The sequence below is a fragment of the Thunnus albacares genome, chromosome 9 (genome assembly GCF_914725855.1).
Source record: "Thunnus albacares chromosome 9, fThuAlb1.1, whole genome shotgun sequence".
Classification (NCBI taxonomy): Eukaryota; Metazoa; Chordata; class Actinopteri; order Scombriformes; family Scombridae; genus Thunnus; species Thunnus albacares.
The window spans coordinates 23,753,856-23,898,034 of record NC_058114.1 but is presented as its reverse complement, the minus strand read 5'-3'; the positions used below and the strand labels follow the sequence as shown (position 1 = coordinate 23,898,034).

Genomic DNA, 144,179 nt, shown 5'->3' with positions numbered 1-144,179 from the left:
CCCTCTTCCAATCTGTGTCCATGAAGATGAAGGCAGATTAAATTCAGCGTGATGCTGCTTGTGTAAGACACAAACATGCAGACCTGCATCACCAAGATATGTCACTGACGTCACACGGTTAGCATACACCTCTCCTGACATACTTTCTGAAACATGCCCTGTGCCAAAACTGTACACACACAAACCGGCATCACACAGAGTAAAATAGCAGACCTTGTCCCATCTCTGCTCCGTCCTAGGGGAGAAAAATGATGGAGTGGAAACATAAACAGCAAAATCAACCATAAGGAGAGAGGATGAGAAAACTATTGGAGGAGGGAATATAACTTACTTTGTTATGACACAAAACAAGAGGCGGGGTGAAGAGAAAACATACAAAACTTAGGAATGAGAGACAGGAAAATGTTCAAATGAAAGGTAAACAAAGCCTGACAGCTAGAATAACATCCACAGAAGTTCTCTGACCGTACATATGTTGCTCTGGCAAGAGTCTGCAATATCAATTTATTTTAGCAATCAAAAGCTCATAGGTGGAGAAGGAAATGGTGTTTCCTGAAAAATGACCAAAATAATGATTAAAGGAATAGTTGGACATTTTGGAAGATGCCCTTGCTTTCTTGTCAAGAGTTAGGAGACGAGGAGACGATTAACTAAACAGGGAGGAAACTTGTTATTTTTGCACTTTGGTTTTTATCCAGATTAAACAAACAAGATATAATGTGTTAATTAGTGAGCTGTAGATTTTTACGGTAGGATTTGCTTTGGAAAGAGCCAGGTTAGCTATTTTCCTCTGTTTCCTGTATTTATGCTAAGCTAAATAAGCTAACCAGCTGCTGGCTGCAGCTTTATATTTAACAGGAAGACATGAGAGTTGTATTAATCTTCTGATCTAATTTTCTGAAAGAAAACAAATCATTCCTTTAAACTAAATTGATTAACAATAGAAATCAAGACGATTAGATAAATCTAATTAATTTGCCTGTCTTGCTGTTTACCATTGTATTTGAAATATGTAAGGCTTAAAGTATTTTGACATTTTGTACTCAATTACTGTTGAGAGGAGTGTTTGGAATAATGGTGAAGGCCATTTTCATTGGACGGGGATCAAGTTTGTCCAGTCGGAGTTGAGATATGGGTGACAGCTGGGCCTCCCACAGAGCTCCAGTGAACACACAGCAGGCTGATGTTTCCCGCTAACACTCACGGGACCAACCCACCATTTGGCCCAACCAAGTCTGCCCAGCAACAATTAATGCTGAAATGTATGCTATGGCACACAGGCCGTCATTTACCATGCATTGCAATCTCTCTAGATTGATTGGAACAAAATCAATGTTGTTCAGGGACTGACTGCCAGCATTTATAGAGTTGTCAGTGCAGCCTTCCTGTGGCTGCGTGAGGGGAGTGGCATGGTGTACAATGGCTGTGTGGAAGGTTTGTTTAAGGCTAGAGGCCTATGGGTGTTGACACAGCTGCCAAGGGAGCGGAGATGAGAGGAGGGAGACAGAGAAATTTGGGTAAAACTACTTTGAGCGTCAGGGTCAGGGGTAATGATGGTGAGATGGAATGATGATGAGCAGCAAGGAGAAATGGGGATGTGTGTCTAAGTTTCAAACTGGGAAACACATTTGACTCTCAGAACATGATTTTGGTTCCTAAAAATGCGACGGCCACAACTTATGTGCTGTGCAGACTTTTTTTTATACGTGTAGCATACCGTATGTGCGTGTGTTTATCTAGAGTTGTGGTGAGGAAGGAGACTATAGACTGTTTTTATCATTATCAGCATTTATCCTTCAGGGTTACCCCTGGCTCTCTCATCAGCAAACTCTGTGTTTGTGTGTGTGTTACTGAATGTGTGTGTGTGTCAGCAAGTTGTTTGTCCTCATCAGGATTAAAGGGCTTTTCAGCGAGAGGAAGCTTTAATGCTACTTAACCCGTGTTGCCTTAACCCTGCAGCCAACGACCTTTGTCTGTTCTCCAATCCTTGTACTTCCTGTCTCACACAACACAACTCTTCCCAGAAGATATGACAACGTACCAGAAAAGCCTTGGAATGGATTTTCGTCTTTTTTTTTTATGTGACAACTGCCTAACTGTGAAAACACACTGTGACCACTCCTCTAATGAAAAACACATTGAGTTTTACATGAATGCTGAGACACTAGTGCCTTGTTTTGACTGAATGACTATATGCAAAGCAAGAAAAATCAGTCTTTTTTTTTTGATGATGTAACTGCTCTTTAGTATGCTGTTAGATCACCCCCCCACACACACACACGCACACACACACACACACACAATAAAGGGAATGCAGATGTTCGCTTGTCCAAATACCAGGGGGAAACTCCAGCAGTGGAAAGACCAGTCAGACCCAACACACTACATAACACCACTTGCAGACAATGACCAAAACACATAAACCTATCTTAGAAGACTGCAGCCAAACAGTTTCAGTGTAGCTACTGTAGCCTGCAAACATGTAAAGGTCAAAGCGTTGGTCAGAAATAAACAAGTGCTATTATACAGCATGTTAATACTGTGTTATTTCTGTATGTAACTGCAATGTCATTAAACAGACATAAAAGATGTGAAGTCATAAATTACAATCTCTATGGGTAACAGGTCTTAAGAGTAAACAGTGACTATTAGAGGCCCAAGGCTCACAATATGTCATTAAACAGGCATGAAAGCTGTGTAAGCATCATAAGTCACATTGTTTTGCAGACAGTTGATGATGAATGAATCTATTAGAAATCTGTTAGACTATACTTAGAATACACATTAACACAGAGTAGACCAAGCACTTACCATTTGAAGGAATCGTGTAGTACATTGCATGATACTGGCTTACCAATGTGTGCGCAATATTTCCTTCCCTGTTTATACTTCTGATGTGTATTTATATTTTGATTTCCTGCTTACTTTATGTATTGATGTACATTTTTTTGTGATATATTGTTTCCTAGGAACTTGGGAACTAAACTGTGAGTTACATTTCCTATATGTACCATATGTGCTTTCTATTTGATGTCATTATAAGCTGTGGGATTCCCTTTTGTCAAACATTTGCCCTGATGAAAATCTACCGATCGAACACTTGGCTTTATTATAAAATTCTTGCATTGGAACGTACTGTGTAGAGCCGTCTGTTTTCTATGTTTACGGGCTCATATGACATTGGAGGTTGGGGTTGTAAATTGTTCATCAATACGGTTGCCTGACAGTTCTTACAATGAAATACCAAGGTGCCTGAATAATTACAGATCTTAATTTCTACTGATGATAGACATCACCCACAGTGCTATTAACCCTCTAGCTACACCGCAGTCCAATGTCTTGATTATCACCCTGCAACATACACAACTGGATATATAATGGCACTAACCTATGGTTCATTTTCATTTATGAATACCGATATTAAATATATAAAAACAACTATGGTGGCATGGGACCAGAATTATTGCTCTCAGTCAAATTAGCCTCTGGAAACTAATGTGATTATTTAGCACTTCAGTGGGTCATAGAGGTGGGGGGAGAGGGGTGGGGGGCCGGCATGCTCGAGCTGACATGATTTCATGCAGAAAATTTATTCAACTGTCAATATCATTTAGATCTGTCTGGGTGAGCACTGGAGGCTGAGGAGGAGGGGTCACAGATTGCAGCTCAATCATAATGACTTTGTCTTCAGTCTTCACTTCTTTGATGCTGAGATCTCGCCTGTATCCATTCTGCTTGTATGTGTCTAAGTATGTGTACATGATATACATATATTTCATTTGATATGAAACAATAAAACGCACCAAATATGTTTTGAGTTGTTACTGGTTGCATGACTTTTACATCATTAAATGTCCCCTCCAGACATCTATTAAGACATATAAAAACACTCTGCTTGGAACAATCATGTGTGTCTGATATGGTTTTTCCACAAAAAAGTGTAATTATCCTGTTAAAATCCTTAAAATTCCATCTATTCCTTCTCCCTCATTAAAAATCCAGAATCTATGAACATACAAATATATTTTATTAATATAACAGCTGGACACAAGATGTCTCCTACTTTACTATAAAGTCCAATTTCAGTGTGTGTGCACTAGAGGCTTCGAGTTTCAACTTTCATAAGTGTGATGTATACTTATGAAAGTTGCATACTGACTAGGATTGACTTCCAAACTAGTTGCAATGTCACAAATCATGCTGGTTCACCCCTTAAATTTTCAATGATTTTTTTGGAAGATTTTCAATGACCACAGAGAAACTTTCCACTTAAAGCAGATGAATTTTAAAACAGCCTCCCAGAATCAAACTCTGCACATACATCATTCTGCACAGTGAAGCTCAAACATCCAACTGTGGGAACAAGAACAAAAGCATATTTTTGAGTGAATGGGGACTTTAAGAAGAATAAGTAGTATTTATCTTAAGAAATCTATCGTGCACAGGCCTTTCAGATTCTCTGAAAGCAATTGTCATCGTTCCCTGATGACTAAGGGATGGTCAAATCAATCTTACACTCCTCATCTCACCATTTCATCTCAGAGTGGTCAGTGCCACTCCTATCATCCCACCCAAGATAACATCCCTCCATTTTTTTTCCATTCCAACCATGAACTCTATTTGAACCCACGCTTTTGCAGAAACAAAGATATGACATCCGAGACAAAGAAAAAGAAAGAGATTTTCATTCAGAGTGATCATCACTGCACAGGTTCTGTGACCGGAACAGCAATAGTACTTATCTTCCTGGTTTGTGAGTTGAAGGATGGCCAGAAGGAACATGAAGAGACAAGGGTCGACACCAGATGGAGGGACCAGCAAAGCAGACAGTCTCAGACTCTTACAAACACTGTCAGCACAGATGCTGGTAATAGTAGTTTGTTGTTTTTTTTAAGAGAGGAAGAGTCAGTGTACAGACAGTCACAGGAATAGTCAACAAAGAGACGCTGCGCAAGAGAATGGATTCTATCTATCATTTGCATTTTTAAGCTTGGAGCGTTAAAACCCACAAAGACATATTTGCATTCTCTTAACAGTCATTTGCAAAGGCAATTCAGGAATGACAAGAGTGTCTGCTGTGAAAGAGGGAAGCCTCATGTCCACTGTCAAAAAAAAGCAAAGTTTTGCTCTGGGCCTTATCATCATTAGACTGATGGACTTACATGTTATGCCTGGTGTCACAAATGTCACTTTGTCTAACTTAAAGTACATGTTAGAGAGTTATGTAAGGTAGTAATGAATGTGTTTGTATGTATGTGTGTTTGTATGTGTGTATGTGTGTGTGTGCCACTTTGTTCCCTTGGGCTCTGTGAGTGCCCTGACAATTATATCTATCCTCGCATCCTGCACAGTACAAGTAGGGATGCAGAGGAAAGTGACGCAGACATGAAGGAAGAGAGAAAAAGCAAATGGAGGTGAAGATGAGATACTGTTGGAACAGTATGAGCCCCAAGGCTGTCCTATAAACAGACAGGACTGTGCATGTTATATGACTGTGAGAGTGCGCTCATACAGGAGAAACACACAGCGAGTTACACAATTAAAATATACCTCCCATTTAGTCATGCCTACCTTTGAGAAAACATACGAGGACACAGGTGATAACTTCATATCACATAGAAGTACAGATAGTACAGATAGATACTGGGAATTGGTGTTTACATCCTGTGAAAGCACTGTGGGAGTCAACATGCCCATGTGTTGAGTTCATCGCTACTGTGGAATGCCACACACACCCGTGTAACATACACGTGTTTATGTCCAGCACATTTCCCCCAGGAGCAACACACCGTAGTCCATACAAGTGTCACCGTGTCTAATGATATACAGTATATCCCACTGACACAACAACTTTAAATATACTCACTAAAGTTGACTAAAACGTGGTCTTTGGGAAAAGTTTAATCCTCCTTTTTGCCAAAAACTTTAGTGTATCTAGTTTACTCAGATTTGTAGTCCTTTAAAAGCAGACTGCTGAAAGTAGTTAAGGTTTCACAGGTAGCAATAGATTTTGGGATGTCTGTCAGTTCAGGTAATCAACAAACCAAATTCCTAAAAAATAGTTAGTGTAAGTGTTACTTGATGTTGTTAAGTGAAGTCATGCAATCTGTGCTTTAAAACTTGAGTGCATACTTTTGTACTGAAGAGTGAACAATTTGTAAATTCCACGCACTATCAATTTCCCATTTCTTCATTCCTTCCTCTCCCTCTGTGTCTTTTCCTCCACACTGTTTTCTTCTCTTATTCTTCCACCCACACTAATCCTGTTTTATTCAAGACATACTGTATAATATAACACAATATGCAGGACCTTGGCTCTGAGAGTGTTTCTAAGGGCCTCCTCATATGTTAGGCCCGGTTAGGGTTGAGTAGTCCATCATCTGCACCATCCACCGTTTCTCATCCACCTGAGGCCATTGTGGGTGCTGACAGTGGCTGCGGCCAGGCTTGCGTCACTAGAGGGCTGAGAAATCAGTGTAAATGTCAGAGGAATTAGCTTGCTTGCCGGCGCCCACGGAGCCCGGCATGACAATGGGTGGGAGAGGAGAGAGGACAGTGGGTACAGTAGCTGTAGAGCATCCGTAAGCCTCATGAATCCACAATGCTCTCAACTCTCAACCTCTACTTCTGCCTCCCTTTCTCCTTGTTTTTCCTTTCTTTTTGTATTTCTTCTCCCTTGCCAACTCATTTCTTCCTTACTTGTCCTCACCCCCCCCCACCTCCCCTCCACCTCCCCGCCAACCCCCCCACCCCCCCCCCACTTGCTCTCTCTTTCCCTTGCTCTCTTTCTGTATCACTGTCTCGCCCACCTCGCCTCTGCCCGCAAGCAGTTTGGAGCAGATTATAGCCCTGCCACCCCCACTCGCCCATATACACAAACATTCACTCTGGCGCTGACGCACACACACATATTCACGCAAACACACACATACACACAAACACACACACACATGAACGCACACAAACACACTTTGAGACTTGTGTATCTCTGCCACCTACAATGCCACTACATCATCCTCTCCCAGCGGCACTCAAGCATGAACTTGTTTAGAACATCCTGTCCAGTCCAAATGTGGTCGGATATGTGACAAAATGCCTATGTGAGCCAAATAACCAAACATACCCATTATCAAAGTGGAACAGACACCTCTTCTGACAGTTAAGGTTAGCGAAAGTGAACCGCAATGCAACCAGTGATTAGAAATGCAACAGAATCAAGCTTTTTGTAATCACATTTACTCTGTGTTGTGGTAAAGGACAGCCACAACTAAGATCCTTTGCTGGACATTCTGATGGAGGAAAATGAAAGTTTTCAGGCACGAAAAGAACATGTCCTTAAACACTAGTTGTCATATTTTCTGCTCTTCTACGCACAATTACAGCTAACCTTTGGGAAAACATTTCACTATAAAGTCAAACCCTCTCACTTGATCCTATTTAATGTTCATCATTACGCTGTGTGTTTTTAATGACTTTAAGCAGGCTAATGTAGACCCTTTTAACATTTAGTTAATGCCTTGATGAAGCAATAATCATCATTTCTCTGACTGAGAGGGGGCAGCAATGCAGTGGCAAAGCGGGCACCAGGGTGGATTTTTGGCAGGGGGGAGGAGCCTTGTGTGTGTGTCTGTGTGTGTGTGTGTGTGTGTGTGTGTGTGTGTGTGTGTGTGTGTGTGTGTGTGTGTGTGTGTGTGTGTGTGTGTGCATGCAAGTGTAAATATGTGTGTGTGTGTGTTTCTGTTTCTGCGTGCATGCATGAGCTCCTCTTTGTTCTGTCTGCCATTCTGGCCCCCGTGTAGCCAGTGTGTGTTGCGCACTGTACGGCTGAATGGGGACTGCGTGGGCCTGACCTGCGATCTCACCGCCCACCACTCACATACACACAAAGCCCGGGCAACAGCCTCTGTTTTAGCCTGCAAGAAAGAGTGTGCGCTCATATGTGTGTGTGTGTGTGTGCATTTGCAGGGCAAATACAAATCATCCCTCCTTTTTCCTCAATCTCTCTCTTTCCCTCTCTCTCTGTGTGTATGTGTCTTATCCCTTATTATTAGTGTTTCTACATCCTCCTAAGGGGACAGCGAGGACTACAGCTGTCCCTATGACAACCTCAGTGCTACTGTCAATCACTGAGGCTGGCTTATCCTCCTTGGCTTATATTCTATACACGCAGCTTCCTCAGCTTTGACAGGTGTGCAGAAGGCACATCACAAAAATGTATAGCTCACATCAACAAATGCACGCCACATTTCTGTTTGTTTGTGTTTGTTCTATTCATGTTGTTCATCTGTAACAGTGTTCCTGTCATCTGCTTGCCACTTTTGATCTTATTTTTGTTCTGATTAGTACATGTTCTGCAGCATTAAATGAATTATGATACATTTATTGGTTCAATCCACTTGAATGAATGGAAGTACAAAGCAAAACAAAAAAATCAGATCTTCACCTTGTGAGATGTTACCCTGAGAGTAACAGTTGCCGTTGATGCATATAACAGTTCCTTCAGGAAACAGCGACCTTGCGATCACTATAATTAATACAAATTCAACCAATCCCTGCAATATTTGCATGGGAATGCAATTTTGCAAAATTCCTGTGATTTCTCTGCGTTAAAGGTGTTGCTAGGAAGATTTTGACATCAATATATCATGGTGAATTTAATGTCCATACCTTGTGATGAGAATGAAAGACAATTGCGACAAGTCCATCGATATGCTGTTTTGTATTGATATTGTGTGCAGCCAGGTCGGATTCACAGGAGTTCTGCTGAAGGCATTACAGCACAAAATAAGCCTTTCCAAACAAAACTTGCTTTATCAACAAAAATAAATCCTCATTTACAGTCAACAAGGCTCTTCAGCTTCTCTCACTATCAAAACAAACCCTATGCCAGTTGACCGTAAAAAAAAGGGCAAAACAGGAAGTGACAGGGTTTGTGGGAAATGTGGTCATATCATGAGAATGAGGTTACCAATTGTTACACTTCCATGCGTCAGTCTAATCAAAACAACCAATGTGATAAGTCATCGCATTTCAGGTGAAATTACACGATGAAGAAAGCAAATCCCTCTCATTTGCCAATGAAAATAACTGCAAACGACTGTGCAAAACAATTTCCAAATGTTTTATATGAAAGTGGATGCAAACTATTTCAAACTTTGCAAATTACATTGCATTTTTTGAGAAAAGACGCTGCAAAATCAAGCATTTTTGATCACAACAATCACAAAATAACTCAGTGAAATCCTGGAGGGACTGATCTAATCCAGTGGAGATGTACATTCATGTGTTTGTGTGAGAGTGTGTGTGTGTGTGTGTGTGCGCATCCTGAACTCTACAGTCTGTTGGTAATGAGTGCCCTGAGCGCTCCCTACTACACCTAACTGATCCAGTAATTGCTTTTCCTCCTCTGCATTTATCATCATCTGCCCAGCCTGTCATGTTAGCTGAGCTGAGCTGAGCTGAGGTGGACAGAGAGGGGTGTAGGACTGTGAGGTGGAGGAGGTATGTGTGTGTGTAGGGGGGGGGTGGGGGGTGGGCCTGTCTGGATGTAGCAAAGGTATCGGTCCACTGCCTCAGGCGGAGGGACGGGGAGGTGTGGGAAGGAGGAGAGAGAGCAAGGAGGTAGAGAGGACAGGGGAACAGGGAGAGGGCAGTGATGTAGTGGTTAATATAAACTATGACCTCCAGCCGGTCATCATCATAAGGCAAATAAGCAACAATTACATTTTCATGAAAGCGTTATATTTTTCTTTTTTTAATTTTTAAAGATTGTATCTTTTAAATTACATCAATTTTAACTATTTACTATAATGCATGCTAAATATTTGCATAATAAGACTTATGTCAAGTTAAACAGGTTGGTGGTTTTGAGAATGAAGGCTTTTTGTCATCTCATATTGTTGGTTAGAGCTTGTGGATAATGACCACTATGGAAACTGAGCTGACAATCTGAATGGCGGTTATCTGTGGGTTAGGGACTATAGTCAGCATGCACACAAAAATGCATATACAGTGTATACACTCACACAGACACACACACACAGACTGCCTAGAAGATTTAAACAAATAGCCTCCTTTTTGCAAGACCTGCAAATGAGATGTGTGTGTTTGTGCGTGCATGCGTGTGTGTGTTTGCATCCATGAGAAAGAGGTTGCATACTGTATGTGGGGGAGGGCGTGCTGCTGCTGCTAGTGGGGATTTGATGCTGATGAGGTCTGTAATGGGAGAGAACAGGGAGCGTGAGGGGAATAGATTGGGACTTCACTGGCAGGCCGACTCTCCCTATGCACTGCAGTATGCTTGCCTATTTATTCCCCCATTTCAATACGCCTTTGCTTTGACCTTTCTCCAGCCAATGACAGTAAAATCACATTGCCACTAGAGAGCTACACATCAGCTACTGAGCACCCCTATATGATTTCCTCATTTATTTTTTCCCCTATCGTTCCCCACAGACATGGACTGAGCCGCAGTGCTTTATCCAGGGGGAGGGGGCGACATCAGACCAAAATTAATTGTACCTATGCCATCATGTAAATGATCACAGCTTTGACTATGCAAATTCACGGAAAGAGAGAATGAGAAACAGTTGGAAGATGAGGGTGATTAAAGAAAAGACGTCAACTCGTATTCAGTCTCAAGGATCATCCACGTATCTGTTGATGCTTCATTCACAACAGAGAGGGACATGTGATAATTAATAACATAAACATAAGCAGATATATTATTTATGTCACTTAAAAACCAATGATTTGTACATAGTTGAAGGATCACATGATGCTCATTGGCAGGATTTGGAAAACCTTTTCAAAAACAATTGGATACTTGCAGGCAAGCTTAAAGGATAAGTCTGGTGATATTTTTCAAACTGTCAACAAATGCCATGAAAAGACCAAACCCAACAATAAGCTCATCTCACTAACAATTATTACCTAATATAGCTTATTCCTCTGTGCCACAGGCCTACAATGTTGTCCAAAAAATGATTAAAACCACATTAATTAGCCAACGATGCTGCACCGGGCAACATCTTTCTTCACCATGAACATGAGCACATTTTGAGTCTCATCCACATACACTGTCCTGGTGCTGTAAATACTCACACACTGTAAATACTCCCCAAACAAAACACTATTTACTATCGATTACTAACGAGTATTTGCTAAAAACTACAGTAACCGACTGTTTTATGAAATTATGAATGTATGTTTTTGTGACCCATTTTTAAAGATTTAGTTGTGATTTGGACTGAGAGCCACAGATTGGGGAAGTCAGAAAGTATTGAGACACATTGTTGGATTTTTTCCACATTATTACTTGACAATAAGAAAAATACATTACTTGTTATTCATCAAAGCAGCAGCAGCAGCAAGGTGATATTAATGCATATTAACATTCGAGAACAGGCTGTTTTTCTGCAGTGTTGTCATGAACAACAGAGGACTACACATATAAGAGTGTTGTTAAGTTGAACATGGGTGTGTGTATGCATACAGCTAGCACAAATGTAGCATAAACAAGGACAAAGACAGTGTTCTGTGGTAGGTAATAGTCCAGATGGTGAAACAACCATATTCAAAAACAAACATATTGCCCAGCCTCAAACAAAAAGAATACATTCAGCCAAAAAACAGATGGAAAACACTCCCTCTGTCTCTTTTCCTCCCTCATCCTCTTTCCTCTCGACTCTCCTCCCCTCTCTCTCTCTCTCTCTCTCACACACACACACACACACACACACACACACCACCATCCTCCCTTTTCCCTTTTCCCCGCAAATTTATCCTCCCATGCCGTTCTGTGGAACAGATGCAGGCAGCACAGCAAAAACAGAGAAGGGTTAAGCAGTGTTCACCCATGAAGCTGGCAGAAAGAAAAGACAGGAAGCATGAGATGATGCTAAAAATAAATGAATCCTTGGGTGAGAGAGAAATGCTCAAAGGTCTTAAAATAGCTGGTCAAACAAAGGCACAAATAAACTAGAAGGAGCGTGAGGGGCTTTTTTTTCCCCTAAGAGGAAGCCCCACTCTCTCTCTCTCCCTGTGCTCTCGCTCTCTCACACAGCTACTCCCTGGTTGCTAGGTTACGACACTTGTGGCCGCCATCCACAGTCTGAAGGTGCTTTTCACATCGGCAAAAGGCAGCTGTCTTTTTCATCCATCATTTGAAATTTAAAAGAGCAGAAATGGAAACACATGCATTGTCAATTAGGGAACCACCAGGCACAGTGAGGGACATCCTACAGATCAATTTGTACAAAGACGGCTTGTATTTCAGATGTACCATGGAAACAGAGACGACTCTAAATTACCTCAACTAACAGCCACAGCAGGAGGAACTGAAGAGAAGTGGAACATTTCAAATCCTGCTTGTGTGACTGTGTAGATCTGTTATTTATAGTGAATTTCAATGACGATCCTGACTTGATGTTCATCACTGAGGCAACACCAAATATACTATGATAAGTTATTTTAAGGACCTTATTACAAGGCGTGTATTTGCTTTTTATATTAAAATGAGAGAACAACTGCATCAAAAAGCAGTTTTTGTGCCACAATAAAATGACATAAACCCTCCATTTATTTGAGCAGACGCACCATTTCTACCTTCTGCTTTGTCATGCTGTTGGCACACAGAGGCAACCTATTTTACAATACCTCAGGGAAAATACTGAAATAGACGAACTGAGATGAACTGAGGTGACATAAGGACTGACTTATACACATGACTTTTGAAGGACAAAGTTCTCCATATATAGCTGTTTCACGTGGCATAAATCCTCCCTTATCTGAAACACAGAAGAGAAGCTGCTCACGATTATGCTAAAGGTCACTGTGCTTTGCTGATGGATCATGTGCCAAGTTTCATATAAAGTATGAATGAACATAGAATATGGCATTACACATAGGTAATTTCCTGACACATTTATCAAAGCATAAGCTCGCCTGTGTAAACATTTACCGTAACACTTCTCACCCTCTAGCTCATTCTCTAATTCTGCAAAAACACACAGCTGGGCCGACCACATACAGTAAAAGAAAGTCATAAAACAATTATACTATTCGATTACTAATCTAGTAGATGCATAATTAACATAACAAAGAGCAAGTAAATTAACAAATAATATGAGTACTCTGAAATACAATTAGATTTCTTTGGTTCCAAAATCAATACGGCAAGAAGTTTAACTATTTATTCTAATTTACAGACTGAGTTTGCACCCTAAATCATGCTTAGGCTGTTATTTCAAATGGCGCAGAACCACAATCAAAACGTCTTTTACTCCCTTTTACTCCCATGTTACTCAGTACTCCAGAAGTCATTATTTTTGAGTCATTTGCAATCACATAACTGTATTTCATAACTCCCCCGTGTTGCAAATGCACAAATTCAACCAAAGTGCACAGGCACACAAACACAAAGGCTCGATGAAAAACGTACACACACCCTTGCCCATTAGGGACTCGAGTTCAAACAAGTCTGCACCGCAGGGCAGGGCCCATATTTCATCAGGGAGGGAGGTCAAAGTTGAAGCCCCAAGGACATGCCGTTTCCTTTCCCTCCCAGGGTTCCAAAGGGCGAGGCGGACATTGTTTACTGGACACCAAGTCTCCCTGGTCTCCCTCTGGACATGAGGGAGTTGGCTCGCTTTTAGAGCTCGCCTAGTCAAGGTGATTTAAACCACCTAAAGCCTAGGCATTACGGACCAGGCCTGGCTCCCCATTCCTCCAGTTCCTGTCTTTCATTCGTCCCCCAGTAAAAAGATCACAGTCCTTGTGTTTCAGTGTTTTCAGGAGGTTGTTATTGTGTCCTTGGGAACTGATTTACAGGGTAACCTTGTGTGCTGGGAGCTACTTTCATTGGTTTGTTCTTCTGTCTTTAATTGTGGGCTGTAGTATGGTGGCCCTGAGGGGCAAAACACAACATTTCAGAAAAGACATAAACAAGTAAAACAACATTTCAGAAAACATGACAGCATATCAGACCCCAGAAGGTACTTATTAGCTTTCTCATTCTTAATTCTGCTTGGATGTTAATGATGACTAGAGCAGATAGCTAGAGCAACTGGAAAGTTGAGTAACGTACGCTCATTTTTGTTTTGTGTATGCCCCTGACACATGATTACACCACATTTATTGTTCCTAATGTAGAGCTATCATTGCCTAGTTCCAGACCTCTGGATCACATATCTCAGATTTGTTCAGCATTAGGTCCAGTGTTGTGCCCATTGAAGGGTGTTTACAACATTTGGTCAACCAATCAGAGCGTAGTAGGCAGGATTAAGCACGTCATCTTCCTACATAGTTAGTGAACCCCAGAAAAATGGCAACAAGGGTGGATGAGATGAAAAACAAATACAAGGAACCATAACCCCCAATTCAAACATATGGATTCTCTCTTGCCTCTGTTAGAGCCGGTAATATACATACTATGCCACTGATTGGGCAGTTATTTTCTCCCACTAATGCTACAATAAAGTAGTTAATCTCCCATGAAATGTTTTTCCATGCATCATTTTTCTTATTCAAGTCCTGTTAGATTGTTAAAATTAGGAAAGCCACTGACTGTGACAATCAGCTTTTCCTACATTTTGTTTGAAGAACTTTTACATATTTGAGTGGACTAAAAAACAAGTGTACTTCCATTTCCCAAGGAAATCAATTGGTTGTTTCCAAGTTGTTGTTCCCACTTGTCAGAGGACATTTGTACAAAGTTGAACCTTTCTCAACTTCCCCACATCATGCTGCTGGACACTTTTTGACTCTTGAGTCTATGAGGGCAGTACCAGGATGTTATTTCAATGTTCAATTCACATTAAACTCCAGTACTTGAGTATGTGGGATGGACTGGGGAGAAAAACAAGGTCATCCTGGCCATGGGTATCTACTAAAAAAAATAAAATAAAATCTGCACCTCATTTAAGTAGATGTCTAAAACTGTCTAAAACTAACAGGATGTTGTGTATAATACAGTAAAATGTCTGCCAAACATTTGTGATCCATGTGGGAAGGCACTGCTGTTGGTCTGTTTGTGAAATGATCATGCACAGCTTATACACTCACCGAGCACTTTATTAGGAACACCTGTGCAATCTAATGCAATCCAATACAACAGCTCTGCCATAAATTCTACTTTTACAAAGCTTATACATTTTCAGTTTTTGTTGATATTGTCAGAAAGGTTATAATTCTGCTTTATGTTTATTATTGTGGTCATAGTGGGTGCTGGCGATGTACTGGAGTGCATTAAGTTGAAAAGTCTTCCTAATATTTTCTCACCCTTATACATGTTAATTGGGTGGACAAGATATATGATGAAGAATAAAAAATATTTAAGAAACTCTTTAGAGCCTATCAGTGAGTGACTGTGTAAATGTCACCGTGTTTTGTTCATGGGCTTTGTTTATTTGATTTCTGAAATGTGCTTTTGTTTTGCACCTCAAAGCCACCATAGATCTGAGACCAAAGTACACACACACACACACATATACTGGACTCTGTTTTTGGAGAGAGCTTTGCCGCTGGCGAGCAAGCAGTAAGGCAGGAGATGAAATGTCTTATTAGGGAGCGAATGGGAACCAGGCGGGCCTGAGCTGAGCCAGGTCCTCTATTAACCTGTCCTTCCAGGGGAGAGGCTCGTAAACAAGGCCATGATGACAGGAAGGGCTGGGGGAGCTGGGGCGGAGGTGGAGGGAGATGGGGAGGTAAGCGGAGGCCTTCATGAGGGACAGAGAGGGTCGGTGTGGAGGGGAGGGCCATCGAAGGGACAGCACTTGTCCCTTCAAAGGAGAGAGGAGAGAGCATTGATCTGTGTGATCCCTCTGATGTAGAGGACATGAACACAAAAAAGGGACACATAGAGACTCTCCGGATGACAAGCTGTCATATTCTTTTAAGTCTGCACATTGGGAGATGTATTGTTTGTGGGAGTGAAGATGAATCTATCCCATTAGCCTGTGGCTAGGACTTTTTAGGGCCAATAAAAATCACTCGAACAAACCTGTGATTGATTTCAAGCCAGTGGAAATGGCAGCCTGGTAGTTCTGCCCATCTATTGCTCAACGTAATGCTTCAAACTCTGATTTCTTTCTTCTCCTCTAATATGTCAGCACACACACATACACACACAGCCATTCCTCCAAAATGCCCTGTCGCCTCAAGGAAGTGGGTTAATATGGGGTGCAGGCAAAGGATGAGGACATTTTACATGGTCTACATGGTTTGATTTGATTGACATTGGCAAAAACCAACACACACTGAGCAAACAGATATGTAAATATTGTCAAGGCTGTTGAATGCTAACCATGGCTTTTGTTTATTTTATGGTACTTAAAACATGGCAGAATCCAGAATTGGGGTTGAATGGATGCACAGCGAGCCTAGAGGAAAATGGGGACATTGATGGAGATGAAGAGCAAAATGGGAAACAAAGGTCCTCTTCTTCTTTCCTTTCCTCTCCTCTCCCTTCCTCTCCTCTCTTCTCCTCTCCTCTCTTCTCCTCTTCTCTCCTCTCCTCTCCTCTCCTCTCGCCCCCGCAGCCTCCTGAGCACAGCTGTCTACATGGCTGGGCTGTTTTCACTGACAGGCTGTGAGAGCCATGAAACAGGAGGGCACCAGGGACCTGGGCCACCTCGACAACATGCGCCCCCACAATCTGCTGTTCACAGTGTACCCCAACCCTCTCTCTCTGTCTCTCTCTCTCTCTCTCTCTCTCTCTCTCTCCACACTAACAATCTCCTTCACTATTTCAAATATTTCATCCCTCCGGCTCTCTCTCTTTCCCTCCTGCACAATGTTTTTTTTTTTGTCTGTTTGTTTTTGTTTTCAATGTCTTGTCTCAGTTCTATCATATTTTCTGTTTGTGTCATTTTCTCTCCTCAATACTCTCTCCTTCTTTCTGCCCTCCAGTGGCCCTCTCATACTGTCACATCTGCGTGTTTCTGCTGCTTGGCTGTCATGTCCCGTGTTTTTGCCTCAGCTACACATCATTTTTCACAAACAGAGATGTAAAAGGAGGGAGGGGGAGAGTGAAACAGAGAAAACAGAGAGTCCAGACTGATTCGGAGGAGGTTAAGAAAGCATGTGAAATAAGAGGGAGGCAGGGTGAATAAACCAACAACAAACAATTTCTTATTTTGACTGGCTGCACAGCACAATTGCAAGGCTGCCTGGGATTTAATAAGCACTTCTTTGGCATTAGGAGTCTGCTTGTTTTCATTGGTGCCGAGGCAGAGGCGCTGCGTGGTTTCCCCCATTTTCAGCTCCAGACGGGGGAAGGAGAGAACACGGCCAAGGGCTATGGGAGGAGAGTCTCTCTCTCTCTCTCTCTCTCTCTTTCTGCAGTCTTCCCTACTTGGGTGGAGCTTAGCTGGGGCGTTTAGCTGAAGGGTAGGTGCAGGAGCTGAGGTAGTGATGGGGACAAGCTCCCTTGGAAAGCCCTGGAGGGAGACAGCTTCTTTACAGTAAATAAACAGCCCACTCTCCCTGCATGGAGCAACTCCTTCCTTTATACATCTCAAACCCTTAAGGACAGCTTCACATCACCATACACCCCCCTCTTTACATTTCTCGCTTTCACTGTCCCTCTCTCTCATACACTTTTTTTTTCTTCCCCCCACTCTCTGTCATGACACACTCATGCAAACATTGTCACCCCCCCCCCTACAGACACACCAACTCACCAAAACCCACTCTTAACACATGAGATCAAAGAGGATGAAAATGTGATCTTTGTAATTCCATTTTTTCCCATCCCTGCCTACACCATTGTGAAGGGGTTTTTTTCTGTCTTTCTTTTCAAGGAGAGACAAACAACAATGAACAATGTGGGATCTGTCGCATTCTTCCCATGGGAGAGGACTTCTAACAGCATCTTCTATTAGGGATGGAGAGGAAAGCAGAGAAGAAAAGAGGAACACCCCCACTGTGTAAACTAAATCAAAGTGAGAACATTAACTCAGAACTTAACCGCTGTGGTATCACATTTGCTTAGTATTTACTGTATGCACGATTCATTCTGAATTCAGTACACTTAATAAAACACTTTGCAATACAACAAACAAGTAAAGGTTATAATATTGGTTTTTTATGTATCTGCGTATATAAAAATCTAAATAGACTCAATATGAACTGATACATTTCCTATTCTTGACAGAAAAACATCAATACACAAAACAATCATCTTTTATTGCTTCATAAAACATTTCTCAGTTTGATGCATCACTGTCTGTTGCTCCAAATGGTTCATTCACTGTCAACCTCTTGATTCGTCCTTCAAAACAAATTCAGACCACATGTGACAACTTGTCAAGAGCAGCAGCATGAAAGTGAGATTCAAGGTCAAAGACGGATTTCTCACATATTCCGTGAGCAGCCTCACTCTCACCCCATACAAATAACACATCTGATTAGCTCGCTGCTCAGTCCACCCACGTAGGCAGCACACGGTGTATATGCTGCACACACACTGTGCGTTTCTAGCGGATGCCTCGACCGCTACATGCAATACAGCCTCTGATTCACAAGGGCCTTTGCTCCTCCTTCTCATAGACCTGTCACTGCTCGACTCTCACTGCTCAGCTCAGTGGGAGTGACCCATTTCTTACATCGGTAGACCCAAATGAGGGCCCTCAGGAGAGCTAGAGAACACACACACACATGCTCACAAACCGCCATGAACACATCACTTTATACATGAATGCATGCATACGATCACATACACCGATGAATAAAACATGTCATTATTGTTACCTAATAATTCCATTGGTGAACCAAAGCATCGGCAGCTCCTCCGGACTGTTATAAACACAAATATGTACAGTATGTCAACACAAAGAGATCTGGGAACATTGTGAAATTGCGTATTTTGGCAAGAAAGACAAGCAGTCAGAAAATCAGACAGATTTTAAACCCCCAGGTTAGCCAAACTTAATTGAAAGAGAAAACAAAAGCAAAAGATAAAGAAAGATAGATTACGCAAAACTGTCTGTAACTGTAAACTGTCACTGTTACAAGCCAACTTCCTGGTTCAACTTTGACCTACTGTACTTGTTATGGTTTTTTATGCACACAGGGGCTGTCAGTAAAATAAAATGAAGTTCAAACAAATTGAAACTAACAAAAAAGTTGTTTGAATTTAATTGTAATGCATCATATGTAGCTGCATCCTGAGCTATATTATAGAATTAACTGTTCTGTTCATTTTCTGTGCCTCTGCAGCCTCATAAAGTCAGCAGAGTCAGCAAACAGCCTCACCTTCATCCATAACTTATCCATCTATGGTATGTCACAGTACAGGTACTACCAGATAAATTATTTGTTGGTATGTCTAGGGGAATTAATTAACCCTTGCAGCCATATCAGCTTCTAAAATATACCGTGTGCCTTTGTCTGCACATGCCCAAGAAACGATGCGGACCTACCTGAACCCGGGCAAGTTTGACTCGTCCCTGAGGTGTCACTTCCTTCGAGTGGGTGGTGGGAGCCAGGCCCTGAGTCCTCCTGTGAGAGTTAAACCGTGCACTGACAGCTCACAGCTTGGTGAGCAAATACTTCAGGGATGAGGGTTATTATACATTGTACATTACAGTCTTAACATAAGGAGTTTCTTGCTATTCGCTACAACTAATTGATAGGAAAAATGACCACAATGTGACCGTGACGTGATGATAATCAGTTCACGGCTAGCTATTTTGCATTAGCAACATAAACAAATTTAGCCTGGTTTACTAATTGGGCAACAAGGCATGCAGTGGGTCAGAAGGACAGTGCATTTTCGGAACACTGTAGCACAAGGCAGGCCTTTTGTCCTTATACTCTGAATTTTTAATTAGAAGAGATCAAATATTTATTCTTGTTAAAAATAGTGGGGTAAATTATGCCTAAAAATCTCTCTCTGGATCTCTTTTAGTGGGTACAGTGTTATACTGTTTCTGTTAAATATTTTTTGGGGGCATTTTATGCCTTTATTATAGCGACAGTGGAGGGAGTGGACAGGAGAGATGAGAGAGATGGGGGTGTGACATGCAACAAAGGTCCTCTGCCGGAATCGAACTGCAGATGTTGCAGTAATGTGGCACACGTCTTAGGCTATCAGGGTGTGCTGTGTGTTATACTGTTAAAATGATGGCAAAAACTACAAAAATATAAGTTGTTGTCCTTTAATTTCTTGCAAACTATGTGCAGGTGGTACTGTGTAGAGAACACATATATGGATCTTGCCGGGAAGTATACAGAAAAATATGTTAGAACAGTGAATCTCAAAGAGCCAGAAAGAAAGAGCCAGAAATAGCACCTATAGTTGGTTGTTGTTCTAAATTCTCCATTGCATAGTTAGTAGCATAGTAATTGCATAGTATTGGTTCAAGGTATAATGACAGCCAACTTTGTCTCCAGCATTTTCTAACCAACTTTTGTGTTTGAATTACTCCACACATCCATTAAGTTAATGAGACAGAGGTCTGGCTGTGAGAGATTAGGAGAGGACAGGAGACAAACTATTTCCTGTCCAGCATCAGACTCTGGTATTCATCTGATCTATCACATCTCTTACTGCAATACAAAGGCCAGAGGAATGTGGGCACATCACACAAATGCATGCACACACTCACATGCATATGCCCTGACCTGCAAGCATGTATAGTAAGCTCCAAAGTTACCTCAAGCTACCATGTGAAGGGACTGATATCTGGACAGCATCTTTGATGTCAAAATGATGAGAGCATTCTGAGAGCATAGAGGAACACAAAGGCATCGGTCCAGGGGTCAGGTCTACACAGGAGGATATCTGAGCCTTACAGTCCCCTCTGGTTTAACTTATTCATCAGATGCTTGTACCAGGAATATACAAAGCCATGAATAGCGATTCAAAAGAGCAGTAATGTTGTGAGGGGGTGTGCTGTGATACTCTAGATTTTTTGATCAAAAGAAATATACATATACCATACACATGGTGGTGTCTCAAGTTATTCTGGTTCACTTGCATACTGAGAGCATTGAGCATTTTTTTTTATCAAATATCAATCCACATTCTGAATCGAGTGTCCATCCAGGAGCGCACAGCCAACTTCACTGTGCCTTTATTCTAATGTTAAATTATGAAACTATTTTGTGATTTCCTGTCTCTTGTTGCACCAGCTCTTCATAAGTTCAAACTTAGCTCAGTTATAACGTAATTGTTTATGAATGCGGATTTACGCCTCACTAAATTAAAATGTGTTGCACCACACAAACCATGCTTATTTTTGACAGTTACATTACATCTTGTGATGCTGCAGTGACTTCCTGTTTATAGTTGATTGCTTTTGACTGGATGGTAGTACAAATGTCTCCAAGCAAAACATTTACACACTACTGAAGTCTTTCATAACTAAGACATTACTTAAATTTTAATGGTGCAACCCTAAAACTTGCTAGTAGTTCCTAAGAACTTAGGGAGGACTTTACACACAAATTTAGTGTACTTTAACTCTCACAGTCCACCCATGCCAACGAAGTATGGAAGGGTTAAAGACTAGTGGAAAAAAAATAGTATTTAAATGTGTTTGCTTGCATTCATGACAGATAAAATGCAAATATTCTCTTTTTTAGATTCAGGGTCACAAGGTGCCATGGCAGATATGTTAGTTTTCAGGATTTTAGTATCAATGCAAAATTCACTGCCAGAAAACAGTATGTTATGAGCATCTTGTTGCCTTGAAACTATAGATATGCAATGACAATAGAAATAACATAATTAAGTGCTTTGGTAGAAAATGTGACATGCTCTGCATGGCTTTGGATAGCAGAGTGAAGCAGGAAAAAATGGGGGATGCTCTTTGAGAGGTCACAATAAAAGAAATTTAAAAAACTCGGCCTGGTTCAACGGCAGTACATCCTGCCTGTCAAAATAGAAATCCCTCAAGTCCTGCTCAGCGTGACATCATGAGTATGTGGAAGTGAAACCTTGCTGCTATTCAGTCTTGTGATTTAAGGCTACTACTTCAGCTCAATGTGAACAAACATTTCCAGTATATGACTAACTCTATCCTACATGGGCTTTGCAATGCATGCATGTATATAGGCTGGTAAGGGTCAAAAAGAGTAGTTAGAGAGTAGGAGAAGGAACTGAGGAGTGGGAGGAATGGAGGACACAGGAAATGGAGTGAGCAACACAGGGCATTGCTAAAACAATAATGACTTCCACTAATTGTGTTTCCTATGGCCAATGTGAGTGTGGTGACATTTCAGTTCTGTGTTTGTCGGTCAAAGGATGAGCTAATTAATATGGTAATTTAGCCCCAACGCCTCCAGTGACAGCCACACCCCCTCGTTAGCAGCCACAAGGACAAGGGTCGGATGCACCCGGAGCGAGAGAGGGATAGAGAGAAAGAGAAAGAGAGAGAGAGAGACAGAGAGAGAGAGATAGCTTTTTCTGGCTCTGCCTTCTCAGCAGCCCTGGAGTCACACGACAGTCTCTGTAACGGGAACAAGTGATTATTTCTGAAAAATGGGAACTTTGTCGAAACGTATCCCACCCACACAGTATCTCTCTCACTCCCACCCTCCCTCTCTCTCCCTGGCTCTCTCACACTCACACACAAACTTTCATGTTGAGGATGCGTGGGCACACACATACATGGCTGGGTATAAACATACACAGCTGTGCAAATATGTAAACGCATACTCAGAGGCGATGTGTAAGTGCTTAATGTGTAACACACACACACACACGTGCACATGCAGGACTTTAATACATGTTGTTTGATTGATCAAGTCAAGGGCATCTGTGCCTGTGAGGAGTCATGTGGCATTCGGCATCATTTTGCCAGCAAACGAAGCATCAGTGATGAAGGTTAAGAGGGTGAGAACTTAACATCTAAAAGGCATTATAGAAGCTTTATAAAGTAAGATCTAGGACATAACTGCACTGCACCTGCTTCAAGATTTAATGTTGCACTCAGATCCTCAACTAAAGTGGAAGTACTAATACCAAAATGTGAATATATACTCCATTACAAGTAATAGTCCTTCATTCTAAATCCAGGTGATGTAAACTGATGCAGTATTAACAGCAAAATATACCTAAAAGTATGGAAGTAAAAGTACCACATGATACATCTGAGGGGTCATAAGATGACTGATTGGACCAAGAAGTTAAAAAATAAAAAAATAAAAATTCTGCTTCACAAATTGGCATTCCTTTTTCTTTTCTCTAATCTTTGCTTTTTTCTAAATATTGGATCATTTTACCACTTTGAGCCTCAAACGGATACGTAAATGAAACCATCTGAGACGTTTAAAGGGGTAATCACTCTTTAATGGAAGTGCTAACAACTCATCGATACCTGAAACGTGACAAGGGGCCCCAGAAATCAGGTCACAAGCCAAAAAGGTTGGGAACAACTGGTTTAATATATGGCAAGGCATTGTTTTGAATAGGCTTATTCAGTGTTTTTTTATGTAAAATCTGAAATAGTTGCAAATATGTTCTTCTAAAATGTAGCAGAGTAGAATAAAGTGGCATCTAATGGAAAAACCTGAGTAAAGTACAGCCAGTACTTGAGTAAATGTACTGGCTGGCAGCAGAAACATACCTGTAGGATCTACTCATTAAGTCACTGATGCGTTCAATTTGTTTGTTTCACAAACAGTTGTCAGAGGGAGAATGACTGTACGTATATTTTTTTTAGATGATTGAGCTGTCACATTCTATCAAACTGAATCACTTGATGTGCAGTTTGCTCCTTGTCTGAATTCTTATTTATGAGTTTCAAAAAAGAGCAGCAGGAATCTGCTGCCAAAACACACTCAAACATTCACTAATGCAAACAAAAGGAGACGGTCCAGAGCTAGAAATTTGAGGAAGCGCATAAATGTTTGCGTCTAAATGTTCCAAACAAACCTAATTGTAACGGCAGTTGTCAATTTAGAAATGTTATCTAAATGTCACATGAAGGAAAAGTTTGTTTTGGAAACTTGTCAAACAAACTCCGTCCAAAATCAATGTTTCATATTCAGATAGTTTTCCACTGTGACTTTTTTTTCACAGAGACATGTTTATGTTTCTGATTCCTTCCATATTAGTTTCTCTCTGGTGTCCCTATCTCTCTCGAGTGTAGAGAGTTTTATTATTTTTGTGGCTGCATAAGTTGGAAAACTAACAATAACTCTTTTCTAGCTGACCTGCAGCCAATAAATGAACTTAAAATAGCTTTAACCAATATTCTTATATTAACAATGGGTCACATGACTATTTGTATGGGAAAGGGGTTGTTTTCAGTGTTGACTCATAAAGATTTATCGCCCAGCTCCCCTTAACTATGCATTTCAGCATCTTTCAGCTTACTGTTTTCCAGCCTGCAAATTTAGCGCTTTGCTTCATTCTCTCCGCTCTCATCAGTGTAGTTTTTGGCTGCAGTAGGCATCTTTTTACAGCGAAAAAGCTTTAAAAATCCACCATACACTACCTCACCAGCACCAAATGGCAGAGTAACTAGTTAGCGTTAGTTAGCGAGTAACTACATAGAACATAGTGGAGCATTAACACCTAAAAAACAGATGTTTTTCTCAGAAGTTGGTGGAGACCAAAGCACAGCTAAATGGAGAGTGAAGATGGCCAGAAACTCCAAATGAATGTGTCGCTCCATGTCTGCTGGATATGTAACTAAGCAACTGTTTTCTAATGAGATTACCCGATCAAATTAAAAGGTGATGATGATATGTCAGTCCCAAAAATCTGTTATTACTGGTTTCAATTGAGAAAATTACATTTGTCTAATGGTGTACAATTCAGAAGTTCCAATATTCATCCAATCCAGTATATAAAATATTCTGAAAATAACTATACTTAGAAAAGCAGAACTTTGCAAACAAGTTGAAACTCTTGCTTTACAAAGTAGGAATTTAACCTTTAAATTTGTTTAAATTAAATAAAGATTAGGGAACTAGGTTAGAGAAATATCTTATCTTAAAATCTGCACTCCTGTTTTGAAAATCATCATTTCATTCATTTTATATATATAAAGAGGAAACAGCGTAACCTAAAGTGGAAGTGTTCCAGCACAAGTTGAAGAGTAAAATCCAACAAAGTAAGAAAAAAGTAACTGCATCACGGCCATTTTAATGAGCAAACCTTTCCTCTAGCATCCACCGCTTCATTCCCCTTTTACCTCCCCTCAGTACTCTCGCTCCGCCTTCACACACCTAACACATAATCACACACACACACACACACACACACATACACAAACATCTGCCTGTCTCATTAATTAAAAGCACAAACAATTTACGGAAGCTGGCTTCTCCCCTTTCAGAGTTGGGGGCATTTTTTTTTGTCCATTTGTGGAGGAATGTTTGGGTGAGCTGAGCCCTCTTGTTAATGTAAATAATTTACCTTTACCTTTATCCTGATGGAATCTTAATTGTTCTTCTCCGGCTCGCCTCGCAGCAATTCATCAACATCCTCCTTGACCAGAAAAAGATGCGCTGCCTGTCGATGGGAGGGAAAGGGGGGAAAATCTAGCACTTTGAAATAAAGTGAGAGGGGGCACAGACAATAGAAGGTGCACACATGCAAAAGAAACACACATACTGGTGTAGATTAATGACAACTCTCCCCCAATTAAATGAGTGTTCGTTGTTTTCATCTGATGCTGCTGGTCATCTATTGTCTCTGGATATTGATCTATATTTCAATGGAGCAAATACAACAGAGAACAATAAGAGCATTACGGGCTGAGGCCATGTTAGCCTGAGAACATTTGGAGCTTTATTGGCGAATCCATTCATTCCAGTGCAAGGTATTCATTATACTGTGAGACTGATAAATGCAAAGATGAGCAGCATGCACATATGGAGCTGGAAGCCATTCAAAGGGCAAGATACTGATTGTGTGCACACGCGTGTGTGTGTGTGTGTGTGTTTCTGTTTATTTGAGTGTGTGCAAGCAGAGGGTCAGAGTGGTGGAGGGGTTGAGGGGGAGGGGTCGACTCTTTATTTTTCATTCTTGGCATATCAGCCTTGGAAGGCCTCAGTGGTGCAGTAAAAAGCCATGCATCTCGGTCACATGACCCGCAGAGTGTAATTGCTAGCCTCTCAGCTCAAAATGAAAGCAGCATTTGGCCATTTCTCAACACGAAGGGCTAAAGCGAGACCACAGAACCCACCACTTCCCTTAGCGAGAAATGTCCCTGCACTCCCACAGCTTGTGCTCTTTACCAGAAGCAGCAGCAGCAGTGACTGACAAGGCAACAGTGGCTGTGTATGTGCGTGTGTGTATACACAGGCAGGGCCTGTGCTGGTCTCTGCTGATTTATCTGTGCTTAATTATGTTGCGCTGCAGAGTCACAAGCCAATTATTTGCCCTTTCAAAGCTTTAGAACATTCTCAGAAAGAGAAGTACAAGAGAGGCATATTTTTAGCTTTACTAAAATACACATATGAGCCATCATGGGTATATTTGGTCTTCATGTCACACATTTGAACCTTCTCATTCAACTCTCTATATAAAGCTAGGAATCCCTGTCTGTCAGTCTGTATATACATATGTTTGTCCTGCAAGTGCAGTGTCGAGTGTGAAGTTGTTTGGATGAGCTTGGATGAGAAAGTTGATTTGCTTCTTCTTCTGCCCGTGGAGTCAACGAGCGTAAATACGGACAGCGCCACTCTGCCATTGCAACTCACATTGAGGTCAGAGGTGGGATTAAATCCATGGTGATAATGACTTGGAAAAAGTTTAAGAGACTTAAACTCTACTATTGAACTGTGTACTGTGAACGCAACTTGATGGATGCCTCAGACACGTTTTGAACAGGCACTGCAGTTCATCTAACTAAAAAGCAAGGAATCTCTGTCTGTCTGTGTGTCTGTGTGTCTGTATGTGTGTCTGTATATGTGTCTTTGCATATCTCGAGAACCATTCATCCAATCGACTTCACACTCAGCAGGTATATTGCTCAGGACCCAAGGATGTAAAGTGTCAAATTTGGTGCAATTTGGACACACGACACGTTTAATATTAATAAGCTTTGAATAAACACATGAACAGCGAGCCACTCAGCTCTGTGTCTGAGTGCAGTGGGGGCTTTCTGATATAAACACTGTAACATCTTCTGGGCTCTGACTTGCTGAGCGGGACAAAGGCACCCGCCCCACACTGTTAAACTGCCCAAGAGAGAAGAAGGAGCATTCACAGGAGAAAAAACAGAGGTGGAGGCCTTAAAACTAGCCAATAGGAGTGCAGACACATTTGATTGGCAGCAGAATCAACCAATGGAAGGCCGTAAACTGCCTCTGCGAGTTAACCTCTGTTTAGTCTCACTGATAAAGTTTCTGTCTGGATTTAAACCATTTAATTTATTAATTCATTATCATTTTAATTTACATGTTCGTTATTGATACATACATATGCAGTTCTCAAGCAATAATAAGCAATCGGCCCATTCCAAACAGGCATGTTTTGAACAGGCACTGCACTAGTAGTTTTGATTTTAGAGGAAAGAATGTACAAAAGTAGAACAACAGCTTCCACTAACTACCCTGACAATTTTCAGTTTGAAAATAAGTGTAAAAGCAGATGTTTCTTTTCTCGTCTGCTGTATGCACATCGTGTCATGCAATCAAAAATAAATATGAAAAGAGTTGTATGAGCCAGTGTGACAATAAACCAATGAGGTGAGAGGTCAATTGTGTGTCTGCATGTGTATCTGAGGTGCGAGTGTGCGTCTGGGGGAAAGGTGACACAGTGCGTCAGTGTGTCCTGGTGATGGAGGGTCAGCTGAGGGTCACAGTGATCCAGTTACACTCACCTCTCCTCTCCATTGATCCCTCTGATTCCTCTGATACACTGCTGTTTCTATATTGACATCTAACCATACAGACGAATGCTGGAAGGCATACAGTCTTCCAGTGTCTGAGCTCTTTATTGAGCCGTACGAGAGACGCTAATGACCAGAATACCTTCCAGCAAGCCTGCGTGCCGTTCTCCTCCACCCATTTTGACCTCTGTTCTCATCTCAGCACTGTATCGCTCGCAGCTATGATGTCATCAAGACAATATGTCTATCTTTCAGTCTTTTTTATCAATACTCACCTCTGTCTTTCTCCAATTTTTCTTTTCTCCTACTTGGTTTCCATTTCCCTCTCTCTGCCCCTCCTTCCTGTGTTTCCCCGCCCTGCACACCTGCTCAGGGAACAAACCCTGTGCCCCCACCCCCACACCCCCCTCCCACCCCTTCCCAGCCTTGTGCCTCCCAACCCGGGCATGCAGGGCGGAGAACAGACGGCCCCTGTGTTTTCTGATAATCATCACATAGCTCGCATGCCTGCTCCTCTTCTCTCTCTCTCTGTTCTTTTCCCTCTCCTCTGCGCCCCGCCTGCCAGCTTACCTCAGCCAAGCCTACAACCACCCCCACCTCCCCCGCCTCAGCACACCCCCTTGCTGCATCTGCCCCGCCATACATCAGCCTTTTGACAGGCTCACTCAGCAGCCACAATGCTTGGGTCTCATTCTTTTTACCTTTCGTCATCAATTTCATCTATTGCAGCTGTCAATTGCGAAGATCTTCTCACATAACTCTCAGCAAGACACCGAATGAGCATAATTCCCCAAAATGTCAAACTATTCCTTTATAACTGATCTGTGTTGAGTATTCAGCACATGAGAGTCTTTCTTCCTCTCTTTCTGTCTTCCTGCACTTCAACAACCCCCCTCACCTAAGCCTTCCCACCTCTTAACCCTGACACTCTTTTTCCCCTGCCCCTCCCACCCAGTCTCTCTCTCGGTGCAGGTGTTCCCATTGCCAGGGGTGAAAAGCAAAGCGAGAGGAGGCTGAGCTTCGTTTCATTCAGCTATTGAGCTAATGGTTCCTCATTCACCACCCACACTGCTTATTAGGCCTTCTCTAAATAACTGAAAAAGAAACAAGGAAGCGGCAGTCGTGTCCCTCCCAAACGCTATTCACAGATCCCACACTGTGTATTACCCCGACAGCTACACGAATGAGGATATCAGCTCTCGGTGTCATTATTTGATCAAGTGGTTCTCAGTCATCCAGCGGTCTGTGTAGTACTTGAGGGAATGAACACCCCTGTGGGCCCCTCTAAGCGTCTATTGTGTCTGTGTAAAGAAACCCCGATGGAACAGGGGGCCCTGTTGTAGAAGAAATTGTTCATTTATTAATTCATGCTATCAGGTTGCTGGGTTTCATGTTTTACAAAAAGCGCCAGCATTGGGCAGATTAGTTATCAACACCAGCTGTCCAGACTAGACCGGCTAGACTCTCTCTATCCCCTCCTACTCTGCCTCTACAGTTCCTGATGTATCATCCTATCTGTGCTCTTATCTGTTTATCTTCCCTTCGTTCTTCTTTTCCATCCTGCCCGCCTCTTCCTCATGTGTACTCTGTGGCATTAAGGTCTGCATCAGGCAGATGGACAGAGCCTTAGATCAATCAGAGAGATCAATACTTCCCAGACTGGCTGAGATGACCTGTGCAGACTGATGGACATCTGACGGCTCTGATCTGGTCCAGTCTGGGCTAGTTTCCTCTGGTCTTGCATCAGCTTAGTTTAGCTCAGTTTGGTTTCAGTCCTGTCTGGTCTTGTTCAGGTCTGACATGTTAGGATTTCATTCTGAGATGTTATGCAATTTGTGAGCAAATGCAGTTTCCAATTCATCAGTCAATATTTCAAAAAGAATTGTCCTTCGAAATAGCTATTTTGCAAGCACATCTGTAGATTTGATGATGCAGTAACATTAATAAAAACTTGTTATATGCTTTACTTTCTGGGCTGTTTTTTTACTTTACTTTACATATGGACAAAACCTGCTGAATTATTCTCCATAGAAACATATAAATCCTCAACAAAATGATAGATGGCTGGATGGATGCATGCAGTATTCACACACAAGTTACCTCTCTCTCTTCATTCACAAGTCATTAAGTCAAAAGACAGCTCTTCAAAATGTCAAAAAGCTGCAGGGGGGAAACCACAGAGAACCTGGTTTCATTGTTATGCTCTTTGATTATACACAGGTCAAGTGGAAAGTCTGTCTTCATCCTCTGAAAATAACCTTTTTCCTTCAGAAAATTGGCATGTGCTGTATGTTGTAATTGCCCTGCACCAAAAGAAAGGATTGCAGATGAATGAGGATACTGCTGCCACTTGACATCATCTCTGATATTCTCATTTTCTCTCCCCTGAAAACAAAGTTCAGAAAAGGCTGAACAGATGAACACACTGACAAAAAACAGACTGAATGTCAGCTTACATCCCTCCCCACCTGTCTATCACCCCCGTCCATGCAGCACTGCCCATTCTAGGTCAGTTTTTCTTGATGATAGACAGTGACAGAGCCGAGCAGAGCTTCACGGTTCCTGCCTGTCTTCCGGCTGCAGCGTCTGGTGTGTGTTTGATGTAGTCCAGGCTCACCGCCGGCCCCGTCTCTGACTGTTGGCCCATGACACCAAACTCAGACAGAGCTGAAATCTGGAGGGGAGGAAGGAAGGAAGCACACTTCCAATACAGTCAACTCAGAAAGAAAAACAACAGTCAGTCATCACTCAGTCAGTGCTTATACATTGTGACACAGTTCAAGGGCTTTGCTGAGTTGTTTTCATTGGATTCAAAAGAAGGAAAAGGGAATAAAGATAAAATGGAAAATAAGTTTGATGCCTTAGTCATTTCCAAAAATAGAAAAGGTGTTCTCCTGTCCAAAGAAGACGGACAGCTTTCCAATTTCTGGCATTTGTTACTTATTTAAGATGTTATATGAATAAATTTGATTATTTTTAGTAGCCACATTAGCATCAGTGTTGATTTGTTAGTCAGTCGGATGGTTGGTCTGTCACTTTGGTCAATCTTTTCACCATCACTGTTAGCATGCTCACAGGCTAAACTAAAATGGTGACCCTGGTAAATATTACCTGCTAAACATCAGTATGTTTGCATTGTAACTGAGCATATTAGCATGCTGATGATAGCTCAAAGCACACTGTGTATATGTATAGCCTCATAGAGACAAAAGTGTGGCTGTATTCTTGTTATTACAGCAATGTCTACTGTCAAAAATTACTATCTTGATATTGGTGAAAATATTGGCAAAAAACTTTATACTTTGTAAAGTATTTTGCACCATACATGCCACCTTCAGAGGTTACAGAAACATAAACCTTTAGGTCTATTGTCACTGCTTTGATTAAATGATGAAAATCATCACTGTCATTTCTGTTACCCTGATCAGACAGGCCACTGAATTATCCCAGTTTTCAATGAAGGCTAAGTGAGCATTAAATTGCCACAATTGGGGGTATAATGAAAAAGTAATATTACAAGAAGTGTAACAAATTACCCCTCCCTAGGAGTAATAATATATTTTTTGAAGAGAATAACAAGAAATAAGAAAGAAATTATGTTTTAATGCTTGCCAGAGGGTTAGGAATCTACAAATGATGATATTGGACAGAGAAGTTTTTCATTAGGTCCTTAATGAGCTGCATACGTCTGAGTTGCCTGTAGCGGTAACCTTTGTAAGTAAGTCACTGCGCTCACTAAATGTTATTCAGTGAGGTTCCAGTGAACTTTATTCATAATTTTCTAAACTTCAAATTACTCATAAAAATGTTCTTTCCAGCTAACAGAAGATTAATTTCAGGTTTCATTTTTTACTGATAGAGATTTCTTCATTCCTACACCTTTTTGCTTCAATAAAAGGCATTAGTGCAAGTAGAGAGAAGTTTTTCAGGCTTACAGCTGGCTGCTCCAACACATTCTACACACTTGTTCACTGAGGTAGGTGTAGCTGATTGAGGCTAGACGGTTATATGGGGTTGGAGGAGTTCCAGCTGAAAGTGAAGAACTTTTTTAGAGCCCATAAATGTAACCGTTAAAGGGGATAACATTACACAAATGGCCATGAATTTGAATGTCATCCTGTCATTATATTAAATTAAATTAAAGCAGTAGATAATACACAAATCCACCTACCAGCACCTCTAAGCTCACTGATTAACATGTTATATCTCATTACTTAAGTTCGTACAAAGTGTAAAAATGACAAGTTGTGGTTTTCATGGAGAGTTTCGGTTTTACGGTTTCTTTCCAGGAGCAATAACTTATCAAGTGAGGTTGCCAGGCAACCAGCAGAGACTTGTGGCTTTAGAGGTACTTGTAGGGAAATTTTGTTACGCACTCACTTCAGACTGAGCCAGGTTAGCTTTGTCCCCTTGTTTCCAGTTCTTATGCTAAGCTAAGCTAAGCAGCTGCTGGCAGCAGCCATATTTACTGTATAGGCATGAAAGTGGTATTGATTTTCTCAGGTGTATTTCCCAAAATATAGAACTCTTCCTTTAAAGTAAAATCAGGCATGTATTGCAATTATTGATGAGAATGTTAACATTTTCAAGTCTAGTTGTACTGTGTTACAGGTGTTATTAAGTTGTAGTGAGCCGTTAGTAGGGCACTGATGATTTTGTGTGGTCATTGTCAATATGTTCCAGCTTGAATTAGTGTTTTTCATCTGTTAACTGAGCATGTGGGTTCACACCACTGTAATACAGCCTAGCACTATAGCTTAACTAAGTGGAAACTTGTGTTTTTTTCACATTTCCTGACTGTGGTTTTTATAGACTAGTGGCTATGTGAGATTAGTGTTAAAATTTTTTTCTTTTTTTTTTTTTCTTTTTTTTTTTTTTTGCAGTAGCTAAATTTACCCCAAAGTAATGTGTTATTGTTAAAGGGCCTTGGCAAAAGACTTATTGTATTCTGACCGAGACATAAAAACGCACTGTCAGCATGCACGTTTTTATTCTTAGAGCATTTTAATTTCCCCTCGGGCACTTCTAAAACTGTCATGTGATGACGGTTTGGCTGAAGGTCATGATGTGAGTCACAAAGCAGAGCAGGCTCGTGTTTCCTTGCTGTGACAGGAAGTGGAGGGGTAAACAGAGGGAATCCCACACGCTCACGAGGAAACTACAGTGCCATCCTACACTCACCCCACGGGGACTTGCAAACGGCCTCGTGCCTTTTTCTCTCATACACACACAAAAATACACACACATACACGCATGGATGCTTTGCTTCACACTTAAGTACACATGTGCATGCACGGTCCCTCATGTCCTCCGTTTGAGACAAAGGATTTCTGTGCAGCGTCTGTGGCTGGCAGAGATAAGAATTTAAATTGCATTTGTTCTTTAAAGATTTTTGCTCTGTTCCATTCAGTAATTTCTGCGGATATCCACTTTTAGAGCTTTGTTTTAGAATGCACAGCGTGAGGCGCGGTAATTTAGGTATGTGTTTGTTGTGGCAGCTTACATCTTTTTGACAAAGCACATTACTGGGCACAGAAAAAAAAGGGCTGCATGTAAGAAAAGAGTGACTCTGATATGCTTTGAACATGATCACCATCGTGATGCAATAATGTGCAACGTGCCCTTTATAAATTTTCTGGGGAATTAGCCTAGTTTGTGAAATGTCATAGCCATTGCTCACCTTGGCATGGCGCTTTCTCCCCTGTTAGCATGTGACCTTATTTCTCTTATCTATGACAGCCATGCAAGACCTCTGCTCATCTGTTTATGTGTCACTCATTTCTGGTGCACCATAACCCGTTTGGTCAAATCCGGGGTTGAGGTTTTTTTCTACGCTGACATGTGTATGTTTAGGCAATGGGTTGAACGCGGTTTGTTTTGAGAACACTGTAATATTGCGATCTGCTTAATGGGAAAGTGATCTGGAGCCTCCTGCATATTTGATGTTAATGTAATAAGAAAGTCATAAAAGCCTTTCAGATCTCAATTTATCCAGTCAAAGCAGCCATTGATTTAACCTGCAAATTTATAGACGGCCCCCTCCTGTCCCCCCAGTTCACTGCAGTGAATATTATACCCGTAAATCGCATGTCCAAATCACAATGAGGATTTTTTTCCCCTGCAATTTATATTCCAAGGGGCTTAACTATCTCATTTGAATTATTTACTTGTGGGTTTGATGGAGAGACTAGGGAGCAACTATTGATCTGAAAGATTTAGAGCCTGTTGGCTAAGCTAAATGGCAGCATGTGATGGTTAGTGGAAGCACTGGGAGGTATGGTTATCTCTTCTCCTTAATAGCATGCAAGAGTTATATAAACAGGTAGAAAAGAGGCTAAATATACCTGTTATCAGTTTCTCAAAATATGTTTTTGACATTTGCCAAAGGCCAAGAAAATTACACAAACATTGCACTTGGACAAATTTTCATAAAAGAGTGCTCTTGAGCATCAACAAAACTGTCACAAGTTTGTTTTTTATTGTATTTTTTAAATGCAAGCACCTTCATCAGAAGCTCATTCCTACTTTACAGTATCGGTGTTGTGTAGAAGGTCTTGGGCAGCAGATGTAACGGAGGGTCGCCACTAAGGGCCTAAGGCCACCGACCCTAATACTGGCTCAGACTGTCACACTTCTGTGATGATGATGATGATCCAATGAATCGTGCATGTGGGTCAATGAGCGCCTGCCAGGGCTGTGTGGGGGGAGCGGGTAGGGGGGGGCACATGACGGAGCATAGGGATCAATACATAATATCTTACAAATTGAATTCGACCTGGATCGACCCAGAGGGCGTGTGTGACCGGCTGAGAACTGTGGACGAGTGCACAGTAAATCCTACTGATCAGTACGGAGGGTAGAGAAGAGGAGGGGGTGGAAGGGTGGAAGGAGGGCGGGGGGGGGGGGTCCTCTCAGAGGGGTGTCTGCTCAGGGGGAAGGAGGCGTGAAGAGTTGGGTTTAGAAGGGTGATGGAGAGGAGTGAATATGGAGCAGGAGGGGCAATGTAGTGAGGGGAAGAGACAGAGGTAGTATCGGTTTATCACCTCTAGTCAGGGGGTCACTCACTTCTCCCTCTCATTATCTTTGAGAGACTTCAACCCCAATCTGTCTATATAATGGCAGGCTTGTTTGGACATGGTCAATTTTATAGTCTCTTCTCAGCTCTTCAAATGTCTATTTGTGTCTGTGTGTATCCATACATGTGTGTTCAAACAGGCTGGAGCAATTTTAAGCATGTTTTAAATGTGAATAGTACAATAAATAACCAACGTGTGACAGAGTTTGCTCAATGATGATGTTACCAATATTGTATGAATGAACTTGAACTCATCTTAATGTTTGTGCTTGAGGATAGTCTAATCAATCATGAGGAGCTATTCTGATAAAGGCTTTTCTCCTTGGTCTTTGTGATAATAAGTAATTTATGTTTATAATGGTTAAAATAACTCTCGATTTTGCAGCAGAAAAAACACCTTTTTCTGAGACATAATCAAAAGTTATTTTCACAAGAGCAAACCACCCAGGTTTCAGCAAATTATCTTTTTTTTCTTCTAAAAACTAAAAACAAGCTTGGGGCGCACTGCTTTCATTTTTATGTAAATGGCAGTGGGTTTTCAGAGAAACCAAAGGGAAACTCAGAGCCATAAAAGGTAATTCACCTACATGATGTCTGCAGTGTCACACACATTGTCTGGCTGCTTGCAAGCAAAGGCCGGGGTCAAAGTGAAAAACAATCTGTGCAGCGGAAAAGCTTTCGGTCAATTCTAACCCAGAAGGCCCTTTGGTATCGCCTCGGCTCCGGTGACATGAGGGCTGATGTGTGGGTGTCGTTTACATGGGAGGCTCTGCATACGGCCGGCCTGCTGAGGTTGAGGGCACATTTATTTGAGTCTGTCTAATTGACATGTTGGGATCGATGGGGGAACAGAAAGCCTCTCTACAAAGTACGCCAATACAGACCCGGTCCCCTGGGCCCCCACACGCTGGGGCCCGCCACCCTATCAGTCACAACCATAGCAGTGAACTAAAAGACACCTCACCCCCTCCCAACCCCTCACCCCTCCCCGCATCACTTAAACACACACACAGATGGAAACACACAGAGACGGGGGAAACAGACACCAAACGACCACTACAGACACACATACACACACAGACAATCAAACACACAAAATCCCTATTGATCATCGCCCCCCTGTTGTACCAGAGGCCCCACACTGTTTTGGGGGAGGGAGGAGGAGGGCAGCATAGCAGGAGGGTCCCGGATGATCTACTGATCCCACCATGGACAATTGGATCACACTCAGTGGTATCTACTGGAGGGCTGGTGATGTGTCACTCATGGCTCCTTTGTTATCAAACATCTCTGACCCATAAACTACCTAATTACCCGATGAATAAAAAGGACAGTGTTGATATTTTACCTGAATATCTATTTTTAAATCTCTAAGCTCAAATAGCAACACTGTCCACTAAAAATTACATTCATATACAACTAACATGCATTAGCAACACAAAATGTTCATACAGAAAGTATCTATGGTACGTCTCTGTATTTTATTTGTTTTCCCTGCAATCTTCTCTTGGCAACTAAAGCATGTTTTTATGGTTATATTAAGGTAACTTACAGCACTTGGTTGAGGTTAGGGAAAGATCATGGTCTTGGTTAAATACAAAAAAAGTCATTGTAGACTTTTATAATACCTAACCTATTACAAAGCATAAGGTTTTGAAACCAGATTCTGTGGTTTGCGTCCTGTGATCCACATCTTGTTTGGTTTAGCTACACATGGTTCTGATTATAGCGAAAGATGGTAATTTGGGCTAAATATTCAACATGTTTCCACTGACGTTTAAATAATGATTTAATTTTGGATTTAGTATCTCCTCCTTATTTATTCTGTGCACTGTGAGAGAACATACTTCCTGGATGGGAAAAGAAAACATTGTCATTGTAATTGTATGTAATCTAGGCCCATTTCCTCCTAAACATATTTGGCAAAGCAAATTAGTAGTACATAATCATATTCTGTAGGTGATATGTTTGCTGATACATTGAATCTGCAACCAGTGAATATGCCAAACATTTTGTGTCCCTAAGTTTGATTATATTTATCTGTATTTGATTTATTTACATAAGTATGAATATGATATGAATATTGCTTTCTTCATGTTGTTGTTCTGCCAGTCAAGTTGATGCTTGTATTTGGTTTACTGATCCTAACATTTAAACATAAATGCTCCAAACTTACAAAGCCCTGCTTTTTGATTCCCTGTAACCTAACAGATTGAGTAAAATGATTCCAACAAAAGCACGATTTGGCAACACAACTGCTGACACCCCAGAATCCTACTTACTACCACAGTCACAGATGTTTCAACGTATGGCTCTTCTGAGAGATTTATGATCATAAATCATAACCACTGACAGACATGGAATAACAATCCTGGGTTTCCATCCCTGTGTGTGTGTGTGTGTGTGTGTGTGTGTGTGTGTGTGTGTGTGTGTGTGTGTGTGTGTTTGTGAGGTGTGCAAGGGCCTAATGAGTGGAAGACCATTTCTGAGGAGCTTAAAACCCAGGAGGCACCAGCACCTGTCCCTCGCCTTTCAGACTGCTGCAGGAAAAAGAGGGATGATGAGGGTTGAGAAGGTGGGGAACAAATCTGTCTAGATGATTATAGGGCCAAAAACACAGCGGGGCAAATGTTTGTCAGTAGGTGTGTGTGTGTGTGTATGTGTGTGTGTGTGTGTGTGTGTGTGTGTGTTTGTGTGGAGCTGAAACCGAACCTCCAATCCCACCACACAGGGTCAGTGTGGTTGTGGGCTCAGGGTTTTTACCCCAACCCTCCCCTATCTGCATGCACATACACCTCCTCTAAGCCCCCTATTCTCTTGCACGTGCCTTATTCACTACGTATAAGCCCCCTTCCACCACCAACACACACACTTGTATCAACCCCCACATCCCTCCCCTCCTCTTCCCCCATTCAAAAGAGGTTTGTCATCTATGGATTTAGCCTTAAGGGCCGAACAAAATCTGACCCCCACCTTTCTTTAAACCTCTATTCTAATATACACCAGCAGCATTGAGAAGCAACAGCTAATTACAAAGGATAAAGCTGCAGCTAATGAGTGAGGGACTGTTGTAGAGACGGAGCTGGATAAATCTGTGTGGATGCAGAGTTTTTAATTAGGCAGCAAGGGGGAGAAAGGCGAGGGGAAAGATGAGCCAGGCCATGAGGGAGTAGTTTTCTTGGCCCAGGACGCTTTACTCTTTGACTGGCAACAAATTACCTGCGTGAATAGTGAGTGGCCAGGTTGTTAGATTGAGATATTCCAGTTTTGTGAAAAAAATATAGGCCTTCTTTATTGAATTATTTGTCTTTTTACAGCAACAATGACTGTAAATGGGTCAGCCAGTGAGTAATAGAAGCAAAACATATTTAGTCAAAAGAAAGAAAAGCTACTTTCTAGGTAATTATTGCTATAAATAATCTTGAAAATGTTTTTCTGCAGAGATAGTTGTTTCAGCCCTGCGGGCATCAAGAGCTATGACATACTCTATTTGAGCCATGACCTAAAAATGTGACAGCATGACATGTGTGCTTCTGGCTTCTTTTTTTTTTTTCTTTTTCTTTTTTGCTTCGTCCCTAATGCATGCATGCATGCCTGCAGACCTCCTCCGTTCCCCGCTCTGCACCATCTTCAACACCCTTCCAGCTGGTGGTGATAATTGCTTTGTTCTGTCGTATTTTGTCCTTTGAAGCCACACAACATCATTTTAAAAATCGTTCCCGTATTCACTCCATCATTTTGGTGAAGTTCTGTTGGCATCTTGCTGGCCTGCATTCTCAGCCAGAACAATGGTGGTTGTGTAAACAATAAAATTACAAACACGTACACACACACACACACCACCAAGCTGTACAAGCACCAGTGCCAGAGTTTAGAGATGTGTTGTGACCATATTGCTAATTTGGCATTAATGCAGGGAACATTTGCACATTCATCAGTCACACTTTTGATAATATGCTATTATTTTTGTCAATGCTGCTTTAAAATCATTGTCCTTGATAGTAGTGAACATATGGGGATTTTCCAGTACAACGGTTCTCTTGAAAAGACAATGCTGGCAGTATTTTTGTTGAGTCTCTCGTCATTTTTCTATAAGCATTTGAAAGTTCCCTGTATCTTTGTTTTCTCTGTGTGCTCTGCAGCTGCTGCCTTTTAGTCGTAGCGTACTAGAAATGACGTCAAGACAGCGAGAAAGGCGAGTCTCTCCCCACTGCTTCGGGTTTCAGTTTGTTACCATAGCAGCTGCCACTTCCTGCCAGAGTGGGTCTTCCTGTGTTCATTCATTTTTGTGTGCACGCTCCAGAGGAGTTACGAAGCTCTGTGTTTACATTGCCATATATGGGGTTTTATGAACAATGGGCACAGGGCTTCCCCCAAAGTCAAATAAACACCATTAACAGTATCCACACACACATATACACAAACACACACAGCCGGTACACACATGCATGCACAAGCGTCTGTGCACACACACACACACACACACACACACACACACACACACACAGCCCTGTGCCAAGCTCCCAATCACGCATTCAAAACTGCACCCATTTACACACAATTATCTCCACTTACAGTAATCTCCACTTAATGTGAATGCTACTTGATGTGGGATTTCAAGGGACTAAGGAGCAAAGGATAAAGCATAAAGCAGTTTAGGTTAGGCTTGAGTCTGTTATTTGATCTTAATGTAAATTATGCTAGAGCTTTTATACACCCCAATCCCCAGCATGAGAGCAAACTATTTTTCCAGACACAGTCCAACAAACAACCATTATCAGATTTCTTTCTCTCACCATTTTTTCCTGTCTATCTTGCTGTTGACTCTGTCTCTCTTTTGGTGGAGGTTTGAAATTCACCTTTTCTCAGTGGAAACTATGTTAAACCCACGCATACAGCCGGTGTTTCCTCGCTACATGCTCTCTGCAAGGCAACAAGAAAGAGGAGAAGGGGGGGGGGGGGGGGGACGGATAGGCCTAGAGCCTGACTGAAAGAGAGATGGCTGTCAGAAAGTGTTCTTGTTTAGTGTTTAACAGGAACTGGAACCTTGGCCTTTCTCAGAAGGATCTGTCCTTTCCCAAACGCTGACTACTGTCCCACATACTTTGGGCTGATTAGCGGGATCCCTGCCCTGCCTGGCGTCTAGAAGGGAGGGGCCGACAAGATCACGCACAGCTCAGCTCAGCTCCCAGGCTGGAGAAAGGCCAACTCATTTACATTCAGGACACGAGGCAACGTGCACTCTGTCTGTATCCATGACCTCAGCTGTTTCAGCACACTGTAAAGCCATTCCATAACTCAGAACGCCACATTCACTAATGGGGGCCAAGGGTGGATAGATGGAAGGGTAGCTGAATAAGTGGGTCGAGAGGAATCGAGCAGGTGAGCGTGGATGGCAAGGAGGAAGATGCGAGAATGTAGGCCTACGCTTATCTCTCCCTCCACTCTTCCCTAATGCCCTCATGCCCTGGTTGCTCTGGCCAGTGTGAATACTGGTTGGAGGTCATCCAAACCGCTGGCCTTCCCTTATCATTGAGTGCTTAGCGTGAGCAATCACATCATTTGTACAGGAAGTATGGTCAGCAGCAACAGTAGCTCTCACAATTAACTCAGACAGAGGCCTAATTAGGCAGCAAGCCTAACTATACTGTAGGTAAGGCTCTGGAGGCTCCAAACTGTGCCATATTATAGATGAGACCAAGTTTGTACTTAATGCTGGACTGTGCCAGCCAGTTCAGCACTGGGTTGCTGTTTTCTGCCATACCAGGCTGTACTGTAATTATATATTAGACAGGATTAATGTTTGTGTTGTCAGGGCTCTTTTCTACTGAGATCTAGTATGCAATGCGCTTGTGTCATGCGCTACACAGAGGAAGATTAACAGAAAATAACATGCTTTTGATTTATGGGACATAGGTCACTGTTACTGTACTGCTTCAGGGTAATTCAGGCCACAGTCCTTTTATGTAAAGCTGTGTGAAACTCACCACATGCTGATTTGCAGAGAAAACAAAGATTTTGAATTTGTGACATGGCAATTCTGTCATTCAGTGCTTTGTATTCTTACACGAGACAAGGAGATGGAAAGAGTGAGAGAAGTAGGATGGGGTTGAAGGAAGCTCAACCAATTTCACCCCCACAGCTGCTAAAGGTCACTGGAGCAACTGCTGAAAGGTACCTCATCTTCTTCTCGGAAGAAAGAAGAGAGAGAGAGAGGACACCAACAAAAAGAGCATTTGACATATGACAGTTGCTGGAGTCATCCCAAGTGCTAAATCTGTAAATAACAGCAACACTCAAAGTGGGCCTTGATTGTTAACCTGCACGTGAATGCTTGATACACTCGGAAATTTTGAGGGCACCGCTACAAAATCATAAAATTAGTGAGCCACAATTTTATACTCAACAGTAAATGGAATGAACCTGTTATATTCTTTTATCCTAAAATGCTTGTTTAGTGCTCTTACAATGAATTTCAATTTCTAGAAAACACACAAAAAAAGCAAGTATCAACAAAACTGTTCTGGAGCTTTCGATCATGTCATGAGCTTCCTCAGCAGATGGAGTTTGTCTGGTTGTTATTAATTGTTTCGAATTCCTTAAACCACTTTAACAACATCTCAAGAAGTCCTTCAGGTGCTCCGAAAAATGGTTTGTGAGATGCCTTGAAGCTCCAGCTTTATATTGTTTGCAATAAGAATAAGTGTGCACCAAATATAGTTGTATTTGCATGAATTTCTATGTTCAAACCTTTATTGAGCTTGATTCCAGATGTTCAAGGCCCACATCTCCAGTTAATTCAGCAGTTCAAATACATCTAGTGTATTTCCCATTGATAGCTGTTTCCCCCATTGGAGAAACAATCAACCAATCGGAGCTTAGTAACCAGAACTAAGAATGAGGATATCATCTTCCTACGTAGTTAGCTACAACCATGAAAAAAAACAGGAAAATTATGACAGAAATGCTTTACAGGTTAATGTAAGTCGACTTGCAAATATAAAAACAGTTTAAGCAGCATATCTTTTGATCGTCAGAAAAATGCAACAAGAAATATGAATGAATTAAGTTAAACAAGTGATAATTCAGTCTGATTACAGGCTAACCTTAACCTTCATCCCCAGATAAAACCATTTCTTACATTAAACCATATTACACATGTATTTGCATGCGCCCATGACTAAAAATAAAAAACTCAAGATTCTCACCCATGTGGCTTAAAGCACACAACCTCCAACATGTAAATGACAAACTGCCTCATTATTAGTGCATCATGACTGTCTATGATTGGTGACAGGAAACTCCACTCTCTGTATGTCTCTCTGTATGGAACACCTTGACATTTATAATTCCCTCACACAAGTATTTGTCTGGTCTTAAAATAAATTACAGTACATTTGAAGAGAGAACATTCTCCATGAGCTCCAGGAACTGGTTTTGTTGCTAAGCAGCTTGATCCATTTATATTACAGTACGTTTGTACTAATACTGTGTGCTTGTAGCCTCCACAGAGATGATTTCCACTTCTTTTTCTCCCAGCTCAGTGGTGTTTGATTAGTGAGTGCCATATGTCTGGGCGGGTGTACACATCCTGTTTACCCAGTTTGCAGGGTTTATTTTAACCATGACCTCTGTGCCATTTCCCCTTGTGTCGTAGGGTCAAGCTCCGAGGTCGACTCCACACTGATGGGCATAGACAGCTGAACACCTTTGAGTGTAATGTCTGCATATGTGTATTCACTTGTCCTGCAGTGGCCCAATAATGGCTAGTTCAGGATTTCACACAAGAATTATGTGTATGTGTATGTGTGTGTGTGTGTGTGTGTGTGTGTGTGTGTGTGTGTGTGTGTGTGTGTGTGTGTGTGTGTGCAGCCTGAAAAAAAGATATCAAAGGTTCTCTTCACAGCCTCACAGCTGCATAAATATCCATCAGGTAACGTTTCAAACAGAAAGCCATTCTTCTCTTTCAACTGTGCAGGGAACAAACAAAAATAGACAAAAGACAACAAGGTCCCTGCTGACCATGCGAACTGCCTCGAGTCTCACAGAGGAGGAGACTGTGAGGCCAAGCTCTGATGTTTTTGCCCTGACCTGAAGAAAATGCATCTTAAGTGCATTTCGCTTCATTACTCTGCTGTGCAGATGGGGCTTTCATCAGCGCAAAAAGGTTGTCTGTTGTTCATATGTAAAATGATGAAGCACGGACTTAAGAGACAAAAAAATGGAGTTTTGAGAACAGCAAGATTTGAAAATTCAAATCAATTTTTTGCCTTACAATTTACACCCGTCATGACTGTGACTCTTGTTGTTTTGTGCAGCACTTAGTTCATTATTTGTTAGTTTACATCTTACTTAAACACAATGTAAGGCAAAAAAAACACAACACTGACATAAAGCAGCTAAAAGCACTGCATATGCTGTCGGGAGTATTCAGATAAGAGTCTAGAGGCTTATAAAATACATTCCTACATTCCTACATCCTTGAGTGTTTTGTATATTAGCAAGGGTAAAGTCAAACAGAAAACTTTAAAAGGTAATCTGTCTCTGCAATCTGTGGGACTGTGATTTTGAGGGCTACGATTTTTACATTAAGTCCATTTTTTTCTATTTCTTTCAAAAAATACCTTACTTATCTTTCAGTGGTTTTGAACCAAGATGTATGTGACACATGAAGCCCGTACACACACAGACACAGACATACACACACACACAGATAAGTACACATACTTGTATAAGCTATGAACTTTCATTATGACAAGAGGGCATCAAATGTTCACTTACTTGCTGTGTGACATCCTGGAATATTTTCCGTTATGTCTGTCTATGCGTGTATGTGTGTGTGCACGCGCATGTGTTTATTTTTTTTAAGTGAAGAGAGGATACAGCTGAGTGTATCTTATCTTAGATCACAGAACACGTGTGAAACCCCAACTTTGCGGAACTCCTCTCGATCCCAGAGCCACAGGGTTTCAGTTTGCGGTGGCAGCTGAGCCTCTCTCTTCTCACTGTCTGTCTGCCTCTCTCTCTCTCACTGTTCTTTTCTGTCTCTAGACAGACAGCAAGCTTGCAGAAAGCAGCAGATAAGTGTGGAGGCAGAGACTGACAGTCAGATGTAGTCAAAAATATGCAGTGACTTCTCAGAAGAGGCCCTTGATAGTTGCAGTATGACTGGAAGCCATGAGAGTTTTATCAGTGTTCTGTTGTACTTCTTGCTCATGTTATATATCCAGTAAGATGTAAAACTGTAAACAGTTAAAAAGAACAGCAACAGAAAGTGGAGTCTGTTAGGTCCACCTGCTATATGCATTATATGCGTTAACATTCTCACTTGTGGTTTGTTTTGTTTGAGTCTCAGCTAACTGACAGATGGAGGGATAACCTTCTCATCAAAGCAACATACTGGCATTTCTTAGTTTGACTCTTTCCTTTTGTCATATTCTGTTTTCAGTTCTCAAATTGTATAAATCGAGAGAAACTAAAAAACACCCCATCCACACTGAAAGGATATGTCTAACCATACTCTGTATTTCTATTACTGTCAACAAATCCCATGAAAAGACCAAAATCAACAATGAAGTGTTGTCTGTGTAACCGAAGCTTGATGAAGCTCATTCCTCTGTGCCGTAAAGCTCTACTGTTGTCCAAACACTACTATAAATGGCCCACAAACACTGTTCTGCTGCTGTAAATACTGAGTATGTGCATTAATCCACATGTGAAAATAGGTTTCAGTAATGTGGGTAATGTTTGATAAAACCTGCGGTGTTCATCTGGTTTATGAAACTATCAAGCCTTTTCTAGAAGTGAAGCTCTATATTAGTTGCATGTGTTTAAATATTTACATACACTATACAGTTGAATTAATGGGCTTGAGTGCCACAGACAGGGTAGGGAGCTCAGAAAGTATTGGGAGAGGGACTTATGCATTACTGGTTTTGACCTTTTCATTGGGTTAGTTATCACTTGGAAAACTATAGAATAACACCAGACTTATTCTTTTAAAAGGGGGAGGGGGAAACTGTCAGGAAACGGCATCTAAACTTCAAAAAAGCTTTTGTGTTTCAAAATTAAATGAGAATGAAGGTTGCTCTATTTGAATAACAAAAAGGTTTTAGTAGTCTGTTTCATTCTACAGCCCCAATCTGTCTCTTTAGATTATTTTACTTTCAGCTTCACATGTCAATTCATATCTGTTTTGAAATTCAACAGAGCTATTCATATTTTTAAAAAATACTCATGGTCGCTTTGGACAGAAGCAGCCACCAAATATTAAACCAGGGCGAATAACAAGGTGACAGAAGATTAACTTTTTTGTTCTGATTTCAAGGAAATGCATTTGCATTGGCTATTGATAAGTTAATCAATGAATTGAGCTCACATCGATATTCACATTTCAACAGGCTCCTCTTATCAAAATACTGTATGATGGCCCTGTGTTCATCACAGATCACGGACAGAGAGGAGGTGTGTTTGCTTATGTTCAGAAGGCCACTGAGTAGGAGGCTTTCATTACCAGAATCATTTCTGCAGAAAGAAGAAAGGAGGGCAGGCATGAGAAAGGCCAAGGGACACATTTCTAGTCCTTGGCTATTATCAGAATGAAGGTGTAAACAACATGAGGCATCTGGCCTCTGTGGCTGGCAGCTTGGCGAGTTGGTACGGTGAAGCACATGGCTTTTTAATGTGTAATTACTGGCAAATTATGTGTTAAATCTCAGAGAATAAAGTGCAAATCATCCAACACTTTTATTTGAGCTTGCTTAAGAGTACATCCATTTACAACAATAGACAAATTAGTTACACATTAAAATATGTCTGAATTAAATAAGTTTGATTTAATTATTGCATGCATCATTAAGAGATGTGTAATGTCTATCTGTAAATAAGAGTTAGCTCAATTTCATCTACTTAAAACTGTGAAATGCAGAAGCAGCTGTCTGTCATCATGCTCTCAGTGTATATGCTGTGTTATTGGCGCCCTGTCTGAGCAACGCTTCAACATGCAGTAGGTTTGTCTTTTCATGTTCAATCCTCTTTCAGACATTTCTTGATGCTCCAAGTCAAGCTCTTTTCTCAGCCTCGCTGGTTACAAAAAGCACAAGCTACAAGTGCTGCTTCAAAACACCTTTTGCTGTAAGTACATGTGTCAGGAAGCGGGCTTCACATGAGGCACCGCTCTCTCTCCTTCTCCAATCTGTCACTCCACTTCCATATTCTGTCTCATCTTGAGCTGGGCTGCACTCACAGATGTGGAGAACATTTCTGTTGGCTCTCTCATTGAATCCCGCCTACCCCTGTTCAACCTCCTTCCACCCACACACAAACCCTAGGTCCTGGGTCTTTTCAGTAACATTTTGCAGGTTAACTATAAGTCTTAACTGTTGTCAGCCGAAAACTGCACATGAACTTCAGTATTCTATGCAGCTCTATTACATAGGAAGATATGAACAAAAATATAATCAATATAAATATTGGAATAAAAGATACTCAACATTAAATGACTCAGATAAGAATTAGGAACAAACAAGTCTAAGAGTCTATACCCATGCTAACAGTTTACCATGTTGACTATCTTGTGTTAGCATGCCCACATTAGCTAAGTAGCACTTAACAAACAGTTCAACTGAGGCTGATGAGAATATCATTACATTTGCACATTGGTCATAAAATTAAGTAATGGAGAAATTTTGACCTGATGGCACTTGACTGAAAGCTAATGGATCACCAAGGTTATTACAGTTCATCTCGAGGAGGACATGAATGTGTGTACCAAATTTCATGGCAATCCATTCAATAGTTATTAGATATTTCACACAGAACCCTGATGGTGATGCTAGAATCATTAGGATTCATCTTTTAGGGACCATGAATGTCTGTGCTAAAATTCATGGCCGTCCATTCAATAGTTGTTGAGATAATTCAGTCTGGACCAAAGTGAGCTGACTGACCTGAAGATCAACATTGCCATCCCTAAAGCTATGCTGCTAGCATGGCTACAAATATGTGATCAAGGCATCATAACCTTTGACTGAGCTCTTGGATTTTCCAAATGAAAATGTTAATAAGTCTCTTCATACTGAGGCTCTGGCTTGGGGCCCCCTGACCCTTTGGACCCCTGAGATTGTGCTTTTTAGACCCATTCAGAAATCCACCCACAAGCCAATGTTAGTCTGGATTGGTCCAGTCCGATCATCAATTACATCAGCTTTTGATGGAGGGTAAGGCAATATTTTATCAATGCAATTCCGAGCTTCTCAACCTTTTCATATGCTACTCATATCAAGTTACCTCATGAAATAGATTCTCACATGAAATATTAGATTGAATAGCAGCTTTCATTCAATGTTATTGAATGTGTTAGTAATGAATACTCATGGAGACAACCTGGTGTACTCATTTTGTTTTTTATTTATTTATTACCTAAAAAAAGAAAATGTTCTATCACAAGTCACACTGAAATGTATTGCTTAAGAAAAAAAATATATTCATATATTTTTTTCATTTTTTTTCATTTTTTCCCCTTTTTTTTTCGGAAACATGTTTGTTTCCATTATATTCCACCAAAAACAAGTTTTTATGGACACAAGCAACAGCTGCTGCCATGTCCCAACAACCTTCTCCCCCACTTTTAAAAAATGCACAAAGAAATACATAATTCACAGTTACCATTTTGGTTTCATAAATTAATACAGTCACACATGTGCTACACCGGTCTAGAGCTAGAACATTGTAAATTGTATTCTTGAATCCTGTTATTTTCAATAGTTGGCTACAAGAAAGAACAGGCAACTTAAATGACATGATCAGAATTCCACCAACATACTGTTTTTTTCCTCTCTGTAATGCTTTGTCATCTTTTTTGTTTTGTTTCATCTTTTTGAGTTTCACACAGAAGTGAGGCACACACAGAGTATAGTTCATACATATACAAAAAAATTAAATAAAATTTGGGAGCGGCTGGGGATAAATTGTCCTTTAATAATGTTGTATCCAAGGAAACAGGAAGTGCATGTAGTCTGGAGTCCTCAGAGGACCGTTCTTATTCTGAATCAGGGCTGTTTCATGCCACGTAAGTACTGTGGTGTAAACTTCCTCAGTTAACATAAGTTACACAGATTTTGTAGCTTTTTGCAGCTTGTTGGTGGGAGGACTGAGTCAAGAGGGATGTGAGGTTCGGACAACGGAGACCAACAAGCATGGCAACACAATGAAGAAATGGGACAAAGGCAATATTTGAGGAACAACACCAACTTTTGAATAGTATTTGATTCACTCAAACAAGCTTTACCCCTAAAATCTACGACTCTCATGGCTGCAAATACTACAGTCGTGTGTATCAATCAATGAAAACAACTTGTTCAGCTTAAATCTGACATTGACACTGCAAGGGCAACATTTTAAGGCACAGAAGCCTTGACATAATAGAGACTCCACCAGCTAAAAGCACTAAACAACAGATGCCCAGTGTCCTCAGTGACAAAAATGGTGCCTTGATGACAACAAGTCCGACAACGATACACAGAAAGTTTAAAAACCAAAAAACATTCCCGCCCCCATTGTCCCCAAGTGTCTCATTTTTTTAGTGAAAGGTAAGGCCACTTAAAAAAAAGATGAGGTTCACCAAAAAGGTAATCTCTCACTGCAATCTCTGGGAGTGCAATTGTGGTAGGGTGGTCGATCCATCAGACAGACAGACAGATAAAGAGACAGTCTTCTCTCGAGTACGTTTGACGGACAGTACTGTAAATCCACTGGTCTGTTGGTTCCCTGCGAGTACGTCCACGCGAGCCTCGGTTGGCATTCAGGCCGGGGGGGAGGAGGGGAGGTGGCTAAACAGTTTGTAGGCTGTCTGGGTCCTTGAGAGTCATGGGGGGTAAAACCAGCGTTCGGGGAGTAGAGAGAGTCAGTTGCTCTTTGCTCATCAATGCCATCATCATCATTATCTTCATTGTCACACAACAGGAATGTTCAGTGCTGAGCAAGACGTGAGTCCACACTTAACTTCATCTGTTTTGGTTTTGCGTTGTAATACTTTAGCAGGACACTGTTGTTCTAACATTGAAAAATAAAAATTACAAAACCTAACCAACAAAAGCAGCATTGTTTATTTTCTTCACAAATGCATGCATGTTGTTAACCTTCATTCCCACAGCACCAGTTTCTTTTTTTTTCTTCCATCAATAGAAAAAAGATCAGTGTAATTCACACTTCTGCATGCAAAGAAAAGTCACTTTTTCCCTCCCGCTTTTTTAAATTTTTAAGTCCCCATGTGTAGCAGCAAAACTGTGAAAGGCCTAACCTGATATGTCAATGGATGTCCTGGTGGAGGCACTAGATCATGATGCTGGATACAGATCCCACTTCTCCCTCTTTGCCAATAAAAAAATATAGTCATTACTATGAGGACTTGTGGTAAAGATACACATGAAATGGGCCGAGAACTGGGAACCAACTTATAATTTGACAATTTATCCGTTATGGTATAAAGAGTTGTGACCCATGCAGCTGATTTGAGAAACAATGGGTTTAGTTGGGAGAAGACAACTCAGACAAAAACATGGGATAATCTAAATCAATTTACACTAAAATCAAACATACACACACCCTCATAAACCTTTGCCAATTGTCACATTTATGTACACAATCTAATACAAACCCTCAACAAGTCCATTCAGGTCTGTAAGACATGAGGTGGGCTGGATGAAAATTATCTTTCCGTATCATCTGTTGTGGTTGGACAACTATAATTCATAAATGAGCTAATGAATGATTGAATGGATGTACGTATTTGTTGGTAGTCAACGACTTGACTAAAGCCACAGAGGGCTGCTGTTTTTTGAAAACTGCAGATAGGAAGAGAAATAAAAATAGATTTTTTTTCCATATACATTTTAAAGATTTTAAAATCCTCTAAAGCACTTTCTGTTAATATTAATTCATTTTGTTTAGTCATTAATAATTCCTATCGATACCCTATGTCACTGAGGTTGATATCAATACTTCCATATTCATTTTTTATTCTTTTTCAGGCCCCACCTCCTTCTTGCACACTTTGACCAGCTGTTATAAATCAAGAAAATGTGCAAATCAACAACTACTTTGAACTGTTATATGAAAACCTGAATGCTTTGTGAACAATGCTACATATTTTTTTGTTTATAAAATATAATAATATGTTTAAAAATGAAAAAAAAAAAAAAGTTTAACCACCCCGTAACAGGTAAAAACTGGACTCTGGTTGGTGAGTTTTGAGATCAATAAGAATGCCCGTTGGAATAATCCATAGTTCGACAGTTCTGCCATTCTTGTGATTAGGAAACACTGAGGCCTCTGGTGCTCCTGTCTTGTTAATTAGTCCAGTGTGGATCTCTTCATTGCTGTCCAGAGTGCACTTTTAAAAAACAAATCTTAAAAAAACAAATCTGAAAATACCACCACCACCACCACCCACTGAATTCTGCTATGCTCAAGTTCAGGTATGGTCTCTGTTAATTATACCATAAAAGTCGTGTACACAGTTAAGTCCAGTTGCTGCCTGTCCAAATCCAAGCATCAAAGAAAGTTCTGTTGCTATTGTTGCTTTTTTTCACGAGGTCAACTGTGAAGGACAGAATGGGATTAAAGTCTGCAGGGAGCCTTTTTTTTTCCACGTGACAGATGCTAGTCACAAGGACAACTTTGATTTCCTCTTTGCACAAGACATCTTTGCACAGTTCTGAGTCACCTCCTGCCAATCCACTCCCTTAAAATATCTCTAAGTAAATCCCAAGCAATGTTTTGCACATCTTTGAATCTATCCCCCTGGGATCAGGCGGTTCAGGCCATGACGAACTCTGACTTCAAGTCGGCCTTGACGTCGGGCTTCCACACTGAATCGTCAAAGTCCAGGTCCAGGGAACCCTCGCTGGACATGCTGCTGTTGCTGTTGCTGCGTCCGGCCTTGCGGTTAGGCAGCCACTGATAAGGAGCGCGCTGGTCCCGCCTGGCCTTCCTGCGCAGGCGCTTCTGCTGCATCAACAGCTGCAGACGCTCCACCTTGCAGCGAGTTGCACGGTTCTCGGTCTGCCGCAAACGGTCACCTAGACAGGAGAAGAGATGGGTCAGGCATGTGTTTCTCTTTGCATGAGGACTAGTTTATTTACAGTTAACAGAATTTACACTAACTAAAAGATTGAAAAGGATATCAATATGTGTTTGTATGTGTGTGTGTGTGTGTGTATGTGTGTGCATGTATTGTGTGTGTGTGTCTAGCAGGCAGCAGATAAAGCCCCACAGCCTTGATGATTATGCTAGGACATGCTAAGATCATTCCCTTGGCTCTGACACGCACACACACACACACACACACATACACACACAGGCCATGTGCACAATGTAACATTGGAATTTGGTGCTTAACCTCCCCCACTGAGCTTCATTAGCCCCCTCAGTGCTATTTCATCCCCTTATCGCTGAGTGGGGAGACCTTCTTAGACCCGAATCTCCTTGAGAGCCAATAGCAAGGCCAAAAGCATACACAACACAAGACAGAGACGACACTTTCTGATAGCTGTGTATGATATCTGCACACATAATTGCAGATGACATGCCTCTGTGACTGGATGTGCTACTAAGTGCATTTCTAGCTGTTGATGTGCCTATAGGAGAATCCAGTCTCGAGGGAGAGGCCTTGCATCGCACTGTGAATGCTTTCCTACAGTGGCCAAGTCAAGACTAATTCCATTTATGCGTATATTCAGGGGCTTGGAAGGAAGGGAAAGCAACCACAATCTGTTAGCCAGCTCCATTAGTATCTGTCTGGGAATTAAATAATTAAATAATGGGCTAGAATGTCAATAAACCGAAGTACAGCGGCCATCTCTGCCTCAGCTGCACAGCAGTACGCGCACACAAACACACACACACGCACAGGGACACGCTCAGATCCGCATTCGAGTACATCATGTATTCACACAAAAAAAATACATAGACAATGTGTAGGCCCATGCACATATAGGCACACACGGCTGCACACAAGCACGCACTCAGGAGTGCACGCATGCACACACACACACACACACAGCAACAGCAGCAACAGCCGCAGTAGCTTTTAACGTGGATCGATGGCAAATTAAAAAGACCTATTGATTAAACCTTAGCTCTAGTGCAGCCATCCATCTCGGGCCCAGGACAACGCTATTGGCTTTCAATAGAAAATGCAAGCGAATGGAAATTGTAAGCGGAGAGAGAGACAGGGAGAGATTGGGTTTTTTCTTCAATTTTTTTTTCTTTATTATGGCTGTAGCTTCCTACTCTCAGCTCATTGACCCAACCCCCGCCCCCCCACCCCCCCCCTTCCCCCCACAGACCCCTACCTCTTCCACCCCTTACACATAGCGAGGGCCCCCTCCTCCTCCCTCCTCCAGCTCTTACCCCACGTCTCCCCAGAGACAGCTAAGGTGGGGCAGTGTGAAGAAGGGGAAGAGGGAGGCGAGGGGGGCATTGTGGGTTAAGGAATTCCTCCCCCAGGGGCGAGGGGGATAGAGAAAAGGACAGAGGAAGAGGGTGGAGGGTAAAGGATCAGCCGTAGGTGGCAGTTTTCCGAATCGATTGTGCCCTCCTCTGCTCTCCCCCCCCCCATCGGAATGAATTCCGGACTCTGTGTGGGCTTAATTTACCTCTTTCCCTCATTTGCTTATCGGATCGAGCAGTGCAGAGCCTTTTCTCCAGCTATAAATATTCACCACTGTCTGGCAGTGCATACTAAAAAACTACACTGCTGTCACGCAGCCTCAATGCTGCTTTTTGAGAACAGAAAGGATGTGAATAGTGGCACTGAGTTATCAGAAAAAAAAAAATACTTCTTCACATTACACATAGCCACACAGATCAAATGAGGTTTTTCCACTTCCTGCCAATATGTTCAGTCCTGATTCAAATGTATGTGTGCGCATCCAGATGCGGGGCAGCGTGTCATTTTCTAGAGAACAGGGGGTGTACTAAGGGGGGTTCTCCTACATTAGAGCCATTGTTCCACTCCCTCAGCTCCATGTGACATCCATATACGCTGCCGCGAGGCTTTGTTCCCCCTCCGGTCCTCCCTCTTCCCCTTATTCCCCTGCTCTGACTAGCCAAAAGCGAAACCGCCCCTCGGCTGTGTCAAAATATGGCTGTACACAATGAAACGGCACAAAGCCAACACTTGCCTACATACAAAATCTGTTTGTCTGGTACAGTTTGCCTTTGGAGTTTCTCAGTGTAAAGTCTTTATTCTACCAGCGTAGTCCACTCAAGAATGATCCTATTTTCCAAAGAGGTACGTTTACTAAAAAAACTCAACAATAAATATAAGAATATACACACTCACTCACTCACACACACACACACTCTCACACACACACCCACAGTGTAAAGGGCAGTTTGGTGGTGCAGTAGGAGGTCTTGTCCTTTGGCTTGGCAAGCGCTCTGGGAATGTGCTTGGAGCTACACCAAACTTAGTATGTGTGTTTATGTGTGTGTGCATGCGTATGTGTGTGTGTGGCCATTCATCAGCGTCACTACCGGAGCCCTGGGCGGCTGGGCCGGACACAGCTGGCCACAGGGATCTCCAGACTATGTTTATGACAGTAGGGCTATTATTAGGGCTGGCTAAGAAGGGCAGACTATACACAACACACACACACAGATACACGCAGGCTGGCCCAGAGCCTGGCTGCAGAGACTAGGGTTTGACGTGAGCACAATAACCTTGGAAGACCCGGAGAGAGGTGGGTAAGAGATATAGGGGATGAATGAGAGAGAGAAAGAGAGAGAGAGAGAGAGAGAGAGAGAGAGAGAGAGAGAGAGAGAAACTATCCTCATATACAACCCTGTGTGACACAGAAAAGACAGATGAGGAAGCAACAACGGATCTTTTCTTAGTAATGCAGAGTGGAAGATATCAAACAGAAGACAGGTCAAGGGCACACAGAGAGGGAAGGAAACGCCAGTCTCATTTTCCTCCTCTCTCTTTTTACCACTCCCTGCCTGCCAATCACACCAAAACTCAATACGGAGCAGTACATTTTTCCATCCCCAAAACTCTCCTCTGTGTAGACTTTGACACAGACCCTGTAAATACACCGAGCTCTGCAGAGAAAGCCAGAGAAAAATAGACAGAGAGAGAGAGAAAGAAGGGGTGATCTATGAATAATCGATGCGTCAGTCAGTTTTCCTTGCCTTTGAGCCCAGCCCAGCAACACAGCAAGGACTGAGATAGGGAGCACACACAGGCGGGTGGGAGGAGTGGGTGGAGGAGGAGGAGGAGGAGAGGCTGAGGATGGAGGTAGTGAAAAGGGAGGAGGGCTGCAGTGTGCAGGACGCAGAAGGAGATTAAAGGAGCTTCTCCTTTTATTGATTGTATAAAGATTGGCCTTCATTTGCAGTTGTCTTAGTGCTGTTGTTTGTTTGTTTGCCTTGATAAGTCTTGTGATCTTGCAGAGAGAACATTGTGTTTGCTCAGCATCCAGGGAACCAGAGGGAAAGAGGGAGGGGTGGATGGAGGGGGAAACAGAAAGAGAGAGGAAGCGAGAGAAATAGAGGACAGAAGAAAAGAAAATCACTTTGCAGCAAAGTCAGCCCTGATAAGTCTGGTCTTTTTGTAGCCTTTGTCATGGCGTGGGTAAAATAAATATGCGACAATATGCTTGATTTGTGATAATTATTGGTGTAGTGTCCAAAATCACATGATAAAATCTTTTGTGTTCACAACAGTGAGTTAAGTGTTGTAGTACACCCAATCAAAAGGTCTTGATGTGAGAGTTCTATTGTTCAGCCCAACTAAATTTAGTTTCAACTGTCAGCATATGCAAAGGTTAGAAATTTCCCCATAATATTGTGAAATTTTAGGAAACCACAAAGTAACCACTGAACATGAAGCACATTATGGTAAAGAAACATGAAGAACGCATCAGACCGAAAATCTGACCCCTCAGAGTCAAGCATTTGGAGACCTTAATCTCAAGGTCCAGAGGCAAACAGCAGAGGTCCATGGGGGAGCACTCTGGAGCGGAGTTCAGCCAACCACATGGGAAAAAAAAACAAGCTATCTAGTTTGACACCAGAAAAAAAAAAAAAAACAGTAAACCAACCAATCAGACCAGCAATGAAAGCAACCAATCAAATTGGAGCTAATATGAGCATTTTGACAACCATAGAAAGGGCACTGACAGCCCTGCAGGGACACAAGCTCTTCAATGACTTTTAGACTTAATTTACATTCTCTCTCTCTCTCTCTCGCTCTCCTTGTCGACAATGAAAGGGCACCTGATGTGCTTGGCTGGCTTAGCTAGATAGCTCTACGCTGTACTGCGTCGCTGGGGCATTCATTGAGTTACCGGTGCACGTGTGTCACAGCAAACCTCCGTGTGTGTGTGTGACACGAGAAAGGAGTAAAGCCTACCAGTGGATAATGTGCAATGCCTCGGCCAAGCGGGTCAGGGCTTAAATACAGGTCTCGGTGAAGTTAAGGGCATTTCTCTGTGCCTCTCTCATTCTTGCTTGCCCTCACTTGTCCTTTGGCTTGCCCAATCCCAGTCAGCACGAAGCTAACGTGACCTGACAAATCCAAAGGGGACAAGTGGGGGTGAAGGGATGAAGAAGAGAAAAAGGGGTTGCTAGAAAACTAACTTTGCCCCTGCTCTGCATGCCTGTGTTGAACCCAGGAAGCTGCAGTGGGAGTGGGACTAAAAGGCAGCCCATAGCCCTCCCCTCCTCTGCCCCACAATGGCTCAGCCTGGTGCCCTGTGTACAGCCCCTGTCCCTGGCCCCTACACAATGGGTTTGGCTGGGCAGGGGGCTAGAGGGCTGGAGGGGGTGCTGGGGAGGTCCACCCTACTCAGTAAAGGAATTTAGCTAACAATCAGCCTGCCAGGCCATCCTAAAGCCCTCCTGTTCAAATCCAACATGAGTCCTGGGCTGACAAATCCCCACACTCAGCAATAATTTACACCGAAGCCATGAAACTAGTCGCCCAGACTTTAACCAGGCATTTGTGGTTGAGTATGTGTGCATGTGTGTATGTTCAAGCTTTTTATTTACGCTCGTCTTCTCCCCCTTCGCACATGAACTTGCAGCGGAAAGGGTAAAGGCTCTCAGGAGACGGCCAAGCTATGTGACATTTTCAAGAGGCTGTCTCAACCAGAGTTTGACTGCGCACACACATTCACGCAGATGCGAAGCGCAAGTTATTCCTGTAGCTGAATGAAGGCAGGTTTCTGTGAAGCAGAGTTAAGCCGCAGTGTTAAGTCCAGTAAGTCTTCCATCAGGTGTCGGCTGATAAGACTGCCTGAGGGCGCTTAGTCATCGGCTTCCTTGGGACACCATGCGGAACGGGATACAAGAAGGCATGCAGCCTCTGTCCGCACAAACAGACCAGCACATTCTTTGTCTCAGCAAGCTAAACTGTGCTTGGTTGGGCAGGTTACCCATTCACATCACTTTATGGAAGTGAATATTGTGAGCAGGAAGTTGGACTGAGGCAGTAAAGTCAGAAAAGGGCATTAGACAGGCTATTCTTTCACCCATTCTCTTTTTTTTCCTGCTTCTCCACTGGAAGCCCTGGTTAATCAGTGGGCAGTTGGTGCACTGATGGACAGGATATAAACACCCATATGATGAATGGAGGCTTAGTGTTGTGGTTTTAACAGCCCCCCTCTTCCGCGTCCTCCTCCTCTCACTGCCATCTACTTCACAAAGCAAATTCTTTTCAGTGTTGCATTTTGGAATAAATCTATCTATTTAAGGGCCAAATGAACACAGACAATGTATTGATGCACAACACAGACATGGAAAGAGAAGGAGGGGGGGGGGGTGATTAGGAGGAAGACAGAGAGATGGGTTTTACAGACAAAGCTGTTTTTGGACAGCAAATGGGGGAAAGAGCAGCGTGGGCTGTTGAGTGCAAACGTAGAGCGAGATGACAAGAGTGGGAGAAGAGGGGAAGGGGAAGGGGGGGGGGGAGTAAGTAGGTGGGAGCAGTGAAGGAAAGGTCTTCCCTGAGTTAGGAAAATAAGCCTGTGTTATTCCAACTGTTCACTGAACACATGTAAGGGCACCCAGGGTGATACAGAGGAATACTGGACATTCCCAGTCAATCTGTGTTCAGTTGCTACAACTAAAGCATTCTACTCTGCTTGCGACAGAAGGTCATAAAGCAGGGGACAAAGCCAGACTATGACAACAGAAATATCTGCTCTTGCTTTTTTAAACAAAAGAAAACATTAAACATTAATCACTGTATTCCAGGACCCTCCCAACCAGACTATTCCACCAAAGAGTGGCTCGATTTCCTCAACAGGAGATAAGGAGGCAGCAAAGGACAATGCTGTTTCTCTCAGCACAGCCAGTCTAACCTTACAACGTTGACTGAATGTTATCTGTACTGGACATCTGTCTGACACTCAACATCCTGTGTCTCTGTGAGGAAAAGAAGGTTTTCAAACACCCAGACTCTGTCCCTAAACAGTATCATCTGAACTCCAGCACCTGCACCAGCCCAGCCCTTGGGCATGGGTATGTTGAGGTTTGTCCAGCCCCAACTGGCCCCAGCCCATACATGCCCCAGCTGCAGCCCTTCTTTATGAGGTAGGTTAAACCACCCAAAGCCTAATCTAATCTAAACATAGCCAAGCCCAGGCTTGAAGGAGTAAACCTATCTCCTTGGTGTGCAAAAACAAAGCCAACACTGCTGCCTGACAAGCCTGACTGAACAGGTCTGGAGAAGCTTGTATTGCATGACTAAGAAGACCCCCCCTTCCTCCTGTCTATTCCTCTTCTCCTCTGCCTCAAAACCCAAGAGAGATGTACTGTATGACTGTTTTTGTTCTTTAATCTCACTTTTTCATTCTTGCTTTGTCAGTAGTAACAGAGACAAAGATAACAATGAATGCTTTAGTAGGTTGCAACGTAAGAGAAGAACACAGTAAAATTGCAAACACATACACACACACACTCCTCCAAAGCTGTGGCAACTCTAGGAACATCTGCTTCATGAGGGCTTCAAGGGATGCACAATGACTTATTGTGCGTGTGTGTGTGTGTGTATGTTTGAGTGTGTTTCTGTTTGTGTTCATGACATGCTCGCATGAGCAGAGGAAGTGCAGCATAGAGTCACTCACCAGGAGGTTTGCACATGCGGATCTGGCTCTGGCACTGCACCAGCGGATGAAGAGTCGGCGGAGGGCTGCTAGGGCTGCCGGCGGGCACAGAGGTAGTTTTGGCAGAGAGGCCCGTCATGCCAGCAACTGGGGGTGAAGGAGGCGGCGAGGGGGACGGGGAGGTGGGCGTACCACACTGGGTCTGGTAGCGGAGCTGGGTGAGGGAGGGGGGCATGCCCTGGTAGTGGCGTGTAGCGCTCAGGAGGTCGTTGAGAATCTGAAGGATGGTACCAATATCTCGTCTGGGACGCCCATTGCTGTCCTGGCAGTTAGGGTGCAAAGTGCCTGTGAGTGAGAGATAGGGAGCGAGAACAAAAAAATATTACAAGAGATGTTTAATAAATTTGAATAGAAAAGCTTAAGTGTTTTCCTGAATTCCTTTTGTGAAGCATGCGGGTCTGCATAAAAGAGGCTTTCAGCTGGATCTCACAGTGAGCATAGTTATTTCTTAGAGCAGCAATAAATCTTAAAAGCAGCTCATTGTCCCCTCACCTGAAAAGGTCCCTGAGAAGACTCCGGGAGCGTGGTTGACAAAGCTCTCAATGATGGCGCCAGGTTTGCGGGAGCGTGCCGAGGGACTGGTGCCACTGTTGGGGCTGTTGGTGCTGTTGGTGCTGCAGTTAGCCTGGAGGAAAATGGGCACAAAGTGAGCTTTCTAGCCAAAAAAAGAGGCAGTTTGATGAGAACACCTGTGTACAACCTGCATGAAGAAAAATATTCACATCCCATACTGTATTAAATGACAGTGCATCAAATGACAAACATTCATACGTAACGTGCTGTGAGCTGTGGAATATTAAACTTGTACTGAGAAAACTTACATGTGTTCTGTAAGTGACCTTTACTTCAGGGTGTAACTACTATTAGAAGCATGTTAAGTAACCTATGCAGTAAAGGGTGATGATTATACGGAAACACCACAAAACAGGAAACCTGAGCTTCATGTTATACAATAGCCCTATAGGACAAGATATCTGGTTTCTTCAACTGACATCAGACCAAACCTGGCAACCATGCTGCCTCACCTCAGCGTAACTTGGATCACTCAACTGATATCTGAAAGTGAAATTGAAACCCTGGTCTCTGTGTTTGTGTGTGAGTCTGTGTGTGTGTGTGTGTGTGTGTGTGTGTGTGTGTGTGTGTGTGTGTGTTACACATGTGAAAGCATGATGAGGAATAGCTATTTCCTTTTTCTCACTCCTAAACTGGCCTGTCTTTCTGTTTTTCTTGTTGTGAACCATCTCTCCCACAAAGTCCACTGACATCTGGTTCTTATTCACTTTCCATAGGCTGGAGCTTGGGGAGGTAGGGAAAGTATACAGCAAATTTGGTCGGTGGAGACGAGTAAGCGTGTTTGTGCATGTGTGTGCAGCTGTTCTTTAAGTTACCCAAAGTTAAATAAATGACTGTAAAGGTTAATGATAAATGACTGACAACAGTGAGGTTAATGATCAGTCATCAGATGAAAAACCAACACTGATTCATTAAATTTGCCTCTCTTGCTCTCTTCTTTCCTCTCACGCTCTTTGTATTTCCTTCTTGTGTGTGTGTGTGTGTGCGTGTGTGTGTGAGACTGTTTGTATGCACTGGATTTGGGAAGCAGACTGCACTCCATTGATGACTAACTGCATGGTGGTTTGGATGAACACACACACATCACATGCAAACCATCTCCAGACCTGAGTAAACCACGTGTTTGCCTTCATGCTGCTGGGATATCCCACTAATCTAATCAGTTTAATGGAGGATGATTTAGTTGTGTGCATGGCACTTGGGTCAAATGGTCATAACCCATCCCACCCCGTTGTTCATTCATGAGAGCTAATGACATCAGCTTTTTATGTTTAAAAAAAAAAGATATTTTACCACTTTTAACATCTTTATCCATAGCACCTTAAATGATTTTTAAGACTTTTTGCATGCTTGGCTCCTTACTAAGCTAGGGCGGAGAAAAAAAAAACATTAAAAATATGGATTAAAAATATTTTTGAGGCTTACCTCAGGGCAGAGGACTGGGGCTACAGGGCTGGCCTGGCCGATGTCGTGGCTGGGTTGGCCTGAGGAAGGTTGGTGGTAGTGGTGGTGGTGATGATGGTGATGGGGTGGGGAGCGGAACAGACCTCCGGGGATGTGGGACGGGCGAGGGGAGTGGGGCTGAGGAGGAGGAGTAGGAGGGCTACAGTGAGTGGAGGAGGGCGACTGGTACATGGGAGGGAGCGGCTGGTGGTGCGTAGAGGGCAGGGGGAAGGAAGGGGAGCCCGGTGAAGAGGGGGAAGAAGGGGCTGGGTGAGGCTGGGACAAATGGGGGCCGGGGTGACTGTGTGGATGATGGGGGTGATGGTGGGAGTGCGGGTGAGGGTGGGGAACACGGGGCTGCCCTGTGGGCTGTCCCATTGTGGTCTCTGCGTTGCCCCGGGTGATGAGGTGTCTGTGCTGGAGCTGGGGACTGCCAGACTGCTGTGCCGCCAACTGGAGCTGGACGAACATCATGTGATCACCTACACGCAGTGCCAGGGTGAGGGGAGAGCGGCCGGACAGAAAGTCACTGACCTGCAGGTAGAAAATAGAGATCAAGGTTAAGTAATTCAATTCATATGCTTCTATAGCAAAGCTAAAACTCAGCTTTTCCACATGACAAAGTTTTACTAAATAAAAGATCTAAATATGATTTACGTATCAAAATTCTTTAGCCAAAAAGAGAAAGACTCCCCCGCGCGTATCGACTTCCTTCTTTGTAAATGAACAGTGGATGGCAGTTAAAATACACACAACAGTGCTTTGACCTCCCCCTCTCATAATAGAGACACAGACACACCACATTAGCCCATCATGCAATCAATCACCATTCTGTAACACTGGCCTATTTACATCTGCTGGATGAGGAGACCTATTGGAAAACACACACAAATAGAGCCCACTCTCGCTTGCTTCCCACTGCCCTTCGGCCCGTTCTTAGTCAGCAGTGTCATTCAGCTAAGAGACAAAGGCCACCCTTCTGTCTGGCCCGGGGCCTGAAAAATCAGTCCCACGTCCAGGAAATACACCCCACCCGCCTCTCAAACACAGAATGGCCGATTGTCCGCGGCGGATCTGGAAGGGCTGCCCATTTTTGGAGCTCTGGCAACGGCAACAGGAGCTAAGTGTGGAGGCCTTTACTGACCCACCCGTGGCCCGGATGGACACACACACAAATGCACACAGGATAGCAGAGTTGTCACGACTTGGCTGGAGGATTCACACTAAATAACAAAAGTTCTCTTGTCCCCCCTCTTGCATGCCTGTGGCTCTGTTGCTGTGTGTTGCCACTCACTGCTGAACTCCGTGCATGTGAGTAAGTGCGAGCGTGTGTAATTTTTAGTGGCGAGTCGTTCAGGGGTCACAAAGCTTCTTTGGGTCTTGAAGACTCAGCAGTAATGACGTCTCAGGTTCTCCACAAATAGAAGCAAACAGAAACAACCAGCACTGGCAAATACAAAGTGACGCCTCTGTCCAAAAAGGTTTCAACAACCCCTACTGCCTGTGTGCTTTCATTCCCCAGAGAGGGAGGGAGGGGGGGGGGGGACAGGAAGACAGAAGGAGCACCGAAAAGCTACATAAGGGGAGGAGAGAGCACAGACAGGACAGGAGATGGAAAGTGATAGAGACATACATACAAAGACAGAAAAAGAGAGCAGAGGCCTCACCCCCCCCCCCCCCCCCCCCCCCCCCCCCCCCCCCAGACCCTGCAGCCTTTGGAGTGTGCTTGTGAGATGTTGGCCTGTAGTTAACCCTGTGAATCACCAGGCTCTGCCCTCCATCACTTCTCTCCCTTTTCTTCTGCTTATTTATTTCTCTATCGACCGTTGCCTCTCTGTTGCCAGGGTGACCTTTGCACATTGGTATTGACATGGTTTGGAAAAGAGGATGGAAGAAGAGGAGAGGCAGGTGAAAGGACGAGGGGGTTGGGATGATCTAATGGCTGCATTTCAACATGTAAATAATCAACAGCTAAAGCAGCAAAAAAAAAAAAAAAAAATCAGCATAAAGAGGACTGCAGGAAAAACAGAAACTCAGCCTTTCCAAAGTGTTAACTCAGCCACTAATGGCTTGTTGATACAGTCCACACCCACCATGATTACCCCGTTGTGGTAAGACAATAAACTCAGCAGGCCTAAGGCTGGGTGTGAAATGGGGTGGAGAACAGGGTAAGGTGCTACATGAGATGGCTCTAGGAAACTCTGTGTACAAAAGGTCGCCTGTGACTTGATAGACAAGATGTGTGTGTGTGTGTCTGTTTGAGACCTCAGGGAGGGCAGAATCTTAAAAGTGGGTGAGGGGGAGTGAGTGAGAAAAAAGGGGAAAAAAAGGAGGGGGAGGAGAAACTAACTGTGTCTGTGAGTGACAGCTGTCAAGAGAATGAGTCGGCAGTTTGCCAACCCACAACACACACACACACACACAAACGGACACTATACAAAGTCAGAGGCCCTGAGGGAGACCATCAACCCAGTGTTTAGTTAGAGGGAGGGAGCAAGATAGGGGGGGGAAACACCCCTGAGAAATGAGTATCTGTTTGTCTATGGTCGTGTTCAGACCTCCTATCCTGTATCAAGATATATCCAGGCTCTGCCAAGACAAATTGTAGTTCACACCTTGCATCAGAATGTGTCTCCAGTAACCACTTGTGATCATATTTTGCTTACCCGCTCACATTTGATTTTATCCGTGAAGAAAGTGCAACAGCTGCTTAACAGAAAAATTTGCATTTTGTAGGATTGCAGTGGCTATTCAGTACTTCCCCATGAGATCTTCAGTTTTTCTCTGCATTTTGAGAGCAGACATAGTTGTATTTACAGGGTTTTACTATGATGGGATCATCCAAGACGCTATTTAAAGTCTAAACAAGGCTTTCGCTTTATAAATCTGTTTCTATGTGTGCAAGAGGGTGTGTGTGTGTGTGTGTGTGTGTGTTTGCGAGCAAATGTGAGAGAAAGTGAGAGAGAAAAAGGCCGACAGTGAGTGACAGCAGGAGAAGCAGAGAGGAGGCTTGATTACCCTTTTAATGACTAGTGTGGATTATTCAAAACCACCAAGATGAAATTCATGTACTCCTACTGAGCTCCCAACACCACATGGCGGGCTTCAAATTAGCCTGCAAGAGAAGCGAGCTTTCTCCCTCACACTTCTTCTTTTTTTTTTTCTTCTTCTTCTTCTGTTTTTTTTCCCTCCTCCAGTCGATTTTTTGTCACTCCAGATCTCAGAATCTCAGTCGTTGACTCATAAAGTCAATTTAAAAGTTGCTCACAGAAGCCCCTCTAGTCTCACATACATGAGAGCTAAAAATGCGTGCGGAGATCTCCTCCTCTGTAACCATGCGTCTGACTCATATGGGGTCTCCGTACATACACACACCACCCACCACAACCTATTCTTTAGGCAAGAAATTAAAAGGCCACAAACCCACATAAACATAGACATGGAAAATGACAGGGGACATCTCAACTACTATAATCTGATCAGCCGCTCTCATATCTTTGCGGCCAACTTTCTTTACCCTCAGATGATAAACATAGGGAGCCAAAGTAAACCTTCAGGTGTGGAATTCCACTCCTCCAAATGAAGAGCTGCATCGTTTTTCGGCTGACATGCTATTTCTCCCGACACTCCTGAACACCCTGAAAAAAGGAGGGCGAACAGCTTGTGTAGCTGGGAGCTGGGAGCTGTGGAGTGGAACACCTGAAATAGGGCCCGTTTCCTGAGGGAAGGGAGGAGGCGGAGGATGATACAGCGCGGCCTGCCTGCCAGAGGCTAGATTGGCGAGAGTGATCGTGTAACAACAAGCCTCCTCCAGACGGACAGAGACTGTGAGAGAGAGAAACAAGGGGAGGGAGTATGTTGAGAGTGCGTGAATGTGTGTGTATGGTGTGTAGGGGGGAAGGGGCTCTCTAGCGCTGGAGAGATGGCTTGCAAATGATTCCCAAAGGTCTCAGCTAGCAGCTCAGCTCCAGTCCAAACATGCCTGTCTGCTCTCAGGAGCACAGCCAAGACAGCCAATGTGGCTGGCTAACATTGACGTCAGGACAAACACCAGATAGAGCTTTCGGGAACATCACAGGCAAACAAAAGAGAGCTCCTAGGCATGTCTTTAAGTCTGCAACCCTCCTCTCCTTCCTCCATTTCTTTTTCCACCTTGCTCCTCACAGCGCACTCCACGGAATTCCAAGCCTTTAGAAAAGCAACTTACGGCTTTGTCTAGTGGTTTGTTATGAGAGACGCAAGACAAGGAGAGTGGAGGGCCCCGCTTTGGTTGTGTTAAGGCAGACAGAGAGAGAAACCAGCCCTTCATTGTTCTCTTTCTGATGCAGCAGCAGTGGTATGCAAAGGCAGGAGGAGGTCATGCCTGAAGAACAAGGTGTGTGTTTGCTAAAAACAATATATATAGGTGATTATCCTCAACAGAGATTGCACGGACAATGTCATGACAGAGTCCATTCAGCAACATACAGGTGTTTATGAAGAGCTGCTCCATTCCTCTTTAACAACTGACCCCAGAGCCAGTGGCATCAACCATTTTGTTTTAGTTGTCAGGTTCCAGGATGTGGTATTTTGTTTAGCAGCCAGCTTTGGTTGCTATGCAGTGATGGGGGAGAATATGATAAGGGGCAGCCGGAGGAGGAGGAGGGGTGGAGAAAAGATGGAGGAAAAAAAAAAAAAAGGGGGATGGCAGGAAAGAGGAAGGGAGCAAGGATGGCGAGGGGGGATGGGGGATGCGGGCGATGGGGGTAGGGTGTCAGAGTGGTGGTGTTGGTGGTGGGTGATGAAATATTCAGTGAGAGTGTGCCTCTGGCTCCTTCCCTCTTTTTTTTCTTTCGACATCTCTGGCTGACAGTTTTATTTATTGGGGTCCCTGTGGTTCAAGGAACTCATTTGCAGTCGTTCTTCCTTTGCACACTAAGCGAACTAAGGGAGGGAGATAAGGAGTGAGGGAGGACGAGAGAGGCTGAGAGACTAAGGGAGGGTGAGAGGGAGAGGGAGGGAAAGATAGAGCGTGTTGGCAGCACTGAGCTGACATTCATGAACAACTGAGCAGCTTTGTGCCGGAGAAAAGAGGATAGAGGATTGGAGGGCGGGACAGGAGGGTGGAGAGAGGGAAGCCTTGAGAGGAGGAAGCAGTCTCCTCCAGCCATATTCTGGTTCCAATGCAGCTGCTCACCTGTCGAACTGCTAGGTGAAAGGTAGTGTTCAAAAGCCTGCTTATTAACCCGCCTATCGACCTCGATGTTTTGATCGCACCAGGACACTATTGATAGTCTTTGTGCAGACACACACCAGCTAAAGATGCAATAACAGGCTCTCAAAAGAGAGAAAGAAAAAAAAAATCAATGACTTGCATCATGCCCCAAATCCTAAAAGCAGCCAGGGGGCTCTTCAAAGGCCCCATTAGAAAGATAGGCGCCTGTAATACTGCCTGATAAGAAACAGAGGGGGCTGAGAGGCGCAAGAGAGGACCAGCTGGCCATCACTGAATTTGATCGGCTGAGTGAAAAGAGAGATCAGAATGGCAAAGTTCAGGATGATCAGGTTCCTGCTAAAGCCAGTCCTCACACTCCAACTGTGCCAACAACTGGCCAGCTACATTGAGCCGATTCACATGCACACAGGAGCCTCTCAACCCCCGGCCCTGTTGCATTAGATTCAATTCAAGTTAAGTAACAGCAAAGAAATCCTCCCTCTGTCCTGTGTTGGTGGGGATACAGGAGGGGAGCATCCGCAATCAGCTAATCTGATTTGTGGATGCTTACGAAAGACATCATCATTCGTAGCAAGAAAAGAAGGCGGAGAGAATAGATCTCATCTGTTTTAGGTAAAGTAAGCGGGTACAGGTAAATGGTAGAAGAGGAAGGAGAGGAGGAGGGGGAGTGTGAGGAATGATGACCAGCAGAGACCCATTAAGAAATGGTGTGTGCAAAGGTGCAGAAAATGCTGTCTTTCTTCAAAAGAACTTGCTCTTTCTTAAGCGTGTTTTTGTAAGTTGTGAATTACCCCGGGTCTTTTGACCCCTGCCTCTTTGTTTCACCAGTAGCATATGCCTAATTGACTTCATTAGACTTGGTGGTGGCTATCAGACATGATATTCCTGGCCTCCATCCTCCCACACAGTAGCCCCACTAGTCACGATGCCTGCTACTTGAATCACAAAAGCTCCGTGTCGCCAGGGAATGGAAAACAATGACGGTCACGACTCAAATATAGAGAAATAAGACTCCCCTGGCCGCTGAATGAGGGCACACACAAAGACGCAGACATTAAAAATGGATGTTGGCACATGCACACACACACACGCACACACACTCACACACATATGCAGGCAGATGCATACACAATAGGACAATGAAATCCCCTGCAAAATCCATCTCTCCCTTGATTGCCCCACAACACACCTTGATTCCCTCCATCCATCCCAGCATCCCCCTCCCACTGTGTTTAAGCATCACAAAGGGGATTACACAGGTGCAAAAATACTGCGTGATCAGCTTATTAATGCAATTTTCAAGGCCAGGATTTATATGAGCAGGGACTGAATAGGCCTTTAGATCAGCATTGTCTTTTATTCCATACACAATTTGATTTACACATTCAGCAACAAATTAATTTCTGTAGCTTTCATTTAGGTAACAAAAAAGCAAATTAACATTCTAAAGAGTAAAGACTCCCTCTCTTAAGCTGCATGCATATAAAAAGCCATCATTTCAATGGCAGTGGGAAGGACAGAGGGAGCCGCATGCTATAAAAAGGGGAGGATCTTCTCATATTGACCAACACATTGACTTAAGTCATTTTTCAATTCCTTGCACTCCCAAATCCTCAGTACAATTATAATGATTTCCAGTAGTGTCAATCCTGCTGATTAACTAGCATCTAGATAAGGTGGGTACAGGGTGCATGACTGGAAAAAGAAACATATTGACCATCTGCATTGAGCCATGTACAGAGACACAAACATGCACAGGTACAAAGTTAATTGTCCCTAAACACACACCGTTCTCCAAAATCTGCCTTTTCTAGTAGTTAGCTAATTTTCTTTTTTTGGATGATTCTCTTTTGTCTTCCTTTCATTAGACCCTCCCCTGTATCTCTTCATCTGTGAGTTACCCAAGCATGCATGCTCAACCTGCCCATTACCTCCTACCTACAGAACCTGCACACACACACACACACACACACACAACTTGACATGTTACAGAATGACTTGTGCAAAGCTTCCTCTTTCTTTTTTCTCTTCCACCTGTCTGGCCCACCGTAGCACCCCCTGAGGGAGTCAGAGCGGAGGAAATGAGGTGAGGGTGACCCAGAGGTCACTCCCCACAGATTGTCAGATCCTACTAGTTTGCATCTGTCCGCTTCTAGACACAATGACAAAACTGTGCCAGTAGGAGGAGGTGGAGGAGGAAAAGAGAGAACTGCATGAGGACAAGAGGTGCTTCTCGACAGGAGCGGGGAAAAGTAGAGCAGATATGTAACAGCGTATTCCGCGGGGACATTTGGAATGGCAAAACACAGCCTCCTCCCAAAGCAATCTGTGTTAGTGTTCAAGGCGAAATTTGTCAATCTGCAGCCCACTGAGCCTCGCTCCAGCTGGGCCGTGCATTGATTTTGAAACCAGTATGCACCGCTGTAGCTGCAGTAAGTTGGGTATAGCTGATGCCTATAGATGTAAGTAGGATGAAAAGGGATTGTGGGGGGAGAGCCAAACTTAAAGAGTGACCCTCAATCATTGTTGTGCGTTAGAGGGTTTGTCAGCTGGGCAGGTTTGGTGCTCATGCTTTAAGACAGGAACAAAGAGGTGGCTGCATGGGGGAAGGGCAATGGGGGGATGGTAAGGGTGATGCCTGCCTGCCTGGTTGGCTTTTATTCTAACATCAATGTGCATCAATGAGCAAATAGTCCCTGTGTGCTGAGAGGGACACATAATCCTTCACTTTCTGTCAAATACCAAGATCAATAGATGGAGAGCTGATGTCACTGCCTACATATGCCCAGAAATAATGAATATTGCTTTCATTTCAAGTATAGTAAGTAAGTATACATTCATTTTACTACTAGGATCAGACATTTTCTCATTCTCTGAGCAGGATCAGAAATCCTCTTAAATATATCCTTTCAATGCTGGTGTGTGTGTCTGTGTATGTGTGTGTGTGTGTGTGTGTGTGTCCGTGCATGACTGCATATGTAAGCTGTACACGCAACCTCTATTTAGCGGACAGAATGAGAAGAGAGTAGTGCAGGCAACTGTATTTTGATGGACTGTCAGGAGGCAGTGGCTTAATACAGCTTAGATGTCATGCAGTCTAGTGAGATGCCAGAGGAGGAATTAAGGCAGCCAGGATTGTCCTTGCTAAAGAAGCCAGCCATCACGGTCAAACTGAGGCAGCTAGCTGGACTTGCAAACCACAGCACATTTAAATTACAGGGCCCTGGGAGGGCTGTTAAGCAGAAACAAGAGAGGGAGACGGAGGAAAGAAAAAAAATCCCATTCCGATAATTGCCGGGGTTCCATTTCCATAAAACATTTTCTATCTAACTTCCTCTACAAAAAGTCTACAACAGCACTGGAAGCTGTCATGTCCTGCCTGATTGGTTGGCTAGCTAGCCGCTAGTTGCGGACTCTTCCAGGATCCTGATAAAGAAGCAGACGTAAGGCGATGCACTCGGCCCAGTCTTCCATGAATTCACGCGCTTCTTGGCAAAACACCCGATCTGGTAATGAGACCTCACATGACCAAAATACAGGTGGGTGCAGGGGTGAGGGGTTATAAGACGTGCGGGGTTAATACCCGCTACTTCTCAGGCTACCACAGCTAACAACCACCCACATTTCCCTGAGGCTATTTTTGGGTGTATGGGCATATCAGTTATCGTGTCAGACACTTTTAAGAGCTAAGTGCATTGATTGATTTTTGATAGCCCCTGAGTAGAGGTGGGGGGGGGAGGAAGGAAATGAGGGAAAGCTTTTGTATTCCTATTTTCTAATCTTACTCAGATCCGTAATCTCTCCACAATCTATATCATCCCATTCTGCTTCATGAATTATAAAGTGGAATCAATTTCTGTGAATAAAAACACAGGAAAGCAGCTTTATGTTTTAATTTTGACCTTTTACCCTGTTATCATGCTTTCTCTGCCCTTTATTCCAGCTGTAGGATTATGATTAATATTGCAACAAATATGAGTGCAACAGTAATATGTTAAATAATTCCGGAGAAAAAAAACAAAACCATATGACTCATAATGAATCTAAGAATGGAGGGGTGAAGTGGCTAGAGATTCACACAGATTGAGAAATATGCTCTTCTAGGTCGACTGTTGAATTATCATCTGGCTCTGATGAGAATGACAGTCACTCATGGCTGCCCAGCAAAGGCGGCGTACCACATGATGGGTAAAGGCTTGCTTCCAGCTCACTATAATTCTGAAATACACACTCCCATCCAGTAACAGACACACACACACAAATGGCCACTTACACACACCTACACACATGCAGTCATCTACTGTCAGTGCTACGAGACGCATGCTGAGTTCACACACACGACAAGGCCAGGATTTCCACCATAAAATTATCAGCAGGGAATGAAGCCATACCCGACCGCGTTCCGCTATCTCTGGACAACCCACATCCTCTGATAAAAATTCTACTGAATGTACAGTATCGGTTTTGTGACAAGTTCACCAGAATGTAACCACTGTATTGCTGACACACTTAACTTGGTAAATTAGGGACCAATTTCACCATCTTGTACTGTTTTGACATCAGTCAGCGGCGCATCACTGATGCAGTTACGTACATGTCAGTGTTACACAACGCTACAAAAGGAAGTTGATCTGAGTCAGTCAGCTGCAGAGTGTTTCATACGTCACACTGTTGTCTGTGTGCATTCAGCCTTATCGCCTGTCTTCTCGCTCGCGCTCTCTCTGCGGCCAGCGAAGAGAACTCTTTGCCTTTTTCACTTTACACTCGCATTGATCATTTTGGTGAGTCATGCCACAGTGACTCAAAAGCATACTGTATTTCGACAGCCTTATAAAGCCGTTTCACTGTAAGTACAGAATGTGGGCCCCACTCTGACTGTGTATGCAAGCTATGCTTCCAGGAACCCTATGCTAATACTGAGTGAGAAGGCTGTCATCTGATGATCCAGCACTCTGTTTATGAGTGAGTGAGACAAGACTCAATCTCCATGCAGCCACAGCACACTTCCTGGAAACTTGCCGGTGCATGTGTGTGTGTGTGTGTGTGTGTGTGTGTGTGTGTGTGTGTGTGTTAGAGCGTGAAATACAGAAGGAGTGGAGAGAGATTATAGATAAAGGTATAAACAGAGAGGTGGAAGTGAATGTTATGTGCTGGTCCTCTCAGTACTTCACAAATAAGCCTTTTTTTGTGGGGTGTTCGCCCTGGCTTCCTGCAGTTGTGGGCGCGCACACACACATGCACACTATCACAGATGTTACTAGGATACAGGAGGGTGTTGCTGCTTATTATATCCTAACAGCTCACACTAGATGTCTAGCTTGGCTTGGCTTGTTTAAGAGGCTGAGATTAGACAAGCAAAGAGGCTTGTGCTTGTGCAGCCTGCTCATCTCATCTCATCTCTTTCCCTGTCTCTTGCATACATGTGTGGCTCTGTACTTATCCAAAGCTAAAACCACCCATACCCCCCATGCAAACACAAACAAAAGGTCCAAAGCTCAGCTTACACTGTAGCCATATTACAATACTGATGTTGTTACATTTATATTATTTCAGTGTCAACAGAGAAACAGACTCTTACCTGAGTTTCTGTTAAGCTCTCCAAGGCTTGCATGACGGACTGCTCAGGTCTTGATGCTTGAGACTGCACAGAAAGAAAAACAAATTTAAAAAAAAAAAAAATGAATAAAAAATAACTGACAATAATGACATCAAATGAAAAAATATGCAAATATATTTATTAGAATTACCAACTCCAAACAAAACTAAATCACAGTCAGGTGAGCCTTACCATTAATCCTGCTTCAACTGTTGGTACAAGTGTTAACTTGCTCCCATCAGAGATGCCTAGATCCTGGAGTTTGCCTGAACTTAGTCGCCTGCAGGGTTAGAGAGAACAAGATAATGAGACTGTGCTGACAATATCTCTCTTCAGACACACAAACACCCTTCAGCCAGGGGGGCAGACAGACTTCAAAACTAGTTTGGAAAAGAGCCGTGGGTGAAAAGCTCCATGAAAGAGAAGTATTGATTGGGCTGTCATATTTCAATTTCAAGTATAGTGGAGCTTGACAAGTGCTCGCAGTAGATATTTGGCACCACTGCCACTTGACTAAGTGGAGGTAGTATTTTCTTTTGGCATTTTGAGTTGTACAACTGAGGAGCAGAAACTCCACACTGAAACCTAAACCGTATTTTTTTTCAATAGCTAAAGGAAATTTAAACAGTATGGCAATTAGCTAGTACTAACATTTCAAGTCTATTCTTAGCTGAAATGTAAAACATTATGACAACTGTCTTTGCAATTCTGGAGAGTTTTTTTTTTTCCTTGCAGGTCATATTGCATTATAACTACTCACATCCAAATGTTTGAACCTTTGCCTGCTATAGGCACGTGAAGGATGTTTAGGACAACCTGCTGTACAGGCATGACCCAAATCTCACCCCATGCAGCTGAACAAAGGCCCTCAGCACTAACTTGCTGTGGGTCTACAGTCTGAGGAGCAGGAGGGGATTAAAAAAAAAGGGGGTTTCAGGTTTTAAAGGATGATGTGATTTATTGGGTGATTACAATGGGTGGGAGGGGATGGAGACTGAAAAACAATGCTGACTGTTTGCATGTACTAACGCCCCCCCCCCCTCTCTTTTTTTCACCTAACACCACCTGCACTATTGCTAGCTCATTTAATCTGGGCTTGATTCATTTGGGAACTGCATAATACTGTAGGCTCATAGTTTCAAGCTAGTTTTAAATAATAAAGGTGTTAACTACTCTCATCATCCATGCAGTGCTGCCCTGCTGTGCTATTAAAGAGGCATGCCCTGGGTGCTAAAGAAACCGGCCAGCCGACACCTCACAACAAGAAATCCACTGAAACCAAGAAGGAGTTATTCTGCTTCCAAAAGCCATACTGGCTATTAACATGTAACTACAGGAAATCACCACACTTACATTACTCATCTAACTACAGGATACATCTGCTTTGCATTATACAGTAACAGGTCAAAGATGAACAATATATATGCCTGTGCTGTAGCAGAGTAAATAAATCACAGGCTACCGAGTGCGTGTGACTTTACTCATCAATGATTCACGTGTTTGATTCGCACAGCATTAGCAATTCAGTCAGGCTTCGGTATTTATAATGAAGGAGGGATGAATCAATGCAAGTCTGCAGATCGCCTCGTCGATACTGTGACCGGTGACCGGTGCGTCCCCTATGCGTAATTCCAATACCGTGCGTCCGGATGGTCAGTGGTTTCCTTGAATGTATTGATGACCAAAGCAGCCAAGGTTGTCTCTGAAGCTCCTGAGAGCTCAAGCAAGCATAAATCCAAACGTATAGATTAAAACATCACTGCAGCCCGGGGGTGAATGCACCTAAACTATGCTTATTCGCGTTTTAAACTGCGGAGTAGCCTAGACATTACGGCTTATGATGTCAGTATACAGTACAGAGAATCAAACAGAGGTTGTCCTTTTCCAGACAATAGAGGAAATTGATATTTGTATGTTTAGAAAGGCTACAACACTTCCAGTAAACACATTTCAGTAAGATGTATTGTCAGGTTTACTCACGTTTCTTTGTGTAGCAGTGCGAGTCTCTCTTTTGGTACTTTAAGTCTTTGCGACAGCCTCCTCTTCAGTCCTTCCACGGTCTCCTCCAGGGGCAGGGAGAGCTCGAAGCGTGTGCCGGTGGTGGAGTGGATGTACAGGTTCATGGAGGGCTCAGTCGGGACGGCCTCGCAAGACGAAGCCCCGCGACTGGTGCAGCTCCGGGCGCTGGGATGCTGGTCCATCCGATAACCTGTGGTCAGAGGAGGGGGAGACAAGACGAGCAAAGCCGGGGGATGAAGAAGGTTGAGGAGGATGGAGAAGCAGATCCGTCGCTTCGGCTACCGTCCCTTGTTCTGCTTGCAAATCAAAGACAGCATTCAGAGAGCTTTCTCTCTTTCTCTCTCTCTCTGTAGCTCTTGGTGCCTCCTTTCTCTCGCTCTCCGAGAGTCAGAATAAAGCCCAGTCCGTCTTCTCTCCGGTCGATATCATGAGAATATTCCCCCAGGAAAGTCAACTACATTAGGCTCGGTTTTCTCTTTGTTTGATCTCTCGCTTTGTTACCTTTCCCAAGCAAGCAAAAGTCTTCCTAAATGCTACATCGATGGGTAAATGCCAAGCAGACACGCAAGTATGTTGTCAGCAAAAAATGCCATGGGCGCTCTTTTACGCAGGCGGATACCTTTAAAAGAAAAACGGCGAGGTCTAATTCAAAAAACAAAATAAATTCCTCTTGCTGTTTTGTAAGCTTGTGCAAGCTTTAGAGGAGATAACATACGGTCCGTAAGCTGCAAAGCCTCACACAGCTACAGTGAGAGGCTCTCCGCTGCGCACTCATACCCACGGCAGCTCCACTGAAATATCGACAATGAACATTGTCACAAAGTATCCCACTTCCACCATCGATAAAATACGCCCACAGCTCCGAAGCAGCCCGACCAATCACGGGAGAGCTCCTTCAGGACGCTGCTGATCTCAGCCAATAGAAAGACAAGATCCACACCCACGTGGAGGGCAAGCGAGTTAAGGCCATTCATAATAAATTACAGCACAGAACAAAATATGTGTCCATTCCACATTAGCCTGCTGCAGCGGTACTTAAACTGAGGTCCGTGGTCCTTTAGAGGTCACTGATGAGTGTGAGGAGGATCCCCATAAAATGACTAATTGTTTACTTTTCATTATTACTAACTAACTCGGTGGTGATTACTTTATTTTACGAAGTAAGTCAGTAAGAAAACAATCAGCTGTTTCTCTCAGGTGACCCAGAGATAGAAGACTGTGCCAGGTCAGATTTCTCTTAACAAAAACTTTACATTTGAGGGTCTTTTAAATGGGAACTAGCTGTGCCACAGACTCAAAATAACATTCATCATCAGCATTCAGTCACACATCAAACAAGTGATGTCTTGTTTGATGCGTGACTGTGTCTTTCACTTCTGAATCACTGACGATAAACATCAAACCAAATCTGAGAAGGTATTCGATTTTGGATTAGGTTTCACTTTTTTTCTGTTATAATCACCAGCGCCAGTGTAGATGCAGCTATTACAAAGACTTATAAAGACCAGTGGTAAAACTCTACCCTGGTAAATCTGAGTTATCAGATGGGCTATAATGGCATTAATAGTGCTGACGCCATCCTCTTTCCCCTGACCTCAGCAACATGCAGAAACCATTAAAGTGTTCGCGAGTAGTATGCAAATTACGCAATGACCGGGGTATTCTCCTCAGGAAGAAGGATCCCGGATAACTCGCATGTATGCAAACATGTGCCGGTAAAAGATACAGAGAAGCCATGCAGAGGGGAATATGAAATATGACTTTATATGATTTTTCTACATGCAAAAAGTGGAAATAGTAACTGTTGCTGCACAAGAAGTTCATGTTTTTCAATCTGAGGTGAACAATTCACGTCAGATCAGATGAGAAACATGAGGAGCTTACACACAGAAAGGGACAGATTAAGACATTTGAAACATACATTATGGCCCGCACGGAATCATTTAGCTCTTCACATTCCTCCAACTCAAGTAGGTGCTTCAATATAAAAAAAGAAGATACTCGGTCGCCACCCAGTGGCCAAGGAGGGAACTTTCACGATCAAAACCTGCAATTGATTCATAGTTTACTTGTGTCTAACAATGGTATCAGTTCGGACTATATAGCAAGAATCATCTGGCAAAAACTCTTCTTTCTTTTACTTTTAGGCTCAGTCATAAAATGTGCTTGTTATTTTCTTGGTTGTCACTATAACAGTGTCATTTAATAAGGTTGTTATTATGTTTCTAAACAGACAATATCAGCAACGACTTACTGTCAGCTACTAATTATAATTTACAGTAACAGCTTGACATTCTCGTGACATCGATACAGACCTTAGTAAGTTAATCATGTCCACAGAATTTACATGGAAGCTGATTCATCCAATCACTTGACAACATGCCTTTATCGATCCAATTGTCTCCAATCAATTTCTTACCCACCAACACAATATAGCCCTATGTCAAACTTTTTTTTAAATAAATCTTAACATACCACGTTTAAATGCTATTTCAATGTTACAGCTACTACTTGAAGGTAATATTAATGTGTACTTACCAATTATTGTGGCGAAAACTGTAAAGCTTCGCGCAGAAGTCTGTCGTGTTCCAGTCTGTTCCCCCAGTTTTGGCATGTAAAGTGTAACCAGACAGTGATAAAACTCTCAGATAAATCCAAACACTTGAATATCCACAGGATTTTTTCTCAGTAAATTCTCTACCGGACCCGTGCGTGTCCTGCGCGCGACGTTACGCACCAGACCTCGGCACTCCTGACCAATAAGGAGCTGCAGAAATGTCCTAAGATGCCTCCGCGTGTTGTCAACACACAGGCGTCTTTCTTAGTAATAATAATCGGGAAGGTGAGACACCTCTTAACTGACTCTTCTCAGATATGGGTGGAGAGTTGCGTTCTTGTTATGTCAGCATGTCATTTAAGGTGGCTTTGCTTCGCTGTAACCGCCTCTATGTCCGACGTGTTCTCGTCTGTGGGAAAGAATGTGCCTACGCAAAAGCTGTAACAGATAAAGATATCCAACTGTGTCAATGGCGTGGCTGCCTGGACAGCAGAGGAGGCTTTTAATGGCGGTAGATACGTAAATAGAAACAAAAAAAACCACCCGTCCGTGGTCTGCCACCTTAACAAAAAGTCAATGAAATTAATGCTTTGGCGATATCAGGGGTGTTGCTAGTCTTTGACGACACAGAGAAAAATGTCACCGGGCAACAGAGAAGGTAAACACGCTGCCTGGAAACGAGGGATCGCACACCGATAAACAAAAACTTAATGGGCACGACTCCCTTCTGCGTTTCAGGAAATATATCTACATGCTAGAGAATGTTAAGGGCATTTGTAATAACATAGCCTAAGTAAAATAAGTGTTATTATAATAACAAAGTCAGTCTTGCAACTTCCATTTTCACGCAGCACTGCCTTTGTACAACTTTATATGCTATTACACGGTTAGTTTTTGTATTATTCAAATGAAGACAGTGGTGGAGGAAGTATTCAGATCCTTATTTATCCTTACTTACTGATCCTTATCCTCACTTAAGTAGAGATACCACGTCATAACATGTACTCCATTACAAGCAAAAGTTATGCATTCAAATTGTCAAAGTATTGGCATTTATGTGTACTTAAAGTATTGAAAGTAAAAGTACTCATAATGCAGAATTATTAAGTATATTGTTTTATTATTTATGATGCATTAATATGTAAGCAGCAAATTGGAGTTGCAGCTGGCAAAGGGGGAACTGATTTTAACCCTTTTAAGTACTTCCCAGTCATTTAATTTATAAAAATGCATCATATTTCTGTTTATTTAGATAAGCTTATCATATAATCCTCAAAAAAAATAGTAACTATAGGTGTGAAATAAATGTAGGGGCATAAAAACACAGTATTTCCCTCTGAAAGTTAGTGCAGAACAAGTATAAAGTAGCTCCAAATTCCTGTTTAAGTACAGTACTTGAGTAAATGTATTTCTCACCTTTGAAAGCAGACATACTGTCTGTTCGGACTGCCTATTGTAATATGACTTCGCAGTGATTATGTCTATCTAGCTGAGATATGTGATAATAATCACAATGAGGTTCACCTCAAGGACAAGAGATATGTTGTGCAATGTGTCAAAGAAAGAAAAAAAAAAGAACAGACTCTGCCTCAGACAACACTAACATGCACGAGGCAAGAACTGTCCTTCCCTCCAGCCTCAGGACCAGCACAGAATGTCTGTCTGATTACAGAGACACACTCCTCCCTACTGTGCAGGGGACGCTGTGCCCCACCAGCATATTATCACACTGTCTGAGAACTGAATCACCCTCAGGCCTGTGTGTGTGTGTGTGTGTTCATATGTGTGTGTGTGTGTTTGTGTTCAAAAGAAACATTGGCGTTATCTCCCAGAGACTCCACAGGCAGACAAAGGTGCCTGTCTTTGCCAAGCCCCAACAGCTCCCTCTTTCTCTTTATCTGTCTCCATCTCTTTCTTTCTCTCTGGGAGATGCTGACTCAGTGGAACAAAGTGAAAGGAGTTGGTGAAACTCCTTCCTTTTACATGAAACACAACCCTTTGTTTGAGTCAAACGCCACGCTTTTGAATTTGCTCGCTTCGTAGCTTGTTTTGACGCCTGTCATGCAGGGAGGAGCGCATTACGAGGTCTGTGTATATGAGACTTTGGTGCAGAGAGGAAACTAATGTGCATTGATGTTTGTCACCCCAACCCGCTTGAGAGTCAAGTTCTTCTTTCAGCCATGAGACGGCTTGGCGTGGCGCGTCAGCAGGTCTGGTTGTCAACACAGCTCAAGACGTGCAGTTTTGCAACTCTTTTTATTGGGGCTTTCACAGTGAAACATACAGTTGAACAACAGGAAGAAGTATTTTAGGCACAAATATTAAAGTTACTACAAGGAACATTTATATTCATTGTTATTATTATTATTATTATTACTCATTTTGTGGTGATTTTAGCAGCCCCTGTGGACAAAAGCAGTAGTGTTTTCCCGGAATGCAGGCCGTATTTCCCATGACGACCACCGCCTTGTGTTGTAAGATCTTGGCTTGCACGGGTATTTGTTTTGGAAGCAAGTAAAAGAAAGAGCTACTTATTTTTAATACAATTTTTCTTTTTTAAACACAGCTGTTTGCAGGATGCATAGGGATGAGGTAATGTATCTATTTGTGTCTATATAATATAATAATATATTAATAATTGTAATATGATGACGGTGAAGCAAAGTAAACTTTGAGTATTGTTCATACACCGAGGTGACATGTAATGCTGCATTCACACCAAATCCAGCAATGCAGCACCTTCCTGCAGGGTTGTGCGGAGGCGTGGGTGTGTTTATTTGTGCTTTATAACATAACCACTGTGAAACAATCAGAAAATAACGTTTTCTCAGATTCACTCCTTTGTTCTTGCTACACTACCGCTCGCTCTCTTCATTCAGTCTCTAGCTCGCTCAACCACCGCCGTTCCCTCTCGTTCGTGTTCTCAGCTCGCTCATTCTCTCTTTTTCTCTCCTCTTTTTTAAAATGAGTCGAGAAGCCGACAAGTCTAACTTTACTTTTAACGTTATCAAACGAAAAGAAATGTCCTCCTCATCCTAGTAACGTCCTTCTACTCCCTCATGCTACAGTGCTTCTTGTAATGTAAACATAGGCCGTCCATAGGAAGCACATAGGCGTGCCGTAAATCATTTTGTCTGATTTTGCGGGGAATCAGACCCGGCAGGCATTTAGAATAACTACATAGAAATAGCCAATCTTCTCGCTGTAGGTCATATAGTGGCATCATGAAACTGTTTCATAAGCAGTTAAAAGTTCCTTGGAGTAACTTTAAGAAGAAATAAATAAATAAATAAACAAATAGAAGACATAGACAGCTCAGGTCATACAGAACACTCTGACCTAGTTTGCCCAAATTAGACCTTGTACTATAGTTGAGCTGACATTTTGATATGTTTTGTGACAACGGTGCAACACTCGCTACGTGTAATCATGATCTTGACATTGTCTTTTGACAGTTTGCAGTTTCTCATTCTTCAGTAAAGGATATAGTTTTTGGTATTTCGAGTAGAGACCTCTTTTCAGTATGTCATTTGTTTTAATCTACAGTAGCCGGTACAGTGTGTCCCCTCAGCCTATCTGTGTTAATGTGACAAATCACAGTGTGATTAAGTAAAAGAATTGTGTTAATGCATAAATTTATCATCATGCAGCCTAAAAGCCAAATGTTTTTCACTATACGCTGCATGGCACAGTAGGATACACATGGGTAAGCCTGTGATGGAGGATGCAAGAGCAACCCTCCCATATGTAGACATCTACATGATAATGCATCACACATACTTCTGGGAAGAGTTTATTGACAAGGGAGGAAGGCAGTGTGGGCGGGTCATAAACATTTCACATTGGATATCAGATCTGGTGGGACAGAGCAGCCTGTGTGTGATTGTGTGTGTGTGTACATCCGTGTGCGAACAACAACGCGTGAGCTGTTGTGTGAGAGACTGTGAGTGTGTGGGACATGTGTGGGCGTGTGTGTGTGTGTGTGTGTGTGTGTGTGGGTGAGCAGCATTCCTATCCATCAAAGTCACCAGTGGGCCGCCCTCTGCCTCAGGAGAAAAATGAACCATGTCCGACATACACAGCCTGCTGCTCTTGTTCTTCTGCCACCGTTTCCTCCTGATTCACCCCGAGTGGCTGTGAGTGGGACAGACACACCTCGCCAACCATTGCCAGGATACATTCAGAGCGTTACCACAGGAAGCTGACACATATGGATGCCTGCATACCTCGCATACTGACACAAACGGCGTGGATTGATACTTTTGAAATTGATTCTACAAGGAGTGTCTCCTCTCTCTCTCTGACAGATCCGCAGGATGAGTTGTGAAGGTGGCTCTAAAATAAATGGACACATAAACTCATACAAACACACACAAACATAAACAACAGACAAAGGTGAAATGTGTGAGGCACAAGTTCAGTCAACATTCCACATGTTTGACGCAAGGTACAAAATCATTTCAGGCTATCTATCTTGATAACCAAAAAGATTATTTGACCAGAAATGCCACGTATTTGACATATGATGATGAAGAAAAAGAACAATAAGTAAATAAGTCTTGGCTTACAGCTGTTTGAAAGGCCTGTGTTGGACTTTGGATACAAGTGGCTTTTGTCCCATTGAAATTCTGGAGTAATCTCAAAGAATGATGCAAATATCTGAAATGTTTTATTCGTTCTTCTCAGATTGTTGGTATTGATTTGGACTGACCCGCTCTTACCCCTTCTTACTTTATTCTTGGTTTTGACTAAATGAGGCTCAGACTGTTATAATGTACGTCTCTCATTTGATTAACATGTTGTCCTTGAAATGGTATTGACTACAGCTTAAGTGCCTGTTATTGTAAGTGGATAAAGTCTCTGAATTACATGGACTTTCAGCTATTAGAGTGGTCTGTACAGGCAGATTGGTGGGAGAGGTTGAATTGTGATGAGTCATTTTAAAACTATGAAACATTTAAGTAGATCTGGGGCTCTACTGGAATATGTTCGCATGATTTGCAGTACAAAAAACTCCTTATTCAACTCATACTGACCCTTTACGCAGCCCCTTAGTTCAGCCTCTGTATGAAACAGGCCGTTTTACCTCCTGTCTCTAAGGCTACCCGAGGAGCTCGCTCTGTCTTGATTGGCCAGCTCTAGGAAGCTGCCCCTCGGCAACATCAACAAACCATGCAACAAACTATAGTAGTAGGATTCCACTTTTTTTCCTTCTTTACTCAAAATTGAAACTTTCTCAAATGCATCTGTGCATGTTCGAGCCAAAATCAGATGCACACAAACAACACATGGAAAAACCTCAGCAACCAAGGCTACAGAACAGACGGCGGTTTATGGGGATGTGAGAGGAGCCTACTTCAGCTTGTTGTCAAGGTGGAAAAAAATGTTACAAGCAAAGCGTTCAGAGCAGGTTGAAGCCGGCAGGGAGCATTTCTACACATTAACCTCAAGTTTTGGAACTTTGCCCAATGTTTGGCATAGATATCTGACATCATAACAGTATCTAAATAACAGAAAACCACAAAAAGCATAATAGATCCCCTTTAAAGAAATACACAATATAGTGTGAGATTAACTATTAAATTAATTATTTCTGAATGCAGACAAACACATAACTACGAAATCGTAATCCATTATCCAATACATTTTCAAGATGCAGCTCATTATGATTGTTGTTGTTTCAATCAATTTCAAAATTGTATTTCAAAATATCCTTTTAAGTCTGCTCTTATTTCACAATGCTGATCTTCCGAATGATGCTGTCCCAATGCCATCATCATTTAATCAATTTAATCACAAGTCTTAAATCAACAAACAGGACAAAGCCAGTCACAGTACATCATTGTTTTCAGTTCAAGCAACCAACCAATCACAGAGCCTCCTGTATTGCTCATCACAAATATGATGTTATCATTCATGTAATGACACATTGCATGTATGACGTGTCAATCATACAGACAAAGAAATGTGAAGTTACAGACAGGATCTGCCCATGTGCGGCACAATATGTAAAAGCAATGTGATAAATTTGATAAAGAATAGTCTAACAAAATAGAGATTCAAGCAGGACATTTTGTAACCTTGAATCTGGCGTTACCTCTCTGTTACCTCTCTGTTACCTCTCTGTAAATACAGATTTCTTTATATTCCTTGATGTTTTGCTACAGATACGAATTAGTGTCAGGGGATTTTACTGCAAACATAACCCGTGGCTTGAAGAAACCTGGTCAAATGTGGTGTGGGTAAGTGGTTAAATTTTGGGATTGAGTTCAAAAGGACCCAAGATACAGTGTAGTAGTGAAAAAGAGTCATCAGGGAGCAGAGGGCTGAGGAGCTGGGTGTGAGTGGGAAGGCTTTTCAGTGTGGGCAGGGCCTCTGATCCCACACCTGCGGAAGGAGCCCTGTTTGAAGTGCTGCTCGCTCGTCCTCCCGGCTCACAGCACAGATGATTGATGACACATCTCGAGCTCTACGGCTTCACACACTAAAGTAGACAATGTGCCAGAGAGAGTGTCAGAGCCCCAGTCTGAGAAAGAGAGAAAATGTGCAACAGCATGGGCCAAAAAAAGAAAGTGTCATTTCAGACTATAATATAGTCACAGTTTACAGTAAGTTCTGAACATCCAAGCCAGGGACATTTCAACCAGACCCCCGTTTCCATTATTGTGAGTCACGACATTCCCTTGAATTTTATCATAAAAACTTTTTGTGAAGCAGAACTTAACCTTATAGTTTCCACGTGTAGGAGTAAATGACTGACTAATGAATCACAGCATAAACTTGGATACATATTGTAAAGCTTATGTTTTTCAGTCTCTGCTGAGAAAGGGATGACTAAACACGAAAACTTCTGTAGATTGAACAGCGCCCAAAGGCATGCTGCGCACAATCCAAACATTTCACAATCAAGCTCACTGTACTCAGTCTCCACAGATAGCACATTCATCATATGGCTGTGTGTGTGTGTGCTCAGTGATGGGTACTGTTTTGTTTGGGTTTTTTTCTATATGACATTTAGAACATTTTAGTCACTCTTGCCTTAGTCAACACATTCCCAAGTGGCAGCTATAGTTAATGAGACGTTCTTTGTGTAATCGCAATGTCATTTCTCACTTCTTGGCTGTTTTTATACTACGGTGTGTTAATCAGCGTGACTCCATAAATTTTATTACCTCTCATAGTGAACACATTATGTAATAAGTGTGTTGGCTGACTCTTTACTTAAGCATAGCTGCACTTTCATTAGTTATTCACTGATCTGTTTCTTTGATTAAAGGAAGTCAAGATTTTGGAAAATACACTTATTTCATTTTTTCTTGTGGAGAGCTAGATGAGAAGACAGTTACCACTCTTATATCTATCCATTAAAGAGTGGAAGCAGGGGGAAACAGCTAGCCTGGCTTTGTCCAAAAGTAACAAAATATTAAAGCCCACTAATTAACACATTATATCTTGTTTGTTTAATTCCTACAAACTCCAAAGTGTAAAAACAACAAGTTGACATTTTAAGCTAGGCTCAGACAGCAGGAAGTTTTGGGCTAATTTATCCCCAATTCACCCCTCCCCACAATCAGAGGAGAAATCTGGTCTGGGACCTTGGTCGTTACTGATGTTCAGCCCAGAGTAATGTGAGGGGTTTACAGATCCATCCAATCTTAAATCTCCAGAACTGCTCACAGATCGCCCTGATAATTTCAAACGTTTGATATTTAGGATTTGAAATGTGGATGATTACGTCACTACTTTCCGAGTGGGACCACAATAGCCAATGAGAGAGAGCTGACAGTGTTGCCAAGCAACGGTAAACACTCTAGCCCTTGAGGCCAGTGTTGCCAATTCAACCACTTTGTTACTAGATTTTGTGACTTTTCAGACCTCTTTAATGACTTTTTCTCAAAAAAGCAGCTAGCAACATATCTAGCGACTTTTGGATAGAACCTAACTCCTCTCCTTGAAGAGAGTTGCCAGTATTTCTCAGTGAATGAGCGCTAATGTGGCTCTCTGGATTGACTGTTCAGTGGGTGGGACAGAGCAGCAACACATTCAGTCGACCAATCATCAGCCAGCGGGATGTTATGTAGTAAAGTGGACATGTCATGTGGTAAAGTGGGTTTGTCGTGTAGGTCTGCAAGACTGCAGATAGACTCTTCTCCTTTAGTTACTTTCCACTGAAAATAGTTGTCAACACTGCTTTAGGCTAATGTTAGCTAAGCTACTGTTGACAGATATTAAAACTGACAGTTAAAATCTCACCTCCAGTTCTCGCTAAAGAACAGACAACCCATGTTGACCTTGTCTCCCTGACCATTTTTTCATCCAGACGTATTTAACCCTCTGCTTTTGTTTTTTCTCACTGCGAAGCATTAAGTTGTTGCACCGTCATTCTCCATTTTGTTTACATCTGCTTCCACATGAGATCATGTAGGATCACCTGAGGTGGTGCATTGCTCCCTCTGGCACGATAATCTTAATAAAATACTATAGTGCATCATGCACTGTAATTTTCAAATTTAGTGTTTGTAAGTTTCTCCTTGTGTGTGACCCGATTTCAAAATCAATTAGGATTTTAAAACTCCTGTAGACTGAGCTCAGCTTTAGAGGAGGGTACTGACCAAGCTCAGTGACTACCCGTAGTCTTGTTGTCGTGTTAATTAGTGATCTTCCAAGTAATAGAGATCCAAAGTAAAGAGAGCTAGGCTAGCTGTTTTTTCCTGTTTACAGTATTTATGCCAAGTTAAGCTAAGCTAAGCTAAGCTAACTGTGTCCTGGCTGTAACCTCACATTTAGCATCCAAACATAAGAGCAATATCAATCTGCTCATCTAATTCTTGTCAAGAAAGTGAATAAGTGTATTCCCTAAAATGTCAAACTATTCCTTTAAGTAGTGTTTATTATGAAGACCATTGGATTGTAGTAGCATAGTAATGTGTCATCAGCACATCACTGTTATCTGCGCCTCCACATGGATCCTGTGAGAATACAATGTACTGTTATGGCTTAGCCTATCACATTTGTAACAAGATACTTCACACTGCTCTCCAGATTCTGTGCTTGTCCTGCGAACCATTTGTCTTGTTCACAGTCTCTTGTGTCGTGATGCTATACGACTCATAGGACACTAGCGGTGCTGCACTGTACGCCAAACCCCAGAATCAGGCCTGTCAACCACTTACTGCACAGCCTAATCCAAATGGTGTAAATTCAACACCCCCACAAAGTGGACTTGATAATTGCTGCCTTTTACAGAGCCGGTCTGCTCACACTAAAAGGCCCACAATAGGACTCAGCCTGGAACTGGGCTGAATGTGCTAAATAAGCTAATGAAATCCACCCACAGGACACAAGCCGGGCACGATAAGAACCTTTATAGCTGTGAAACTCAGCCAAGCTGGGAGGGTGTTAGGTCTATCTCTTTGTTTATTTGTCTATTTGACAGCCCACGGCGTAGCGCCAGAGGGACTGGTGGTCCGACAAAGGTTAGGTGTCAGCATGGAGTGTATAAAATAGAATAGAGCATAACAAGTGAGAGAGAGGGATTGGAGAAAAGTGAGAGAGAGAGTGAGAGAGGGCAAGAAGTGTGGGTGGCTGGGTAGGTGGTTTTGGCACTGCAGAACGGACTTCTTGCGTATTACTTCTGGTAAAACAAAGATATGACTTTTGCAATGGCTTTACTCATTCACTGAGTAGTATCAGTTGTAAAATTTTGCTCTTTGGGGTCAGCGTGTGCATAGGGGACACCAAATCAGTTTAAGAGCAACATGTCATGATGTGCACCAGTACTCCCAGCACTTTTGCACTGAAAGAAAACAGATAGGAGATAACAGCAGTGAATGTGTGCGTGTGTGTGTGTGCGTGCGTGTGTGTGTGTGTGTGTGTGTGTGTGTGTACAGTACACAGTGATGAATACCAGATGCAGGCATTTCCTTTGTTGGTGCAAGCAAGTTCAGAGCTTGCCAAATCGCCCTGCTCTCCTCCCACACGGTTGAATACTTCCACACACACCCACACACACTCCAGAATCCCTGCCCACTAATCCTCCTCCATCCTAGGCTTAGGGGTAGCTGAGGCTGCAGGCTAATTCAATCTTGGCTGGTGCTCCTCTGTTTTATATCTCTCCTGTTGTCCTTCTGTTCTCCACCCTTGGTCTGTGCACTCACACTCTTGCTTAATTAGTTTTTTTTCTATCTCTCCTTCTGCTTTTACCCCCCACTCCTTTTCTCAGGAGAAGTGAGCACACTCTCTCGATTCTTCTTTCTATTTTTCACTTCTTTACTTTCTTCAGTTGTTTTCTTTGCAGCAGAAGTATCTACATACAGCAGGCCTTTGCTCTGCAGTTGACATGCAGTAATCTAATCACTGATATCACTGATATATCTCATCTGTGACGTCAGCCCAGAGGAGTGCGCAGCGGCCTTCTCCCTATCACATTCTTAAAATAGCCTTCTGTCCCCACTGGCAACGTCATCCATTCCCGTCTCCCTCTGGCTCTGCCGCCCCCTTCCCTCTGCTATCTCACTCTTTCTCTCCCTCCCCTCTTCCCCACTCTCCCTCTTCACTCACTTTTTTCCACCCACTCCTCCTCCTCTAACTTTCCAGGCTTTGCCTGCCCCCTTCTCCCCCGCTTTTTCTTTCTCATTGCCATCTCTCTGTTTGTGCTTCTCGATAACAGCAGCAATTCCATAAAAGAGAGTTCATTGTACTTTATGCTGATTGCTCTCTACCACACTGCTATCCCTCACTGTAGGCCTTAAATTTAAAACATGTTCCATGACAGTTTCAATCAGGGAAACCTCCATTTAGGGTTTCTATGATAATAATAATAACATGCAAATGAAAACGGCCTTCCCCGACCAGCCACTTTCCCTGCACTTGAACAACATTCATTACTGTTGAAACGAGTGAGATGCCACAGTCATTTCAGAGAAGAGGAGCATTTGGATACCGAAAACAGGATGTCACCAATGACGTGTAGTTAAATATTTACTGTGTATGGGCGGAATTAAGCAAAAGTGAGTCACACAGGGAAGGCTGCAGTGACCCTCTGTATCTATATAACCAATGATCAAAGGCGAGGCTTCAATTTAACCCTGTCCAGAAGCAAGGCAGCGTTTGTTCTGTCGTGACAGCTCCACCGCCCACAGCTCGGGTGTCCTGTTGCTCTTTCACTTGAATCAGAAATGGCCATTATCATATATAGGCATAAAACCAGGAAGTAATCCCTAAATCACAACAACTCATGTTTGTGGAGAGTCTCATTCAAACAGCCAAATGCATGTTTCATGCATGTCACAAAAAGATGACTTTTAACCACATGACTGATGATTATGAATAGTTTTTGAAGCACTGGGTTTTTTTTGTTTATTTTCTTCTTGTTATTTTAAGACTTTAAAATACAGCAGAGTCATTCATAATCATAATCATAGCCTTTGCCACTCCCTATGAAGCCATATTTGTTCAGTCCACCACTTTAGTCCGGACTAAAATATCTTAACATCTATTAGATGGATTACTATGACATTTTGCAGAGACCTTCATGGTGCACAGAGGATGAATCCAATGACTTTGGTGATCACCCAACTCTATGTCTAGTGTCAGTATTTCTACTTATTCAGTGAACTATCTCAACATCTACCAGATGCATTGGGACAAAAATTTGTACAGGCATTCCTCAGGATGAATCGTAATAACTTGGGTGATCCCTTAACATTTCATCAAGTGCCAACACCAGGTCAACATTTTTATTCTGTCCAGTACTTTGGTTCATGACTAAATGCAAAACTAATGACATTCCCATCAGCATCAGCTGTACTTTGTGTTTAGTGCTAACTATGTTTACCTGCTAAACATAATCATGTTAGCATGCTGACATTAGCATTTACCTCAAGGCACCACTGTGCCTAAGTACACCCTCACAGAAACATTAGCGTGGTTTTAGCTAGTTAAAACATATCTAAAGTAGTTTAAACCATAAGAAGAAACTATATGTTAGTGTTACGAATTAAGTGTCCAAGTACAAGTCCTACTCATTGAGATAATAACACTAATAGCACTAATAGCAACAATGTGTAAGAGGAGAATTATCTAAACAATGAGACACTTAATCATCATCACCCCTTTATTTGCTTTATCTGCACTTCCTTCTGTATTGGTCAACAGACACTATATGATGTTTGGAGCCAGGGGCATTTAAAAATAGCTGTTCAGAACCTAGAATAGTCACGACAACAGACACACTCATCAGCTCATATTCGACTGACTCCAGTTGCTTGTCATCTCCATCCTGTCTCTCAGCATCGTGCTGGTCTTAACCTTCATCAACATGCCTGAGGTGCTGAAGTGTAAACCAGATGATAACTAACCTCACCTCGCTCCACCAGGCTTTGGCCTTGTCTATGTTTAGTCATGTCTGTTCTTTCTGTTTGATGTTACTTGATACAGCCCGTCAGCCAACTATGAATTCACATTTAATTAGTCAGTTGTGTCTATTTATACTGTACCAGCTGACGTATCTGGTGTTGACTGCTTGTTAAGGATGTGTTTATCATGCATTCACCAGTGTTTATCACATGAAAGTTAGATTGTGGATGAAAAATGTATACAATCAGGCACATTCTTGGTGGGTTGGCTGGAATGTACCAAGTTTAGAAACAGTTTAAAGGGTAATTTGAAACTACACATGGGGGTTGAAGCAACAATACACTGGTGTGTCATCAAAAATAAAATGTTTTGTTAGACGATAAAATCAGTAGATTATGTTAATTCAGCAAATCATCAGCAAAATAAGGTACCACAAGGGTCTCTGATCTTTGTGGATGTGGAAGGTCTGTCGTGTATTACAGTTGAAAAAGTGTTGGAAAATAATTATCAAGCCTGTCTCAACCCAGATACGAAAATTGTCATTATTACCATTTTGGAAAAGGCATCGCTAATGAGGGCCATTAAGATTTTTTGCTTATTGACATCATGACTAAGATCATTCATATTTCACAAGTGACTATTTGCCACTGAAAGTACACATTTGGTGGCTTGCTCCAATCCAACTACCCACCAAATGACTTTTATTATTATTGCTCACCATTATGTCAACAACAATCAAGATGATTCTTGACTTCAGAATTGTTGGCAGACCGTTACACATATAATTTTGCATCGACTGTATGGCATGTTTTCAAACATGCTTCTTATTTATATTTTGGGGCCTGCAGAAAGGGCATATTTAGCCATGTTTGCAATGTGGCTCTAGGAATGGCAGTGTTGGTCAGTTGGTCCACCACTTTCAACCACTTCAGTCCAGACTGAAATATCTCAACGTCAACGCAATGGATTGTCATGAAATTTTGTGCAGATATTCATGGTTCCCAGGGGATGTATCCTATAGACTTTGGTGATCCCTTGACTTTTCCTCTAGCACAACCATGAAGTTCACATTTGTAGTTTAGAATGGATTGTCATGAAATTTGGTAAAGATGTTCTTGCCCCTCTGAACAACAACTTTGGAGACACCTTCACTTTCCATCTAGCACATCATCAGGTCAAAATTTGTCCAGTAGGCTATTCTGGTTAATGACCAAATTCCTGAAAAACTAATGCCATTCCAATCCACAGCTATAGGGGAGAACGGGGTAAGTTGAGTCAGTGGGTAAAATGAGGCACCCCCTGTATGTATTATGTTAATTTAAGTCAGTATAAGATTCAAAACAAGGTCATAAACTTAGCTTAATTGTGGATCTGAGCCATTGTGTGAAACAGTTTTATGAAAATGGAGGTTGTGGGGTAAAACATGCCAGTGATGTTGGGGCAAGTTGAGTCATTGGCTCATTTTACCCTAAAAAGTTTAAATAGGTTACATATGTACAGAGTAACCTGTGTATTTAAGTATTATTTTCTGATATTCTAGAGACTACAGACACTGTTCATGTTAATGTTTGATCACTGTTACAGGTGTTACAACATTGATGAATAAATACCTAATTGTTGACTAATGTTAAGTTTAAGCCACACACAAACATGCTGTACATACAGACGGGTGACAGATTAAAAGAAAAAACAATGTTAAGTATCTTAGTAAGGTGTTGGGCCACCACGTACCGCCAGAACAGCTTCAATGTGCCTTGGCATTGATTCTACAATTTTCTTAACTCTACTGGAGGGATGAACACCATTCTTCCAAAAGATATTCCCTTATTTGGTGTTTTGATGATGGTGATGGAAAGCACTGTCTGACACGTCGGTCCAAAATCTCCCATAGGTGACTGTGACTGTGAAGGCCATAGCATATGATTCACATCATTTTCATAGTCATCAAACCATTCAGTGACTCCTCGTGCCCTGTCAAATGGGGAATTGTTATCCTGGAAGAGACCACTCCCATCAGGATAGAAATGTTTCATAACAGGATAAAGGTGATGTCTCAGAACAACTTTGTGTTGATTTTCAGTGACCCTTTCCTCTAAGGGGACAAGTGGACCCAAACCATGCCAGCAAAAGGCCCCCCACAGCATAACAGAGCCACCAGATCCCCTTACTGTAGGGGTCAAGCATTCAAACATGTACCGGTTTTTTAATTTGTCATCCATCTGTATTCACAAAAGTACATTTACACACACATTCTTTCTGTAGCGAACACACAAAGATCACAGTTCAATCTTTAACAGTGGCACAATTTACACCTAGAGTGCTCAATTTACCTCATCCCCATGCTCATTTTACCCCTACCTTGGGGCAAGTTGTGCCATAGGACTAACTTTTTTTGATGGGTCATTGTTCTAAAACCATAATAATTAGATAACTTGTTTTAATTTCCATGTGTACACAGCAACCTGAAGTATATATAGTAACTATTATTTGAAACAAACTTTCATTTACCTGTAAAATCATCAAATGTAAAAAGTGGCTCATGTTACCCCATTCTCTCCTACATTTTGTTTAATTCCAATTAGCAAATGTTAGTGTGTGAACATGGTAAACTAAGATGTTGAACACTGTAAACATTATACCTGCTTAACATCCGCATGTTAGCACTTTCATTGTGAGCATGTTAGCATTTAGCTCAAAACACAGCTGTGCCTGAGTACAGCCTCACAGAGCCACTAGCATGGCTGTAGGTGCTTACTCTTTACTCTTGCCTTACTCTTGCTCTTTATGACAATTCTTCATATTTTCTCATTAACAGTTAAAAATGTAGTTTAGTAGCGTCTTTGTAGTTTAGTAGTGTCTTTGTGTGCATGTAACACATAACACAGACACATTTCTTAGAGAAACTGCATTCAAAAATGTATGTCAAAATAAATATTAAACTGGACATTACAAATTTAGGACTAAATTCTTCTTGTGCTCAAGCCTGATATCAAGCTGAAGTCTCTAATTTAATGGCAAATTTACTGAATCTTTGAAGGCTGTATGTTGATTAAACAATGGGACCATAAATAGTTAGGCTATTGTATGTAGAGGTGCTTCTATACAGGAATCCATCTATCTGACCTTCTCGGGGCCGTTTGAAAAGTACATCGGCCTTCTATTTGGAGTCATGGAACAACCCCACCTCCCAAGCCTCCACGTGTGGAATCAGTCAGTAGCTGCATTCAGAGGATGTGTGGCCTGGTCTGACCTTGTGCTAAAGACATGGACATGTTACAACACAGCCATTAAGAGCAGGGTTACGTGGGTTGTCCGTGAAATGGGGTAAAGTTGAATTTTGGACTTCTGCAGTGTAAATGACCCTGTGTATAATGATATCTGTGGACATTTTGTTTGCAGTCAGTGTCATCACTGTGCTGTCCAAGATGCTGGTTTTTTTATTTAGTAGTTTTTCCTTATTCAAACTGAGGGTTTTAAAGATAGAGGATGTTATGTATTGCTGTACAGATTGTAAAGCTCTCTGAGGCAAATCTGTGATTTGTGATATTGGGCTATACAAATAAAATTGATTTGACTTGACTTGACTTAGACTGGAAAATCCAAGTTGGAAGAGACAGAGGAATCAAGGGGGAAGATGGTGGAGGAAAGTGGAGCATAAAGAGGGATATAGCAGGGGGTCATTGGGGATCTGCATGGGCATTCTCTAATTATACAGATATAGACAAGACAAAAATAGGTAGCTTGCAGCATTGTATCTGTCATTTAGATATGTAAAAAAAACAAAGAGGAAAAAGCTCTTTTGTTTTAACTTACTCCACCCATTAGTGCTGTTAAGGGTCAACCACCATGAGGCCTCAGCACTGGAATCCAGACCCATGTCAGAGCTGGCCTGTGCGTGTTAAGGGAAGTTATTTCTGCCTGCTTTGGGTGTCCTAGGTGGAAACTAGCTTGTTGGCATATTTTCCTACAGTGCTTCAGTGAGGGGCTTGTGACTATGAAGCCACAATGAGTTGTCAGTCACTCTGGGGAGAAGGAGAGAGCGTCGCACAGCACAGAAGGATTAGCTGGGCCGGTGAAGGTTAAAGGGGAGCACATTTGCAGCAGTCATCTTGCAAAGCATGCCATGTGTAATTTGATTTCTGGGTTTTGGTTTCTTGTTGTTTCCGTTGCAAAGTTTACTGTGTCAAACCTTGAAATGATCCGCTTGAAATGTAAATGTGATGTAATAAATATTTAGTTTACAGCATGATATGACAACAAGGTCTGTGAGGTAATGTTTTGCTTCCTAAATTTCTTCTTTCGACAGTTAATATATTATTAAACAATTAAAAGAAAGCACCTCATTTGGTCACATAATTTGACAAAAAGGGAAATGTGATGGACGCTCAAGCTGTAATTTATATCCAACTATATTGACTATGTGCTACCAGAACATTTTTGAAGAGACAACCACACAAATTCAAACCTAAAACATGTTTATTCTGTGTGTCCTTTTCAACCTAACTTGTATATGACTCAACAGAGCATGGTTCTTTATGTAATGTCACATGCTGGTAACTGTGGGATACTGTCCGAACCAGAATTAAGTTAACTTAGCTTTAAAGGACCCAATCATTTTCTCATTACATAGACTTTCAGGAAAGATTACATCATCATTCTAATTTCAAGAAATTCTGTGTTAGTTGGAAAGTTTCAAAACAGCACAAGTGGCAGAACAAATACGATGACATGAATGTTTCAACACAGCTCAAGAGGAAGGAAAGGCAACCCGGAGGTGCTCCTCTGGTTTTATTTACACTCTGCCTCAATTCCCCTTTTGGCATGTTGTGGTTGGGCATGTGTGCGTGCGCACACACACACACACACACACACACACACAAACCTATAACAAGGCCCTCACCTGTGCCAACCATGCAATTAAAAGGGCAACAAATAACCGGCTGCACTTTCATGATGATGGTGTGTGTGTGTGTGTGTGTGTGTTCATGTGCTCTCATGTATGAATGCGTCCTCACGTGCCCAGGCAGATCCAGTAGATGTTTTGGAAACAGGGGGCAGAGCAGCTTAACCCAGCTAAAGACTGGCTACAGGAAAATGTGTGTGAAAGAGTCTCAGGAGACAGAAAAACACCCTCAGCCTGACGGATAAATCACATGAGACTGACTGATCTGAACAGAGGAGGACAGGGGAAAGAGTGTGCGCTCTCTAGGACAGGAAAATTGTAATCATCCAAGAGATGACTAGACCGCAAAAGGACAGTGGAGCAATCAGACGTCATCTGCACTGAGGGATCAGCGTTTGGTCCCTTGTTTGGGAAGAGTCAAGTGTCTGCGCCAGGATTAGCGGCATTCAGCTGGTACTACTGTTAGCTTTGGTTAACAGCTGTCAGCTCAGGTGGCCCACCCCCCTGCAAGGGCTGTGGGCTGTATCATGACGCTAACATTAACTGTTACACAGGTGGTAAGTGTACCACCTGTCTACCATGGCGATCAATCACTGTGTGATGATAAAGTTGCCAGATCATGTAGAGCAACAGATTCAAAACAGGCAGCTCAGCATAATGTGCTATTAACTGTATGGTTGGTCATTTACTCAGTGAGCTTCTACTAAGAAACGCATTGGAAATGTAAATCCGGACTGAAGTGAGCCTCTTCATCAGCCTCGGGACTAAACATAGATCTGTGTGTACTTTCGGCAGGGGCGTGAAAGGGCAAGTTGCTCTCATCATAGTTCCATGAACAGCACCAGTATGCATGTGTGTGTGGCTTGACCTTGTCTTACCTTATACCATGACACTCCTTTATAAATCTCCCCTCTCTGTCTGCGAATAAAATATGCATTCGCACATGCACGCACACACACACACAAACACACACACACGCCCACTCTTGTTGTACAGACAGGTTGGGTCCCACCCTGCTGATGCACTCCTCTGAACCCTCTAGCATCCCTATTGTCAGTAGCTCTGGGAAAAAGACGAATATTTAATACAGACAAAGTCAGCCTTGTGTCATGCTCACATTGTCTCTCACACACAAACAGCCTTCATTCATTTTCTTTATTTAATCTTTCTTCAAGGGAAGATTGAATTCTGCTTGCATTGCCTTTTGTCGATGGTTATTGAACCTATTTGCTTTCCTCTATGCGTATTGTAGCAAAAATGTGCATGAAAACACCCAAACCTGCTAATTAGAGCTTTGCATTTACAAGAAACGCAAGAGTGGATGTTTTTCTTTGGTAATGTGTAACTGAGTTGACGATCATCAAAGGACTGCAAAACTGGAAACAGACCAAGTACAATTTAAGTACATCTGCATCATGTTTTTTGCCGCCTATCTAAATGTGCCCCACCTGGGCTGCTTCTAGGAAGTGGAAGAGCAGCTTTGAACACAACAGAGACCTTTTTGTGTCTCTTTAGTGTTGTGCCGACATGGCCCAGGTTCACAAGACAATATTTCACAAACGACAGGAGCTTCACGTTTCATGTTGCTGCATAAATGTGTATTTATTTTGAGTTTGTTTTTTATATTCTTATTTGGGCGTAGAGGCAGTGTAGGTGGTAGATATGCAGTGATCACACCATCAGTATGTATATACTGTGCATGGTAATTAAGCTTATAGGTGAGTATAGTGGTACTTTTTATACTTGCATGTCTTTGAATAGGCTCCCTATTCCTGTGTGAATATGCATGGACACACACATAAGGATGGAAAAAGCACTCTTCCTCTCTCCCACAAAAACACTCGGTGCAATGATTACCTGCCTTGCCACTCAGGGGCCATTTGCTGTTTCCACAAAGCTGATTATCTCACCCCTACAGCAGGCTGCGTTTGCGGCTTTGCAATTTTCTCCCAAATGCCCACACTGCTATTTGTAGAAATGTTACCTAGCTGGCACAAGCTGAAATATGTTTGTGTTTGTGTGGATGTTTGCGTCTGGGTGAGTGTTTGCGGCGGTGCCTGGCTGTGTGTGTGTGTGTGGTGTGTGTTTGGCGGGTGGGTGGGTGCTTGTGTGGAATGGAAGGCTGTAAGAATGGAGGGATGGATGACACAAACAGGGCAGAGTGGTGGGAGGCTGGTGTCAGGGCCTTACTCCCACTACCAGGCTGGATGCAGTATCTGACAGCTGACTGAGAGTCTGCAAGCCCCCTCTTTACACAGTCCCACCAAAAGGTCAGAACTTCAATCAGCACCGCTCTCTGGATGCCTCCTTTCCTCTCTTACCGCTGCAGAGCCTCAATTCGCCCCCTTGATGCACACTTAGCCGTGCTTGACCATATCTCGCAGGTGGAAATGTAGTTTTCACACACAAGAAAGCAGCCCCAAAATGCTGCCGTCACAGTGTCTGTGTATCTGCGCCATGTGACATCCACAGTATATTAAAGTTTCAAGGCAGATGATTATGCATGCTAGATGATATGTGTAATTTTGGTGCACTTTGGTGTGTGGAAAATTGCCATCCCCAAAGTCATAGCTGGCTCATCGCTCAAAGCGTTTAAATTTTCCGGACCTTTAATTTCCTCTCAGGTCTCTAATTTGCCGTCACACATCAGGCGCTCTCAATATCCTGTAGCCTACCACCTGTCATTGGAAAATGTTTTCACTGCAGATGATCAAAAATTGCAATTTGAATATTATTTCACTTGACAAGACCGGGCAGGTGTACAGCAGAGAAAAGGTAAGGCAAACTAAAAATCTTTTGGCCTAAGCCTTGCAAGAATTATTTGTTTTTCTTGTTTTGCTGAATAAAACCGTCACGTTACTCTCTGTAAATGAGTCATCTAATGTGTGATCTCATGTCTTTTGTTTAAAGGTATCTCGATGTGTTTTTGCCCAGTCATAACACCTTTTTCAAAATCAGATTACTCACTCATAACGTGTCATCTGTCACTCCTCCATTTCATGCATACCTCTCTTATTATTCACCTATTACACAGTGTTATTTTTTTTTTCATAATTGTACCTGATAAATTAACAGGTCTCCTATGCTGTCAGCTGCATGAATTATCATTAACATGAGGAGTGAAATGTCAATGGGGATGCATGTGAAGTGTGTCCCGTGATTTCAAAAAGCTAATAAGAGCATTGATATAAAAGAGATGAAGAGGATTTCTGTTGGAGTATCCAGTAAGAGACTCTCATCTGGTGTTTCAAGTCTGATGAGGTTAAAGTCACTCCATATCCCGTTCCATACAGCCGATGACTCAGCCTTCATCAAGACGCTCTGAAGGCAGGACGTTCATATGGGGAAACATCACGTTGTCTGTGTCATGTCTGAGCCTCTGCCAGTACATAAAGAAGATCTTGTGCCTCAGTTCTTTCCATTGGCTTCATGATTCATTTTGTTGCCCACTACTTGACTGTGAGCTCTTCACATTACAGTACCAGATGCCTGGGCACATCCCCTGTTGAATGCACAGGCCCACATATTTACATCGCTTAATTTCTACTTCATTTTATATCATTTTTGTTCTTCTCTACTTTCTGGCTTTTTTTAAATTAATTACACATTTAGCATATCAAAGAGTCCTGGGTGACATCTTCAGATTGCTGGTTTTGTCTGGTGTTGAAACTAAATCAACTAAATCGAAATTAATTGATTCAGAATCAGTCAGAAAAGTAGTCAACAGTTTTCATAATCAATTAATTGTTTCGGTGATTTATCAAGAGTCTTCCGCTATGCTAGCAGCTCAGTGTGCTTTAATAGGCAACACAGTGCTTTGAGTTAAACGCTCACATCAGCATGCTAAAATGCTTACAGTGACAATGCTAACATGCTGATGTACAAGAGGTAAAGTTTTGCCATGTTAACCATTTCCATTTAGCATGAATGATAGCATGCTAACATTTGCTATTAGCACTAAACACAAAGTTCAACTGAGGCTGATGGGAATGTCATTAGTTGTGCAGGTTTGATCATAAACAACTGAAAATGTTTTACATGATAATAGTGTTAGATGAAAACTATGAATATCTGTACAAAATCATGTCCAACATGAGATATGTCCATCTGGACTGACCGACAAACAGACCAACATTGCTATTCCCAGAGCCATGCCGCTAGTGTGGCTAAAATAAATTCTGTAAATATCTTTGAAATTGTAGACTTTTGGTGGGTAACAATATAAAGACCTGGGTTCTGAGGAATTGTGATTCCTTTCATTTTTCTCTATTTCTCACTTTTTATAGACTAAGGAAAATAATATTTCCACAAGAAAATGTGTGATTGCTGCCAGCTGCTGTTCCTCCAGTGGCACAAAACTTCCAAACCCTAAAAAGTATTCCAATAATTCTGTTGCACATACACTCACAAAATCCTGTGTTGATAGAGTTTTGCTGACATAGTCATTTAAAGCTGTATTTGTACACTTCAACTTTGAGGAGGCTTTTAAGCTAAAATTGCCGTCAGTGACACTGAAGACGTGGTCGTGGCTTCTTTTACATCGAAGCTCAAATCTAACAGCAGAATACGCTACTCTATCATTTTAGAAGTGACATCATTCTAAATACGATGATTCACATGGGCTGGTTGGTTTTTATTCCTGGTATGGTCGACTCATATACAGTCCAATGGGCTTTCACAAAGCTGGGAGCTGCTCTGTGTTAGGAGTACCACTCAAAAGATGACACCATGGATTATCATCGGCTGTATCACGTTATTCTCTCCGGGGCGTAGACAGTGCAATCTTTTAATTACAGTACATGGCCATCAATGGGAGATAGACAGTGACTTATCGCAGGGCTCATCAGCTCTGAAACACCACCGAGTGGCTCCAGTAAAGGCTCTCACTGGATACTCATCATCCTTTATCAATGTACAGCACTTCACCTCTTCTATATCAATATACAGCACTTCAACACTCAGGTCAGCCAGTTCGTTTATGAGACATTTACTTCATCAGGCTGTGTGGCTGAGGTAGTTAGTCTGGAGATTAAAGTCATGCTTGGTTTCATGATGGAAACCACAAAGAGAGAAAGATTTTGACTGAGAATTATTCATTCCCACTAAAAATGCATACGCCAGTTACAAAAAGACTACATCTGGACATGCTTCAAACCAAAGAGACTGGTTCCTCAATTAAAGTATCTTCTTTTACAGAGAAAAAAAAAAAAAAAAGGAACGTGCTGCACTCTCTTTCAGCTACATGACTGCACAGTCTGAGAGAACAGAGCGTGCACATGGAAAGCACATGGTCATTTTCTGCTTTTCCTTTCGATGAGAGTGGCGTCGAAGCACACAGGAGAAAAGAGAATGGAATATAACTCGGTTTCAACATCCTCCTATCATAAATCTGGATTAAAGAAGTGGTGGTTTTGACACAAGCGTTTCATCTCGCCTGTCTGAAGTGTTACTCACTCACATGTGTCCAGGCCCTCGGGCTGACTGATGAGTGAGTATGAGTGTGCATTGTTCATATATATGTGTGTGTGTGTGCAGCTGGAATGAGAAGGTTTTGATGAAAGAGACAGACAGATTGGAAAGGAGAACAGAGAGCAGGATGTGTGAGGTGTTGAGATCTACTTTTTTATTAAAGCATACTGACCTCAATGACAGTCTGCAAGTCTACACAGCACATGCTTAATCAGTGGGGGGGGGGAAAAAAACGTTTCAACACATCTGACAGTTCAAAAACATGTTTATTTTTCTTCACTGGTTGTAGAGGTATATTTTCTTTTTGTACTATTATTTTTTCCTGTTTGGAAGTAAGAAGTCAGACATTAGCACATAATGAGGCTTCATTAAAAACAAATAAGTAGAAGCTTTACCACGGACATTAGCAGTCAGGACTGCTTGTGTGTGTGTGTAAACACTGGTACTTCCAGAGTATACTCACACTTGTTTAAGGCCCTCGAGAGTTTTGACATTCAAAATAAACCGGTTGCGGTTTCTGTTCTGAAAGCCTCAAGTCGGCACGTGAATGAGGTCAGCGCCTCCTAGAGCGAGTCTGAGCTGAAACCTGTGGTTATGAAACAAGAGAAAGACCCAGTTTTCCACATGATGGGCAGTGAAGGACTTTTCCTGGCCTTGTCACAGCAGCCTGAGGTCATCACTCATAACAAACAGGCACAGCCAACATGTTAAAAATCAAGGCAGTGACTGAGGGCTCCACTTAACTCAAAGCCACAAGTGGGCCTGCAACAGTAAAAGTGAGTAAGCTCTCACCAGATACAGGAGCTGATACACAGCACAATACTAGAGAGAGGATCTTTTCAGGGAAATCTATAAAACAATAACATCCAGTATGGTTAGATGACAAATATAATGACAGTTCCTTCCCTGAAACTGTGGTTTGATGAGAAGCTGAATAAAAATTTGATTATCTGAAATGCTCCATTACAATCTATGGCTGATATCTGCTGCCACCAAGTGGCAGAAACACTGGTTGCCTTTTTCCACACATTTCAAGTCTGATTAACTAGAAAAGCATTTCCTGGAGAAAATGTGTGACTGTAAACTGTCATTGTCTTTATTTTTGTGCAACAAAGGTTTGTATTGTATACAGCGACTGAATTATCAAATCTATGGGGGTCAATCAGACTCCAGTGGCTTCATGTATTATATGATTTATATAAAATTGTCATCATTTAGAGGAGCAAAAAAACAACACAAACGCCACCAGCAGGTAATTCCAAATAAATTTATTTTGTTATTTCATCCACTGTACAAAGCAAGTATGGAATCCTCTGGACACTGACGTGACTGAGCTGGAAACACAGAGATGGACCGTTTATTTCCATCAAAGCAACAGAAAAGATTGCCTAGAAGTGGAAAAAAACAAAGTGACTCAGTTTGACACGCACAAATAACACTGAATGTGAGTGACCACTGATTTCCTGTCAACATTTCCACTTTCAATAATAGCATGTACCCTGCGTTATTATTCTGATTTAACTAATAAACTGGATGGTTTCTCTCAACACCAGATCATGGTGCAGTAGGCGATCTGTCATACCACAGGTCTATTCCAGAGCCTTGACGATAGCCTCGTTGGCCTCTATGCTGATCTGAACTTCTGCCCTCGCTGCCTCGTCGGATGTACCAGCCAAGTCAGCCTGGGCCTTCTCCAGGTTGGCCTTGGCAGCCTTAAGATAGACAGAAAAACAGAATGGGGAAACAATGACAAACAGCAAAGGAAAGAAAATGACAAATCCCTCAATACAGATCTTATTTTATTACAAAACAAGCATTTTAAACATTTTAGTTGTGGCTGTCTCCTCCTGGACACATTTACTACTCCAGTGTTAAAGCTAAAGCCATGAGCCAACATAATTTTACTTAAAATGCAACATCAAATTACATATCTTACAAAAAAAGCCTCTAAACAGGTTGATCATCCTGTTATTCTGAAAAATCATAGGACCACCCACTCACTGTCCAAAGGTACCTGAATAAAAATCACAGGAAAGGCAGCGGTAACAAAGCTCTAATCATCTTGAAAACCTTTTGAGGCTAACTGGGATGTAGAAGTCAGAATAGCGAGGCTGAGCAAGAATGAGTAAGAAGTGGGGAGAAAGACGAGCAGAGAAAATCCCCACTGCCTCTTTGCTCTGAAAGCTCCATTTGTCACAGTAGCGATTAGAAACGAGAAATGCCAAACATAGCTGGAAGTTAAAGGTCTCCCAGTAGGGATTTGACACATCTGCTATAACTCAACAGTGACTGACCTTTCCCTCCTTATTAACAGCATGGGCCCATGTGCATTGTTAGTGCAGAGTGGAAGACGACAAGGAAAAAATAACTCATTTACTGCTATGAAGTCAACTTGACAGTGACACTGGCGCTGCCCAAGGTCAAAGACAGACACCGCGGAGAGCGCATAATAACACAGCCTAGCATTAACAAGACTGACATTTAAACAAGGACTCAGCCTTCAAGTCCAACTGCAACACTGATCAGATGGATAATCATCAACTGGGAGGTGCTCATCAGCGCAGCAGATCAAAATGAAAGGGGACAAGAAAAAAAAAAAAATCTAGCATGGGTTCAAAGAATTGTCTCTGCTGTCAACGACCGCGTCCCTGCTGGGAAACAAACCAGGGTGAACAATCGGTAATTATGCATGCCTCTACAAATTGGATATGGAAACCCATCACACAAATCTCATTAAAACATAAAAGATCCATAAAGAATTGACTAAGCCGCACTAGATTGACATTTTGAAGACATGTACATGTTGACAGTGAAAGTACAAGACGACGACAGCAGCGGTTTCACATGTACCAAATGCGAGGCGAAGCTGATGTCTCTCTTCAAAAACAAAAACAAAACGATCTGATCGTGTGTTATGTGTGAGAAAAAGTGACGCTCTGTCTGAATTTCAACCAGATTATGACTGCTCCTCGAAATGATCCTCTCTATGTATTTTTTTTTTTTCTCCAAAATGTGCAATTTGAAGAGAAGATACTAAACTTGCTTTCATGCATCTTTTTTTCTTGCTCACCTGCACAGTGTTCAAAGCTAACTGCAGAACAAAAGAGCTGTTTGGGATTTGCTCACTTAAGGACACTTCAGGTACAAAGATAATTGCTGCAGTGTCTCGAGAAGCAGAGTTTTAAGACTGTGAGACCAATTTACAGTCTTTTTTTAGATTTTTAGAAGAACAAAGCTGGCAAAAACAACCAGCTTCTGATTGAACATAATTATTTAAGTGCTATATTCAAATCATCTGTTAAGAGGATGTAAAATCCAACTGTTTATAGTAAAACCAATTTTTAAAAAGGACATATTGTACTGATATCCATGTTCAAAGATCGAACATGCACTGCTGAAAAAACTGTTAGAACTTGATTATACAATAAGCTTTCAACTAACACAGAAATTAATAAATTTAGTCTCTCGATACATTAAACAAAAAAAAAAGACTTGTGTAACTTGTGTTGTGACATTATGAATCTCAGTCCTCAAGTTCAAAGGCTGTGTTCATGCTCATTAAATACCACAAATATTGATCAGCAGCATTTATACCTCATTAAAAATATGTGATAAGACCATCAAAAACCATTAGGCAGTTTATAATGGGGAGATCAATGGCACCATTAGCTGGCCAGTCATTAAAGCAAATACAGGCCCGGTGGATATATAATAACAGGATCACCTGTACAGTACAATAAAAAAATAGTACAATCAATTAACTATGTATTAAATACTACCTTTGTTACTACAATTTAGAGGTCGACCGATTAATCAGTTTAGGATGTTTTACAAACTACTGGAATCAGTGGATCTTGGCTCTGATACTGACCGATGGCTGCGCAGCCTCCACCGGTCACGTGGGATGTAAATCACCGTTTTGCATGGAGGCCCCATACGCAAAGTCAATGTAATCATGGTTTTCCCTGCTATTATAAGATAGTATAATAGCATGTAAGTGTTTTTTCACAACACCTAAGCCGAATAAAAGGAAAAAAAACTATGCTGAGGGTTCTCTACCACAGTCATGCTAGCTTTGCTGTTTTTCTCTCTTCTGCTCCCGGTGTTTCACTGAAGGTGGGGCTGAGTCCCACACACACACACACACACACACACACACACACACACACACACACACACACACACACACACACACACACACACACACACACACACACACACACACACACACACACACACACACACACACACACACACACACACAGAGCAAACAGCAGAGCAGAGAGTCCGTTGGACACAGTGAACCAGGTGAAGTTGATGATAACCACGCTCGCTACTGTAAGTGCAATAAAACCTTTGCGAGTATTTTATCAAACCACCTTTTCGACAAGCATAAATATTTAGAAAGGTGATATTTCCACCTGCTTTGTCCGCTGTCTCCAGGCATGTTTTACACAACCACGGCACACTTGTTAAGCGAACAGCAATAATACCAATAGCGAATTGTTACGAACAAGCTAAAACGAAAACTGTGTGTTGTCTGTATGTAGTCTAACTGTTTATCTTAGTTTGCCACAAATCTTAAAATGTGGCAAATTCTTGTAAACTTCTCTGCTGGCTGAGACAAACCAGCTGCTCCTCTCTACCAGCGGTACCCGCAGCAGAGAATCACATCAGCAGCAGAGGACAGACTGATACTGACTGATGTCTGTTCTTCATTCTTTCTAAACTTCACTCAGTATTTTGATGTCAGGAATATTATTTATTTTATTGACATTTAAGATTTGTTCCCAGTGAGATATTACTGAGTTTATATAGTGACTTTGCTGTCGTGAACATTAATGTTGCTGCTTTAGAAACAGTGTTTAGCTGTATTTAAAATATAAATCAATTCTTATCCTGTTCTGAATTTATCATTTTTAAAAATGATAATCAAATGATTTAATGATAACTAAAAGTAATCTTTAGTAATGAGAAAGGACCAGTAAAAGAACTGATAAAGATCTGGGCCAACAAAAGTATGGATAGATAGAGAGATCCAGATTTATATATTTATTCAGCTTCCAAGCCATCATTATTATGATTTTAAAAATCACTACAGTTCTGATATCAAAGTGATAACATGAACTAAAATTAACTAGTCTCACACGCTCCCATGTTTAAAAATGCAAAAAGATCATTCTGAATTCTGACATTTCATTATTAGACTGCAGTTGAACTCATTCTTTTCCAAACTCTGCAAATTTCTTCTTTTCATCAAGAAATTTTCTGTCAAGCTTTCATTACATGCCTTTTTGTTTTTTTTACATGAAAATGTAATTTAGCTTCAGTAAATTCCTATTGTGTGGATAAAAATAGGCCATACAGACAGCATATCATTCAGTAGAGCAGATAGGAGTGAAGTTTTCATTTCATTTCATTTCAACTCTCATTTCACTGAGTCAGTTGCTGAAAATGGACGTCATTTTATATGTGTTTGAATAAAATGAAAAAAACAAGCAATGTAGGCATAAACTGTTAAGTATCTGATAGTTGACAAATGTCTACTATTTCAGGGTTTATACAGTCATACTGCACAACCCAAGTGAGGATTTGTATGTGAGTGGAGTGAAGTAGAGATTATACTCACTGCAATGTCCAGCTGGTCCAAGGGAACAGCCTCCTCAGCTAGCAGTTGCACTGAAGAATCAGCGTTGACTGTTACTGACCCGCTGCTCACTGCGTGCACACACACACACACGCACACACACACACACACACACGCACACACACACAGTGTAACTATACATGCCAACATACAGTCATCTCAAATGTTTTAAAACCGACGCCATGTGTGTTATAGACAACAGGCTACTTTTCCACATTGTTTCTTATCATCAACTTTAACATCTGAAACCTGACACTGGGATATTCAGTATACATTCTAAGTTAAATAGCTGCCTAACATTGTATCTGCAAGGTCAAAAATGCTATCGTTTTGTTAACATTAAACAACTACAGCTTCAATGAGTCTGATAAAAAAAAAGACTTAAATCCAGGTGAATCCAGGTGCTGTTCATAAGCAAAATCAATGACAAATACTGTATATAACATATGAACAGAACATCTCGGGATCATCATGTTTTAGTTTTTCACAAAGATCTGTGTATGTAAAAATGTGGAGGTTAGCCTAAAAGCGGAGGAGTTGTATTTGATGTACGATGTACCATATAAACCAGCTTCTCTAGACTACAAGTGACCCCACTGACATCTTTAATGACTAAATTGACCCTTTACATTCACACACATGTTCAACTGTGACATTATCACTCAATGGTGATCTGATATTTTTGTTTACTGTTCAATCATCCTCAACAAAGCATTATTACCTATTATTTGCCTTCACAAAGACACCAGTGGTATCAGAGCATACTCTTGAGAATTCAGGGAAAAGACGTCATGGCCAGTTAGGGTAGGACTGTCCACTCATTTGCCGAGCAAAATCTTACCAAAGTATTTGGCGGAGGAACCGTCGTCACTGAAGACTGTGACCACACCGGGCCTGAGCACCTGCAGGGTGGGTACGTGGGCAGGGAGGATACCAAACGCACCGGTAAGTGTGGGCACATCAACCTGTTTCACACTGGCCTCTTTGAAGAACACCTGCAGATATGAGACAGGAGATGAAAGATACATTCCCTGACTTATGGACAGCTCTGCGACTGTTCAACATTAAAGAATGGTGACTGACCACATGTAGAGCTAGAAAGAATAAAATAGTTAATTAGTTAATTGATAAACAGAAAATTGACACTGGCAACTAGTCATTTTTCATGCAAAATGCTAATCATTCACTGGTCCCAGCTCCTCAAATATGAATATTTTTAAGCTCATTGTTGTCAAATGTGATAGTAAGCTGAATGTGTTTCTCTGAAATTTTAAATAATGAATGATTAATCACGTAAATAATCAAAATGATCAATTAAGGACTAAAACAACTGTTAGCTGCAGTCAGATTAAAGATGCAGCTGTCAAACTGCAGAATCTAGAGGACTGCAGAGCTTTTCATCTATAGCCATGATAACAAGATCATCACCTCTCCATTCACTTTTTTCCATGCACAATAACATCACGTCATTAACCATACGTTTTAGTTTGAGGATCAAATACACACCAGTCCAGCATGCAAAACATGATGTGAAGAAGATACGGAGCATTGTGTGAAACTAGACTCTTTACACTAGAGGAGCAGTGAACTGGATTTAGTAAAAGACGTTTGTGGGACGAGACTTATCCATAGATGAACCTCAAGGTTAGAGGTGTGTTATCTAAAACTGTCATGCAGAGCACCGGTAAGACAATGTGTCTCATTTCAGGCTAACGTCACATACACTAGTGAACATTTTAATGCACATGAATGAGTTTACTGGCCTATAAATGAGAAATTATTCTGTGGTGACTGTTTAGCGAAGCATACTTTTCAGACACTGCAGGTCAAAGACAGTGAATGACAGCTAGCTTGGCTAAAGTTAGCGGCGCTGCAAGCTCAGAATGCAGTAACTTAACCGTACGAATATACGTAGTAATGATAGCAAACTCATGCACTAGTAAAAGAAAACAAACAGACAAACAAAACAAAACTGCTGAATGACCGCGGGGGTAGGGCTTTCCACAAATGTGACAGTACATTTCAACACGACAGTAAGTTAGCCCTTTAGCTCACGCTAGCTGGGCCCGAGAAGCCTCGCCAATAGTTACTGTCAGGCTACCTGTGTAGGGGAGGCGAAAGTGAAGGACATCTGCGGGGCACCGGAGACGGCTTCGGCGTAGGAGCGAGCCTGCCTCAGCACAGGGAGGGAGCGACGGAGAAATCTTGCTGCCATCATGTCTGAAAATCTGATTTTATTACACGCACAAGTGAATGACTGAGATCCCCAAGCCCTTGCGTGAAGGCAGTCGGTGTGCGGCTTGGTAGGACAAGGACGTTGGTAACCTACCCATAAGGCTTTACTGTGGCGCAAAGGAGGCTGGGTCGTGTAGTTTAAAAAAACATTTTTTTAAAGGCGCAGTCAAGGTTTAGGTTGAGATCATAAACTGTATGATATATAATCTGTATGCATGTCTAATAATATATAAACTGTATATAATCTTTATATACAGTCTATGGTTGAGGTTTGTTAAACTAGTGAGTCTGAAATACCCTTCAGTGTTCATTCTTTGCTGTGTTTACATATGAATTTAGAAGATTAAAGACTTAGGGGACAACATTTTGGGAAGAATAGCCCAAGTGGTAAAACTGTATATCTATCTGTATCTATATCTATATCTATAACTGTATCTATACCCATATATATGGATAAAACGTTTATTTCCCCACTGTTTTTTCATGTAGGAGGCCACTGAGCATACACTGCCAGTAGATGGCGTCAAAATCATGTGCCACAGTTCAAACAGACTATAGAGACCCCTTCTCGTCTGGGACAACGTTTCTGATGCTCTTTTGTGTGCCACTACTGACACACAAAGACATTCCCAAACTTACCGACTCCTGAGCCTGCGCAGTTTCACCAATTTTGCAAGTCTTGCAATCGACTGCTTATCACCCAAATAAAATAGGTAAATAAAAATAAATATAACTTTGTAACTTTGTAAGAGAAGCCAGGCAGTTGCCAAAATATATATGAGCAGAGTGAGATATATGAGTTCATAATATATGAGTTCACTGCTGCGAAGACTGACTGGAGTATCGGGATCATTTTAAGAAACCCTTCAATCACACCGCTTTACCTCACTTCTCGCGTCACGTGGTGCGTCTCTGACTGGGTGGTGGGCGTGTCTTAAACAGTGGGGTTTCATTCATAAATACTTTTAGCTTTAAAAATCCACATTAAAGTGCTCACAGAAGAGTTTGACGTTATTGGCTTTGCCCCTCCACCCCTGCATGGACCAGGCTGGTTGAGTAGGTGAGTGCTGCCTCTACTGCATGCGTGCTTGTGCGTGTGTTTGTGCAGCCAGTTCAAATCGTGAGCTACCTTCTTCTCTGTAGGTGTCACCGGACTGATGAAAATCATAAGCGCCTGTGAAATATCAAGATGGCATATTAATCCATTTCGCTTCAGTTTTCGTCGTTTTTTTAAAGTTTACTACCGGCTGCATTTCATCACGTCATATGATGGGATTTTTGCATTCTTGCGAGAGATTTTATTAGCTAAGGAAACAGCAGCCACTTCCAGAGCCGATGCTCATTATTGTCTTTTCCGGGAAAAATATTGCCGTAGCGAGCAATAATAAATAAGGATGCTTGTAGGCTACTTTGCGCAGCCATCCATTATTAACAGATTATTACAAGGTTCAAAATGAACCAGTGGCTCAGTTTTGTTCTAGGGAAGAACAATGGGGCGAAATATAAAGGCTTCTCGCAACAAAATGCGTCCAGCCACTATAATGCCGCTGCTGTTAGACCGAAATTTTGTTAAGCATGATGGGATATGCCATTGCTGGGACACCCATGTCTTACCATCTGCTCAGTCACTAATCAATAGAGCAGCCCTCTGGGTTTGCAACACCACAGAAGTGAGAAATTCTCAATAAAGTATTAGACTCAATTGATTTATAAATATGGTGTTTTCCATAATGTTTCCTTATATCCTTCTGTTGCCTAACAGAGCAGAGTAAAGACAGCCAAGTGTAATTAGACTACATGTTATTTCTATATGGTTACTTGAGTGTTTTATTGTATTCAGTAAACATGCTGAGAGCAGCTTTAGCTTTCTCACCGCTGAAAGAACCAATCAAAGGATGTGTTCTGATGTTTGGTATATCTGATCACCACTACTGAAACACACAGATCTCTCATGTGCATTTGTTGAATGCAGGCACATATGCAATGTACAACGAATCAACACAAACAACTGGCTAACTAACCAATCATTCTGCTGTTGTTGTTTTTATTATCAGCCATGCAGCACTGCCGTCCTGTTGCTCCAAGGCCAGTGGGCCAGCCCTGAGAGGGAACACTGCTGCTCAGGCTCATTCGGCTGGGTGGGCTGAAGTGGCTGAGGATGCACCAAGGGAGCTGAGGAGGAGACTCTCGAGCCACAGCCTGACACACACATCCAGAGCTGCTGCGCACTGCCCTCCATCAGGGTAAGACTCTAGGCTGGTAGAAAGCAGGATGTGGGTACAGCACAGCAAGGGAAGCATTCTGGTCACAGCCCGATGTGTTTCCCCTAACAGTTTTCTTGCTTGGACGGTAGATGAAGGGAATTAGAGAGGCAGGCAGCAAAGAGCTCGGCAGTAGCTTACAGGTTGTGGTGCTGAAGTTGAGTGCTGCAGTGACTGGCAGGCGAGCAAGGAGTGCTGAGTGCTGCTGGCATGCTGCTTTTCCCCTGCTGGGTGAGTAGATCTATCCAGTGTGTGTGTGTGTGTGTGTGTGTGTGTGTGTGTGTGTGTGTGTGTGGGCGTTTGGTGCAGCATAGCAGTATTAATGGCTATGATCTGTAGGAGCGAACGCATAGCAGCAGCAGTGGTAGTGGAACTCAGCTGCCAGTGTTTAGTAAGAGCTTGTTGTTTCTCTCTGCTCTCTCTCTCTCTATCCGTGTGTGTGTGTAGGAGGGGGGGGAGGGAGGGGGAGTAAATGGAGAGTCTTCGGGCCGGTATGGAATTATGGATGATGATTTACAGCAGAGATGCTAAGATTTGCATCTTCAGTGGGATTTAACGCATGCGTAGAAGCCCATGCCGTACACACACACACACACACACACACACACACACTTGGTCTCTGCCTGGTCTTGCAGTCTGTTGGAGAAGCAACAAGGTTTTTTTTTTGCTGCAATAGGCATCTTCTATCACATTTTACAGTTTGACATAAATATTCTTTTGCCCCGCTATTAGACATCAGTCTGTGTAACTGGATTATACCACCAGTCTTTATCCGGTGTAGTCAGAGAAGTTTTCTTCTATGTTTAAATATACAGTATGTGACTGTGTGGATTTGTTATCGCAGATAAAATGCAGCAGTTAATGGTTGACTTTGTGAGCCGATGAACAGCTCCAGTAACAGTCATTTCCTCTCTGTATTTGTGTGTGTGCATGTGTTATCTCTCAGGGGGACTCAATAGTTGGCCTGGACCATGAGCAATGAGTCTACCGTCTGGAACATCCTACCAGAAAACTCCACAGTAAGTCTGCTTTTCACCACGGACTTATTCTCAGACTTCCTGTGTGTGTGTGTGTGTAAGTGTGTGTGTGTGTGTGTGTGTGTGCACGTCGTGTCCTGCTCACCAACAGAACCACACTCTTCCCTCATATTCTCCTCTGGCCGATTGACTGGCTAATAGAGAACATCCTGACCTGGACCCGAAATAATTAAATCTGTGATCTAATCTCAGCTTTAATTTCCCCTCGCGGAGAAATTACAATGTGACGTCAGAGTCTGGCACTCATTAACACTTGCTGATCGTTCTCCCCCCCCACTGTCCATCGAGACTCTGTTATCTTTACATAACCTCGGTTGTCATGTCACTCTGATATTCGGTAAAAGCACAAGATCTGTAGCTGTTTTCTTTCATTCATGCATCATGTTATTTTAAACAAGCCTCAGTTTTGTAGCCTACAAAACATAATTTTAATAAAGCTATATAATCCAGAAACTAATTACTTCATAGAAATACATTATTTATTATTTATTTATTCCACATTATTTAATAAAAGTAATTTTAAAAATTGATGTGGTGTAGAGCTGAAACAATCAATTTATTAATCAATTAGCCTAAAGAAAATTAATTGGCAAATATTTTGATAATTGACTTATCGTTGTTGTTTTTTTTCTATCAAAAATGCCAAACATTCTCTGGTTCCTGCTGCTCAATTGTGAAGATTTTCTGCTTTTCTTTGTCTTATGTGATAGTGAACTGAATATCTTTCGGTTTTGGAATTTTAGTCGGACAAAACAAGCAATTTGAAGACGTCAATTTGGGCTTTAGGAAAGTGTAACAGGCACGTTTCACTGTATTCTGACAATTTGTTAATCAAATGACAAAGAAAAAATGCTCAGATTTGATCTGAAATTATGAAAAAATCTTTAAATTGTTTTCATTCACTTAAACATTTTCTTGATTAAGTCATTCAACTTTAGGTAGTGGCGAGCACTGAACTGCTAGTTGTACCAATGAATTGTTCATGTTGAAATTTTTATAATTTATCACATTTTCAAAAATATGTACTTGATGAGATAGTAGGTCAAACATATGCAGCATGACTGTTTTTATTATCAGCAATAGCTTTCCATTAATAACATTTCTCCATTGATGAGGCAGCAATTTCAAGATGTCTTGTCCTCCTATTGTGAAAAATGTTTATCCTTGTAAAACTAACTGAATGTTATTGTCTAAATCAAGTGACCGAAGGTACCATAGAGTCTCTCTCAGCGCTCCTTGTGTGTTTAATTCACTCAGCTGCAGTCCTCCTAGTGAGAGAGCTTTCCCATAGCTAAGGTACACTGTAGACAGGTTAATAGCCCTGGCATTTATTGATTAATTGCACTATGCAGGCCAACCAACCAGTGGGGCTAAATCAATCTTTTAAGCTGTGTGGTGTTGCTGTGAAGGAAAAACAGCTACAGAGTAAGGTAGTAAATCCAGGCTTCAGTTGATGTGTCAGACATTTCATTTCAACTGTCTGAGAATCACTTAAACCTGCAAAGCGCACTTTTATGTACACATGCATTTCTGGTGATACTTATATGTCATTGTATGTCTTTTCAAAAATGTGACTTCTTGATCTGAAGTCAAATTTTCCATATTTCATATCTGGGCTGGGTAGCAAGAAGTAGCAAGTAGAAGTGTTTTTTAGCTCTATCCCTCAGCTCAGAGAGGAGCAGCATTAATCACCAGAGTAGTTCTAGTGCTTTGATGTTGATGTGGAAAGCTTTTTGCTTTTACTTGTGCACTTTCTCTCTCTTCAACCATCACATTTGAGATCCAAACTTAGCACAAGAAAACGCCTACATCTATCTATCTATCTATCTATCTATCTATCTATCTATCTATCTATCTATCTATCTATCTATAGTTGCCCTTTGTCCTTTGTATCTCAGGAGATCCCGTTCGAGACCGAGGAGCAGCAAGATGGCTATGCACTCCTCCTGGTGATCCTCTCCATCTTCCTGGTAGGAACGCTGATCTCAATCACTGTCCTCCTCATCGCCTGCCGTCGCTGCTGTCGAGGAGGGCAATGCTGCGCCAGGTGCGATGCAAAAATTATGAATACATTGATCTTTGTACTAATTCACCTAACACCCTCATCCAGTGTGACTTATAAAGACTGCAGCAGTACATAAGATCCATGGCGTTATAAGGATCCAACAGTAAGAACTGATGTAACATAATAAAAGCAGTAATAACAAGATGCCGGCAATAACTATGAGGCCTGTAATCTTCAGTTTTTGTTGACACTGCGACACAAAGGTGTTCATTCATCTCTATGGTAATTTTGAGGCGAGAGATTGTGGTGTTGTTGTGTTTTGGGGTTTTTTTCATTATAAGATATTATTGCATGGTGTCTCTGTTATTTAACCCCCCAGGTTATCCTGTGATGCAGTCTAACACAATAACACCAAACTCTACATCCTTGAAAATTCACACAAACTTAAATCAACACTACCCCTACGCAGTTTCAACAAAAACTGAAGATTGTTTGCTTCACAAAGGTAGCAGAGACAGGCGCACAAGTGTTGCTTTTACTGTGTTGCATGAAAGCATGCGTGCGTGTGTGTGTGCACACATGAGTACACACAGTTTGTTGACAGAGACTACTCCTTCTGAGCTCACATGCAACTGCTATTTAGAGACAGACTGGTACTTATACTGAGCATGTATACTTACATAATAGATGAGGCTCATTGCAATTGCAAATGAAGCTAACTACTTCCTATGGAATTGTGCAGTTTTCTGCACCATTTGAGTCCCAGAACCATCTTCAGTATGATTCCATTAACAGACAATGCAGCGATCCATTAAGCAAATTAAAGCGTCTTTACAATGGGGGAGAGCCGTTTTGCAGCTGGTAGGAAAAAATGATGTAAGCCTATAGATACTCATGTAAGCATGTTAAAGCGGGACAACATAGTGCATTCACTCATTATACAAGTCTGCTGTTGGAGTGTCAGGACCCCTGTGGGGCTGTTATGAAAACACCTTGCTGGAAGCACATTCAATATTCATGCTCATTTATTTCTGATTCATCTGTGTTCATTCAGCAGTAACACAGCTACCCTCAAGACGCTTTGTCCCTTTCTACAGCAGCAGGCATCATCACATACACTTGAATATACAAGAGCACACCAGCTAGAGGTAGATAAACACAGAGCACAGAGGCTGAGCTGTGAGAAGGCGAGGTTTGCTGGGGGAGAGCAGAGGAGAATCGGCCAGACTGGTACAAATGATGAGTGTAATGAGATTTCATAGCAGCCATCGGCTGTGATTAATCTCGCGTCTCTACTCAGCCCTGTGTGCACACAAAGAATACACACACACACACACACACACGCATGCAAACTCACACATAGGGTAGTGGGAGCCACAGAGGAAATGAAAGACAAGAAGAAGCACAGATCTGGGTGGACCAAGCAATCCCTCAAGTCATTTCACACCCACATACACACATACACAAACACACACACACACACAAGCACATACATGCAACTCATAACTCTGCACAAAAATATCAGATGAAGAGAAATGACTGGAAAGAGCTTTCAGCTTCTTCTTTATGGCTCATAAAGTAAATTCTGGGCATGGGATTTAAGAAGCTCATATGGGGGATCAACAGCTATTAAAGAGTTATCTGATTGAAAAAAGACTATATTACTATAGTCTATTACTATTACTATATAAAAGAATATATACACACTCCATCCCAACAACAATGCAATGTGTGTTTTGTCTGTGCCCTTGAAAGATGAGTGGAAACGGCAACCATGCTTTATCAGTTCAAGAGGTCCCCTGGCCCTGAAGGTTATCAAGTTACTGGCAATGATTTAGGCTCTCATTGATTATACAGCCAGGCAGGCAGCCATTTAGACAAACAGCATACTGGACATTCAGTCCCATGGCCTTGCCTTTTCTTGTCCTATAGCTGGATTTTTAAACTGTTGACCTGTACAGAAAAAGTCCAAGTGCATCAGACACCCTGAACACAAAGGTCAAATAGTAACACTGATCCATAAAGCCTTGTACTGTGCATCAGCAGGGATTGATAGATGAAAGACAGACTTCAGGGGTAATCATGTCACGGAATTGATCTGAATGTTTCTGTTTGCCCCAGGGCCAGCGATGACCCCGAGAAAACCAACACCACCTACGTGGAGGAGTCACAGCCTACCCATGGTAAGAGAAAAAATGGATGAGGAAAAGATGCAGGGAGCGAGGAGTGAGGGAATAGATAAAGAGGCGAGTAACTGAGGAAGGGAGAAATAATGGAGGCTGGGAGGCTGGGATTGGATTGATGGTGATGGAGGGATGCTAGAAGCAGAGATATTTTTATAGCGTCAGCACAAATGTGTAATCTATTCCATTAAAATGTTGTGATGTCGACCCAATTAGTTTAAGTAGCTGTGCCATTCCTGGAACACATTTTGACATTTTGGGACCAATGAATGCACTCTGTCTCCAATGAAAATGATTTACTGAAAGGCAGCATCAGTTTGGCACCAAACTGCTTTTGTAAGGCTTTTTTTTTTTAAGTCCTCCAGTCAGCAGTTTGCTATATTACCATACTCATCCTCCACAAAAGTGTCTGAACATCAGATGCTTCACTTCAGTTATACAGTTGACTTTTTCTTGAGCTATAGTAATCTTATGATATATTAGATTAAACATCAGCTATTACTCGGACCAAAATGCACATACAAAATGTGGAAAAGTACTCTAAGTGCTCTGTCTCTTTCTCTGTCTCTGTCACCACCCCCTCCTTCATCCATCTATCTACCTACCTATTTGTCTGTCTCTTCTGACTCTTTCTTCTTCGTATCTCTGGATAGAAATCACCATCAGGGTGGATGAGTCAGACTGCCTGTCAATGGCCAGCTCTCACGACCAAGAGACGGAGCGCTTCCTCTCCACGGGCACCACGGGCCGCCGCGTCTCCTTCAATGAGGCCGCGCTCTTCGATCATGGCAAGAAGGCCCAGGAGAAGGGCCGCAGGTCAGAAAGCATGAACACACAATCATACACGGAAGCCCACATTCACAAATGCTTTTTTATGCAGTGTTCAGCTCTCATTAATTTCCATGCGCCCCGGCTTTACCGCTTTTTGAGATCAAAGGATGTATAAGTTCCACTGTGTCCACCTCGCTGCTATGTTAGTTTAGGGTTAAGTGAATTAATTCAGAATGCATTATGCATGCTGTGGGCACAAAGAGCTCTCACCCTTTTGCATTATTTCAGTGTCCTACTTTTCTCTTAAAGCCCTGAGCCTGATATGCAAATTGTTCAGAAGGAATTATTCTGTAGGACTAAATGTAGCTGTGATGGACTGAAGTCAGATATTTCCCCATTGGCTGTTGTCTCTCATGGAGGATAAGCTTCATGATTTATGACTTATCAAGACTGTTTGAAGCTTGCGTCTCATCTTGCACAAATTTCACTGAACCCCTGTCACAGCTACGTAGCTTCACACAATGAGATATGTGTGCAGCATGTATCCATGAGGTATTTAGATTTCTATTTCTATGTTTTCCACCTCAGGTACACTCTGACCGAGGGCGACTTCCACCACCTGAAGAACGCCCGGCTCACGCACCTCCACATCCCTCCCCCAGCCCTCAAGATAGTCACTATCCATGAGTGCGACTCGGCTGAGAACACCATCACCATGACAACGCGCCCTGTCGCTAAGTCAGCACTTTCCATCTTCCAGGTGACAGCCTTGACCTGCTATTCGTCCTGATGCATCATTAGTCGTGACCGGGGCCAATTAGAACATCAATCTCTTGGGTCGGGGCAAGAAAATGTATCAACCTAATGTAGCCAAACACAGGGATCAGGGATCTCTCTGCCTGCTCATTTCAACAGGCCGTGCACATTGATTTCCCTTTTACGTAAAGCTGTTCAATCACTGATGCTGGGCTGACTGCCTGGGAGGGAAACTGGGCTTGATATTCATCCATGTTTATTTCCCTAAACATGGAAACGAACTTTAGAAATGGAGCTACTTAGTTGCCAACAGTAGACTGTGGTTATATGATGGATATGCATGACTGGCTTACTGAACAAAGCTTTGCAGAAACACTTAGTGTGTGTGTGTTTGTTTCCCTTTAGCCAATGCTGTGCCCCCTACCACAAACAGCATTGACCAGCCTGAGCGTCAATCCCAGCTGTGCCCTCCCTGGAGATGCTCTCAACTCAACAGTGGTGGACACCAGCTTCAGTGAAAACACTATAACTCTCAGCACTAAGGAGCCCAGCTCCAGCTCTGTAAGTTGCCTCCAACTACTGTATACTACATTTCACATCAGGTCATAACTCATGCTCACAATTATGATGAAGAAATTTATAAGTTTGGCATGTCACGCTGATTTTCTTGCTAAAAAATACCTCACGAGTCCAAAGCGTGCATACAAATTACTTGTAAGAGCTCATGTTTTGATAAACAAAAGACATAAGTGTGGTCCAACATGAAGGTTGTTGAGGTACTGTATTTGTAAAGTGATGAATTTCCAGTGAACCAACCAGTTCTTTAACCAATCAGTCAACTAGCCAGTCATCCATACGGACATTAGAGGGTCATAAAGCCCGAGGGAGGAATAACAAGAGTGATGGTTGATGAGTAAACAAGGAAGCCTGTGTGGAACGTCCCTGTCAGTGGAGATTATGCACAGACCACTAGTCATGGCAGGTTTTATTTCTGACCACATTTCTCTCTCTTTGCTCAGATTGAGATGATGGGAGCGGGTCCCCGGGGGAGAGGCAGCAGCGTCAGTGTCGGAGAAGGGGCCGCGGCGGGGAGCGGGGCCTCTCCTGCTAGCAGCGGTGCAGGAAGCCAGGGGCCTGTGCTGCAGTTCTTCACTAAACTGCGGCGCCATGCTAGTCTGGAGGGGGCCAGTCCCTACTTCAAGATCAAGAAATGGAAGCTGGACAGCAGCCAGAGAGCCTCAAGTCTGGACACCAGAGGTAATAGATACTTGATGGTGTGAGGTGTGTTTCTGGTAAATTATTTTTAGAGATGTTCTGTGCCAGTGCAGCAGGGGAGTGCTGTAATTCTTTGTGAGTCTTTCTAACAACCATAAGTGGGAAAATAAAGTTATACTGTTAGTAATTTATTTTTTCTATCTATTTATGTGTTTAGTATTTTTAGCAACCCTCTCTCGTGGTAAACAGACAATAGTTAAGCAGGGGGCTCCAGCAACCAACTGTGAGATGCCTCTTGGCTGCTAGGAGTCACATATACACACACATAAAAGACAGATGGCTCAGTGACGCAAAGTTTGGTCGTTCCAAGTCAATTTGAGCCCCTGAGTGAATCCTCCCTGCCGATCCCCTTCATCCGATATACACACACTTTTCCCTGCGCTACCCCAGGCTCACTTCTTCTATCATACCAAGACACCAGAAAGAATCCCCAAATCCCCCTCAGAAACCTCAACAGTTGATGGAAGCTTTCCCCTGAATTAAGTGTCACTTCACTTCTGCCTGCTGTTGCCCAACTCGTATAACTAACTGCTCTCTCCCCGCGTCCGCCGTGAGCCAGGCTCTCCAAAGAGGAGACAGTTCCAGCGCCAGCGAGCTGCCAGTGAGAGCATGGACCAGGACGACAACGACGCGCACCACATAGACCTCATCCAGTACATCGCCCGCACCCAGGACGTCCCCTACTGTCCCGGCCAGCCCACTACACGCCTCCTCTCTCCACCGTCCACACCACCTCCCTCCCTCGGCAGGTATCTTTAATTCCCTTGCCATTCATCCTGTCCACTGCTTTGCTGCCTTGCACTCATTTCTTTCCTGTAGCTAGAAAACCTATGGGAATGATAAATATATATATAGTAGGATACAGCTCTGAGTGCCAATTCTCAATCACTTTGACTTAACATAAAAGTGTGCTTTAATAAAGTCGGTGATACAAAAACATGCCAGATGAGCAGGGGTACAGTTTAAATCAGCTACAAATGAAAAATGACTTGGTGAAGAAAACTGAACTGTAAGTCACAGAAAAGTATAGAAAATGATTTTCTTGCATTTATTTGTTTTGCTATGACATATTTTTAGAAACACACCATAATGAGTGATTGTAAATACAGTTTAACCACAGTCTGATCCTTATTTAACTAGATCACTGTAAATAAGATGCCTTTTAAAACCAATTTCATGATTTTAATCCAGATGCGGGGGATTCCCAGAGTGCACTTTTTTGGAGAGTGGAGTGGAGAATTGGGACACGGGGTTTATATTTGGCATAGGAAACCATTCCATCGCTGACATGATCTGATAATGTCATGATGTTCGCAGAAGTGCAAGGGTCACTACGATCTGTTATTTTAAGTTTGCAATTATAGCAACGAGTTTGCTGAAAATGATGTTATGCAACAAAAATAACCAATTTGCCTAAGTTCTTTCTTATATAAGCATTTATTTTCCCACTTCACTGAATATTAAACAAAATCTGTATTTCCTGTGTATGTTTGCAAATGTTTGTTGTTGAAAATGAAAGCAATTTCCTGAAAGCTGCCATGACCTGAGAAATGTAATGATCCTTGTGGTTGTATACAAGTCATGTTACGCTCCGTACAGTATGCGTTCTTTAAATTGGCTGTTCCAAGATGAACGCTTTTCTGATCATTTTCATATGGCATCACTATTCAGCTGAGTTCAGTGTAAGGACATGCCACAGCACCCATTGCAAGTCATGACAATCATTCTGTGCACTGTGAACACAGCCATGTCTAAGATGAATGTGATATTAAGGGCAATGCTCTGACACTGACATTTGTTTTGCATGTTTCTGTGTTTCTCCCCTTCCCTCCTTCCTTATTTCTTTCATTTTATCTTGTCTCTCCTTCCCTGTGTGCACACTATAGGGTAGAGGTTGAGGTGTTAGTGGAGCCAAGTTGCAGCCATAGTGGACCAGGGGTGATTGGCCTATCCCCTGATCCCCAAGACGAAGCACTGTCCCTGGCAAGAAGGGAATGTGTTGATCCTTTGGACCCCCTAGATCCCCAGGACCCCCAGTCACTTTACAGAGACATCTGGTCACTACGTGCAACACTGGAACACTATGCTGCCTCTGACCAGAGCAGCAACAATGACAGGAACTCCGTCTGCAGCGATGCTGACAGTGTGTGTTCACTGGGCGGACGCACGGAGACGGAAAGAGGAGGGCTCCCTAGCTACCCATCCCAGGATTTAGGGGATGAGACAGAGGCTGGAGAGGATGAGAAAGACTTTTTGGTGTATATGGATGAGAAGTTGGGGGCGAAGGAGGCAAAAAAGAGGAAACAGGAAAGCACAGAATCAGAGCGAGGGGGCAGCGACGGAGAAACAGGGACTCGTAAATTGCTGCAGATGGACAGCGGCTACGCATCGATAGAGGCTCCATCTCGTGGTCCAGAAGACTTGCGACTGTTTGGGAGCAGCAGCAGCAGTGGCAGCCCTAAGGACAGAACAGCCCATGAGAAAAGGCACCACTTCACCAGTGCAGGGCGAACTGGCACTATCGGTGAGAGCTTTGAGTCTCATCTCTTCGAGGAGGAGCCGGAAGATGAGCTGTTACTGGGCGCCAGTGGAGGAGTTACCATAGAAACTGGTGCTGATTCACTGAGCTGGTTCCCATACGGTCAGATGCTCACACCTCGAGAGGCTGCACAGCCCTCACCTCAACTTCCAACCCTGCACCGGAGAGACTACAGCATAGATGAGAAGACGGACGCGCTCTTCCACGAATTTCTCCGCCACGACCCTCAATTTGACCAGCAGGAGTCGCCACTGAGGAAGCACCGGTCCAGAATCCACCTTCGCAAACAGTGGCAGCGGCACAAGCAGTGGAGCGACCCTGGTGTCAGACACTTTCAGTCCTCTTTTGAGAGACAACGAACCCCGCTACGGAGGGGCGACAGTGTTAACTACCCACTGGACACAAGCTACCACAGCACGCTCCCCCGCATTGTCAGTGCACCTGATGAGGAGACCAGCGACAGCAGCGCTCCTGAAACTCCGAAGATAGAGCCTACGACTATCAAGGATGGGGGGAAGGAGAGGGAGCAGGGTGTCACTGTCAGAGACTCTGAGGACCACGCCTCATCTTCTACCCCACCTCTGAGTGAGCATCCTGACCCTCAGGAGGACAGCAAACAGTCTGGACTCCCTCCCGAGCCCTTGGATGAGCGCTCGCCCCCTCCTCAGCTGCCCGACTCATCAGGCTATGGCCCGCAAACCATCACAGCAGAGCTCACAGACAAACTGACTGCTAACCTAGATGACAGGCTGTACATGGGCCTTCGCAGGACCAAGGACACAGCAACTGAGTGTGTGTCGGTGACGGCCACACATGCTTCTCCGGACCACAGCCCAGTGTAGCAGGGCTTCAGTCGTCCTGATCGTCAACCTCACTCCTGCTGATACACACTTTTCTTTCTATTTGGTTTGTCTTGCATCAGTTTAAATGTCTCTCTGTATACAGCTTGAATGGTATGATCCAGACCCATAAACAAAGACCGGAAAGTTTGCTTTAAATCTGTCCCTATTGAAACAATTATTCCCAGATAAACGTAGATACAGTTAATTCAGTAGCAATGCAACCAGTCTCTCTTCTGCCTATTGGCATTATATAGCTGTTCAATTTTGCCATTTTACAGTACATTGACGAAGGAAGATACAATTCAAAATAACGTTGGACGCAGCTAAAATATCACAAACAATCTAAAATCATTAGGTTTTAGTAATGTTTTTTTTCACATTTATTTGTTTCTATGTGTCTGTAGTCTGTTCGTTCTCTATCTTGGTGTATCTGCTGCTGTCAGTTCAGTGTCTGCTCTCCAGTATGAAATAGTGAAGCTAAGGGCCGGTGTAGCCGCTACACTTGTTGATCCACTGTGAAATCAGGTGCTATTAGTGGAATGCTACAGATCTGGACAAAGGTTACATGTACCTGCCAGGTCTGTGATAATGCATTATTGGAAAATAGGTACGTTTATAACTATTCCTGGGCTTAAGCATAGAATACCATGCTTAATCTATGAAAGCTATCAGAGGAGTACTTGATCTTGCTGTAGGCCTATTCCAGAAGAGAGTTATTCAGACTGGTTGTTTAGATCAGTGGTTTCCAAATTGTCAGGTGGGTCACTAGATGATTAAAGGGATACAAAAGAATGTAGCTAGCTAGCTATGTTGGAAGATGGTGTCCCCATTCTTAATACCGCCTACATAGCTCTGATTGGTCATTTATAGTCATAAAGGGTCACAAGTATATATTGCTTAATTTTAAGGGGCCATGAGCCAGAAAGCTTGGGAACCACTGGTTTAAATAGATGGACATGAATAACACAGTCAGCAAACGCCGGAGATATTTCTTTTGAAATCGAAGATGTCAGTTGATTCTCCTCGCTGAGTGTCTGACTGGTCAAATGCTTGTCAGTTATGTGATAACTGTTTATTATTTTATGTTTTTTATTCATGAGTTGTAATATATTTTTGTACGTCTGAATTGCTTAAATGACAATGAAAACTGACAGTGTGGCAGGTTTGAAACAGCTGAAAGGACAGGTTCTGCACCAAATAGACTCTTTATCAATCAAAGGTATGACAGTAGTTTACAACTACATAAATTATGAATGTAATCTGGGCGTCACTGACATGACCTCTGTCCTGACATGGAGAACAATCTCAGTCTGAGTCTTGTGTACAAGCCATGAGGTGGGCAGTTACATGAAAGCCGTTAGACAGGATGGCTGCCCTCACAGACATTTGGTGTTTATTTAATTTATAAGAAAGGCATGCTTTCTCGTGCATGGGGCTCAACAGAACAGGCTTTATTTGTCCGCATCTGACATTCTTGTTTTTCCCTCCTCTTCCTCTTCGTCTCCTGAGAAAGTTGACAGTGCAATAGATGCCTCCCTCGGGGGCTGAGGACTTCGCTTCCTGCCAGCTTATGAAACCAGACTGAACAAAGATGTTATTTGTAGTTAAATCCACTTTATTTTTTTTCTTATTTGGCTTCCTCTGTGTGATTGAGACAAACCAATGCTGCCATTCAAAGGAAACAACATCAGCAGATTTTGTCCTATGGGCAAAGAATGCAAGTAATGGCCAGCCTGTTGAAGAATTATGGTGAAAATCCATTTTTGCTCTTAGACCTCTGCTTTTACATCCTCAGCAGTAGCAGCAGGTTGATTGTAACCCAGTTTTGCTGATAAAATGTCATTCTCGGAGGGGCTGCCAGGCTCTCCGTCTCTCCCACGTGCAGTGAGGGGAGCCACTGCAGAAGATGGTGCTGAATATTAATCATAACAAGAGAGGGGAAGTCCTCCTTTCATCCCCTGTCTCCCTTCCCTCCTTCTTTGAGGCTGTTACACTGCAGCAAATTGAAAGAGGCAAATAGAAAATCAGAGAAAAAAATATTATCCTCCTCTCTTTGTTTGGGTGATGATGATGATGCTCCTTTTCCAGCCTGCCTAGATTAGATCTTTCTCTGATGCGTGACATGAGTCTCCTTTTGCGGCTAAGTGGACTCTGAGGCACAACCATCCTCATTAGGAGAACAATGGCTGCAGATCAAAAGAGGTGAGCTTAAATAAGGAGTAGAGAGGATAGTGATTTTTTTGCTTTCCTCTTTTCACATTTGACTCTACATGCACACATTCAGAGCTCAAACCATCATGTCACCATGAAGACACAAAATGTGCCCTGGCACAATTTTGTTCAATGAAATGACATTCTTTTTATGACGGCGCTAATCAGGAAATAAAATATCAGTAATCCCCCTCTCAGTTATGATGAAGCGTTCTTGATGATAAAAATTACTCAGCAAATTCTGGTGAAAGGGAAAGACATCTGCATTACCCACAATAAAAAGCCAAAATGTCTTGTACTTGTCAGTACAAGATGACGACAGTACAGCAACCACAACAATTCAAAGAAAATGGCCATAAAGGTTGATAACAAATCAGTACATTTGTACAAAGATAAAACCTTGCTGTGTATACAAGCACAATGTCACAGGAGCTAGACTAAATTGATGTCCTTCATTAGGTTTAGACAGATACTGTATAACTGGGGACACTGTGGTTAATGGTGTTTGTATACTAACCAGTAGCCTGTCAAATGCATTGATGCATAGCTGTGTGTAGGTCTGCATGAGAGTTAACATTTTAGTACAAATCTTCATATTTTCTCAGTTTTACGGTACAAAATTTCAAGTCCATAGTTAATGCTCATTTGTTCAAGGCAGAAGCTGAAACATTGGTATGACTAGAGATTTTGTATTTTATGGAATCCAAGGTAACACTTTCTATGACGCCCATGTCCATAATGCATTATAATCTGCTTATAGCACTGAATGATTATGCTCATAAGCACTCATAAATACCTATGCTTTATAACAATAATCATAACACATTATAAGCATTTTATAACTACTTGTAAGGTCAAATATCACAATACTTCATAATTGCTGGTAACTCACTGACATTTTTTTGCAAGGATCATAGTTTTCTCATAGCTGTAATACATTATCATTTTATAATGAATAATAATCATTTTATAATGCATTATAATGTGATTATAAGTTACTCTAAGTGGTCATTGGGTGCTTTGAGTGAAGTAGTGAAATTCCTGAGGTATAGGCAGATATAATACTGGTTATAGCTGGTTATAAGTCACTATAAGTGGTCATTGTTTGCTTTAATTTAAAAAAAGAAAAAAATATCATTAAATCTATGCAAGAACAACACAAAACATAAAATTAATTTTTTGCTTAACCGGTCATAACAGACAATGAATTGAGTACTCCAATTTGACACAACTTTTTGATGATGAACAACTGAATGATGGATATTTACATTTTACCAATGTAATGTTTCCCCAAAAAACTCACTCTAAAGACTCAGTTGACTCAAATTATAGATGATATCTGAAACATTTTCTATTTTACCTGTAGCTGTATATTTTACTTTTACGTAAATGTTTGATCAAAATTGACTCCTCAAAAAAAACTTGGTAAATGATAAGTGATTATAACTCATTATAAAATGATTATAATTACAGCTACGAGAATTATAAGACACTATGATCCTTGCAAAAAATGTCAGTGAGTTACCAGCAATTATGAAGTATTATTATACTTAACCTTATAAGTCATTATAAAATGCTTTATAATGTGTTATGATTATTGCTATAAAGCATTATGAATATTTATAATTATATAACTATAGTTATACAGTGCTATAAACAGATTATAACGCATGATAAGTATGTTCATAATGGGCATCATAGAAAGTGTTACAGAATCCACTTTTAAGAGTCATGCTAGGATGCTGTAACTGATGAGATTTTGTGAGATTTATTTCTTTGAAAGTAGAAGTATTTCTGTATTCCTTGCTTGTTAGTAAACTGCTAAGTAAAAAAAGATGAGCTTTCTTAACAACTTTGCTTTCTATTGAGCCTTGAGGGACCAAATCATAAAAAAGTGCTATTTTAGGGTTGTTTTCCAATCTGTGAATAAATGGATTAAACAAAAATGGTTCTAACTTGCCTTATTTCAAGGGTATGGTTGTTAATCAAGGCGTGGGAACAGATTCCAGATAAGGCTCCCTCTCATGAATCTCATTTCATTTTTCCCTGTTGCTTAGGCTCATATTGATTTCTTGCCTCTTCTTATCACCTCCTCCAAATTAATTGGAGAGAAAAGCCAAATCCAACCTGTGATCTACAAAGGGGACATCTCAAATGTCTGCCTTGCTTTTCACACATTATAATATATTCCCCTGGTTTCCCCTAAGTTTAGAAGAGTGCAAACAGTGAACTGTAACAGTATGACGCTGCTTTATCCTGCCAGATGCTTGTTTTGATGTCAATCAGAGTGGGAGACACATAATCACAACTGTTGGAACTAGAAGTCTAAATAGGATCATACTGTGGGCTAAATGATCCTAATTCTAAACCAAACAGAGAGAAAAAGGGATGACAGCTATGGACAGAACTTCCCCAATTTGATACATCTGAACATTCAACAAGAGTACAAGAGTCTGTCAAGCTAGTGGCACAGCGCTGCTTTGAGCTAAATGCTTACAGTGTGTTAGCATGCTAACATGCTGATGTTTGGCAGGTATAATGTTTACCATGTTTACCATATTAGTGTGTAGCCTGTGTGGGTTTCCTCCAGATGTTCTAGCTTCCTCCCACAAACCAAAAACATACAGGGTAGGTTAACTGGCGACTCTAAATTGCCCAAAGGTATGAATGTGAGTGTCTGTCTCTGTGTGTCAGCCCTGTGATTGACCTGTACCCTGCCTCTCACCCAGCCCCCCCTATGACCCTCTAAGAAAGGATAAGCAGTATAGCTCATGGATGGATGGACAAAGTACTAAATTTAAAATTTGACCTGATGATAGTGCTAGATAAGAAATCAGGGCATAGAAGTGATTACAATGAATACTTAAGAGGGCATGAATGTCCAATTCATCTAGTGGTTGTTGAGACATTTCACAAATGTGAACCTCATGGTGGCAGCAGAGGGAAAGTCAGGGGATCATCATCTGGGAGCCATGAATGTCTATAAAATATGTGCCAATCCATGAAGTAAATGTTGCGATATTTCACCAGATAAGAGAAAACCTGTTTGGTCAGATTCGTTCTCCGGGTGCCACCAATATCTGTGCCAAATACAATGGCAACCCAGTTGTCAAGACATTTTAAAAGCCAAAAATGTCGACCTGCTGATGGCACTAGAGGTAAAGTCAGGCGATCACCAAAGTACATAGGAGTTCTCAGGGGACCATGAACGTCTGTGCACAATTTCATGGATTTCCATCTTTTAGTTGTTGAGATATTTCAGTCTAGACCAAAGTGTGGACCAACCAACTAGCATTGCCATTCATAGAGCCACATGCTAAAAACAGTGATGGAATATTCTAGTTTTCCATTACCCAATGAGCAGAATTCAATTGAGCATTTTAATCAGCAAGATATAACAAAAGGTATATATATAGGTATGTAGGTAGGTAGGTCAGTATATAACAAAAGGTGCAATGACTACTGGAGCCACAGCTGTATATAAACATGTGGGTTTGAGTGCTACGTAAAAGAAAACTCCTTTGCATTGATCTAAAACACACTCTCCATCAAACTTGAGGACAGGAAGTGATGGTCAAGGATTGATCTAAATTAATGCAAAGCCTGATTCTTCCTGTGCAGGAACAGGCTTGTCACAGTAGAAGCCACAGATCGCCTTTGCAGAGTCTGGGATACCGCCAACCTACCAATCAAAACGATATATCAAAGTCAATGTGAAGTGAACTGCGGAGTGTTGCTGGATGAGATGGAGGAGACTGCAGGGAGCAGAGCAGGGACTGCTGCTTCTAATGCGGAAAAGAAAGCCACTAACAGTCAGGAGTCTTGTATTTAGCAAGGATTGTGAAAATTGAAGTGAAAATATGTCAGAGCCACATGTGATTCCGTTCATCATATTCTTATGACAAATATACCTTAGTAATTATAGTTAAAACAATAGCCAATTATTGACAATTGAAAATAATCAATAAAATCAATGACAAAGACAGTAACAAGGCAAAACAATAATCATGAGATTATTATATAAACACAAACTGAGACATTAAACAGACAGAGTTGTGCTCCCTGCATCATTTTCATTTAGAAAAATAACATTTTCATCACAGCAAATTTATAGCCTTCTATGAAATAACTGTCAGTCAGATTTAATACACATCACTATGCACATTATACTGACAGACTAGTGGGTGAATAGTGCAGTCTAAACAAGCAACATTCATTCAGTGAAGGCTCGGGGGTGAATGTGAAGCTTTGGGGAATGTGACATTGAGCTTTTCTGAAAGAAGGGGGACTGCTATGGTTTCTGTGTTTCACCCTTTTGCATCACCCAGACTGAGCCTCACCTCCATCACTGTGTTCATTATCCCGCAGCCAATCACTGAGCCAGACGCCTGAGAAGTCAGCCAGTTGGGAGTTTGTGGAGGGGTTTCCTTCTCTATGTGCAAGTACGTCATCATCTGAGCAGACTGGCAAATCCATCCTTTGAGGCTGTCCACATCTCTGTTTCCAAGTCTCTGTCAAAACAGCAACCCACGGGTGAATGAAAAACTCCATGCATCCTTTGTGTTATCACATATTAAAGATAATGGTCACATTTACATTTTGCAGATGCAAAGTGGGCCCCAACAGACCCACGTTCACAATGTGTCAGTTGCTTTTTGGTCATTTGAGTACTTGCACATCGCACTAATAAAATACAAGATCAACTAGCTCCTGTTTTTTTATACAATCTGATGTAATTTCCTGTATTATTAGTGTTACTCTGTGTCACACTTATCATTTTAGTTTATATTGTACTCACATAGTGCATTTTCCAAAGTGAAGTTGAATTTTATCAGAAAAGGTGAGCAAAATATAATGAAGATGCCATCTACAGTGTGCTGTGTGCTCTTTATTGATAGGAAATTGGACACAACAGGGGTCCAACAACAAATTTTTGACCCACAAATGAGTAAATTCAGCCATGGCTCCTACATAGCTACGTACAAACAATGAGCAGGTACTTTGTCAGTGCCACTCTCATGGGATATATGCATCTTGATGGACTCAAAGATTTCTGTGGGGATTGAGCTTGTGACCTTATGGGCACAGGATTGTCCCTTGCATTGCTGGATTTCATGTTAACATTAAAACTGATTTGTAGCCATTAGAGAAGCTTTGCAGGGAGCAAATGACAAGCAACAGAAAACTTAAACACATGAATAGTGATGTTGGGAGTTTGTCTTTCTCTTTATCAGTGGGATGTTTCAGCTGCCATAATTTGGAGTTTGGATAATGGAGTTTGCTGCAGTTACTTATAAATCCCATCACTGAGTAAACACTGTTAGTCATGCTGCTCCATTCACAACTAAACTGTTACTCAAATAGTGATGGAGATGGTGTTCCCTGTTTTGCGCCCTTGCTTCACACACCCGCCCACACGTTGCACGTTTAAGGTCCACCTTACAAACGTGAATGAACACATTTTTGCCTCCGCAATCCCCGCTCCCCTCCACCTCCACCTCTCCTCCTGCTCTGCCTCCAACATAAGACGACAGTCAGAGAGAGATGCTCAGTATTCAAGGATGTTTCTGAAAGGAAAACCCCCCTACTTCCCTCGCCGTCGCTCCCCCTCACCACCACCGCCGCCGCCACCTGCTCCTCTGTTCCCCCTCCGCCCACGCATCCCCCTCTTCCCCCTGCCCCTCTCTCACCAGATTGCCTTTTAACAGAGCAGCTCCAGGCGCCGTTCGAATGTGCGAGAGATGCCGATGACTCACCGGGTTCCTCTTTGCTCACGATTAGACGGCTATGTGGCTAAATAAATATGATGCCAAAAGCTGATAAGTGTGAAATAATGTTGAATGAGCAGACCATAGCTGTGTGTTAGACGGCTATAAAGCTAAAAAGGGTTTTACTACTACACTGTTGTTTTGTGAGAGATTAGGGAATCACAGCCAAATCATTGCAATATTTTGTATTTCCCTCCTTACGATGCACAAAATAGAAGCGGAAGGTGATTCAATTTCATTTAAAAAAATAACAGCAGTGACATGTCTCTTCTATAAGACATGTAGTGGCTGTCTGTGTCTGTGGATATACACATGGATGGCCAGATGAGATGGGATCATTTTTCATTCTTTTATAAAACAAATAAAGGACAGGGAGAGTCCATTAAAGCACCCAAGCTTGTGCTGCTATATGAGTCCTAAAGAAAGGAGGGAAAGAAGGACAAAAAGTGAAAATTAAGATGGTGATAGAGGTGAAAGAGATAGAGAGAGGAAAAAAAAACAAGTAGACAAGATGAGCAAGACAGCAAGGCAGACACAGATAGGGCTGACGGCGATGAATGGGCCTATACCACTCAGAGAAAAAAAGACAGTAAAGAAAGTAAAGATAAAGAGAGCAGGAGAAAACCCTAGAAAGCTGATTATGCAGCATCTCCTTCCCACGCAGTCTGCCTACGCTCCCTCTCTCCGCCTCCTCCTCCTCCACCTTTTTCCTCCTCTCCCTGTTCAGAATTCTGCTCTATCCATCCCTCCTTCCCTTCTTTCCTTTCTCAGCTGCGTCATCCAGCTCTTCATTGTGTGTGCGCCCCCACCCTCCTCCCACCTCTCTGGGGAACGGAGCAGAACTCTCCACTGCTTAGGCTTGTTATTACATGCAGACCAAAGCTTTTGGGCTATTTGTTACTTCATGATGGTTTGAAAGACAAAAATGCACCCACGCACATGCAGACATTATTCCGCTCACCAGAGAGTTATCCTGTATTTGTTAACAGGTCTTTAAAATCCTTTTAACAGTGTTTCATTAAAGCTTGGTGAAAGATCCTGTCCAGGCTTTAAGCCATTCAAGGATTTCAATGTCATCCTCATGTTAACTGCCAGTTGATGACAGAAACAGTTTTTATGAGGTAATATTTGTGGCTATATTTGTATATTATGTGTTGTTGGGGGTTTCCTCACCTGTCTGGTGTCTGTGCCCTGAGGTGTAGTTACTGTCTGATCCTGCGGATAGAGAGAGTCTCCATCTCGCTCTTGTTAACCTGTCACGCACAGACTCCGGAGCGCCCGGCTTGAGTTTAGATAACCCCAGTGACCATGTGGATCCAGTCAATCCTCCTTAAGTCAACCTAGGGAGAGACGTGGGTCAGCAGTGAGGTAAATTAAAGATGAGAGTGACTCAAGGCATCTTGAGACATACAATCCAAAACATCAACACTTATGTCAACACTACCACAGGGACGTGACTGGAGGGTTACGAGTCAAATGATCACCTCATCAAAATATCAATGCTTGTCCAGGTCAAACAAGGCCTTAGGAAGTGAGTGGGATAAGCAAAGTTGCTGACGAATTGGCTGATAAGAAATTAGCTTTACCTACTAGTGGTGTGACTCTAGGGACAGCAATGTTGTCCATCACTTTGGTCCAGACTGAAATATCTTAACTATTAGATGTATTGCCATTACTGCCTTTTTTGCTGCCCTGACTATGTAGCATCATCATGAGGTTGACATTTTATTGTCTAAATAAAAGAGCTCAAAACAAAATTATATATTTTAACACACCAACCAAAATGTGAGAATTAACGTTAGGCAACAAAAGTTTGTGTGAAGTTTTTTCAAAACTGTCAGTGAAACAGCTTCTTATTTAATCGGTTTTATATTGTGTGTCTTACACACAATACACGTGAACAGGATTCACCTTTTCAAAGTGAAAGTGCAAGTGGTTTGGTATGAAACTGGAACTTGTATAAATGGGAAATGGGGAAAAGAATGAGTGGATGATTATCTCAACGCACGACTACAACATGAACTTCCAGAGTGAGCTGGAGGGATTGTTGGCCATTAGGTGTTACAGTTTTGAATAGTTGAACACTGTTTTCATCACAATTTGAAACATACTGTATTACAAGTAATTAATGGGTACTGAGTTACACAAAACCTTCCGTTATAAGGTTATTACCAGAGGAATTTTTCTTTTACCTGAGGATACTGTATAACTGCCTCCTAATATGTTTACAATCATTTTAAAGACTTTTTAAGGCAAATCTCCATCATATATTGTTGATTTGAAGCCTCACTACACTTAAAGTGTAAATATACACTAAATTGTTTTTGTTTTTTTGTTTTGTTTTGCTTTTTTACACTGCACATATAATCACATATAGTACCAGTCAAAAGTTTGGACACACCTCTTCATTAAAGGGTTTTTCTTTATTTTTTACTATTTTCTACATTGTAGAACAATACTGAAGTCTTCAAAACTACAAAATAACACATGAAATAGATTAATTATTGAAAAAACAAAATGTTTCATATTTTAGGTTCCTCAAAGTAGCCACTGTTTGCCTTGATGACAGCTTTGCACACTATTGGCAATGTGTCCTTTAACTCTGGAATATATGACTTGACTGTGTCAAAAGGGCTGAAGCTGGAGATATTTTATTTATTTATATATGTTATTTTATTTGTTTTAGTGTTCCACCTTTTTCATTTTACTGTCTTGAGTCATTTATTTTATTGTCTTTATAACTGTTTCCTTCACTTACAGTGTTAGTTTTTGGCTTTAATTAAGTATCTTCCTGTGTTTTATTATATTTATTCGAGCAATTTCATTTTAAATTTCTACTTTCTGTACAGTTTCCATTTGTAAAGTTTATTTTGTAAAAGTTTCATTTTGTTTTTTTGTTTGTTTTTTTCTTGTACAATGTTTTGTTTTGTTTTTAAAAAAAATTAAGACATTCTGTCTTAAGACATTCTGTGATGTCATTTTGTGACATCACAGAATGTGATGACATTTTGTGACATCACAAAGTGACATTACATCATGCCAGTCCTTTGAGACATCACAAAGCCCGTGACATCATCTGGTTTTACAGAGCCTTACCAAGTTAGAATCAGTCAGACCTTTGGTTTAGCCAGTGCCAGCGTTCACAAGTTATCTCCTGTGAGACGATTTCGACTTTGTACACGATGAACATGGAAAAACAGAAAAACATGGATGTAACATTCATGCTAGTTCCTCTTAATGCAGCAGAGAAGAGGAAAATTAAAAGGAGGAAGGTCAACGGAGGAGAGCCAGTCGTTTTCGTGGAGCCCTCAACCTCCACAAGAAAACAATTAGAACCAAAGGCTCCTTCGGAACAAGCCATGAGGAAAAACAAAGGACCTTCAAAAAACCCTGTCATTTTCCTAGATAAATCAGCCTCCACCAAGACACCAGAGGTGAACATTACTTTTGGGTGTCCATCAACCCAAAAGAAGCCTGTTTCAGGTCAGTGTTCAGCCTCCAAGAAAGAGGTTGCTTCTCATTCCATCAATGTGAGAAGACAGAGGGAGCCGTATGTTTCAGGAGTCTCCAAAAAAGAGGCAAAGGCTGCTTCTCAACAGCCTGCCGTCCAGACCCGGATGAGGAATTGGACCAAACAGAGGGAGCGTAAAGCTAAAGTTCCCTCTGAGGTATCTGCAACTCTGCCTCGTGTCACAGAGAAAGACAAGCAGATCAAACCAAAAGAGGTCATCAGTTTGGTGAGGACCACCTTAGACCACCTGACTGCTGAAACATTTAAGGACCTTATGACTAAGCTGCAAAACGTGACAGTGGACTCAGAAGAGAGGTTGAACTCAGTCATCAACCTCATCTTTGAGAAGGCCATGTCGAGGCCAGACTCATCTGCACTGTACGCCAACATGTGCCGCTGCCTAACAAAAGTAAGTCAATCATCTGTTCTTATCTCTTAACTTTTAAGATACAGCAGTATACATTATATTATACACATTAATAATAGAGATAAACAATCAACTGCGCATTGAGACAAAAAGACACAAAACATAAAATCAGGTCTGAATTGATTAAGTTATTTTGATCAAACAATTGAATTTGAATTTGAGTTCAAACAAAGTGAGCTCTGAGCATTAAAAAAAAGAAAAATAAGACCACACTTTTAAAGTTAGCTTAATTTGCAGCAATTATAACTTAATTTTGTGTCTCAAATGTTCATGACAGGATTGAGGAAATAAAGCAGCACACGTTTATCACTTTTAACTCCACCGTTAATGATATTTTATTCATTTATTTCCATATGAATATTACATTGTTTTCAAATGGATGTGAGTTGACCATTTTCTAACAGATTCCTTATGGTTTTCTCTTTTTCAGATGATAGTCCCCGCAAAAGACCTGAAACTCCCTGGCAGTTTTCAAACGCTACTTATCAGGCGCTGCCAGGCTGAGTTTGTGAAGCACCACGGCAAGGATGAGACCTTTGAGCAGATGCAGAGTAAAGATGTAACTACCAGCGAAGAGCACCAGCGACTGAGGAATGAGCTGGACAACGCCGAAGCATCCAGTCGCTCTGTATCAAACATTAAGTTTATTGCAGAGCTCTTCAGGCTGAAGATGTTGAGTGAGGCTGCGGTGCATAGCTGTATGCAGAGACTCCTAAACAACCAGGACGAAGAGTCTCTGGAGTGTATCTGTACTCTCTTGGACAGCATTGGTAAGGAGTTAGAGCTACTGACACCAAAGAAAATCATGGACAGTTACTTCAGGAAAGTGGCTGATATCATTAAACAGGGAAAGACGTCATCAAGAGTGTCTGACCTGCTGAAAAACATAGCAGATCTCAGACACAGGAACTGGATACCTGAATGCATAGACATGGACCAGATTGTTATGGAAGATGAGCATTCAGGTGACAGTACCAACAGCCTCGCCTCTTCATCGTCCTCCTCGTCATCTTCAGGACACTCCACCATTCATCAGACATCTGCTGTGGTACAATTGTCATCAGAGTCTGCAGTCTGCAAAGAAGAACCAGCTTTGCCATCACTGGATGCGGACTCCAGCTCTGCTAATCAGCATATTCAAGACAGTGAGGAGAGTCACCCGTTTGACAAGCAGAATGATAAACAGGAGGATAATAGCCACCCAGAGTTGAATAAAGAAGAGACTCGCCAAACTCTTTCTTTCACTCCATTTCAACACTCATTGACCGAGGATGAGATGGAGATCTTCGCAGAGGCTATAATTAACAAGTATCTGAGGACAGATGACTTGAAAGAGGTGCTGCACATCGTCTCACACCTCAACAGCCCATCAGTCCTCTATATTTTTGTTAGGAATGCTGTAGACTTGACGTTCGAGTGTGGCAGCAGGACTCGGCGGCAGGTGGGCATGTTGCTGCTTGAGCTTGTCAAATCGGGGGCTCTGCACACAGAGCAGTTCTTCAGAGGATTGAAGGAGATCTTGCAGGTCGCGGATTACATTTCCACAGATGTGCCTGAGATATGGCTCTGCCTTGCTGAGGTCCTCAGCCCCGTGCTGCATGAGGGAGGCATCTCCATGGCAGAGCTCTTTGGGGAAATCCAAACTCTTGTGCCTCTTGGACCAGCTGGTGTGCTATTGGCTCATATCCTCACCATCTTGTCCAGCAGCATCTCACTGAAGACCATCAAAGCGATGTGGAACAACGCTGGAGTCAAATGGCAGGATTTCCTTCACAGCGGTGACGACATCAGAAAGTTTACTGCCAACTGGAAGGTGGAGTACACCGACGGATAGGAGGCTGACTCTAACAATCTGTAGAGTTAGACCTCCTCTACTTGTCCACCAACAAAAACACCACCCCCCACAATCCCTCTACCTCAACTCCAACCTTCCCAAACATCTCCCTCTCCTCAGCTTTCCTCAATTGGCCCCTTTCATTTTTATTTAACAACAACTCAAAGAAATTTGTTGTTAAATAAAAATGAATCTAAATTTGGGCGGCACGGTGGTGCAGTGGTTAGCACTGTCACCTCACAGAAGTTCTGGATTCAAACCTGCTTCTTTCTGTGTGGAGTTTGCACGTTCTCCCCGTGTCAGCGTGGGTTTCCTCCGGGTTGTCCGGTTTCCTCCCACAGTCCAAAGACTTGCAGGTTAGGTTAATTGGTGACTCTAAATTGCCCCTTGATGCGAATGTGAACGTTTTTGTCTATATATGTCAACTGTGATCAAATGACGACCTGTCCAGATGACCTGTGTGGATAAGAAATATTGGATTGAAATCTCTGGTTCCTTTGTCTTCAAACATTATACCTTTATATTGCATATCCCTATTTTAACACTGCTAGGTACAGTAAGCAATATACTATAATGTTACATCACAAATACCATCAAAGGAACTATTTTAACAAATATGAATGTGGGGAAAACAATAAAAAAATATTTCCATTTAGCTGATGTCTCCTGTTGTTGCAAATACACTTTTATTCTGTTTTCATTTCTTTAGTTGTTGCACAATTCAGTGTCTAGGTTTTTGTGCCACTGAGAGCAACATGGCTGCAAAGCAAGTTTTGGTGACAAAGAGTTAATAGTCAACAATCTTTCCAATATGAATAAAAATTAGATTCAGGTGAAATCAAATGAGCCAAAAAATGACAAAGGAGGAGCTTTATGTTTTAATTCTCTATTAATATCCTTAGAGGCCTCTTCACTGAGACAATGACTCAAATCACCACCAAACATGTTTATTGACTGCGTGACTTACCTGTTAAAACATGCTGACAGGTAAACACACATACTCAGTCTGCTGTCATATGTAATATGATATTAACCTCAAAGTCATTTTGTAGAGGTGTATTTTGGGCCTCTGTATGATGGCTGGCTTTTCTCCCCACTTCAGAGTTTGGCTGTTCATAACCCATCCCTTTACTGAAGTTAATCCACTTCAACTCTTAAAGATTGCTCTCTAATGGCAGGTGAACAATTTTATTGACAAATCATGAGAGCTTAAAGTGTGAATTTTACTCTTGATACACAAATAAAAGTTTTAAAAACATAAAATGTTTTAGATCATATCTACCGGGAGGAAATTACTGAGAACTCTGAACAAAATTATACATTTGGTCATACCAACCACCAACCAAAATATTAGAAATAACATTAAGCAAAAAGATTGGGTGTCTTTTTAAAATTATCAGTGAAACAGCTTCTTATTAAATTGGTTTTAAATTATGTGATATACCTGCTAAACATCAGCATGTTTGCATTGTCATTGTGAGGATGTTAGCCCACCGATGTTAGCATTTAGCTCAAAGCACAAATGGGCCTTTATACAGCTTAAAAGAGTTGCTAGCATGGATGTAGCCTCTCTTGTCTCCTATCTTGTTTCGATCCCAGCTTACATTCTACTTATCATCAGGTAACTCATGCCTGATAGAAACAATACAAGACAGAAACTGAAGAAGAGAAGGTTAACAGAGACTAAAAGAGAAACATGTTGAAATAGAGACATGAGCTTCCTTAAAGGGGACAGATCATGCACATTCTGGTGTCTATATTTTTTTTCTGGGGCTATACTGGTATATCTTTGCATGGTTTACAGTTCATTACACTGGCCCTTTATGCTGCCCCTCAGTTCAGCATCTGAAACAGACCGTTTTAGCTCCTGTCTGTCTAAGGCCCCCATCCTGATGAGACCACACTCTTCTAATTGGCTAGTTTCAGGAGGCTGTTCCTCAGCTGACTTCTGCTGGATCCGGAGCATGGATGTATAATAAAACCTGGATACAGCGCCGCTGCTCAGCCTTGCTTCTAAATCTGCCCAGTGGTCACCTGTGGTATTGTAGTGAAAAAGTCCCCTGTGGCCCAAAAAGCATTTTCCCCATAGACCACCACTGTAAAAGAGATGCCTATATAAAACTGTTGGCAGGACACCTCCAACTGCAAATAAGGTCAATTATGAGTTTTTGATCCATGAAGGTTTTATATTAGTAAAACTTTACCAGAGCCCGGAAAAGCGATTTTAAAATCTGTGATGTCCTCACAATGTAAAGTCTACGGGTCATGTGGGAACTGGCCGGCAGGAGACTACTGCACGTATTCAGTGGGCTGTACACCCATAAGTAAGCTCAGAAGTTAGAAACTTTTTTGGCTCATGCGCCAGGCGAGCAATTCTTATTGGACTGAATAGGCGCAATCTTTGAGTCCAGTATCCAGATCTTATAATGCATCCATGCTCCAGAGGCTACGTCAACAAACAGTAGTAGTCAGATTTCACTTCTTTTTCGCATTCTTTACTTAAAATGGAAACTTCTTAAATACATCTGTACATGTTCAAGCCGGAATCCGATCCGAAATATGCAACTGGAAAACATGAACAACCTATGGAACAACCTTAGCAACAAAGACTACAGAACAGACAGCCGTTTGTGGGCATGTGTGAACAATCTGACATCAGTTCGGTGGAGGAAGTAAAGGTAACTTTGCAAATGAAGCGTTCAGATCAGATTGAAGCCTGGGCTTTTGACTCTCAGGGAGCATTTCTACATACGTTCACCTCATGTTTTGGAACTTTGACTATGTTTATAGACAAAATATAGACAAAATATAAGCATGACAAAACATCACAAAAAGTATATTATGTCCCCTTTAAGAAACATTGTACATGGCTGTGAACTATGTTGAGACTCACGTGAGATCTGATCTCACATCTCATCTTATCTTGGTCATGTTTGTGAAACACAAGCAAACAAATAGCCCCTGATATGGATTAATGGCAGCTTGTTGGATTTTTAAATCTTTTTTTTTTTCTTTTAACATTTTTAGACCCAACGATGTCATGCTTTAAGGAAATCACAGTATGATAACAGTTGAAGAGTTTAGTTTTAAACAGGCATTAGTGCAAGTAGTAATTTTCGGCCCCCACAAAATATAGGCTTCATAGCACAATCCTACCTAACTCACATGAGGCTGATTTCATTCTGCAAATGGAAAAGCCTGTTCAAAAGAATATCGTATGTAGATGGTGAAATCAGCTTTACTGAAATGGACATTTTTACCACAGGGGTATTGTACAGTAGCCCCTACAGGGTATTATCAAATGCACTTCATTGTACTAAACAAAGGTGAGTGAGTAAACAAGTTGTCATAAAAATTAGACTTTAATTTAATTACATTCCTGACAACAGGTTCAAAGCAAACGGCAGACATCAGACATCAGCACCAACTATAAAAGTTCTTTCTCATTTTTCCAACATAGCATGTATTTATCAAGGCTGTGAGACAGTTAAGTGACGATGAGGTGTTTGATGATTCATTTCTAAAGCAGGGTTATATCGATAATGTTGTGAGACGCAGCTGTAAATTTGCAAAGTCCGAATATAGAAAACAGGAAACAACTTCCCGTAATGACAAACAAAAACAAAAAAAGATCTGCTTTCTACAAATTGTGCTCATTTAATCAGAACTAACAAGTGTTCCTGAAAGAAAATTGTGTTAGGTGTTAGGTGCCCCCTTCCCCTTTTTTGCCTCCCTCATCTCTTCTCACACCACCCGCCTCCTTCACAGTGTGCTTCTCAGCTGTGGGTTTACTGATTAGCCTGATTCATAAATAAGTAATCAAAGCGAGAGCAGCGACATTCCACTCGCCCTTATTATCAGCCTGCTTTATCACACATCACACAAACACATATCATTCACATACACACACACACGCACACGCTCTGCCTATTTTGATCCCCTTTTACTACTCCTTTGTGTTGTGTTTTAGGATCACTGGGGGAAAGCTTGAATGACTGAGAGACAGAACTGGAGTCAGTTTCTCTCCTGGTCTGACGAAACTTACAACAGTCAGAATAACAAAGAGATTTGGAGGGATGGAAAGTGTGTGTGTGTGTGTGTGTGTGGAGAAGAGGTGGGGGGGGGCGGGAGGCAGAGGGACAGTGAGATGGAAAAAAGAGAGGGAAACATACAGTCAGTGTGAGTGTGACTAAACTGACTGCAGCAGAATGACTCACCCTGTTGCTATGGCAACCTAAAGACACGCTCTCCTCTAATGTGCGATTTCAACGGCTGGTGGAGCGGCGCGGCATAAAGGGGGGAGAAAATGTACATTTCCGGAAATCACTGAAGGAAAGGGTTGCAGAGGGCAGTGCACAGGTGCACGCAGTGAGCATAAATGCCTCTGTATCAAAAAAGGCATTAACAAAAACAAAGACAAAAAGCTCAGAAACCACACCTCTCTCTCTCTCTCGCTCTCTCTCTCTCTCTGTCTCTCAGCACTGCAGTATGAAACCCAGCGGCTTCTTTTCCACTGTAGTGGACTGATGTGTGTGGGTGTTTAGCTCGAATGCCCTTGGTAAGTAAAAGCCTGGGTAAAGTCTGGCCTCCCACCACAAAACTACACAAAAGGCAAAGCTTTTATTATTCCAGTAATTCATATGTTCTTCCTGTGATGTGTAACAACTGGAAATCTTCCTATTATATATTTCCATTCATTTTCAAGTGAATGTACATCAACAAATTACAAATAACACAGCATAATCATGGAAATAAAGATGAAAAAAATCTAACTGGAGAATATCTTGTTTCTGTTTTGTAACTGAGTTAATAGTGAATATGAGATTAACTTCTGTCATCACAGTCAATAGAAATGTTTCTGAATTAAGTTGTGTTAAAATACTCCGTGTCCTCACTTCGTGTGGAAGAGGAAGTACTCCTATTTCCCACCACACATAAACAAGATTCCAATCTGACATACTTAACCTACAATTAATTGGCAATAGAAAATGAATGCGGCCATTCCCCTCTCCATGTCCTACCGTTCTGGAGGTGGAAGAAACAAAGAAGTAAGGGGAGAGAAGAATGATGGTCCTCATGTTTAATTTAATTGGGTCCTGTGTGGACACAGTTCCAGGCAGCTCATTAAGCTCTACTATGGAAAAATAAATGTACCAATTCAAACACTAACACAATAAAACAAGATAGGCTCATAAATAAATAGACATAATTTCCCCTGCGACCCCAAAGACAGGTCTGACATCAAGAGTAGTTTTTATACTGTTCTTCTATCAGATAAACATGTAATAACGGGGGAATAAAAAGATTATTCTCTTTAACTTCTGACTGCCTGCCACAGGAACACGCTGACAGCGTCTGCGATTGAGGGGGCTTGGCTATAAACGGCTCCAAAGAGGCTGTTACATCGTAACCTTTTGTCACCTTGTTTGACTCATCAAAAAGTCACCGCAATAGGAGTGGGAAGACGAAAAAGTTGTTTCATAAAAATAACAAAGGGAAAGAGTGCTACTTCAGTTAAAATGAAAAGTTTTACAAAAATCCTGAAATTGCTGCTACACTCAGCATCTCAAAAGATCCAAAGACAATTTACAATTAACTGAATACAAACCTCAAACTGATTATTTTTTTTACACCATTGTTGAAATAAAGTCTGCATCTAGCATAAACTCAGCACAAGATCATGTGAGATTATGCATATTGATTCTGTATTCAGTCATGAATGATCAATGTGAGTGTGTGTATCTGGATGTCTGCACGTGTGTGTGTGTGTGTGTGTGTGTGTGTGCGTGTTGGCTTGCTAGAGGGCTGACACCGGCACCATGCTGCAATTAGCCAAACAAGAGACAATGACATATTGAGCACTGCTAGCACCGTCTGTTAGTCAGCCTGCAAATCCCTCTTCAGGCCATACCTGCTGACACGACACGACTACAGTATCATCCCAAACAGCACCACACGCTATTTCACGTTCAGGCAAGTCAAAGTTTGAGAAAACTAAACTCGACATTGTTGAGTAAATTCTATAAAGTGCTTAAATTTAAGTTTTAGTATAATGCATTCTTAGACGAAAGCTAACGACTTCTTTTATGGGTCTCTAATTTTCTAATACGTTCCAAATAATTTCTGGGAAAGTTTCACAGAAAGAAGTATGTAATTTGGTACTAATTATAGGGGAAGTGCAGAGAGTGTTTAATTGCTACATTTCTAATTACTTGATTCGAGGTCATTGTTAGTGTGAACAGAGAGTCTTTTAGTCAGTGTACAGCAGGTCTGCTGAACATGTAAAAATGTGAAATTTGTTTACAGGCAAGCATATAAATCAACATATATGAAGTATAAAGTTTCCAATAATTAATAAATAATGCATGAATATTAGGTATTGGGTTTTTAAGGAAATTGTTATTTTCTCTGTCCTAAGTGACAAATTACTCTGTCCTGGATTTCTTTCCAAGAAACTTCCTTGGAAATTATTAGTTAATTATAGACCCTTAAAATAAAACATGCTTAGCATTTTATTCATTCAGATCATCATTTTCAGTCTCAAGATTTGAACTCATAATGATAGATTGTGAAGATGGTGAATAGCGATAGAAAATATGTGCTCAGTGTGAAAAAGCAAACCTGTAGACACAGTAAAATGTTAACTGTCCCACCCACGCTCCCGCCAAACTACACAGAGCCATCATGACTTATTAGTGGGATTCGCTATTGCAGCAACAAGAACATGATCCCTCACTGGCTTCCAACCAACAAATACCAGTCTCTCCCAGGTTCCATCTTCAGTGTGCTACTGTGACTGACTTTAACTGATGATTTTAATGGGTATGCAATTTTATACTATACAGTATACACCCCTTTTGTTTGATGGTAGTACAGTAAACTGGCAATCTGCCAATAGCATCCCAGCATTAGCCTTTTTGCTACCCACACAGCTCCTTATTTATAATAAATCGAATCTCTTTAGTTTATTACCATCAGCATTTACAGATACCGTCACTGTGTGTCGACAGTCATTTGTATACTGCCATAGCACGTTCAAACTGCAAGCCCTAAGGGTTAAGACCCACTGAAGGCAGCAACTTTATGCAAATAAGGGAGAATTTCACCAGTAAGTGATGCAGTGAAGCTGATGAAGTGGCTTGATGGTAGACCAAAAAGCTATGGGGAGACGTTTTGTGGAGGAGAAAATAATTGTTGCCGTTGCAGGAATTCCCCTGTTATACGACCCTTCCCTACCAGATTACAGGACAAGGACAAAAGAAATGCAGCTTTTGCACAAAGTAGCGCAAATTGTCGGAGAACAGTGGGTTGTTTGCCACAGTACGTTCTGTATTTTGTTACTTTTTAAAGTGTTGTAAGCAATTTTTGCTGAATCCATCAAAGCCTGTAGACATGTGGCTGTTGTAGCACAAACACATTATGCCTGTTTATTTCTAAGTCGTACTGTCTGATACATCCACATCACATTAACCAGGAAAATACTATTGTAAGGAAGAGGCAGAAAAATCCCAAAACGTAAGTTCCCCACCACTTATAAATGGAACAGATCATCATTACCAGGCTATCATCATGCCAGCTCTTTTACCACCTAACCCTGCCATGATGGAGTACCTCATCACATGGGAGAAAAGCCATTTTCCTTGAGGATCCCCTCTGTGAGTCTGTGGCGAGTATGAAAGGTGGCTCGGTTAGGGGAAACAAAGTGTGGAGGGGTAGACTAGAGGAAGGGGAAGAGAGTACAAGATTTAAGTTAAGAGCAATGAAAAAGAGCAGAGGAGTCAGGGAGGACTGAAATGTTGCTGAATATGTGTATTTGCTATGTATGAGACAGCTGAGTAAGAGATGAATAAGAGAGCTGAATAAGAGCGGGGAGACACATTCAGAGACTTAATTTGTTGTGTTTATCCCTGAAAAATGTTTGGCACAAACAGAAGGTCTAGACAGCATTCAGCAAAAATAAGGTCATGTTACGTAACAGTCACCCTTGATGTTGTGTTAATATTTAATGCATCCTATTTCCTTCTCAATTGCTCCCAAATATTCTCTCACCACTCATGTTTTACAGGTTTAAGATATTTTAATTGATGTTGAACAAAGTAGAACTTCCCTAACTGCTCAAACCTGACAGAGAGAAATAAAAAAGTAATTTCATTAATAATATATCCATAATTTTTTGTTGTTGTTGTTGTAATAAACAGCTTTGTTAATAATTTACAAGCAGTGTTTACTTGCAGTCACATCCCTCACAGTCCTTTCCCTGCCATTATCCTCTCATGACTCTCCAGGTCAAGGCCATATGCAGCACACACTTACTTGGGGGTGAATGACATCACTCTCCCCAGAGAAGGGCTGATCTTCTTCCTCACAAAACAACAAACATCCTGAGGAAAGGACAGAACAAGAAGGAAAATCTAACTGTAATAATTCACTCATGCTTCATTAAGATTTTGATTTTAAAGTTTTTATACTATTTGATCTCCACTTCCTTTGCAGACATGATTTCACCAAACAGTCTAGTATTATTTGTTATCCTGAGGTAAACAAGTCAGCAGCAGGGGCAGAGACAGTACACCAACTCTCTGCCAGCTTGTTAGCAGATAAGAAACAAGCTCACAGGTCTACAAAAGAAACTGACAAATGCGGGACAAAGATGTGCACCAGTGTGTGTTGTGCAGGAAGTCTGTGACTAAAAAAAAAAAAAAAAAAGCAGGGGTCGTGACTAGTGTCATCTCATTATGGAGTGTGCCCTTTCTCTTTCACACATTTCAATCAGTCCACTCATGACACACACACACACACACACAAACACACACACACACACACACACACACACACACACACACACACACACACACACACACACACACACAAAGTACTGGAGCTTCTCTGGTCTTAATTAGGGCCTGGTGGAAACAGTTGGCACATGTTCAGATTCACCCTCCCCACTAGAAAATTAAGTTAAAATTAAATTAAGTTTGTCATTCATAAATATCAAAATACAATTTCAATTAAGAATAACAGTAGAAGTGAACCTTTAATGTATAGTTAGACTCTATTCCCTGCATCAAAAATTACGTTTTGCAGTGGACACCCAAGCATAGATATAATTAAAGCTGCAAGCAGCGTTGGTCGGGACCTCCCACTCTGGCCTATCAGGATCAGATCATTTTGCTTTTTAAAAATGAGGGATATTTCTTACAAGTGTGGTGTGCTTTTATTTTTAGTTTGATTGACAGGATGAGAATTTTCTCCAGGGTGGGACATGTCTGTCTTGCTCACACTTGTGTCATCAAAATTATGCAAGTTTTGGGCCCATTAACTTGAATTTCAATTAGTAAATTGAAAACTCTTGATGAGTTTGTGTGTAAAACAAATTATTTTCCTAATTTTCATCAAGCCTATTTTTAGAAAAGGAAAGACTTTTAACCCACATGACCTGGTCAAAGTTTGATTGACATGTGTACTGTCAGATGTGTAGAGACAATAAGTAACTGCAGCTGGACACAGAAAAACACTCATATATTTGAATGGAAAGTGTGAGCGAACCCACACCTTTTTGAACATGTACTGCTTCCACATAGTTTTAGATACAAACTTCATTTGAACTTTAAATGAGTCACGAGACTTTGACCTACAAATCTTGAATTTATATGTTTTTTCTATCTTTTATTGTTTTTGAGATATTAGAGTTTGAGTTTTAAAGTATTTTCTTGCTCTTCCTGTGATTTTATAATGAGTGTGTATTGCGGTATGTTTCACAGCACTGAGGGAGTGACGTCACCAGGAGCAGTTGGAGAGGAGGATTTTAGAGTACGCTTTTTGTGAAATCTCCTCATAAATCCCATGACTTTGGCCAAATCTTACATTAAAAATCACATTTTTTGGTAGGAAATTTCGTTGTGAATCCATTCATTCAGGCTTGAAAGTAGTCAGGAGTTTAGACGTCAGAAGCCTCTGTTTGACACAAAGTCCATGCCCATAGATTGCCTCCCCATTGGTTTACATTGTAAGGTGTGATGTGGCACTGCAACCTTCAGGACTTATTAAATCCAAACCATTCGAGTTATTACAAAGTTTTTAACAACTTTTTTCAGCATAGTGTCATAAGTCACCTATTAAAGTTTGAAGCCGATACCATTAACGCCCTCGGAGGAGATAGCGTTTGTTCGGGGGCCAAAATTGGGGCAAAGTCTTATTTTGAAAGGCTAATTGCGGACTTCCTGTTGGATTTAGATCAGGGGTGTCAGCATATGATTTGTAGGTCTTGATGAGACAAATAATTGAGTTTTGGTTTGATTTCTCTACAACATTCCTACGGGCTGCGGCGGCCATTTTAGTTACATAGGTGGTGCTAGAGAGCACATTTTGGCACTTTAGGGGTTAATTTTTACATTTTATCAAATTTTTCACCAGACCTGATGTGCGTGCCAAATTTGGTGAGTTTTTGAGCATGTTTAGGGGGTCAAATTTAGGTGTGATATCCCGTAATAATAAAGAAAGAAAGAAAGTGAGAAACAAACAAACACACAAAAAAAATAGGGTCCTCGCCCTTTTGGGCTCAGTCACTAATAATATGAGCCACGAGGAAATGTCAAAATTTCCCTCCAACCTATTTCAGCCACCTGTGACAAATCACAGAAACATACTACTTAATAAAAAAAAATTATACAACAAACCAGTTGATGTTTCAACGTGTTTCAAA

General features: G+C 41.9%; 4 protein-coding genes across 6 annotated transcripts in view; 2 read left to right on the top strand and 2 right to left on the bottom strand.

Annotated features, from left to right (window-relative positions):
- Window positions 1-48,459: 48,459 nt before the first annotated feature.
- midn (midnolin) lies at window positions 48,460-75,962 on the bottom strand. The gene is made up of 8 exons (XM_044361430.1): window positions 75,428-75,962; window positions 72,851-73,079; window positions 71,063-71,150; window positions 70,853-70,915; window positions 60,042-60,593; window positions 58,536-58,668; window positions 58,005-58,328; window positions 48,460-50,948 (listed from the first exon to the last, which is right to left on the bottom strand). Exons 1-8 carry the CDS (start codon window positions 75,501-75,503, stop codon window positions 50,686-50,688), a joined length of 1,728 nt encoding a protein of 575 aa, XP_044217365.1. The 5' UTR covers window positions 75,504-75,962; the 3' UTR covers window positions 48,460-50,685.
- A 23,466-nt stretch (window positions 75,963-99,428) lies between these two features.
- atp5f1d (ATP synthase F1 subunit delta) lies at window positions 99,429-106,187 on the bottom strand. Its single transcript, XM_044362323.1, has 5 exons — window positions 105,924-106,187; window positions 104,664-104,817; window positions 103,805-103,893; window positions 99,758-99,887; window positions 99,429-99,563 (listed from the first exon to the last, which is right to left on the bottom strand). The coding sequence occupies exons 1-4, from the start codon at window positions 106,038-106,040 to the stop codon at window positions 99,765-99,767; spliced, it is 483 nt and encodes a 160-aa protein (XP_044218258.1). The 5' UTR covers window positions 106,041-106,187; the 3' UTR covers window positions 99,429-99,563; window positions 99,758-99,764.
- Window positions 106,188-106,337: 150 nt separating this feature from the next.
- Window positions 106,338-123,877, top strand: cbarpb (CACN subunit beta associated regulatory protein b). Of its 3 annotated transcripts, none has more exons than XM_044360996.1 (12): window positions 106,339-107,117; window positions 108,112-108,300; window positions 108,411-108,549; window positions 109,265-109,337; window positions 111,254-111,402; window positions 113,482-113,543; window positions 114,197-114,359; window positions 114,903-115,074; window positions 115,476-115,631; window positions 116,090-116,327; window positions 116,905-117,094; window positions 118,232-123,877. In XM_044360996.1, exons 4-12 carry the CDS (start codon window positions 109,290-109,292, stop codon window positions 119,724-119,726), a joined length of 2,673 nt encoding a protein of 890 aa, XP_044216931.1. In that variant the 5' UTR covers window positions 106,339-107,117; window positions 108,112-108,300; window positions 108,411-108,549; window positions 109,265-109,289; the 3' UTR covers window positions 119,727-123,877. The 3 variants fall into 3 exon arrangements, with proteins under 3 accessions (XP_044216932.1, XP_044216931.1, XP_044216930.1); XM_044360995.1 differs by having other exon boundaries at window positions 108,391-108,549; XM_044360997.1 differs by lacking the exon at window positions 108,411-108,549 and having other exon boundaries at window positions 106,338-107,117.
- A 6,871-nt stretch (window positions 123,878-130,748) lies between these two features.
- The window catches only part of LOC122989112 (eukaryotic translation initiation factor 4 gamma 1-like), an 18,142-nt gene continuing 4,711 nt past the window's right edge, over window positions 130,749-144,179 (top strand). Inside the window, exons 1-2 of the mRNA XM_044361792.1 lie at window positions 130,749-131,625; window positions 132,074-135,280. Of these exons, the coding sequence (XP_044217727.1) occupies window positions 130,888-131,625; window positions 132,074-133,477 (2,142 nt within the window). The 5' untranslated portion in view covers window positions 130,749-130,887 and the 3' untranslated portion in view covers window positions 133,478-135,280. The remainder of the gene's footprint in view (window positions 131,626-132,073; window positions 135,281-144,179) is intronic.

Bases quoted from the DNA above. Each gene is read 5' to 3' on its own strand.
- midn (XM_044361430.1), bottom strand. From the start codon at position 75,503: ATGCCAAAACTGGGGGAACAGACTGGAACACGACAGACTTCTGCGCGA. The intron at 73,080-75,427 runs GTAAGTACACAT...CTCTGACCACAG, and splicing joins AGTTTTCGCCACAATAATTG to GTTATCGGATGGACCAGCAT. The intron at 70,916-71,062 runs GTAAGGCTCACC...CTTTCTGTGCAG, and splicing joins CAGTTGAAGCAGGATTAATG to TCTCAAGCATCAAGACCTGA.
- atp5f1d (XM_044362323.1), bottom strand. From the start codon at position 106,040: ATGATGGCAGCAAGATTTCTCCGTCGCTCCCTCCCTGTGCTGAGGCAG. The intron at 104,818-105,923 runs GTAGCCTGACAG...TCATATCTGCAG, and splicing joins CTTTCGCCTCCCCTACACAG to GTGTTCTTCAAAGAGGCCAG. The intron at 103,894-104,663 runs GTAAGATTTTGC...GTGTGCACGCAG, and splicing joins TTCCTCCGCCAAATACTTTG to TGAGCAGCGGGTCAGTAACA.
- cbarpb (XM_044360997.1), top strand. From the start codon at position 109,290: ATGAGCAATGAGTCTACCGTCTGGAACATCCTACCAGAAAACTCCACA. The intron at 113,544-114,196 runs GTAAGAGAAAAA...ATCTCTGGATAG, and splicing joins GGAGTCACAGCCTACCCATG to AAATCACCATCAGGGTGGAT. The intron at 115,632-116,089 runs GTAAGTTGCCTC...CTCTTTGCTCAG, and splicing joins AGGAGCCCAGCTCCAGCTCT to ATTGAGATGATGGGAGCGGG.